We start from the raw sequence: 144,179 nt of genomic DNA on the forward strand, positions 1-144,179 counted from the left end.
CATCACTAAGACAGCTCTGCTGCACCACCCACCACTAAGACAGCTCTGCTGCACCACCCACCACTAAGATAGCTCTGCTGCACCAGTTACCAAGATTGCGGAGGAAGAGAAGAGGAGGTTACACAGGATCCCACACACTACAGCCGATCTTATCTGCTCCTCTCAGCCCCGGCCACCTCCCCCACCTGCCAGCCGGCTGGATCCTCACATGTGCTGCACTTCCCCCGGCCTCCTCTCCCGCATCTCACAGACCCCCGCTCTCCCTCTTCATCCTCCCCACCTCCAGCCTTCTCCGTCCTCCTCTCCTTCTCCTCTCCTCCTCTCCTGCTGAGGACACTGCTGTGGCTGAGCTCCCACTCCCAGGAGGCGTCTGACTTGGTGCAGGACGGCAGCATGGGGGACTGTGTAGCATTACTCATCCCCTGCTGCACATCCGCCTGCCTGTGGGAGCTGCTCAGCTGTCGGGCCAGAGAGGAGGAGGTGAAGAATGGCAGCCTGCAGACACCACACAGCACATGGGGACCAGGAAGTGTCTGCAGCTCTGTCTGTCCTGGGCCTCTCATCTGCATTGTTGTCTTCATCACCAGCAGACCCCTCCATGACAGTCCCAGAATGGAAAGAACACACCTAGATGAGAGGTAGCTGGTGTGTGTGTGTGTGTGTGTATATATATATATTGTACATAAATGTGTGTATCTGTGTGTGTGTGTGTGTGTGTGTGTGTGTGTATACATGTATATATACTGCCTGTCTGTATACATATATGTGTGCCTGTGTGTGTATATATACTGTACATAAAAGTGTATGTATATGCATAAATGTATGCGCATACATAAGTGTGTATACATAAATGTGTGTCTGTGTGTATATACATAAACATGTCTGTATACAGTATGTAGTTTTTTGTCTATGTATATTACTGGAAGGTATATATAAGCTCAGGTTCACACTGCATTTTGTGTTCATGTTTCACAGTTTGAATAGAAAAGCGTAGGTGACTATGCTATTGTATATACAGTAATATAGGTGACTATGCTATTGTATATACAGTAATATAGGTGACTATGCTATTGTATATACAGAAATATAGGTGACTGCTATTGTATATACAGTAATATAGGTGACTATGCTAGTGTATATACAGTAATATAGGTGACTATGCTATTGTATATACAGTAATATAGGTGACTATGCTATTGTATATACAGAAATATAGGTGACTGCTATTGTATATACAGTAATATAGGTGACTATGCTAGTGTATATACAGTAATATAGGTGACTATGCTAGTGTATATACAGTAGCATAGGTGACTATGCTATTGTATATACACTTTATATACAATAGCATAGTCACCTATATTACTGTATATACCAGGGATACTCAACAACTTTTAGTGAAGGTCTGCTTACCGGGGTCTATTGTCAGGTGAAGGTCCGAGCTGAACATCAGTAGGAAACGTGTTTTGTTACTTTTCACAAACGTTCAACTATTTACATATAGAATTGCTGCTTATTAGCGGGGAAAACTGGCATTTTTTCTCTTTTACCAGCCCTTTGATATTAGGTACAAAGGGGGTGACTGCTCTGGTAGTATATAGCCCCCCTGTTGCTCCCCCAGTAGTGTATAGTCCCCCTGTTGCTCCCCCAGTAGTGTATAGCCCCCCTGTGCGCTCTCCCCCAGTAGTATATAGCCCCCCTGTGCGCTCTCCCCCAGTAGTATATAGCCCCCCTGTGCGCTCACCCCCTGTAGTATATAGCCCCCTGTGCGCTGTCCCCCAGTAGTATATAGCCCCCTGCGAGCTCCCCCCAGTAGTATATAGCCCCCCTGTGAGCTCCCCCCAGTAGTATATAGCCCCCCTGTGAGCTCTCCCCCAGTAGTATATAGCCCCCCTATGTGCTCCCCCCAGTAGTATATAGCCCCCTGTGCTCTCCCCCTGTAGTATATAGCCCCCCATGTGCTCTACCCCTGTAGTATATAGTCCCCTGTGAGCTCCCCCCAGTAGTATATAGTCCCCTGTGAGCTCCCCCCAGTAGTATATAGCCCCCCTGTGCTCTCCCCCTGCAGTATATAGCCCCCTGTGAGCTCCCCCCAGTAGTATATAGCCCCCCTGTGAGCTCCCACCAGTAATATATAGCCCCCCTGTGCTCTCCCCCTGTAGTATATAGCCCCCCTGTGCTCTCCCCCTGTAGTATATAGCCCCCTGGGAGCTCTCCCCAGTAGTATATAGCCCCCTGTGCTCTCCCCTTTTAGTATATAGCCCCCTGTGAGCTTCCCCCAGTAGTATATAGCCCCCCTGTGCTCTCCCCCTGTAGTATATAGCCACCCCGTGCGCTCTCCCCCCGTAGAATATAGCCCCCTGTGAGCTCCCCCCAGTAGTATGTAGCCCCCCTGTAGTGTATATAGCCCTCTGTGAGCTCCGGCCAGTAGTATATAGCCCCCGTTCTCTCCCCCTGTAGTATATAGCTCCTTGTGAGGTCCCCGCAGTAGTATATAGCCCCCCTGTGCTCTCCCCCTGTAGTATATAGCCCCTGGTGAGCTCCCCCCAGTAGTATATAGCCCCTGTGAGCTACCCCCAGTAGTATATTGCCCCCCTGTGAGCTCCCCCCAGTAGTATATAGCCCCCCTGTGAGGTCCCCCCTGTAGTATATAGCCCCCCCTGTGCGCTCTCCCCTTATAGATGGCCCCCAGTCAAAAAAAAACAAACCAACCACAACTCACCTATCACCTCGCTCCCCCGCCGCGCCTGTCTTTTTCTCCTCTCCTGGTCCGGCCCCCGGCTGATACGCGCTCTCTGGGGATGTCCCGGGGATTCCCCAGCAGAGCGCGCACCAGTCACCTCAGTGTACGCCGCCGGCCTGTACTTCCGGGAAGTTCAGGCGGGCAGCGTACACTGAGGTCTGTGGTGCGCGCTCTGCTAGGGAATCCCCGCGACGTCCCCAGAGAGCGCGTATCATCCGGGGGCCGGACCGACACTGCCCCCAGCCCCACAGGCGTACTGACATCTAAGGACAGTACGCCTATGGGGCGGGAGGCAGTGCGGTGGGGAGCGGGACCTCCTAACTTCCCCGGGACGGTCCGGTTAGCTGGCCTCCGCGGTCCGGGTTCGCACCGCGGTCCGCCAGTTGAGGGATCGGGGGGGGGGGGGGCGCCATTTGCCTTCTCTGCCTAGGGCACCAAAACTTCTTGTCCTGGCCCTGGCCAGGGTGATAGTGAACGGGGACCCCACTGAAAGCTTCGAGTTAAAAAGAGGGACCAGACAGGGCTGTCCGCTGTCCCCCCTCCTCTTCGACCTATATATGGAGCCTCTGGCTGAAAGAATAAGGGGATCATGTGACATAGAGGATTTTGGTCTGAGAGGAGGGGTGGATAGGATTTTATTGTATGCGGATGATGTTCTTCTTTTTATAAATGACCCTAGAAATAGCTTGGACAGAGTAATGGGTATGGTAGAGGAATTCGGTAGTATCTCTGGATTCAGGGTGAATTGGGGAAAATGCTCTTTACTCCAAATAGTGGATGGGGAAGACATAGAGTATAGAGATCTGAAAGTTAAGGAGTCTATAGAATACCTTGGAGTGGTGATTAGCCCTTCTGTTAAGGATTATGTTGCGCTGAACATCAAACCTTTGTGGGATAGGATAGGTAAGAAAGTTGAGACCTGGCTTAAGTTGCCATTATCGATGGTGGAAAGAATAGCAGTCATTAAAATGGTGGTCTTACCCCAGGTCTTATACTTTCTAAATGCAGCCCCAATTTGGATACCAGATATATGGTTCAAGAGGCTCAAGGTCATGATGAATCGGTTGGTGTGGGGGCGGAAAAAAGTAAGGATTAAGTATGAGGTGCTTTCGCAGGAAGTTGGTAAAGGGGGTCTCGCCTTGCCTGACTTTCGGCTCTATTCTATTTCTGGTGGAGCCCAGGGTCTGGCGAAGTGGAAGACCTCCCCGATAGTGGAGTACATCCTAGCTAAAACAGGGAATACTGGTAAAAGCTTCTATGAAGTACTTGAAGCTGGACATTGTGTGAGAGGTCCTCTAGACAATTTTTCGTTGGGTGCACTTTATGATAGAGTGTGGACGGTTGTGAAAAAATTATGTGGAATTAAGGGTTCTTTGGAGTGTACACCATTATGGGATAACTGGAATTTAAAGGAATTTTTGAGCCAGGACTTGGCAGGATTCTGGAAGAGTAGGGGGGTGAAATTCGTGTCTGATTTATTTGAAAGTGGAGAGTTGATCACATTTATAATGGCACAAAGTAGATATAGGTTGTTAGAGACTCACAGATTTCAGTATGCCCAAATAAAACATGCAGTAGCGTGTGCACAAGGGTTAGCTTGGAGACACGTGGAATCACATTAATTAATTTATTTATTATGTAACTGGAAAAGGGTGGGTAAGTGTTTGCCGAAAATATATAGAATGTTAGGGAAAAAAGACTGCCACACTTAGATAATATCTAAATGGGAAGGGGCATTTGGTGTGATACATAACACAGTATGGGAGGTAATAGTTAAGAATCTAGGAGTAGTATCATGCAGTCCGGCACATAGGTTAATTCACTTTAAAATCCTGTTCTGGCTTTATAGAACCCCTGAGACACTATCTTGCTTAAGTAGACAAATTGTGAGCTGTAATAAATGTCATACTGAGAGAGCCGATATGATACATATGATATGGGCTTGCCCGATTATCTGCACCTATTGGGAGGATAATATATTGTGAATTGTGATATTTGATATTTTGTTTTTACTATGAAATCAATTAAAAAAATATATATTTGAAAAAATAAAAAAAAAAAAAAAAAGATTTGTCTATTTCTGCAAATGTGTTTTGTACTACTGATTTTGTACTATATTTTTATATCTCTGGGACTCAGTCATCCTTTCCTCCACACCAGCAACTATACACACTAGACACACACCTTGGGTTATTTTTCCCCTTAATGTGGGTGGTGGTACCGATAGTCCGGGTGGGTCAATTGCCACTCAGGATTACTGTGACAAGAGCCCAAGGGACCCATCACAGCCGGGAAGGTCACCGACCATTTCTGGGGCGTACAGCAAGCCACAACACAAAGCAGGTATCATAATCACAACTGTGTGCTGGACTAGCACTGTCGTCACAGCATTACCATCTCTGGCTGAGCTGTACAGCAACACTGATACCAACATCAATCAGTCCTACACCACAGAATAATACTTCTTTGAATAAATGTAACGTTTTTTCACCTTATCGGAGTGCCGTGGATCATCGTCCATATCTACACTGAAGGTTCGTGGTCTGAACTACGTTCACTGGCATCCTCTTGTATTTTCAGTAGTGACACTCATTATTCTTTACTAGATAAATAGAGAGATAATTGATAGATTGATAGGAGATAGATAGATAGATAATGCATAGATAGATAGATAGATAGATAGATAATGCATAGATAGATAGATAGATAGATAGATAGATAGATAATGCATAGATAGATAATAGTGATGAGCGAGTACTAAAATGCTTGGGTGCTCGTTACTCAACACGAATATTTCCCGATACTCGGGTGCTCGTTTCGAGTAACGAACCCCATTGAAGTCAATAGGAAACTGGAGCATTTTTGCAGGGGACCCAACTTTGGCACAGGGAAGGTTGTGGGAAAACCTGTCAACCTGTCAACAGCAGGGGCAGCATGCATGGATGCCTCTGAAGCTGCCTAATCGCACTATTACGCCAAATTCTGGGCAAAAGCCTGGCAGTGATCGCACAGTGAAGGATTAAAACAGAGGTAGCAAATAAATCACCCCAAAATTTAGCCTGACACAGCATTGCAGTGAGAACACAGGGAACCATTAAAACAGAGGTAGCATATGAATCACCCAAAAACGTAGCCTAACACAGCATGGCGGTGAGGACACAGAGAACTATTAAAACAGAGGTAGCATATGAACCACCCAAAAACTTAGCCTGACACAGAATGGCGGTGAGAACACAGTGAACCATTAAAACAGAGGTAGCATATGAACCACCCAAAAACTTAGCCTGACACAGCATGGCGGTGAGAACACAGTGAACCATTAAAACAGAGGTAGCATATGAACCACCCAAAAACTTAGCCTGACACATAATGGCAGTGAGGACACAGAGAACCATTAAAAGTGAGGTAGCAGGTGAGCCTCCCAAAAATTAAGAAAGACACAGCATGGCGGTGATGACAGAGTGACCCAAGTAGAAGCGGTAGCAGTTGAGCCTCCCAAAAATTAGGCCAGACACAGCATGGCAGTGAGGACAGAGTGACCCAGGTAGAAGCAGTAGCAGGTGAGCCTCCCAAAAATTAAGGCAGGCACAGCATGGCTGTGATGACAGAGTGATGCAGGTAGAAGCGGTAGCAGTTGAGCCTCCCACAAAATTAGGCCAGACACAGCATGGCAGTGAGGACACAGAGAACCATTAAAAGTGAGGTAGCAAGTGAGCCTCCCAAAAATTATGCAAGACACAGCATGGCAGTGATGACAGAGTGACCCATGTAGAAGCGGTAGCAGGTGAGCCTCCCAAAAATTAGGCCAAAAGAGTAGCCCTTGGAGCCTCACTGAAGAGACTCAAAACACAGGACTAGCCAGATATCCCTTCGGGAAGGACCCAGCCAAGGGGCAGCTCCTGTTAGGAAACCACCAAATCCACCATATTAAGTGGCCCTATAAGTCAGTGTAATGACAAGGGATAAACCAAGGCTAGGTAACCATCCACATACAGCTGTTTCAGGGTGTTGCCCCTCATCACTGTGGAGCAGGATTCTGGCTAGGTGGGAGTAATGCCTAGTAGAACCATAAGAGAAACAGATTGCTGAACTCAGGGAGACCAGCCAAACGACAACACTGCCGGCTGCTAGTGAAAGCGCTCAATGCAGTGAAGTCCTAGGTGCATTGCCCCCTGGGAAACATGAATATGCAAAAGAGTAGCCCGTAGCCTTCCCGGAGGGATATCTGGCTAGTCCTGTGTTTTGAGACTCTTCAGTGAGGCTCCACGGGCTACTCTTTTGCATATTCATGTTTCCCAGGGGGCAATGCACCTAGGACTTCACTGCATTGAACGCTTTCACTAGCAGCCGGCAGTGGCTGGTCTCACTGAGTTCAGCAATCTATTTCTCTTATGGCTCTACTAGGCATTGCTCCCACCTAGCCAGAATCCTGCTCCACACTGATGAGGGACAACACCCTGAAACAGCTGTATGTGGATGGTTACCTAGCCTTGGTTTATCCCTTGTCATTACACTGACTTATAGGGCCACTTAATATGGTGGATTTGGTGATTTCCTAACAGGAGCTGCCCCTTGGCTGGGTCCTTCCCAGAGGGATATCTGGCTAGTCCTGTGTTATAAGACTCTTCAGTGAGGCTCCACGGGCTACTCTTTTACATATTCATGTTTCCCAGGGGGCAATGCACCTAGGACTTCACTGCATTGAGCGCTTTCACTAGCAGCTGGCAGTGTTGTCGTTTGGCTGGTCTCCCTGAGTTAAAAAATTAGGCCAGACACAGTATGGCGGTAAAGACAGAGTAACCCAGGTAGAAGCGGTAGCAGGTGAGCCTCCCAAAAATTATGTGAAGAATCCTTATGTTGATCTGCTTTCCCCGGGTGGGCAGTTGAATTCAGGTGAAATCCAGGCTTTGTTCATTTTTAATAACGTCAGCCTGTCAGCGCTGTCAGTTGACAGGCGGGTGCGCTTATCAGTGATGATGCACTGAGACAACATGCTAGCAGCAGGGCAGTCCAGGACCTCCAAGGTGTAAAACGCCAGTTCGGGCCACGTATCCAGCTTTGCAACCCAGTAGTTGTATGTAGCAGAGTAATCGGGAAGGACGTTGGTATGGTCAGCAAGGTACTCCCTCACCATCTTCCTGAAGGCCTCCCCCCTACTCTGTCTAGACTGGGGACGGAAGACATAGTCTTGCTGGGGTGCCATGAAACTGTCAAATGCCTTGGAGAGTGTTCCCCTGCCCCTTTACAAGCTGCCTGCTCCACCACTCCTCTCCCCTGCTCTTTGGCCCACAGAACTATGTCCTCTGGCGCTAGTGGTGTCAGATGGGAAGTACATTTTCAGCTTCTGGACCAGGGCTTGTTGATATTGATTCACTCTCATACTGCGTTCCTCGGCAGGAATGAGAGTGGCAAAGTTCTGTTTGTACCGAGGGTCCAGGAGGGCGAACACCTAGTAATCTGTGTTGTCAAAAAAAATTTTTAACCCGAGGGTCACGAGAAAGACAGCCTAACATAAAGTGAGCCATGTGCGCCAGGGTCCCAACACGCAAGAATTCCCTCTACTCAATTTCCTCCTCCTCCACCAATTCCTCCTCTTCAAGCCATACACTCTCAACAGCTAAGGATTGAGCATGGGTACCCTCTTCAGTTGCTGCAGCAGTCTGCTTCTCTTCCTCCTCTTCTTTATCCTCCTCATCCTCTACTCCGTGGTGAAAAACTGACATCACGGTAGTCTGGCTATCTAGCAGCGGCTGTTCTTCACCCGTCTCCTGAGACGAAGGCAAAGTGGCATACTTCAGGCTGAGCAGGGAGGTTTGAAGCAGACACAGCAGCGGGATGGTGAGGCTGATGATGGATGATGACTGACCTGACTACCACTTCTTACTGAGGTTGACATCTGGCATTCCACAATGGCTCTGCGGTGCTGGTAAACCCTGGCTACCATGTGGAAGGTGGAATTCCACCGCGTGGGCACCTCGCATGCCTGCGCATGCTGGTAGTAGTTAGGCTGGTAGTGGTGGCTCCCCTACTGATACTGGTGTTACACACGTTACACACTACAGTCCGCCGGTCATCCGCAGTTTCTTTAAAAAAACCTCCAGACTTCGGAACATCTAGGCCTGGCCATGGGAGTTTGACTCAATGAAACAGTTGCTGATCTACTCGCTCTGCCCCTGCCTCTCCCTCTGCCCACCCCTCTTCCTCTTCCAACCGGTCCTGCAGGTGAACTTGTCTCCGCTCAGAAGCACGGTCTTCACTAGGCTTATCCACCCAGCTCGGGTTAGTCACCTCGTCCTCATCCACCAGCTCCTCACTCTCCTCCTCACTTTGAGTTACATCCATGACAACAACCTCACTGTCTGACAACCATTCTCAGCGTCATCATCAGACACCTCTTCCAACCGCTTGCAAGTCCCCACTCTCATCACCCACTGACTGCGTGAGCTGCATAGTTTGGGCATCAGGACAGATCGACTGCTCCGGTTGCTCTGACTCAGGGAAGGGTCCAGAAAAGAGTTCCTGGGAGCCTGGTGGTGGATCTGAATCCCTTCTTTCCCTGGAGGGGACAGGCTGTGGGGAAGGAGGCTGAGCTGCTGGAGCAAGAGTTCCACTCCCTTGGGTAGCGTGGGTGGACTGTGTGGAAGACTGGGTAGTGGATAAGTTACTGTACACATTATCCGCTATCCACGTCAGCACCTGTTCACACTGCTGCGGTTTCAATAGTGGTCTACCCTGAGACCCCGTAATTTTCAAGAAGAAGCTAGGGAGTGAATGTCTGCGGTGTGCCACTGCTCCCTCCTCAACAGGTGCTGCTGTGTCACCCTGCCCTGAAACCTCTGCCCACTGCATCGCTTGGAACCTCACGCCCTCGTCCTCAATCCTTACTCCTGGGGTTAACCATTTTTTGGACACTGCACAGTCAAGACTGAGATAGCTGCACTAAAGATCACAGCAAGCCAATAAAATATATTACTCAGACTACTTTTGGAGGTAGTTGTATAGAGTCTGTGAGTAAGTGCTACTATATGGTGTATGCCACCCTCTTACACATTGCAATTAGCAGTGAGCTTGGATATTGCTGCACGAAGAAATGAAGAAATAAGAAAATATACTGGTCCCTGACAATCAGCAGCAGCTCTGTCCCTGATCTCTTCCAGCATGCATGTGAGCCGAAGCCGCCGGCCCACGTGATCACAGGATGTACCAAAGAGTCTTCTGCATGTTGATTGGCTGAGAAATTGCGCTCAAACTTACAGGAAACAGATGATGAGATTTCCTCTATTTTCTCGAGCATGCTCGCTCATCACTAATAGATAATTGATAGATAGATAGATAGATAGATAGATAGATAGATAGATAGATAGGAGATGCTGCTGCCCTAGGCACTAAACCTGAAGACGCCCCATCTTCACCCACCTATTAGCGATACCAGACCTGACCAATACCACCATACCCCCCACCCCCCTGGAAAAGACACCAGATTTACTGGCAAGTCTAAATGGGAGGAGGGAAACTAAAAAAATAAAAACAAAAAAAATTGTTTTTTCTGTCCCCCTGCTCCCTGGTGCTGCCCCCCTGCAAGGTGCTGCCCTAGGCATCGGACCACGGGTGCCTAGTGGTAAATACGGCCCTGTCCACTGCAGTACATACACGGATAAACCAGCAGCACTCTGTTCTCTTTAAATTCAAATAAACGTGATATATTCCATTACAAGTGCGACGTTTCAACCGCCTCTCGCGGTCTTTTTCAAGCAATGCTTGAAAAAGACCGCGAGAGGCGGTTGAAACGTTGCACTTGTAATGGAATAAATCACGTATATTTGAATTTAAATAGATAGATAGATAGATAGATAGATGGAATAAATCACATTTATTTGAATTTAAAGAGAACAGAGTGCTGCTGGTTTATCCATGGATAGATAGATAGATAGATAGATAGATAGATAGATAGATAGATAGATAGATAGATAAATAGATAGATAGGAGATAGATAGATAGATAGATAGATAGATAGATAGATAGATAGATAGATAGATAGATAGATAGATAGATATGAGATAGGTCTTGGCTGCATAGATCTTTGCTGGTCTCTGGTGACCTCTCCCACCGGACACCACTTCCTTTTTCTAAAGAAACCAAGTAAGGTGAATAGTGACTCTAGAGTCTAGACAGAGAGCAGAAGATATAGAGAAGTTTTTGTGGCTCTGTCTGGTGGGGCAGACATGGCACCTAGGGGGTGCTGACTGCAGACAGATTTATTAAAGGGGGCAGTTCTAAAAAAAAAATCCAATCAACTGGTGCCAGAGATATGTTCTTTACTTCTATTGAAAAAAAAAAAAAAATCTCCAGTCTTCCAATACTTATCAGCTGCTGTATGTCCTACAGGAAGTGGTGTATTCTCTCCAGTCTGACATGGTGCTCTCTGCTGCCACCTCTGTGACAAGAACTGTCCAGAGCAGCAGAGGTTTTCTATGGGGATTTGCTGCTGCTCTGGACAGTTCCTGACATGGACAGAGGTGGCAGCAGAGAGCACTGTGTTAGACTGGAGAGAATACACTACTTCTTGCAGGACATACAGCAGCTGATAAGTACTTGAAGATTGGAACTTTTTTAATAGAAGTAAAGTACAAATCTCTGGCACTTTCTGGTACTAATTGATTTGAAAGAAAAAAAAAAAACTTGGTGAACTACCCCTTTAAGCTCAGTGAAGTTGTATGTACTGGTATGCATTGAGCTCCTCCTAGTGGTGGCTGTGGACAGAAATGTATCATGTAACTGTCATGAGAGGAGATTTGGGGCTTTTTGTCAGAAAAAAATTGATAGCTAGAAATATATAGATCAAGATCTCTGCTTGCCATCTGTGAATAAGAACACTCCTGCTCGTCCAGGGTTACAAAAATACAGCTGCTGTCCCAGAAACAGCGCCCTTCATGTCCTCAGTTCTTTTTCAGCATTGCAGCGTTGTTCCATTGAAGTAAATGGAGCTCAGTTGTAATTCCACACACTACCAAGAAACAGGGGTGGCGCTGTTCTTGAAAAAAAAAAAAAAAAAAAAAAGCAGGTGTGTTTTTCCTAATCCTGGATAACCCTTGAAGTACCTGTGATGTGAGTAATATTATTCTGCCATTGTCTCCGGAGACTCGGTCGCGGTGCCCACGTTTTATTCCAGTCCCCATATATAAATAGTCGCCTTCATCTCTAGACTAGACTTTAGAGGTTTCCTGTGAACCAGTCTCGTCTCTTTTCACAAAGAACTTTGCTCACAGACGACGCGTCCTCCGCCCACGCGTCACCCTGTGACTTTATCGCTTTCTGCAGCAGGTGAAACCATAAAAGAAGTAGAAGGTCGTCTCTGCTGTGAAGGTCGCCGTCGCCCCCTCCTATGTCTCAAAGACCTCAAAATGTTAGAGCTGTTGTTTCGTGCTCCGGAGTCACTCGCTATGATGTCACCGTGTTCAGGTATTGTGGAGACAACGATGAGGTCATTCCATGGAGAACTGCATGAAAAAAAATCTCTATTGTGATCTGAGGTCCTGACGTAATATATATAGTTAGATATATCAGGGAGTAGTTTGTCTCCTGGAAGAGATTTGCCAGCTGGTGTATGGAGTCTTACAAGTCATGCAATGCTTCATGGGAAAAGAAAATGCAAAGTAGCTTAATCTCACAAGAAAATAATTTGCTCTACATCGCCACCTAGTGGAGGAGATATAGACAGGACACTACAATCGCTGTCAAGTGAAGGGGGAGAAGGGGTTACTGATGCACTGGGGGTTGCAATGTGTTATGAGGAAAAAAGGAAAGAAACAGCAGAGATGAGAGGGAAGCCGATACCTTGTATAGACGATGCAGATGGTCGGAAGGATCACAGCTCGCAGTGCACGGCCTAGGCTCTCACTTTGACTTCCCTTCTCCTGCACAGAGTACATGGTAAGCCCCACCCCCACTTCCTGCAATCTGTCTTGCTCTGCATGTTACTAGAGACAGATTTCTCCTAACAGCAGAGAGTGGGCATCAGATTGCCGGGAAGGGTGACAAGTTGCAGTAAATCTATATACAAGTCAAGGGCATATAGTAACTTTACAGGTCACAGGGTTTTGGATATGAGGAGCTTAGTACAATCCTCCGTTGTGGTGGTCTCCAACCTGAAGATTTCCGGCTATTGTGAAACTACAACTCCCAGCATTCACCACCAGCTTGCAGCAAGTTAGAACAATCACAGATGGTACAGAGCTGAGTTTGCGTTTGGTACAAGCCGTGATAGACTGTGTTATCCGTGTGTTACATAGGACTGCAGGTCACATGTGAATCACACAATCCTGACTAGTCTGCCGCATGTGGCCTCTATGTGTAGACAGACACTAAATAATGCAAATTTCTGTGATACTTTTTCTTTCAATTCCTCATTTTAAGATCTCTGCTTGCTGTCAGTGAATGGTAACTTTTTAAAAATTTTATTTTTTTTGCATTAAAGCGAATTCTGAGCTCCGAATCATCATCCATGGTATAAATATTCCTGCAGCCACCACTAGGGGGAGCTCCATGCTAATGGTCTCACATGGAGCTCTAGGAGAGCTCCTCTAGTGGCAGCTACAGGAACATGATGTCACTATGTGTGTTGTTTGGGCCTCTCTCTCCAGGGGCCACATGAGCCCCTTTTCACAGTCACATAGTCTGTCTCTGTGGAACTTACACCATATGTAGGTGCTGGTAGGCATGTATGTTGCGGTATATGTCATAGTGCTCACTCATAGGAGGAGGATCCATGCATTCAGCACTGGGATCAGAGACAGCTCAGATCCTGGCTATTTAACCCCATAGATGCCAGGGTAAATAGCGCCCATTTACGATTTATCCTAAAAACAATAAAAAGCTAAATAAAATCGGCATTGTTGCTGCCAGAAATGTCTGAACTATTAAAATATAAAGTAATGTATGATGCAGGGTGAACGTCACAAAGGAAAAAAGGTCCCAACACCAAAATGGCTGATTTCTAGCCACCTCACTAACCAAAAATATGGAATAAAATATGGTCAAAAGTGGTATCAATGAAAGCTACAGCTCACTCACACAGCTCTGTAGAAGGAAAGTGTCATTAAAATGTACACTATATCCCACAAAACATATGGTACTGAATGGAAAAATACTAAGAGCTGCAGTACTACCAATGACCAGCAGGTGGTGCACTGAGACCTCATATTCCACATCCAGGATGATGGTTCTGTAATGTGCAGCTGTGGCTTCTCTACACCCAGGAGTATCACAGGGACAGGACAGGGGCCCTAAACTGCTGCAGGGCCACAACCATCATACCCACCAATGTACCAGCTATTATTATATCTAATCCTACTGTATCTAATCCTATCATCTGTTATACTGCAGACTGAGCCTCATGTGTCACATTGTCTTGTCAGTCTGTCCATCTAAACTTATCATGTGTGGTACTGTCTGCTGAGCTGCTGTATCTAAGCATATTATGCGTGATACCATCTAATGAGCTGCTGTATCTAATCTTATCATGTGTAATACTGCCTGTTGAAGTGTGTATCTAATCCTATTGTGTTTCTGCTGAGCTGTGTATCTAATACCATCATGTATGATACTGTCTGCTGAACTGTGTATCTAATCCTGTTATGTGCGGGTACTGTTTGCTGAGCTGTTTATCTAATTCTATGATGTGTGATACTGTATGCTGAGCTGTGTATCTAATCCTGTTATGTGTGATACTCTCTGCAGAGCTGTGTATCTTATCCTGTTATGTGTGATACTCTGCAGAGCTGTGTATCTTATCCTGTTATGTGTGATACTCTGCAGAGCTGTGTATCTTATCCTGTTATGTGTGATACTCTCTGCAGAGCTGTGTATCTTATCCTGTTATGTGTGATACTCTGCAGAGCTGTGTATCTTATCCTGTTATGTGTGATACTCTGCAGAGCTGTGTATCTTATCCTGTTATGTGTGATACTCTCTGCAGAGCTGTGTATCTTATCCTGTTATGTGTGATACTCTGCAGAGCTGTGTATCTTATCCTGTTATGTGTGATACTCTCTGCAGAGCTGTGTATCTTATCCTGTTATGTGTGATACTCTCCGCAGAGCTGTGTATATAATCCTGTTATGTGTGATACTCTCCGCAGAGCTGTGTATATAATCCTGTTGTGTGATACTCTCTGCAGAGCTGTGTATATAATCCTGTTGTGTGATACTCTCCGCAGAGCTGTGTATCTAATCCTGTTGTGTGTGATACTCTCTGCAGAGCTGTGTATCTTATTCTGTTATGGGTGATAAGCTATGCAGAGCTGTGTATCTAATCCTATCATACATGATACTGTCTGCTGAGCTGTGTATCTAATCCTGTTATGTTTGATACTCTCCGCAGAGCTGTGTATATAATCCTGTTGTGTGATACTCTCTGCAGAGCAGTGTATCTAATCCTGTTATGTGTGATACTCTCTGCAGAGCTGTGTATCTTATTCTGTTATGGGTGATAAGCTATGCAGAGCTGTGTATCTAATCCTATCATACATGATACTGTCTGCTGAGCTGTGTATCTAATCCTGTTATGTGTGATACTCTCCGCAGAGCTGTGTATCTAATCCTGTTATGTGTGATACTCTCTGCAGAGCTGTGTATCTCATCCTGTTATGTGTGATACTCTGCAGAGATGTGTATCTACTCCTGTTGTATGATACTCTCTGCAGAGCTGTGTATCTAATACTGTTGTGTGATACTCTCTGCAGAGCTGTGTATCTAATCCTGTTATGTGTGATACTCTCTGCAGAGCTGTGTATCTAATCCTGTTATGTGTGATACTCTCTGCAGAGCTGAGTGTTGATGTGTGATACACTTGTCTCAGGGACCCCCATAGTACTACATCCTCCGTCATGGTGCTGGGGTGGTCTGGGGATGAAGGGGTTAACCCCCTCAGCGCCTTCTGTTTTCTTGGCCCCTTTTCCGCGCAGGTGGCAGCAGCCAAAGTAAGTATGGCACCTTGGCGGGCGCGCGGTGAGGGATTTCGGGCCCTGAAGCGGCCCATTCAGCCGGTGTTTTAGTTGCCGCCGCTGGGATCGCCGCCCAGTATAAACAGCAGTAAAATAAAATGATATAAAGCAGGCGGCCGGCGACAGCGGAAAGTGTGACGCACAAGAGCGAGAGGGAGCGCTACCCAGTACACCTCGCTGCACATGTGCCCCAATCACTAATTATAGCCACACACATTAACCCTGTCCTGACCGCCAACCCAGAACCCCCCTGGTAGATGACACTCACTTTATGGCAATGCTGCATTATGTAAGGCCCCCTTCACACGTCCGGAAAAACCACCCGGATTTCCTATCTGGAAATCCGGACGGATTTCCGGACGCATAGACTTTCATTGGACACGGACACCCTTCCGGAATTTTCCGGAAGGGTGTCCGTTCCGGAAAATAGGACCGGATTTTTTAGAACCGGTCCTATTTTCGTCCGGAAATCCGGCCCGGACGCCCCCATAGGAGTCTATGGGAGCGCCCGGGCCCCGGACGCTTTCCTGGTGCACATCAGGAAAGCGTCCGTAGTTCCACTCACCTTCCGCCTCTGCCCCGGCCTCCTGCTGCCTCTTCGTCCGCATCCTTGTCTGCAGGTACCACTCGCGTCACCCACGCACCCCCCCGCGGCCACTCGCGGCACCCCCCCCCCCCCGCGGCCACTCGCGGCACCCCCGCACCCCCCCGCGGCCACTCGCGGCACCCCCGCACCCCCCGCGGCCGCTCGTGGCACCCCCGCAGCCACTCGCGGCACCCCCGCGATCACTCGCGGCACCCCCGCAGCCACTCGCGGCCAATCGCGGCACCCACACACCACCCCATCGCCCCCCCCCCAGCAGCCAGGAGACCAGGACAGGTGAGATTAAAACTCCCATCATGCCCTGCTGACAAGTCATGATGGGAGTTGTACTTCTGCAGCCTGTGGCCATCCAGGTTGCAGAAGTACAACTCCCATCATGTACTGCAACCTGGGTGACCACAGACTGCAGAAGTACAACTTCCATCATGACCTGTCAGCCAAGCATGATGGGAGTTGTAATTCTGCAAGCTGTGACCATCCAGTTTGCAGAAACACATGTCCTATTTTTCTTCTCATCAGGAAATCCTGAAGGTTTTTCCTGATGGTTTCCTGAAGGTAAAAACGGATTACTGTCAGAAAATCCTGATACTTTCCTGATGACATTTAAGGGCTCCTGATCAGGATTTCCTGACAGTAAAAACTGACACGGACGTGTGAATGGGGCCTAAAGGTGTAAGGTCAAAGTACGTAGCCAGGGGTCCCAAGGGCGGCCATTATGTGGAAACTGTGACTAGTGAGCACTGTTATGGGGATACTGTGACTAGTGAGCACTGCTATGGGGATACTGTGACTAGTGAGCACTGTTATGGAGATACTGTGACTAGTGAGCACTGTTATGGGGATACTGTGACTAGTGAGCACTGTTATGGGGATACTGTGACTAGTGAGCACTGTTATGGGGATACTGTGACTAGTGAGCACTGTTATGGGGATACTGTGACTAGTCAGGCCTGTTATGGGGATACTGTGACTAGTAGTGAGCCCTGTTATGGGGATACTGTGACTAGTAGTGAGCACTGTTATGGGGATACTGTGACTAGTGAGCACTGTTATGGGGATACTGTGACTAGTGAGCACTGTTATGGGGATACTGTGACTAGTAGTGAGCACTGTTATGGGGATACTGTGACTAGTGAGCACTGTTATGGGGATACTGTGACTAGTGAGCACTGTTATGGGGATACTGTGACTAGTAGTGAGCACTGTTATGGGGATACTGTGACTAGTAGTGAGCACTGTTATGGGGATACTGTGACTAGTGAGCACTGTTATGGGGATACTGTGACTAGTGAGCACTGTTAGGGGGATACTGTGACTAGTGAGCACTGTTATGGGGATACTGTGACTAGTGAGCACTGTTATGGGGATACTGTGACTAGTGAGCACTGTTATGGGGATACCGTGACTAGTGAGCACTGTTGTGGGGGTACTTTGACCAGTAGTGAGCACTGTTATGGCGATACTGTGACTAGTGAGCACTGTTATGGGGATACTGTGACTAGTGAGCACTGTTATGGGGATACTGTGACTAGTGAGCACTGTTATGGGGATACTGTGACTAGTGAGCACTGCTATGGGGATACTGTGACTAGTGAGCACTGTTATGGGGATACTGTGACTAGTGAGCATTGTTATGGGGATACTGTGACTAGTGAGCACTGTTATGGGGATACTGTGACTAGTGAGCACTGTTATGGGGATACACTGTGACCAGGGGTGTAACTAGAAATGGCAGCCCCCTAAGGATGGACATTCTGTGGATACTGTGACTAGTAGTGAGCACTGTTATGGGGGTACTTTGACTAGTAGTGAGCACTGTTATGGGGATACTGTGACTAGTAGTGAGCACTGTTATGGGGATACTGTGACTAGTAGTGAGCACTGTTATGGGGTACTTTGACTAGTAGTGAGCACTGTTATGGGGATACTGTGACTAGTAGTGAGCACTGTTATGGGGATACTGTGACTAGTAGTGAGCACTGTTATGGGGATACTGTAACTAGTGAGCACTGTTATGGGGATACTGTGACTAGTGAGCACTGTTATGGGGATACTGTGACTAGTGAGCACTGTTATGGGGATACTGTGACTAGTAGTGAGCACTGTTATGGGGATACTGTGACTAGTAGTGAGCACTGTTATGGGGATACTGTGACTAGTGAGCACTGTTATGGGGATACTGTGACTAGTGAGCACTGTTATGGGGATACTGTGACTAGTGAGCACTGTTATGGGGATACTGTGACTAGTGAGCACTGTTATGGGGATACTGTGACTAGTGAGCACTGTTATGGGGATACTGTGACTAGTGAGCACTGTTATGGGGATACTGTGACTAGTGAGCACTGTTGTGGGGGTACTTTGACTAGTAGTGAGCACTGTTATGGGGATACTGTGACTAGTAGTGAGCACTGTTATGGGGATACTGTGACTAGTGAGCACTGTTATGGGAATGCTGTGACTAGTCAGGCCTGTTATGGGGATACTGTGACTAGTAAGCACTGCTATGGGGATACTGTGACTAGTCAGGCCTGTTATGGGGATACTGTGACTAGTCAGGCCTGTTATGGGGATACTGTGACTAGTCAGGCCTGTTATGGGGATACACTGTGACCAGGGCTGTAACTAGAAATGGCAGCGCCTAAGGACGGACATTCTGTGGATACTGTGTATAGTGAGCACTGTTATGTGGAACTGAGTGTCTCTGTCTTTAGGAAAGGTCAAATCTCTGCCTTACCAGTAAAATTACCATTCCTCACTGTGCCACTGCCAATCCACGGAGCATGTGATAACCTTGTGGGGGCGCTCATTCCAAACAACACGTTTCGCAACTAAGGGTGCGTTTGCACAGACAGATTTATCTGACAGAAGCCAAAGCCAGGAACAGACTATAAACGGGGATCAGCTCTCCCAACCAATCTGCAAAATCTACTAGACAAGCATCTCACTTTTTCAGCACCTTTCCCACTGCTACATGATGTTCCAGCACATAGTGCCCCAGACGGTTATAATGTCGCCCTTGTGTGCCCCATATAGTATTAGTCCTCCTTTTACTGGTTTACACACTGTGTCCCCATTATATTAGGCCATCCCATCCCTAAGCAGCAATGGTCCTGTCAGGCCTCCAGCATCCGCTGTCTACTGTACAGACTCCATCTTTTGGCTGGCTTTGCCTTTATGTGTTGTGACCCTCTATTGTTACCCTCCCTCCTCAGTAGAAGTGATGCACTCTGGGATAAAGAACCCCATTACCTCACACTGCCTCCCATGTGGCAGCATTGCTGGTCAGCTCAGGTAGTCACCTGTACTATCTCCTCACAGACTTCCATGTGTAGTTGCAGCCAGCTCCACTTTGATGTAGTTTTTACCTCAGACTGCCTCCCTTCATGTTATGTACATGTTTCTACATATAGGTTATGTGTCAGCCATTTTGTAATTTCACTGTATTCTGTTTCTTGTATAGAAGCAAATATTCCTTCATGTTTTCTCACTGTTATTTCACAGTTTCACCATTTCTTATGATTCAATATAGACTTCATCATACAGACTAAGGGTGGTATTACACGGGCCGATGGGGGCCCGATAATACCTGTAAACGAGCGCCAATCTGCTAGATCGGCGCTTGTTTACTGGACCTATTTCACGGCCCGATAATCGTTTAACAAGGGTTGCAGGGACAGCGTTACCGATGTCCTTGCAGCCCTTGCTTAAACTATATACATTACCTATCCATGCTCCAGGGCTGCTTCTGCGGTCCGCTTCTCCCCGGGTCCCGCACGCTCTAGCTTCAGAGCGGCCTGTCAGCTGACAGGCCGCTCTGAAGCTAGAGCGTGCGGGACCTGGGGAGAAGCGGACCGCAGGAGCAGCCCTGGAGCATGGATAGGTAATGTATATCGTCAGTCACGCACCGCTACTTGTAATAGCCGCCGGTGCCCGACAAACATAGGTTCTAACCTATATCAACGATCAGCCGGTGATCGTTGTATTTATTACACGGAGCGATAATCGGCCGAATCGGGTCAATTCGGCCTATTATCATTCCGTGTAATAGTACCCTTATACAGTCTCACACAGTCTATGTCATTGAAGAATAGGTGGTTTACCTGTATGTTAAACTGCACATATGCCACCTGTAGCCAGGTCAGAACATGTCTCCTAACACAATAACTGCCCCCATGTGTGCCCAAATACAGTAATATTCCTCATTGTGCCCCCAAACAGCTGTAGTCATTGCTTTTCTTTGTTTTTGCCCTATAAAGTAGGTGCAGGGCTCCAGACTAAAAAATTTACCTAGGAGCCATTGGCTCCTAACCTGAAAAATTTAGGCGCCAAATAGAATATTTGGTCGCCAACATTTTAAACCATGTAAAATTAATGTTATGTTAAATGGGACTTACTGTGTGCAGAGGCCACGGCAGCCTCCTCCTCCTTTAGATTCTTTCTTTTCTTAGTTTGAAAACGTTCAACATGGAAACTTGCAACTTGACAACCATATACAGTCTGACTCAGTACTTCAGCTTCAGCTAGCCTTTTAATGAGGCTTACTCTTCTGAACTTGAACTTAAAAGCTTGCAACTTAACAACAATATACAGTCCACTAGAATGTGTGAGGTGGTCTACAAGTCAGGTTCTGAGTCAGTGTCACTGACTGCCAGTATGTAAGTGCCCCCTGGCCATCCTTTATATTGTGGCCTTCTCTTCCTCTTTGAGTTGAACCAGCGCTTCACAGAGGGCTCAGGATTGAACAGTTCAAGGGAAGGGCCTTCGGAGCTTATGCGAATTAAGTCCTCCAGTGTTGAAATATGAAGAGAACTCCGGACTTGTGACTTGATTCTGTTTTGGGCAGAAAAACCCCTTTCGCATTGTGCAGCTGACATAGGAAGTATTAACATAATGTGAATTAAATGTAAAACATTCCTAAAGTCAGTACAGTATGGCTCCTTTGAGATGACCGTTTCCCACAAACTGCTGTAAGAAAGGTCAGCAAACTGCCCGTTAACTAAAAATTTCAATTGCCTCCATTCTGCTTGGATTGCTTCCACTTCGCAGCCATTTTTTAACAAAATGGTTTTATACCATTTTGTTAATGTGTCAATCTCCTCCTCTCCATATGTAACAAGATCATCAGGCCAGGAATCATGACAAAAGACAGAGAAACACTGGATGATGTCTGGACAGCCTGTTCTACCCTCCTTCTCACTACTTAGCATTACTTCAAATCTTCGTTCCAGTTCACCCATTGTTACTTCCACTGTTCTTCTAATGTGGTCATTTAGGTTTTCCATAAACTCCTCCTGTGCATTAAAATCTTTTAGCTGGATATTCTGAAAAGCAATACACCTGGTATGATTCGTCTTGCGTCTTTTAGCCATTTGACTTGCTCTCTGTGTGCCAGTCTGCATTTCCTCTACATTATTTTTTTTTTATAAAACTCTTGCAGTTTGCCATTTCTCAGGATTTTAAAGCCTAAGTTTATGTTCACACTATGTATATTTAAGGCTGTATTTGGTCCTCATGTCAGGTCCTCATAGCAACCAAAACCAGGAGTGGATTGAAAACACTGAAAGGATCTGTTCACATAATGTTGTAATTGAGTGGATGGCCGCCATATAACGGTAAATAACTTCCATTATTTCAATATAACGGCCGTTGTTTTAAAATAACAGCAAATATTTGCCATTAAATGGCGGCCATCCACTCAATTACAACATTGTGTGAACAGAGCCTTTCTGTGTTTTCAATTCACTCCTGGTTTTGGTTGTTATACAGCCTCAAATATACGTAGTGTGAACATAGCCTAACTCTGCACCAATGGCTCTCAACTCCCGTTTACTTTTGGGACTAAAGTGATAAGGATAAGTCTTCCAGACAAGAGGCAGAAGATCATATACTTTTTGGACCATAGGTAGACATTTTTGTGTATTTAACATGGCCAGTTCCAAACGATGCGGTAAGCAGTGAAATGAGAGTATATGCTCTCCTATCTCTTTTCTCATTAGGGCACCTATACCACCTGATGCACCCATATTGACACTAGCTCCATCTGCACCAAAAGCACTGAGCTTATGGTGCCACCAATATGGATCACTGTGGTCTGCACTAAAAATATCTCCAATACTTTCTAGTATTCCCCGAGCATGGCTATGCTGAAGTGCACCTAATCCTAGCAGACGGTTCACAGGGACACCTGACAAAATATACCTGCAGTATACTATCACATTATCACTTCCTGATACATCAGTTCCACAGTCTGTTATGATTGAAATGTAAGTTGCCTTTGCAGCTTCATTTAATGTTTGAGCTTTAAATTCCTCTGCAATGCAACCAATAATCTCTGCACATGCAGCGTCATTGTCATATGTCTTGGATATATCCATTCCATTTTTCTTCAGAAGTAAGATTTGAGCCGCATACTTTGTAAATGGTAGCTCTTCACGTGCTATCATGTAGGCCACATTAAATTTAATCTTCATTTCTTTAAAGTCTTTCTCAGCTGTTTTTTCACAAGCATGAGCTACAGCACGAGCTAAAGGTGTCTGTTTTGGGCCACTCCTAGCTATTATACAGTCACCAGCATTTTTATGCTTCAGACTATCTTCATGTTTTTTTATTGTTTCTTTCTTGAAATGATCTGTTCCTTTAATGAAATCTGTCTTTCCAGCAACATCACCTGCCTTGGAACAAAACTCACAGTACATCACTCCTTTCTCTTTATTGTATTTAAGCCAAGGAAATTCCTGAAGCCACACACTCTTAGGCTATGTTCACACTACGTACATTTCAGGCAGTATTTGGTCCTCAAGTCAGGTCCTCATAGCAACCAAAACCAGGAGTGGATTGAAAACACAGGAAGGCTCTGTTCACACAATGTTGAAATTGAGTGGATGGCCGCCATATAACAGTAAATAACGGCCATTATTTCAATATAACAGCCGTTGTTTTAAAATAACAGCAAATATTTGCCATTAAATGACGGCCATCCACTCAATTACAACATTATGTGAACAGAGCCTTTCTGTGTTTTCAATTCACTCCTGGTTTTGGTTGCTATACAGCCTCAAAAATACAGCCTCAAATATACGTAGTGTGAACCCAGCCTTAAAATGTCTGCTCCTGTGGACGGAAATTCTTGTTGCACTGCTGGAATTGCTTGCTTGATCTGATGTGCCGTTTTCACTGACTAATGAAATCGTTTCATCTGAATTATCCTGATCTATTATAGTAGACTGGCTGGAGGATGCATGAGCATCCTTGAAAAAAATCTGTAATTTTATGTTTCGCCATTGAGCCAATTGCAGTAGCCTGTATATAACAATAAGGATAATTACCTAATTGTCATGGACAAGTCCATTATATTAGTAATATAGAAGCCCAGCCCCCCCCCCCCTGCTGCCGGTGTGTTCCCTCAGCCAGCTGCCATCTTACCGGCAATGATCTACTCTATATATATATATATATATATATATATATATATATAGCCCCCGGCAGCCGATGACATATAGCCCCTATGGCAATGTATATGGGAAGTGGTACTGTGCAGTGTATATACATACAGACACTGAGGGAAGTGGTACTGTGCAGTGTATATACATACAGACACCGAGGGAAGTGGTACTGTGCAGTGTATATACATACAGACACCGAGGGAAGTGGTACTGTGCAGTCTATACATACACACTGAGGGAAGTGGTACTGTGCAGTCTATATATACAGACACTGAGGGAAGTGGTACTGTGCAGTCTATACATACAGACACTGAGGGAAGTGGTACTGTGCAGTCTATATATACAGACACTGAGGGAAGTGGTACTGTGCAGTCTATACATACACACTGAGGGAAGTGGTACTGTGCAGTCTATATATACAGACACTGAGGGAAGTGGTACTGTGCAGTCTATACATACTGAGCTAGACTTATGACTGCAGCCATAGTGACCCCCCACAAGATGTGTATATAGATAGATATATCTCTCACCTAGTGACTAATGCAAGTGACCCCCTACAATACAGACACCTGAGGGGCCCTGATAATAATAATTGTGCATATATCTATCTCCCAGTGTCTGCAGCCAGTTTGCCCTACACTTATATATATATATATATATATATATATCACCCAGTGCAGCCATAGTTACCCCCCGGCTCTCTACCCTGAAGTGCTGACACTTGATGCTGCAGGGAGGCCATGCTGACATCTGTAGTCCCCCCGCAGCTCTGCGCCCTTACCGAGCTCTCCAGTAGTGAGGTCCGAGTCGGGTCCCCCGCTATACGTGTGCTTAATGTCCCGCTTAGCGCTTGGTGCAGCCTTCACGCTAATTGGTTCTTCTTTAATTTCGTCATGAGTTTGGGTAGAAACGCGATTGGCTAAAGAATATAGGCGGAGCCAAGGTTGTGTGAGAGGTCAGGGAAGCGCGCGGGAAGGCAGCAGCGCAGCTCATTGTCCTTAAAGAGACAGCGCGCCGCCGCCGGGGCCAGTCGCAAATGCAGTTGCAATATGTCAGTCGCATTGGCGACCATTTTGGTCGCCATCTGGAGCCCTGAGGTGCCATCTACAGGAATGGGAGGACTAACTACGAAGACCTCTGCCATACCCAGGACTGTATATGTAAGAAGAGGTCACCCTCTACATCTAGCCAAAAGGTATACAGCATAGAGGAGGATTCTATACTATAAGAGTCTCTACTGTAAAAGCAGTCACACTATGGAGTCTGTACTGTAAGAGCGGTCACACTATGGAGTCTGTACTGTAGGAGCGGTCACACTATGGTGTATATACTGTAAGAGCGGTCACACTATGGAGTCTATACTGTAAGAGCGGTCACACTATGGTGTATATACTGTAAGAGCGGTCACACTATGGTGTATATACTGTAAGAGCGGTCACACTATGGTGTATATGCTGTAAGAGCGGTCACACTATGGTGTATATACTGTAAGAGCGGTCACACTATGGTGTATATGCTGTAAGAGCGGTCACACTATGGTGTATATACTGTAAGAGCGGTCACACTATGGTGTATATGCTGTAAGAGCGGTCACACTATGGTGTATATGCTGTAAGAGCGGTCACACTATGGAGTCTATACTGTAAGAGGGGTCACACTATGGAGTCTGTACTGTAAGAGCGGTCACACTATGGAGTCTGTACTGTAAGAGCGGTCACACTATGGTGTATATACTGTAAGAGCGGTCACACTATGGTGTATATACTGTAAGAGCGGTCACACTATGGTGTATATACTGTAAAAGCGGTCACACTATGGTGTATATACTGTAAGAGCGGTCACACTATGGAGTCTGTACTGCAAGAGCGGTCACACTATGGAGTCTGTACTGTAAGAGCGGTCACACTATGGAGTCTATACTGTAAGAGCGGTAACACTATGGAGTCTGTACTGTAAGAGCGGTCACACTATGGTGTATATACTGTAAGAGGGGTCACACTATGGAGTCTGTTCTGTAGGAGCGGTCGCACTATGGAGTCTATACTGTAAGAGTGGTCACACTATAGAGTCTGTACTGTAAGAGTGTCACACTATGCGGTCTGTACTGTAAGAGCGGTCACACTATGGAGTCTATACTGTAAGAGCGGTCACACTATGGAGTCTATACTGTAAGAGCGGTCACACTATGGAGTCTATACTGTAAGAGCGGTCACACTATGGAGTCTGTACTGTAAAAGCGGTCACACTATGGGGTATATACTGTAAGAGCGGTCACACTATGCGGTCTGTACTGTAAGAACGGTCACACTATGGAGTCTATACTGTAAGAGTGGTCACACTATGGAGTCTATACTGTAAGAGTGGTCACACTATGGTGTATATACTGTAAGAGCGGTCACACTATGGAGTCTGTTCTGTAGGAGCGGTCACACTATGGAGTCTATACTGTAAGAGTGGTCACACTATGGTGTATATACTGTAAGAGCGGTCACACTATGGAGTCTGTTCTGTAGGAGCGGTCACACTATGGAGTCTATACTGTAAGAGTGGTCACACTATGGTGTATATACTGTAAGAGGGGTCGCACTATGGAGTCTGTACTGTAAGAGCGGTCACACTATGGTGTATATACTGTAAGAGCGGTCACACTATGGTGTATATACTGTAAAAGCGGTCACACTATGGTGTATATACTGTAAGAGCGGTCACACTATGGTGTATATACTGTAAGAGCGGTCACACTATGGCGTCTATACTGTAAGAACGGTCAAACTATGGAGTCTGTACTGCAAGAGCGGTCACACTATGGAGTCTATACTGTAAGAGCGGTCACACTATAGAGTCTGTTCTGTAGGAGCGGTCACACTATGGTGTATATACTGTAAGAGCGGTCACACTATAGAGTCTGTTCTGTAGGAGCGGTCGCACTATGGAGTCTATACTGTAAGAGCGGTCACACTATAGAGTCTGTACTGTAAGAGCGGTCACACTATGAAGTCTCAACTGTAATAGCGGTCACAGTATGGAGTCTATACTGTAAGAGCGGTCACACTATGGAGTCTATACTGTAAGAGCGGTCACACTATGGGGTCTGTACTGTAAGAGCGGTCACACTATGAAGTCTCAACTGTAATAGCGGTCACAGTATGGAGTCTATACTGTAAGAGCGGTCACACTATGGCAGCTGTACTGTAATAGCGGTCACAGTATGGAGTCTATACTGTAAGAGCGGTCACACTATGGAGTCTATACTGTATAAGCGGTCGCACTATGGAGTCTATACTGTAAGAGCGGTCACACTATGGAGTCTATACTGTAAGAGCGGTCACACTATGGAGTCTATACTGTAAGAGCGGTCACACTATGGCAGCTGTACTGTAATAGCGGTCACAGTATGGAGTCTATACTGTAAGAGCGGTCACACTATGGAGTCTATACTGTATAAGCGGTCGCACTATGGAGTCTATACTGTAAGAGTGGTCACACTATGGAGTCTATACTGTAAGAGTGGTCACACTATGGAGTCTATACTGTAAGAGCGGTCTCACTATGGTGTATATACTGTAAGAGCGGTCACACTATGGAGTCTATACTGTAAGAGCGGTCACACTATGGAGTCTATACTGTAAGTTGCTAAATCTTCAGCTTGGAGTCCTCCTATTGATTGCGTCGGTCATGTGAGTCTATGACAGCAGTGGCTGGAGCTCCCTCTTCAGGCCTTACAAGGAACAACATAGTGAACATTGCTATTTTCTGCAGACACAAAACCTTTGAGAAGCCCCAACGATACCATACACCGGGATGATGAGATTTTACAATACATATTTATTTCCACATGGGATTTCTTACAATTATACTGAAAGCAGCCAAATGTCTGATATTGCATGAAGGCAAGGTATACATAACGCGGAGGCAACTCCGTCCCTTTCAGCCTGCGGACGTTGCGTCCCGTGCCTCGCGCCTCACCGGGCGTACATGCTAGCGCAAGCTATACGTTATTAAATCTCGGGGAATGTCGGCTCCATTGGTTATCTAGTGTCCTGTGGAATTGTGGGATACAGCGGTCGTGGGATTATGACCATACAAATCTTTCCTTATAAAGAAAATAAATCTATGTACACGAGCATAAATATATAAATATCTATAGTATAAAAATATACTCCATTTATTTCTCTTCATGTCGGGGACTTCGGAGCGGAGAGACACTAGGATCCTTCCATTGTTGCAGTGCATTGTGGGAGATGTAGTGTTTATCTCTAGCACTGTGCAGAAGGCAAAGCATCAGATGTGATGGAAGTGCTGCCCCCTACTGGTGGAAACAGGTATAGGAGGAGATCACATACAGGTGGAGTTCAGACTCTGGGCAGAATTATGTATTTCAGCTCCGTCATCCCGTACACAGTCTATTATTCAGTCCATTAGCTAGCGGGCCCCTGGAGTGTGTGCTGGCTGGGACCACTCTCTGTCTCGCTGCTCTGTATTGGGGTACAGTGGGTTTGGGGGTCCGGGGCTGGGTTCGGCTTCACCAGACTGTCTGTCATCTCCACCGGCGGCAGGAAGTATGAGCAGTCTGCAAGACGGAGAAGAGAGACCAGTCAGCGCATTGTAAGGAAGAAGCAGTGTGTCTCTGACCTGTGTATAACTCCTCATATATGAAGCAGTGTGTCTCTGACCTGTGTATAACTTATATATGCAGCAGTGTGTCTCTGACCTGTGTATAACTCCTCATATATAAAGCAGTGTGTCTGACCTGTGTATAACATCATATATGAAGCAGTGTGTCTGACCTGTGTATAACTCCTCATATATGCAGCAGTGTGTCTCTGACCTGTGTATAACTCCTCATATATGAAGCAGTGTCTCTGACCTGTGTATAACATCATATATGAAGCAGTATGTCTCTGACCTGTGTATAACTCCTCAGATATGCAGCAGTGTCTCTGACCTGTGTATAACTCCTCATATATGAAGCAGTGTGTCTCTGACCTGTGTATAACTCCTCATATATGCAGCAGTGTATCTCTGACCTGTGTATAACTCCTCATATATGAAGCAGTGTGTCTCTGACCTGTGTATAACTCCTCATATATGAAGCAGTGTCTCTGACCTGTGTATAACATCATATATGAAGCAGTATGTCTCTGACCTGTGTATAACTCCTCAGATATGCAGCAGTGTCTCTGACCTGTGTATAACTCCTCATATATGAAGCAGTATGTCTCTGACCTGTGTATAACTCCTCAGATATGCAGCAGTGTCTCTGACCTGTGTATAACTCCTCATATATGAAGCAGTGTCTCTGACCTGTGTATAACTCCTCAAATATGCAGCAGTGTCTCTGACCTGTGTATAACTCCTCATATATGAAGCAGTGTGTCTCTGACCTGTGTATAACTCCTCATATATGCAGCAGTGTCTCTGATCTGTGTATAACTCCTCATATATGAAGCAGTGTGTCTGACCTGTGTATAACTCCTCATATATGAAGCAGTGTCTCTGACCTGTGTATAACTCCTCATATATGCAGCAGTGTGTCTCTGACCTGTGTATAACTTATATATGCAGCAGTGTGTCTCTGACCTGTGTATAACTCCTCATATATGAAGCAGTGTGTCTCTGACCTGTGTATAACTCCTCATATATGAAGCAGTGTGTCTCTGACCTGTGTATAACATCATATATGAAGCAGTGTGTCTATGACCTGTGTATAACTCCTCATATATGAAGCAGTGTCTCTGACCTGTGTATAACTCCTCATATATGAAGCAATGGATACTAGGTCCGCAGAGTCTTTACTGTACATGAAGCAAAGGATCATGGATCTGTGTATATGTGTTCAAGTGTAACATAACAGATTCCGGATCCATGCAGCACTGATGATATATGAAGCCGTGGCACCCTAGGTCCATGCAGCACTGATGATATATGAAGCTGTGGCACCCTAGGTCCATGCAGCATTGATGATACATGAAGCTGTGGCACCCTAGGTCTATGCAGCATTGATGATACATGAAGCTGTGGCACCCTAGGTCCATGCAGCACTGATTATATATGAAGCTGTGGCACCCTAGGTCCATGCAGCATTGATGATACATAAAGCCGTGGCACCCTAGGTCCATGCAGCATTGATGATATATGAAGCCGTGGCACCCTAGGTCCATGCAGCATTGATGATATATGAAGCCGTGGCACCCTAGGTCCATGCAGCATTGATGATATATGAAGCCGTGGCACCCTAGGTCCATGCAGCATTGATGATACATGAAGCCGTGGCACCCTAGGTCTATGCAGCATTGATGATATATGAAGCCGTGGCACCCTAGGTCCATGCAGCATTGATGATATATGAAGCCGTGGCACCCTAGGTCCATGCAGCATTGATGATATATGAAGCCGTGGCACCCTAGGTCCATGCAGCATTGATGATATATGAAGCTGTGGCACCCTAGGTCCATGCAGCATTGATGATATATGAATTCTAGGTATGATGAGTGTTAAATATATATATTGTACCTTGGCACATGAAGTGCTCGCTGGGCACAGCCAGGATGGGGAATGTCTGGTTGGCTTCCTGTATTGGGGGAGGCTCCTCTGATGGGGGGATGTCTGTATAGGAGGGGGCTCTCTGGAGATCGTCCTGATCACACAGGTCGCACAGGATGGTCACATCGCTGCTGTGCCGCTCATACAGCCTATAGTAAGGACAGAGTAATGTTATAATATTACACTTACACCTCAGAGCGGGGCCTGAGGGACCCCTCATTGTATAAGCACTTACTCTGCGAGGTGACGGTCCATGTGCTCCAGGGGTCGGCCATCATTGTCCAGCAGCGTGCTGGCCTCATCCTGTAAACAGAACATACAGAACATACAGAACATGTTACATGCTTCCATCTCCTGCTATCACATTGGTCTTATACTCTAGTCACATCCAAAGCTGTGCAACTAAATACAGCTGGGAGGAGACACGTGAGCTCTGGTGAGAGAGCGTTGCTGGTCGCCCCCCTGTGCTCGATGTACATGGTGGGACGCAGCTCTGGAGGTGACTGGAGTACAGAATGTAATGCACTATACCCTGAGGGCGGCAGCGTTTACCTTGTGCAGCGTCTCGGAGCAGTAATCTCTATCCTTGCCTCCGGGATATAACAGCTTAGCAGACGGGCAGTTGCCATTGGCCACAGATCCATTAGAGTAAGGAATGGTGCTGATGGCCGGGGCCCCGCGGAGAGGCACCATGGTGTACTGACAGGAGGAGGGATTTAGGATCCCTGTACTGGGAAATGTCACATCTGTTGTTTGCTCTGGGGTAAAAAAAAGACAAATGGTGAAAAACTCTAGAACGTTCTATGCAACATACTTGAGAACATTCATATGTGCCCAGCATGCTCTACAATCTTCATAATATACAATATGCTATAAAATTTTCATATCCTATTTACCCAAAATATTCTAGAACATTCATAGCTACCCAAGATACTCTAGTACAATCATATCTAACCAAGATACTCTAGAACACAGAAGTCAAACTCAGGCCCTTCAGCTTTTACAAACTACAAATCCCATCATGTCGGGGGGCCTAAAGCTTTGGCTGTCCAGGCATGATGGGAATTGTAGTTTTGCAACAGTTGGAGGACTGAAGGTTCCCTACCCTTGCTCTAGATCATTCATATCTACCCAAGATACTCTAGAACATTCATATCCAACATACTCAAGAACATTCATATGCAGCCAGCATGCTCCAGAATACTGATATCATATCTAGCCAGCATGCTCGACACTGTCCATAACTACATGGCAGGTTCTAGAACGTTCATACTATATATGTTCTAGTATGTTCATACTATCCAGCTCTAGAATGTTGACAACTACCCGACATGCTTTAGAATGTTCATATCTACACAGCAGGTTCTAGAATGTTGAGACTACACACCATGCTGAAGAATGTTCATATAACATCTACCCAATGTTCTTTAGAACAATAATAGTTACCCAGCATGCACACCCAGTTAGCGCTGGAAAATTCACACCTACCTACCATATAAAATGTTTTTGCATCTACATATCATTAGACAGCGTGCAGGAACCTTCTACGCAAAGAACATTGGTAGAAATAACATTTAGAAAGGTGTCATCTTAGACATAACCCCAGGATACTTACTCTGCTTGGACAGCGCCCTCCACAGGCAGATGGGGGTGAATGCAACTATCAGGAGAACGATGGACCCCAGGACCACCCCCACTATTAGATACGGCAGGTCACTGGATCTCGCTACTGTGGCCGTTCCCAGAGCTCCGTTTCTGTTGGGTGGCGGCTGCGGTGATGGCACAACGGGCTGGGGGCGACGATCTGATTGAGAAGACTTACGAGCTGCAAAAAAGAGAACATGAGGAGGATGACTACAACGTGGAACCTCAGCCCTCCGTAAAGGACAGACCCCACTATCGGGAGTCCACTGGGGATTCATAACCAGTGTGCAATTCCAGTCTAAAGGTAGGAGGCCATAGTAAGTGAGTGAGGCAAGAGGCTCAGGGTACCTCACTTTTTCAAATCCCCATGTAGCCAGGCCATTTTTACCTTTGGTTTCGCAGATCATGACGTTACTGAACTCGCTCTCCCCGCCTTTGTTATAACACTGCATCTTAATGTCATAGGAGGTTTCGGGCTGAAGATCAGTGATGGAGTGCCAGTAGCGGTCACCTGGATGGAGGAGAGAACACAGATGTAACTACGGACTTCTATAACTGTAAAACACCAAAACAGCGCCCCTAGTGGAGAATATATTTTTCATGTTTTAAGAGTGTCTTGTGGTTATTGCATGTGAGCGGCCTGCTACTCACCTTCCACCATGTCCTTCTTGTAATCACTGTCGTTGTCGCTGTCTGTGGGGCGATAGTAGATGTAGAAGCCGTGGATGGGAGTGTTGTTGTTACTTGCTGGGATGTACTGTGGAAGAAGACAAGAAGTAAATTTCCATATCCATTAGGAGTCTCAGAGAAGATGAGTGAGAGAAACATACTTTATTTTTATTATAACCACTAGGGGGCAGCATTTACCATTTTACATTGGAGGGGGTATTATACATTAGACATCACCGCCTGCCCACCATGACACTATAGACATATGTTTTTTCCCCAGAGGTTTCCCCACCACCACACTGGGGCATAGGATGCATCTTACCATCCATTTCAGCATAATGGTGGTCTCGTTGACGGCTTCAGTGAAGGTAATATAGGGCCCTGTGACTGGACGCTCATAGTTGCGGTTGCTGTATCCTGACAACATGTAAGGTCTGGAGGCAGCGCTGGGTTGACTTTCTCCTAAGATGTTCAGGGCTCTGACTCGGAATCTGTAGGAGGTTCCTAAAGAAGGAACAATATAAGAACAATAAGCCATCAAGCTTCTCCATGGACACGAAGGAGATCTGAGCACTCAGTGACTCCATCTTTACCTTTCTCCAGCTCAGAGATCTCCACGGACAGCCGGGACGGCGGGATGTCACTGGTGGCCAGAATCCAGTCTCCAGGCTGCTTCAGCTTCTTGTATTCTACCCGAAAAGACTGGATGGGGAATCCACCATTACCTCTTGGGATCCATGTCACAAACACGGACGTCTCTGAAGCCATGGAGATGGTGGGTCGGTCCGGAGCCTCTGGAGCTGGAATCAGAATGGAGATTAGTACAATGTTTCCCGCTGGATCCTTATTGGCACAGACTTGTCAGTTTACTTACGAGACAGCCGGTTGTTGTCAGACTGGATGGTGCTGACAGTGCTCGTCCCAGGATCATCTTTCTGGATTTGAACCTCTTTACTGGCGATGATTTCTGGTTTTGGACGTCGTCCTAGAAGAAGGATGAACAGGATCAGTAATCTAAATCCTAAGGTTGTACTCAAATCTAACCTAACTGATAGAAAGGGTGCGTTCACCTGTCCGGAAGGTCATCATGGCTGTTTGTCCTTCTCCAGCGCAATTATATGAAGCCATCTCCACTTCATACAGGCTGCCAGGATCAAGTTTAGTGAGTATGAGCCGATGCTGCAATCCAGGGACACGTGACACTATCCAATCATCTGTGGCATTCACCACCTGCTAAAAAGAAGAGCAAAGAGAGGTGAGAAAGAGGTTGCAATATCGGTAACCTCTATGATCAATATAATCATCAGCCACACGTGTATGTATGGCCGAAACCCCTACTAATGATGAAGATTGGAGGTCTCCACCAATCACACATGGATGGTCTACTCTGAGCACCAGTTCTTCCACAAAACCAGTTCACCCTTGAGGTCAGTCGGTTCACTCGCTGTACTCTAGAGATATGTACAATATCAGATCGGGTAAATCTCTAGTTACCTTGCGGTGCTTGACAGTATAAAACAGAATCGGGCCTCCACCATTGTGTCTTGGCTTCCAGGTCAGTTCATAGTAATCTGTTTTTGAAGTCCGAGGAGAGCTGAGGATTATTGGAGCCTCAGGCTGGAGAACAATGGTCTTGTCAGAAGGACATGGGGCAGGTAACCCAGGGGTGGGCGGTCTTGGTTTCAGCTGCGCCTTTAAGAGTAGCTGTTTGTCATCTGGTATTGGGGGAGCTGTTGGAGGAAGAGCGTCCTGCTCCTCTGCGAGGTTTGGAAAAGCTCCTGAATATGAAACGTGGTAAGATGGTCATAAGACATAAAGAACCTTTACCATCCTGAGGTATTTCTAGGTACAGTTTTAAGTCCTTGTTTCTCACCTGGCCTTACGGTCATCAGGAACGTTAATGCCTGTGCGCTACCAACTTCATTCTCAACTACACATTGGTAGATGCCATCATCCTCAGGCCCCACAGTGTTCACCTTAAGGATCCTCTTGGAAATCCGGTGTCTTGAGCTGGGTAGAAGGGGCACAGTGTTCCTCAGCCACACCACAGAAGGTTGAGGGTTGCCCTTAACGTTACAAGTGAATTTTGCAGTTTGTCCCCAGGCGACAATCTGCTGGGAACTCTCCATGTTGACTTCTGGAGGTTCTAGAAAGAAAATGTTACAGTATAATTTATCATGGAGTCCTTGATGTTGACGTGCTGCAGTCATTGATGCAACTCTACAAAATACTCACCAAAAACTTGTACGTTATAGAAGATGAAGGCTGAACCTCCATCCCCGATACCGTTGGTGGCCGTACAGGTGTATGTCCCTGAATCCTCTTCAGTCGTAGCCTCTATCAAAAGGTTGGTGAGCAAGAAGCGTGTCTTGTTGTGACCATTGACATCGGCCCCATCTTTTGCCCAGGAGACCTTGGGCGGAGGCATTCCACTGGCCACACACTCTAGGATGAGGCTTTGTCCTTTGGTGACAATGATGGTTTGTGCCATCGGTGGGTAGATGATACGGGCGGCCTCTGCCGTGGAGCCTAGACAGAGAATAATGGATGTCAGGAACACTAGAACTTTACGCATGGTCTACAAGTTGGCAAAGTTTTGATTCTCATCATCTCCACTTACGCCGAACACGAAGCCGATCACTAGACGCCGAAGTCTTCACCTCCTGGGTAACCGGGTTGTAGGCCGCACACTTGTAGGTTCCCTCATCTTCTTGCGTAGCGTTCACTATTTGTAGGTTTCCGGAGGGCATTATGAGGTAATTATCTGGGGGCACAAAGAAAGAATACGTCAACGCAAAGTTAAACACGCCAATACAGACCGGCAACTATATGAAGTGGATGGAGGCCTTCTTGTACCTCCTATCAAAGCAGAAGTACTATATAGAGTCAACTGGTTGAAAATCTAAGCTCCACCCATTAAATTATTGTTAGAAGATATTAGCTCCACCAATGAGGAACTCACTGAACAGAGAAGAGAGGGAACCCCTTGCTAAAGCCCTGAGCTGAGAGGACGTTATGCCTCATACCATTATCATGAGGTCTCAGAGCTCGGGATATGGATATAATATTATCGGATTCTATTATACATAAGAATTGCTCTATAACCGGTTTCTCCATATGACAGGCCTGTGCCCGACTTATGCCCGGTTATCACTACCCCCCTCTTCCTGTGTTTTTCCCCACCCTCGGATGGCGTCGCTCTGGAGTGACAGCAGGTAAGGATTGCATTGTCTGGGGATTATTATTTAATTTTTATTTGACACCAGTTACTTAACCTGATACCGCCAGTCCGTGCCCTCCTAATCCCGGCACAGACTGCGGCGTGTTAACCGCTTAATACCCGTGCCTAACCAATACATTACAGAGGACTATAGAATATAATAGCCACCAGTGTATTATAACACTCTTACAGGTGATCCGGGAGGGAATGGGGGGTGAAGCTCTTCTATAGGCAGCGCAGATCTCCCCTCTCGGAGACAGGTGTAGAGGTCTATCAGGCCGGGTAAGGGTTAAGGTGGAGTTGACAGGTTAATGCTCTGGGGTGCTGCAGGCGAAGCAGAACTCGCTGCAGCCTCGGGCGACGCAGTCACCTGGAGACAATCCGCTCTCCTCTTATGGTGCTATGTCTTCCCAGATCAGCCAGGATTGTCAGGCCCCGAGCGGGTGCAGCTCTGGACATGTTCACCGGGGATGGGGTGTGTCCTGCGCTCCGGGCCCGGGACACGCCGAGCTGATCCCGGCAGAGAGCCAAGAGCACAAGCCACTCAGAGGCTTAGATACAGATGCTCAACAGTAGGTATCACACATGAGATACTTAGATACACAGTGCTGCAGATAGCATCACACATAAGAGGTTCAAATGCAGTGGCTCAGCAGACACAATAACACATTACAGGTTTAAGTATCGACACTCAGAGTCTTAGATACAGACACTCAAAAGACAATATCACATTTAGATCTAATAGCTTAATGGACAGTATCCCACAAGGTGCTTAGATACAACAGTTCACCAGATAGTATCACACATAATAAGCTTAGATACAGCAACAAGCCCTACTCCCTTCTTACCTCTGGATGTCTCCAGCCATTCCTGCTTGACGCTGTATCGCACTTGGGCCTTGGGGTGACTCTCGGGGAGGTTACAGGCGATGACGGCTGTGTTCCCCTCATCCACCTCAATCACGTGCTGGGTGTCAAACTTGAAGTCCTGCAAATCTGTAAGAATAAGAAGCAAAAGGATTTAATATAAAGTCACTACTCCCCATAACACACAGCCTATAAATATGTACAGAGCTGAGGCCGAGGCACAAAGTACCTCAGTAACCTCCCTATGGTGTTCAATGGCTGCATATCCATAGTAACAATATATTCATCTATGTGGAGTCCAATCTGGTTACACGTAACACAATCCGCTCCTCAGTGTCAGTTTGTACTGCAGCTTTAGAATTATATTCAAGCACCAGGAATTGTTAATACATAAAGCAGAAGGTGCTGCCGGGGGGCCTCCTAGACGACGTGGCCGACAAGTGGTTAATCCCTGCAGGGAGGGGATTCTGTCGAATGGAAAATGGGGGTAAGCTGGCTCTGGTTTCTGGCCTGCTGCATACTGGTACATTTGAGAAATCCATTAGAAGCTGTTTTTCTAGCAATCTCCCAGCGCACATTCCAAGCTCGGGGCCTATCGGCCAGCTCCCATCAATCACGGGCCTGTTCTCCACCGCTCCTATACACATCGCAGACACTCAGTTTTTTTTCTGTCATCATTGGCCGGGTCCCCAATTTAACAGTCTCCCCTTCCAGTCACATCCCCCCACCCTCTCCCTCCCTACAACTGGCAGCTGAGTTTCTCTTTTTTTCTCCTTCCTGTGCCTGGATGGAAAGCAGAAGTAAGGCCAAGGAGCTCGAGAGAGGCCAACATTCCCGGCCAACATACGGTTCCCTGGTGGGATCTCAGCTCTAGACGCCTATCGCTCCATGACCTGACACAAGGAAAGAGACTTTCTGTTTTTAATTAAATATAGGGGGAAAAAAAGCCCAAAAAAATTAAAATGTTCTCTTTGTAAAAGGATAGAAGAGGGGGGAGCAGAGGAGATGTAGGCCCGGCCGTAAATCATGTTGGGTTATTTATGAGTAGGAGCTGGAACCAATTCTGCAAGGAGATCCTGGTAGACAGGGTCTAGAATAGCGCATGTCCTCAAGATGTCGGGATATGGCGGAGGTTTCCGCAGCCGCCCATCGGATATAAACATTGGGATCCTGCTCCGAGTGGAATGTCGCTAAGCCGGTGTTTACTGCTCTGACAGCAGAACAGTGTCAATTGTAACAAACATATTACGTCCACCAATAAACAGAACGTAGCGCTAGTGCCCTGAGCAATAACAGCAAAAACACAGCCAGAACGAAGGAACGCGGGCACGGGAGATCAGGGATTTAATCCAGCCTGCTCAAGTGCTCGAGGTATCAACCGTAGTCTTCTATGGATAATAACATGTACATGGCTGATGAATCGTTCAGACACAGCCATCCACAAAGAGTACTGGATCAGTTGTTAAAGTCATATTGCACTGGTTACCGATGATCAATGACATCAGGAGGATGACTTTATAGGAAAATTTATGGGAGAATATTTTTTTGGAACATAGCTGAAGAAACGTTCATGTGTTTCATCTGACTGCTATCCCTCCCGATCCCTCCATACACATAAATGTTCCTTCAGCTAACAGTCCCCCCCCCCCCCCGCTCCCTCCATACACATGAACTTTCCTTTAGCTGATAGCTCTGTATCCTGGCTCCTTATCTCTCCAATAATTGGGCAGTTAAATTCCATCTTATTCTAGGTCGTCTTATTAGACATTTCCATGTTGAAGGTGATCAGTGACATTAGATAGAAGTTAATGCTTGAAAATACATTGAACAAACATTCACCTGGTAAAGGAAGGTTCACCAACGTAGCCATATATGTTTTATTTCATCTTGACCATTACAGTCGTTCACATCGATTAAAAAAAAAAAAAAAAAAAATAATATATATATATATATATATATATAGACACCCAAAATGGCAAATAACCAGCTGTAGTTGGCTAATGTGTCTAGTTGGTCAGCCAAAATGGCCACAATTGGTGACTTTGGTCAACTATTAGGCATATGGCCAAGTAAAAACTGATGAAGTCTTAAAGGGTACCATCGTTGACACATAGAACACCTAAATAGCTCCTTAATGTAATCCACTTAATGTAATCCAGGTCCATGGACCCCCAATGACTAAACCAGATAATTAAGAGACAATAATAAGTAGAAAAAAAAAAGTTAAAAACCCTAAAGAGACATTCTGAGAAACCATGAAATTAAACGAAGAAGCCTAAAAACCAAACCAGAATGTTCTAGAGAAGATTTTCATCTGGTCCCCAGGGCTTCAATTGTTCATTTAATGCGCTTCTTATTGTCCTGAATTAAGCAACTTTTTGTACACAGCCTCGTGCCTTTAACATTTCCTCTCTGGACGGCCTATAAGGGGCTCGGAAGTTTTTGCAACTCCAGCTTGTTTTCTGAGGTTATTAAACAAAGTTCAGCTGTGAACTGTCTGCTATAGATTCTGTGATGTGGTGTTATTCCTGGAAGGCAGAGAAGCCGCAGATCACCCAAAACTCATCGCCCTATAACAACTTCACAAAGAAAAGACCAAAAACTCAAAAACATTCTGGAAAAGTTCAGAAACTACAGCTACAATAGGAGCAGCATCAGCCTGGTCACCAGAGGGTTGCTCTCACGAGGAACAACCCTACTCTACACATGCTACATTAATCTGTAAACCATGTAATCTGATACATAGAAAAACATACAGACGTAAAAATCCAAAAATATCAAGACAAAGTTAGAAAAGAAAAAAAAAAGAACATATATCAATAAGCACAATCAGCAAGCATTCAGCCCAACAAGCAAGAAAATTACCATAAATTGGGAGAGCAGCATATAATCCAAGCGTCTACGGAAAATAAAAGCCCCTTTTGAGGGCAATCAGAGCGGACCTTTAATCACGGTGCAGGAATGTAAGAGCTTTCTGACTTTCCAATCAAGCAAATAAAAAAATAATAGCTCCAAGTTCTCATTTTTCTCTCCTAATTTTTTTTTTTTTATAATTCTCTCTTCGGAGGGAGGAAAACAAACCCAGATGAAGATCCTGATACATGAAAAGGAAAAATGTGCAAGAAAAAAAAAAAAAAGTTTATTCTTGGTATTTGGCTTCTTCTCTCTGCGTCTGGTATTAACGAAAACCTCAGCAATGTTCTCTAGAATGTGAAAGAAAAAAGGGGCCACCTCTGTGATCTACTACAGATGACAAGTATTCGGCAACTTCAGTACATGGGGTGTAGGGGTGAAGGCTTTGTGTACTGAGCACCCTAAACTGGAGTAGCCCCTTAACTCCACTATCCCATTAGGATGCACAAAACATTGACCATAAAACTGATATAAACAATATGTCTTATAGGGAATGCTCTAAGGTCATCAAAGGTAGGTCTCCCTCTCAATAATAACTGTTGATCCAGCCAACATCCTCATCTTCTAAACTTGATCTATGGTAGTCAAACAAAAGTGAACTTCTCCAAAAAGTTCTTACAAAGTATGTGGTCAGTTTTATAAACTCATGAGCACATTTTTGTCGATTTTATGAGACTTTTTGAGCCCAGTAGGAAAAGCTCTCACAGAAGTACAAGAACAACATAAAAAATTCAAACACCAACCACCTGGCCCTGAAACTATCACTGCAAAAAGCCTAAAGGACATTTCCACCCAAAATAGAGATGATTGCACTTGAGCATGCTCGAGTTGAGCTCATCACTATGCCTTAATTTATCTTTCAATAGGTCCCTGAGAACACTGGTGGGGATAACATTTTCATGGCAGCACCAAGCGTTTTCAGAGACTTAAAGACTATTTATTGGGTCTGCCCAAATCCCTCAGGCCACGTCGAAAATTCATTACACTCGAGTCGGGAGGCTGCCATACCTCTTATATTGTCAACTATTGACTTTAATATAATGTGTTTTGTTCCTAAAGTCTACAAGGCCTTCTCTTCTCCATACACATAGGGAAATACAAGGAATGGGCATAATCGATTTTCATTGCCCTTGGTCTCGGAGATATCAGCTGTCACTAGAGCAGTGTGGCCGTGGTTTACATCTCCCAATAGGAAACCCATGAACATTCGCTATGAACTAGGCACGGAGAGGATGGGAGCAGTAACTGTCAATTGAACTATCATTCAGCCGGCACTTATTGAAGGCACATAGAAATATTAAGATCTGTGACAACACCCATACAGTAGAATTTTTTGTCTGCCGTTTATTGGGTATTTTTCCTATGTTCTTAGTCTCTTTTACAACTTTCTAGAAGTTTCCCAGTATCCCTTACTTTTTTATACAAACATCCCTCAGTGCAGTCAGGAAGGAGCACACGTAGCGTGATTACGACCTCAATAAGACCAATCAATAGAGCCACTTATTGGAGAATGACGGGGTCGGGCCAGGAAATTACTTTAATGAGACGGTCATTACCGTGAACCTGTTCTTCTCATTCCACGCTGAGGCCTCAATGTACCCAATGTTTTTTGCATTTGTTGCTCCTAATGATAATCTCTCATTGCCTTCAACCTCCTGATTAAGGCAATTATCCTCCAGCCGCTCTTCCGACCCTCCCAGAACAAGCTTGGCTTTTAAGCTTTCAGATATTTCTGGATGGAAGAAGAGTCAAGAATCGAGAAAAGTCAAATGTACTAGTAGCCAAAACTTCTAGAGGTAACGGCCTCCAATCGTGTTTAACGCTAATGGAATTTTTAACACCTGCGCCAAAAGCTGAAGAAAACAAAATGGATTAATCCTTTAAGACTGGGTGGACCCGGCCGCATGATGCCAGGAAAAGTTAACACTTGGTGTTCTGCAAGAACAGCGATTCGTAGACTGGATGGGCTCAAATACAACATGAAAGAAGTTTTTTCTACCAAATTTTTAAAAATCTTTTTGGCGAGATTGTCAGGGTTCCATAATATGTAGATAAGAAGGAGATTATGGTGTTATGTTCCCGAGTACAGCACTGTAATATCCAGGATAGAAAGTTATTAAACTACAAGAGACAGAAGAAGATCCGCGTCTCCAGAACACAGGAAATGAAAAAGATTTCCGACTCCACAAAGAATTTTTTGACGTTAATCTTCAGCTATTTCTTCATTGCTCAAATTCTTCTCTGTGACAACGGCCACAAAGGTATAAATATTATGCAAAGCTATAGAAGAGTAAGGGGTCAAGTCTACAGCAGAGATGTACCCCTAACGTACCCCCAGTGACAGTGTCATCAACTTGTACCCCCAGTCATCATCCTGTACCCCAAGTATAACTATCCAGTACCCCAAGCGTCAGCGTCACTATCCTGTATCCCAAGTGTCAGTGTGTCTCTGTCCTGTACCCCATGTGTCAGTATCCTGTACCCCAAAAGTCAGTGTGCAATTATCCTGTACCCCTGTGTCAGCATGCCATCATCCTGTACCCCAAGTGTCAGTGAGTCATTATACTGAATCCCAAGTGTCAGCGTGTCGCTATCCTGTACCCCAAGTGTCATTATCCTGTACCCCTAGTGTCATTATCCTGTACCCCAGGTGTCATTATTCTGTACCCCAAGCATCAGCATGTCACTATTCTGTACCCCAGAAGTCAGTGTGTCACTGTCCTGTACCCCAGAAGTCAGTGTGTCACTGTCCTGTACCCCAAGTGTCACTATCCTGTACCCCAAGTGTCAGCGTGTCACTATCCTCTACCCCAAGTGTCAACGTGTCACTATCCTGTACCCAAGTGCCACTATCCTGTACACCAAGTGTCACTATCCTGTACCCCAAGTGTCACTATCCTGTACCCCAAGTGTCACTATCCTGTACCCCAAGTGTCAGCGTGTCACTATCTTGTACCCCTCACATATCTCAGAGTATTTCCTTGTACTTCACTCTGGATTCTCTTGTCTTGAGGCTGCACATTTATCAGTGACCAGATCGGGGAAAGGAATTTCTCTAAGAAAGTCAGCGATGCGAGACATGGGGAGGGGGAGACTCATAAAACATGAGCTTTACTGAAATAAATCTTCTCCATGCTGGTCTTTATAGCATTGCACACTCATCCCACAGGACTAACAGTCCAAACTGTAAACTTCTAGATAGAGATAGAATTTACTCAGACAATTTCAAGGGGTTTGTCTATAGACTTCTCAAATTAGACCCCCCCCCCAACTGCTCCACCATAAACCAGCGTGGAAAACTGCTGCAAACTTAAACCCTTAATCTGGCTTATCCTTTACACTATATGCCTTTAGACCTTACTTGGTCCTATACCCAGAAGTCAACAAGGGACCAACATCAAGGAAAGACAAGAGCCCCTTTAACTTTCTTCACAATAATTTAGTCAAAAACAAAAAGTTCTTTTGTTCAGTCTCATGAAACTCCAGGAGTATTCACGGGCAAAAGTTTAAGTTTTCTTAGTTAAGATGCACATATTTTAGCCATAGAGAAGCTGAACCCCTCGGAGAGTGGGACGTTACCCCAGGACGTCAGGAAGAAAGTCATTGTGACTGCTATTTACATTGGACTATACCTTAAGCAAATTCATCTCAATTAAGGGCCCTGGAGACGGACCCCCCAAAAAACCTGATAGGTGTGTTAGCTTCCTGTTTTGGGAAGAATGGCTCTTTGTGTTTCCTTCAGACTCTCTCTCTTCGGCAGCAGCATTTCTACCATGCACACAGCAAAGAAAAACAGAGCGTGCAAGTCATAATGAGGGACCGCCATGGGGACGTAGACAATGCAAGAGAAGCAGCAGCCATCAAGGTTGTGGTCATGGACCATTTATTCTACCTTACAAGGGGCTCTCTGTATGAAGATTAATGTAAGGGCAATTTAGGCAAAACCAAATCAAGGGGCCCTTTTCTACAATGTGATCCAAATAAGTTGTGAAAACTTTGGTGGTACCAAACTTGGGCACCCTGCCCTCTAAAGGTCAGTGGGGTCTCTAACTTACAAATCCCCATAATACTATGACAACTTCATCTGAATCTACCCTATACACGTCTATTCTTAAAGTAATCATACAGTATATGTCAGCAACATACATAACCTACTTATAGTAACCTGATAGCAGAGGGGTTAACAGAAATAGGCCTCCATTCCTATGTAATCATATCTCTCATTAAAACTATGCCCCCCCCACCCATCCTCTGCATGCTCATTTATCAACGTTCAAGCAAAAACACTACCCCTATTCTGCTCAGGAATGTGTTTTCAGAAACTCTATCCCACTCTCCTAGCCTGGGCCAAGTCCCAAAACTCTCAGGGATTAATGACAGGGGGCTCTTCAGACCCCCCCTCCACCCCTATACACTTCCATCTCAAGGGGATATAGTTCTTGGTATGTTCACCTGCATACAGCATTGTTACTGATCCTGAGCTCTGGGGAAGGGTCTCACAGCTGCAATCCATGAAATTGTCAAAATTCAATCACCTTTGTCTAACCCGTTCCCTGCCGGAGGCGAAAAACCACAGACTGATCTGCATTCCAAGGAAGTTCTGACGTCAAAACAGTCTTCATGCCGGCTCCTGACCCCCGCTCCCTTAATATGTTCCCTGCATCTGTGCAATGATTTCATATGACTGAATATTAAACAGACTGAAAATATAAACTATGTAAACCAGGTCTTGAGGGTTTTCTGGATTTACATCTTATATATTAACTCAATCCAGAGCTCATTGTTCCTCCTAGAATAATATTGATAACATGTGCAATGCCAATAATATCGAAGTATATATTACCCGATATCTCTGCATCCACTGGGAACAGTAATGGGGTCAACCTAACCCCTTGATCTTTATTATATAGTATCGATTGCTTATCTACCTCTGACTTAGATGTCACTCTGTGTGGTTAGTTAGAAAATCACTGGTTATACCATACAGTGCCATAGTTGCAGTATTACTACTGAGCCATGAAGACAAAGTAGTTAGGGAGCCAGGGCTGACCCCATTACTATCCCAGTTTATATCTATAGTTGTTTCTCACTAATTCCGAAGCTTTGTGAGACTAATCACACTGGGGTTAAAGGGGTTGTTCAGCACTACAAAAACATGGCCACTCTCTTTCAGAGACAGCACCACTCTTGTCTCCAGTTTGGGTGCAGGTTTTGTAATGCAGTTCTATTGAAGTGATTGGAGTTTAATTACAAATCAATTCTGAACTTGAGACAAGAATTGTTTTGTCTCTGTAGGAAAGTGGCCATGTTTTTGTAGCGCTGGATAACCCCTTTAACACTTTTAAATTGCAGTTGCAGTGATCAATATCTATACTTACTAGCTAGGGTGACAATTGCCGGCACGCTGGCCATGGCTCCTGCTGAGGTGCGAGCGATGCACTGATATCTCCCTGTGGTGTCATTGTTCAGCCCGGTGATCACCAAGGTTCCTCCAGAAACTAAAATCCCTGGGAAGTCTCCCAGCTCCTCTCCATTCAGTCTCCAAGAGATGGCTGCACTGGCCGGTTCCACCGTGCAACTAAGAGTGACCGATCCACCATATTTCTGGAATGTAGACAAAGGCTGCACCAGGAACTGCGGGACTTGGACTGAAATAAGACATCAAGAAATTATTACCAAATAAAGACATCAAGAAAAATTACCAAATATTGTGCAATTATACATTTCTTTTTGATTTTTAAAAAGTTTTTTGACTTTAGTAACCAAATCCCCTAATAAGTAAATATACAGAGCCGGCCTATAGTGTGGCTAGTGATGGGACCCCAGAGCTTGCTTACAGGGTGGCTAGTGATGGGACACCAGAGCCGACTTATAGGGTGGCTAGTGACAGGACACCAGAGCTGGTTTATAGTGTGGCTAGTGACGGGACACCAGAGCCAGCTTATAAGGTGGCTAGTGACGGGACACCAGAGCCGGCTTATAGGGTGGCTAGTGATGGGACACCAGAGCCGACTTATAGGGTGGCTAGTGACAGGACACCAGAGCTGGTTTATAGTGTGGCTAGTGACGGGACACCAGAGCCAGCTTATAAGGTGGCTAGTGACGGGACACCAGAGCCGGCTTATAGGGTGGCTAGTGATGGGACACCAGAGCCGGCTTATAGGGTGGCTAGTGACGGGACACCAGAGCCGGCTTATAGGGTGGCTAGTGACAGGACACCAGAGCTGGCCTTTAGTGTGGCTAGTGACAGGACACCAGAGCTGGTTTATAGGGTGGCTAGTGACGGGACACCAGAGCCAGCTTATAGGGTGGCTAGTAATGGGACACCAGAGTCGGCTTATAGGGTGGCTAGTGACGGGACACCAGAGCCGGCTTATAGGGTGGCTAGGGATGGGACACAGTGTATTACACACTGTCCATTCGGTACAAATCAGGTTCTCCAAAGTAAGAGAGACGCTCTTGGCAACCACTACCTTCTGTAGGCAAGTGATGAGGATCCTCAACAGGGGACCTCCTTCATAAAATCAGTACTTTAAGGCCATATATTGTGGTAACTGTATGACAGTCCTATGTCAACACTATATGCCAGTACTATGTGGGCACTATATGACAGTGTTATGTGAGCACTTGTGTTGGTTCGCTGAATGATAGTATTATGTGGGAACGTTATGCCAGTAATATTTTACTATATAGTCATATTATCTATTCTGTGAATACAGTTATGTCAGTGGAGATGTGGAGCTTGTTCTGCCTGGGGGTCCTCCTAGCCCCTCATCAGACCCTCTATTCCCTCACAATCAGTCCATAAACCCTCGGCTTATAGATGCAGCATTGACTTCTTTATACTTTATCCATGTACGGGGTAAGACCGCAATCAACCAGGGATCTGCCATCAGAGTTAATCCTGGGGGCCGCAGCCGGCATTTAGCTGCACTCTCTATGAAGCCCCCATTTTCTGCCCTCTGACCCTATGATGTCACTAGGCGCACCCCGGGTAGACGCAGCACTGAGCGCCCTTTGTCCGCTGGATTCAATTTCCTATCCTCTTAAACCCACAATATCTTCCACATGTGCAGAAGCCGCCGGCAGGGAGAAGCCGCTCATCTCCTCAGTCCTCCCGGGGACTATAACCTCCGTGGTATGACATCATGTCTGCCTTGTGTCCATGACATCACACCGCTGCCCGGCAATCATGTGATTAGTAAGCAGACGCCAGGCGGTAAGTGTCAAAATAATTCTTCACCATTCACTGTATGTGAATGGAAACATTGTGACCAACATTCAGAGGCCGAACACATGGGAGATCTCAGGGCCTGTTCACATGTGGGCTTCTGCATCCACATCCATCTACATTGATGAAGCTTTCTTCACCCGTCATCCCATCCGGAGTCTACGTGACACTTAACGCATCAGCGGCAGGCCAGATATTCACACCTATCCAACAATAACAGTGGCAGCCATCACCTGGGCATGGGCTGGCACACACCCAGCTATGGGTTAACCCATTCCCTGCCTCATCCTCTAGTCAGCCGACATGAGGCTGCATACGGATTGTGAGCTCTGTGGCCGGTATAGGATGAGATTAGGCTGGACTCCAAGGGCCCTATTCCACGGGTCGATCAATAATGTAAACGACCACCGTTTACAGTTGCTAGATCAGTGCTCGTTTACTGGGCCTATTCCACGGCCCAATGATCGTTTGGCGAGGGCTGCAGAGACATCATTACCGATGTCCTTGGAGCCCTTGCAGCATACATTACCTAGCAGGGCTTCTCCCGCTCCGTTTTCATCCCGATCCCTCTCGCAGCATCAACTCCGGAGCGGCCTGACTGAGCTGTCAGACCACTCTGCCAATCACTGGCTGCGGCGGTCCCGGCTTGTGATTGGCTGAGCGGTCTGACAGCTCAGTCAGGCGGCACCGAAGCTGCTGCTGCGCGTGGGACCGGGATGAAGACTGAGTGGAGGAGAAGCCCTGCTAGGTAATGTATGCTGTTTGAACCATCGATCGCCCGCCGAGCACCGCTTTTCCACGCAGCGATGCGCGGTGGGTGACCAATGATTTTAAATTTGGGCCTAAATAAGCGATCGTTTTCTCTATTCCACCAAGAGATAATCGGCCGAATGGGGCCGATTCAGCCAATTCGCGCTCCGTGGAATAGCCCCCTCGAGTATTCATGTTTGGCCAATTTAGTGAGTGGGGTAAAAGTCTTACCAGACTGGTCCTGGCAGAAGACAGCGGAGAGGAGGCAGCAGCAGACGGCGGTGACCGCAGTGATCCGTAGTATCATTCTGATTCCATATACAGCAGCCAAGGACACTGGGCACATTCACGGCTATCCCCGTCCCTCCACCTCAGCCGCTAACACCTATGGGGACAAGACAGACAGTTAATATACAGGCCGGGGGGGGGGGGTGGGGGGTGAATTTAGCTTATATGATCATAGATTACTGACAACCATTAACACAAAGATGTACAGCGATTAGGAGGCCGAAAAACTGTGCCCAGAAGACACCATAAGCTGCTCTGCTGGAACCACTAGGGGCACTATAGACTCCATAGTGTGACCGCTCTTACAGTATAGACTCCATAGTGTGACCGCTCCTACAGTACAGACTCTATAGTGTGACCGCTCTTACAGTATATATACCATAGTGTGACCGCTCTTACAGTATAGACTCCATAGTGTGACCGCTCTTACAGTACAGACTCCATATAGTGTGACCGCTCTTACAGTATATACACACCATAGTGTGACCGCTCTTACAGTATAGACTCCATAGTGTGACCGCTCTTACAGTACAGACTCTATAGTGTGACCGCTCTTACAGTATATACACCATAGTGTGACCGCTCCTACAGTATAGACTCCATAGTGTGACCGCTCTTACAGTACAGACTCCATAGTGTGACCGCTCTTACAGTACAGACTCCATAGTGTGACCGCTCTTACAGTATAGCCTCCATAGTGTGACCGCTCCTACAGTACAGACTCCATAGTGTGACCGCTCTTACAGTATAGACTCCATAGTGTGACCGCTCTTACAGTATAGACTCCATAGTGTGACCGCTCTTACAGTATATACACCATAGTGTGACCGCTCCTACAGCATATACACCATAGTGTGACCGCTCTTACAGTACAGACTCCATAGTGTGACCGCTCTTACAGTATATACCCCATAGTGTGACCGCTCTTACAGTATAGACTCCATAGTGTGACCGCTCCTACAGCATATACACCATAGTGTGACCACTCTTACAGTATAGACACCACAGTGTGACCGCTCCTACAGCATATACCCCATAGTGTGACCGCTCTTACAGTATAGATTCCATAGTGTGACCGCTCCTACAGCATATACACCATAGTGTGACCACTCTTACAGTATAGACACCACAGTGTGACCGCTCCTACAGCATATACACCATAGTGTGACCGCTCTTACAGTATAGACTCCATAGTGTAACTTATAGCAGTGTAAAGGACTTTACAAAGCGAGAGTCATATATGTATAAAAACAACACAAGTAACACAATACATATTGCATACATTAAGCTGAATGTCACACAGCACAGACAGCAGCCAGAAATCATTAAATCCAGGAAGGCTCTGCTGGCACTTGTAGTACTACAGCATCACTCGGCAGCAAGTCACATGGTGCAACAAAAACATCAAAGAGAAAAAAAGGTGCAAAAAGTTGCCGGCGAGTTTGGTGCAGGTCACATGACTGCGACAATGGCAGCGCTACTGTCGATTGGGAGCAGCTCCAGCCTAAACACAATCCACAAGTACAAGGAAAAGTTTTACAAGACGGAGAAATAAACACTACTGGGGGAAAAAAGACATCAACAGAGAGGAAGCACAATAAACATTATTACAACATATTAACCCCAAAAGTTCCAAAAATATCTAAAAACAACCTGTGGGGGGGGGGGGGGGGGGGGAGATGAGGTCTGCTGTTCCCTGTACCTACCCCTCTGGCCTCTCCATAGATGGGACACTCCGGGGGTAGATGAGGGGCCACTAGACTTACTCGCTGGGGATAAAGTCCTGGCCGTGCCCTCTTCATAATGAAGGCAATAGCAGCTGTTTGGAAATCTTAATACTCTTCCCACCAGGTTAAAATAACAATTTCCTGTGAGTGGGGGTTTAGATGACCCCTGACCCGCAGACCCCTTCTTTTTACACCCCTCCCTTCTTCCCCAGCCTTCTCCTCCTCCTCCTCTGGCCTCAGATAGGCATGTAAATCATACCCCAGGGGGGAGTCATTAGTGGAGTGAAATTAACAAGGGCTGGAACTGTATAAAAGACACAACTCCAATTCCTTCTGCTGTGGGGGCTGCAGGGGGAGCGGAGGGGGGGGGGGGGGGGGGGGGGGGAGTCTCACATTTCACCACTCCAGAGTGGACAGCCAGGAAGATGTCCTCCTCTCCTGCTGGAGTTAACCACTTCCAAACTGCAACCCCATGAAAAAGAAGAACCCGAAAGTGAGGATATATAGACGATGTGCCCATAGGATGTCACCCTCATAATTACAAATATCAATCTGGAATCTACCACCTTACTGGATGTCAACATCAAACACTTTAAAAGTAACACAAGTCTCTAACTTTCTATGAAAGTTTCATCTGTTGATTATAGGGGAGCCAAGACAAAGCATAGTTATTAGCAGAGCTAAAAGAAAGCACCCATGGGTATTAGGAGAGCTAAGACTAAGCACCCATGGGTATTAGATGAGCTAAGACTAAGCACCCATGGGTATTAGGAGAGCTAAGACTAAGCACCCATGGGTATTAGATGAGCTAAGACTAAGCACCCAGGAGTATTAGGAGACCTAAGACTAAGCACCCAAGGGTATTAGGAGAGCTAAGGCATGGACATTAGGAGAGCTAAGACTAAGCACCCATGGGTATTAGATGAGCTAAGAATAAGCACCCATGGGTATTAGATGAGCTAAGACTAAGCACCCATGGGTATTAGGAGAGCTAAGACTAAGCACCCAAGGGTATTAGGAGAGCTAAGGCATGGATATTAGGAGAGCTAAGACTAAGCACCCATGGGTATTAGATGAGCTAAGAATAAGCACCCATGGGTATTATATGAGCTAAGACTAAGCACCCATGGGTATTAGGAGAGCTAAGACTAAGCACCCATGGGTATTAGGAGAGCTAAGGCTAAGACATGGATATTAGGAGAGCTAATACCCCTATTCCACCGGTCGTTAAGAGGAGCAAACGAGCGCTCTCAGCGCTCGTTTGCTCCTCATTCCCCGCTCGCTGCCGCCGCTATTCACCATGGTTGCAGCGAGCGGGTGAGTGCGGGAGGGGCGGCGTTGAGCTACGGGGGGGGGGCTGCTCGGAGGATCGCTGATCGTCCGGGCAGCCCATAGGATACGGAGCGACGGCAGCAGATCATTGCTGTATCAGTCGCTTGTTTTTCAACATGTTGAAAAACAAGCGACTGCAACGATCAGCCGATATGAACGATGTCGGCTGATCGTTGCACTCTATTCCACGGGACGATTATCGTTAGTATCGGCCGAATACGAACGACATTCGTTCCGTGGAATAGGGCCTTTAGACTAAGAACCCATGAATGTTAGGAGAACAAAGAATAAGCACTTATGGATGTTAGGAGAGCTAAAAGTAAGCACCTATGGATATTAGAAAAACTAAGCACCCATGGATATTGGGAGAGCTAATGCTGCGTTTACACGTAACAATTATCGTGCGAATTTGCACGATAACGATCGAATTCGAACGTTAATCGTACGTGTGAACGCAGCGAACGATTAAACGACGAGCGAGAAATCGTTCATTTTGATCTTTGAACGTGTTCTCAAATCGTCGTTGATCGTTCGCAAAAAATTCGCAGATCGTTCCGTCGCCGATTTAACCAATGTGTGAGATAGGCTTAAGCGATCGCAAAACGAATTTTCTGTACGATATAGCGTACCGTCTAAACGCTGAACGTTATGAAAAAAAAAAAACGTTACTTCGACATCGTTAATCGTACAATCGGGCCAATTATCGTTTCGTGTAAACGCAGCATAAGGAGGTGTCATTATAAGCACATGAGATGGGCAAATCATTCCAGGTTTGAGGGAATTTGAGAGATACTGAAAGCTAAATATGAATCTCAGAGTAGTAGGGGGGAAAAGTAGTGGTGAGTTTTATCCCCCCAAGCATCAGTAGTTCACATATTTACACAATGTTATACCTATATCCTTATTTGTTTATACCAAGATTATATGTGGTGTCTCAATAAGCCATCACCACCTATACCAATCACCCACTAAACAATTCTCAACAAAATTAAGAAAAAAGAAAAAATTTCACCTGCAACTAAATAGAAGACATAGCGGTAGCGGACAATGTGGTTCCTACTGAAATAGGAGCAATTTAAAGATATTTCCATTTACAGTAACTAGCGACCCACAGTGCAGTGCAATACAGGAAATAACATCCAACATGTCATGGAAGTCGATATTTGTTGAAAAAATATACAAAGTGGTCAACCAACCCGGGTCAGAAAATCAGTCATGGTTCCCAAACACTGAATATTACCCCTTACCTTCCAATCAGAAAAAACAGCAGAGCAAGTTTCTGGGACTTGTAGTTTCCTGGCTATCCTGTATATTGTCAGTTTTCATATTTACTCTGTGACATGTCTCACTGCAGTTAAAGGGGTAAAGTACACTGCAAAGGGGTAGAGAGCTCAGCTGGATTACCCATGAGGGTGCTATTGCAATGGTGTCTACTACATTTTCTGTGGCTGGAGTTGGTACTGCAAGTGGGAAACGTAACGGGGAATTTCAATAAGATTTGAAGGATGGGATGTTTCACACCGGAATCCATCACAATACAGACAGAGAGAAATATGTATAGCTGAACCTGGAGAGGATATAACATACCAGTCCTGGAGCCGAGAAAGTCGGCCCATATAAAATTTTTCTTCAGTCCTATGTACTTTCCACACCTAAGATGATGATCACTTCATATAAATAAACTTTCTGTCTCTGGACGCACACAGAGTCAGATTTGGAGCCCCCCTCATCCTTATTTCATACCTACCAGAGAGTGTCCTGGCACAGATCCCCAAACTCCAAGGCCAGATCCTCATCATTCTGGGCTCTGTTTTATCTCAGCCTGGCTATTTCTGGCACTCGGAGGAGTATGGGGGTTTGCTAGTGGGAGGTTGGACGCTCATGACTGCGTGGAAACTTGGCCTTACAAGTCTGCGTCTTGTGAGACGTCTTTTATTATTTCATTTTTCTTGATTTTTCCTTCTTATACTTGGCAGTTCAGCCTAAACAAGTGATAGAGAAATATTATTGCGGACGCTACACCACCCAAACTCCTAGTAACTCCTTTGTCACCGAAATGGAGAAGAACAAAGAACAGGAAAACTTGTTGCAATTTTTATTTATTTATTCCAAAAGTTCTCGAAACTTGTGACTTAAATAAATAGTGAAATTGATTTACACCGTAACTGGGAACTATTGAGTGACTGACTAAGCTTCACATCAGGTCTATAAAGATGGCCACTGGACCATTCAAGGGTGAACATACCAAAGAGGCACAGGCCCATTACACGTTAGTCATGCTCCCACAAGTTGGGGGTTCCAGGATCTTCTAAGCTTGGTGGCTAATTTTTATCTTTGCTATGCTCTGTCACGCTCTACCTTTGTCCAGTCCCCCTGAGAACCCCCATGGAAAAGCCCCTTTAAGAATCTTCACTACCAGGCTCAGAATCCAGCTTCGTCTTCCATACTCATTTACTAACATTGCATCATAACAAAAGTTCCTGGAAGTTTTATATAGTTGACCACCAAAGAGAAGAATTCTTCCTGATCTGTCCAGTTCTGTTTTCCATCAGTAGGATTATATCCCGACTATGGGTGGAGGAGCCAAACCAGACATTGGACACATAGTACATGTTCTGGAATGCAATACATCCTTGTGCTGACAAACAAAGTCTCTTCAGACTCATAAAAACTCTCATCGAGAGAGATGTAGGGTAAATAGGAGACGATGGGACACGACAGATTACTATTAGGATGACTTGGACCAGGGGAGGTAAGATAATACTAAGAGAGGTGGAAAGAGCAACGTCTAAGCCAAAGGAAGTGGATAATGGATCGAATAAGGTGCGATCGGATGGGTACCGGTTAAGACCTGCCAACTCTATCTTGGCAGAAGACGTTCCAGACGGCGACCTGTAAGGGATACACGCAATGGTGTGCCAATATGCACCACAATAATCAAGAACGTACAGACCACCTTGAAAAGCAGCAAAGCAGACAGAGGAGGCATGACTGTTCCTCATCGCAAAAAGACGATAAAAAGTGCATACATTTTGGACAAAAATCTTCCCAAAAAATAAACAAATTCCTAATAGAAGGCCAAACGTCTCAGGCCTTCCACTCGATCTCGCCCCTGGCGTTCTCCCCCTCGCACGCTCGGCGCAGGAGGAATTTCTCAGAGACTTCGCTTCTTAAACCCTACAATTATTTTAGCTAAATCTTATTCAAGGCCGAAGAAAGAGGAAAAAAAAATACAAAAGATCTGGAGGGGGAAGAAGAAGGAGAAGGACGGAGAGTTTTTTACGTTCCCCTTTTTGCCCAATTCTCTTGGATTTATGTCCCTTTGCTCACTATCGACTCAACTTGACAAGCTTGCTAATTGGATAAGTGCCGATCCCACACTCTTGGGATGCCAGAGAACTGGACAGGGTAGGGGTGGGAGAGGGTTTTGGGGGGGATCATTGGTTTAATAGTAAGGGGGGGGATGCCTCTCAACCTGAATTCCATCTGCTTTTTTTTTCCTCACGACCATTGAGGACGCTTCTTGAATATTCATGGACTCTTCTTGGGTTCCCCCTCCCTCTGCCCCTCTCATAGCACAGGACAATACGTTCACTAACAGCCCCCCCTCTATGCATTAGATAAACACAGGCAGTGTCAAGTGTGAGGAGGGACTACAACTGCCAGTCATGGATCGGGCCCACAATGAGCACCACTAATATATTGCATGCTTTCCATATGGGGGTTGCGTTGCCCATGGAAACACTAACAGGCAGAACGAGGCTTAATAGAGTCCATATTCATTGTAATGCAGCAAGCTGGCTCAAGAGACTATTGCCCCATGGGTCGTTTTTCTTTATATCTCTACCTCTCCCCCCCCCCTCCTTCTCCTTTCATTTTTTTTCTCCTTTTATTGAAAAGGGAACAAAAGACCAAGGTTGCTTAAGGGTCCCAATCTGGAGAGGATTGGGGGGTTTCAGAGAAAGACTTTGCTAGAGTTTGGGAGCACTGAGGAGGGGTAAGGGTTTAAAAAAATAAGAGACTAAATTAAAAAAAAATCTGAAAGTTAAAAAGCAAGCAGAGGTGCCAGCTGCCCGGAGAAAACCTGCAATGGCTGGAGGGAAGGAGGCTTTAGAGTATACAAAGGCCTGGCATGGAAAAAGGTTAATGCGTAATAGAAAAAACAGCTGCTTAAGACAAGAGTGATGTCTGACCACCCGCCTCGAAGACGTGGCCGGGGCCAAAAAAACTCCTGCCAACCGTGCAACTGCGACAAGTCCCCGCACCCAGGGCTCAGAGTGCTTGAAGTTTAATGGAGTGTCCCGAGCACTTCATCTATTATAAAAGGTCCAAAATCAACACTTCTGCTCCTCCTTCCTTATCTGCCCCGAGTATGTGGGGTATCTGGTCACACTACGCGCTCCTCCTTAGGTCGCCATGTTCACACCAAGTGATGGTGTGACGGAGGAACAGCTGGCTAAAGAGCAATGCCGAATCTAGAACCAAGAATGGATGCAAAAAGAGCAGAGGCCGCCATATACGATGCAACAACTGCATTAAAAACCTGAATGTGGGAACACACTATAAGGGTATGTTCACACTAAGTAAAACAGGCGGAATTCCGCAGCAGCTGGAGGGCGGCAGGTTTGACCTCTGTGCTCTGGACTTGGAGGGTTCCATTTTTCTGCACTTTTTTAATCTGTGTATAGTAGGTGGACTGACCATTTACAAGAAAGAATTAACTTTTTCTTTTTTTTCCACTATAAGGGTATGTTCACACTGAGTAAAACAGGCGGAATCCTGCCTGCCTCATTGTGCCATAGCTTGTCTATGGGAGAGGGCCACTTCCTTGAGCGGAGAGTGGCAGCGGCAGCGGAGGAGCGCATACTCTCCCATAGACAAGCTATGGCACACTGAGGCAGGCAGGATTCCACCTGTTTTACTCAGTGTGAACATACCCTAATAGTGGGAAAAAAAGAAAACGTGAATTCTTGCTTCTATATGGTCAGTTCACTTACTATACACAGATTTAAAAAGTGCAGAAAAATGGAACCCTCCAAGTAAAGAGCACAGAGGTCAAACCTGCCACTCTCCAGCTGCTACAAACCCCATCATGCTTTGGCTTCAGCTGCCCAGGCATGATGGGGATCGTACAACAGCTGGAGAGGCTGCAGGTTTTCCTCAGAATCATGAACACCTACTGTACACTTCAGCATCTAGAACCATAAGCCCTTGACTTTCATTGTCTAGAACAGAGATGGGGAATCTTCGGCTCTCCAACTGTTGCACAACTACAATTACCATCATGTACCATTGTAGTTTTGCAACAGCTGGAGGGCCAAAGGCTCCCTAACCCTGGTCTAGAACCACTGAGAGGTGTGGGCCTCTTAGTAAATCCTGCCGGGGAAAGAGGGCGGGGCCTAATGTAAGACCGTATGCCGATCTTTGTAAATCCCCCCCCCCCCCAGACTTCAGCATCTAAAACCATGACTAACTGAACTGTCTAGAACCAGGAACACACAATTTCTAGCTTCTAGGGCTATAAACGCATGAACATCTGGACTTCAACAACTGAACTCTAACACCTAAGACCACGACCATCAGAACCATAAACCCCTGATCTTTAGTGTTAATAACCATGAAGTCACTTTCATCTCCGAAAAGCATAACCACATGTACCTCAGCTTCTAGAACCATGGCCACATTTACCTCAGTGTCTAGAACCAAAACAACGGTGTATTCCAGCTTCCAGAACCATACCTACATGTACCTCAGCTTCTAGAACCATAGCCATATGTACCTCAGCTTCTAGGACCATAACCACATGTACCTCAGCTTCTAGAACCATAACCACATGTACCTCAGCTTTTAGAACCATAGCCACATTTACATCAGCTTTTAAAACCATAGTCAGATGTACCTCAGCTTCTAGAACCATACATACATGTACCTCAGCTTCTAGAACCATAACCACATGTACCTCAGCTTCTAGGACCATAACCACATGTACCTCAGCTTCTAGAACCATAACCACATGTACCTCAGCTTCTAGAACCATAACCACATGTACCTCAGCTTCTAGGACCATAACCACATGTACCTCAGCTTCTAGGACCATAACCACATGTACCTCAGCTTCTAGGACCATAACCACATGTACCTCAGCTTCTAGGACCATAACCACATGTACCTCAGCTTCTAGGACCATAACCACATGTACCTCAGCTTCTAGAACCATAGCCACATTTACATCAGCTTTTAAAACCATAGTCAGATGTACCTCAGCTTCTAGAACCATACATACATGTACCTCAGCTTCTAGAACCATAACCACATGTACCTCAGCTTCTAGGACCATAACCACATGTACCTCAGCTTCTAGAACCATAGCCACATTTACATCAGCTTTTAAAATCATAGTCAGATGTACCTCAGCTTCTAGAACCATACATACATGTACCTCAGCTTCTAGAACCATAACCACATGTACCCCCAGCTTCTAGAACCATACCTACATGTACCTCAGCTTCTAGGACCATAACCACATGTACCTCAGCTTCTAGAACCATGGCCACATTTACCTCAGTGTCTAGAACCCAAACAACGTGTATTCCAGCTTCCAGAACCATACCTACATGTACCTCAGCTTCTAGAACCATACCTACATGTACCTCAGCTTCTAGGACCATAACCACATGTACCTCAGCTTCTAGAACCATAGCTACATGTACCTCAGCTTCTAGGACCATAACCACATGTACCTCAGCTTCTAGAACCATACCTACATGTACCTCAGCTTCTAGGACCATAACCACATGTACCTCAGCTTCTAGGACCATAACCACATGTACCTCAGCTTCTAGGACCATAGCCACATTTACATCAGCTTTTAAAACCATAGTCAGATGTACCTCAGCTTCTAGAACCATACCTACATGTACCTCAGCTTCTAGAACCATAACCACATGTACCTCAGCTTCTAGAACTTCAGCTCCTAGGACCATGAATACCTGAACTACAGATTCTAGAACAGTGAACAACTGAACTTCAGCTCCTAGAACCCCAATAAGCATCATGAATCATGAAGACCTGGACTTTATCACCTATAACCATAAATACGATACACCTAGAATCCAGAAAAACACAGATCAAATAAATCACATAAGGAGGGCAACAAGCCACAAATTATACCCCCCCCTCCCCAGTAAATACGATTAATAAATAGGCCATCTTTCAAGCGTGATTACAAACACCCATTTAAAACAAATTTGTGCACAATAGAGATATTCTATTCATAACCATAAATAGCTAAACTTCAGATCACGGTTCTAGAAGCTGAGGTTCAGACGTTCACCAATCTAGATGCTAATGTTTAGGTTCTTCTTGGCTTTAAAAGCTGAAGATCAGAATCTAGAATTATAAACACTCGAATTTCAGCTCCTAGAACCACGACCACCTGAACACTGACTGACTGCCTGTCCCTAGCACCAGACTACTGGGTGGCGCTGCTCTCTTACCACTGATACTGCTTTGGCTTTGAGGCAGCTATACAGGGGTCATTTTATACCACTCTGAGGCTGGATTTACATATATAACTTGCATCCTTTCAGTATTTTTTTTTTTTAGAAACTGACACATCCGATGCCAAAAAGGCGTCAGCTGGCAGCAGGTTTTCCATCCTTTAAATAAAAAAAACCAACATAATTTGGCATCAATTATCCTAAGTTTTTTCCATCAGTTGTCATCAGTTTTTCCTCCGTTCTATATTCATTTGAATCATCTCCTATACATGAAGCGATGCTAGAAGGGGTTGTCCAGGTTGCACAGGCTACAGCTCCCCTGTATATATCAATGGTGGATCGTGTGGGAGACGGGTGTGTTTCACTTTATTTTTACTTATTCATCATATGGCTTCACCACCACCATAGCAGCATTACAGGGGGCCATCTATTTTATAAGAGGCAGCAGCACAATGGGGGGGCATCTACTATGGGGTACAACTCACAGGGGGCCAGCTACAATAGGGGTATAACTCACAGGGGGGCAGCTACTATAGGGGTATAACTCACAGGGGGGCAGCTACTATAGGGGTATAACTCACAGGGGGGGCATCTACTATAGCAGCATTACAGGGGGCCATCTATTTTATAAGGGGCAGCAGCACAATGGGGGGGCATCTACTAAGGGGTACAACTCACAGGGGTCAGCTACTATAGGGGTATAACTCACATGGGGGGGCATCTACTATAGGGGTATAACTTACTGGGGGCCGCTACTATTGGAGTATAACTCACAGGGGGGCATCTACTATAGGGGTATAACTCACTAGGGGCCAGCTACTATAGGGGTATAACTCACCGGGGGGGGGGGGGGGGCATTTACTATAGGGGTATAACTCACAACGGCCTTCTACTATAGGGGTATAACTCACAGGGGGGACAGCTACTATAGGGGTATAACTCACAGGGGGGACAGCTACTATAGGGGTATAACTCACAGGGGGCCAGCTACTATAGGAGTATAACTCACAGGGGGGACAGCTACTATAGGGGTATAACTCAGAGGGGGCCAGCTACTATAGGGGTATAACTCACGGGGAAGGGGGGACAGCTACTATAGGGGTATAACTCACAGGGGGGGCATATACTATAGAGGTATAACCCACAGGGGGCCCTCTACTTAAGTGATATAACTCACAGGGGGGCCAGCTACTATAGGGGTATTACTCACAGGGGGCCAGCTACTATAGGGTTATAACTTACAGGGGGCTCAACTACTATAGCGGTATAACTCAGAGGGGGCCAGCTACTATAGGGGTATAACTCACAGGGGGCCAAGCTACTATAGGGGTATAACTCACAGGGGGGCAAGCTACTATAGGGGTATAACTCACAGGGGGGCAAGCTACTATAGGGGTATAACTCACAGGGGGCCAGCTACTATAGGGGTATAACTCACAGGGGGCCAGCTACTATAGGGGTATACACATTCTGACATCCGGCCTGTCTGGCAATCTGGCTACACTATTATCATGCTGGATGCTTTGAACTGTCCCATTGAAATTGATGGGATCAATTCAAAGATGCGTTTCCGTCCAGAGCTTTTCTACTGTGCTGGAGGGAAACGCCACCGGGTCCCCAGATGAATATAACCTCGGCCTAATGACTTCTCTCCTCTCAGTCCATGTGATTGGCCTTCAGGATCCTTGAGCCCCACTGTAGAGTAATGGTAATGCCTATTATGCAGCTTCTGTATGGTTGTGGTGTGATGCCTTGGGCCCCCTCATCACTATCATCGTGTAAATAAGTCCTAAATAGGATGATTATACTTTAAAGTGGACAATCCCTTTAAGTAGTTCTCTGGGATTAGTATACCTGTATATACATGGTGTCACCTGCTGCCACCCCACCACATTGCAGCAGAGAACTTCCCGCTGTCTTCACAGCAAACACCAGAGCTGAGCTCAGAGAAAAGCCCTGTGTGGATTTAGCTAATCTCCGGCTCCGTGTGATGTCACCATCAGGAAGCCGCCACGCACATCAACAACTTGTTGACTTTATTTTTTCTTTTGTGCGACTGAGTAAATACAGAAGAATGCGAGGAAACCGCAAAACCAAAAGATGGTGAATGAGCAGATACTCACCCATTATATGAGATGTTGTAACCTATCCATCACTAGAGATCAGCAGTGACATCACTGAGAATACAGCCTATCCATCACTAGAGATCAGCGGTGACATCACTAAGAATACAGCCTATCCATCACTAGAGATCAGCGGTGACATCACTAAGAATACCGCCTATCCATCACTAGAGATCAGCAGTGACATCACTGAGAATACAGCCTATCCATCACTAGAGATCAGTGACATCACTGAGAATACAGCCTATCCATCACTAGAGATCAGCAGTGACATCACTGAGAATACAGCCTATCCATCACTAGAGATCAGTGACATCACTGAGAATACAGCCTATCCATCACTAGAGATCAGCAGTGACATCACTGAGAATACAGCCTATCCATCACTAGAGATCAGCAGTGACATCACTGAGAATACAGCCTATCCATCACTAGAGATCAGCGGTGACATCACTGAATATACAGCCTATCCATCACTAGAGATCAGCGGTGACATCACTAAGAATACAGCCTATCCATCACTAGAGATCAGTGACATCACTGAGAATACAGCCTATCCATCACTAGAGATCAGCAGTGACATCACTGAGAATACAGCCTATCCATCACTAGAGATCAGCAGTGACATCACTGAGAATACAGCCTATCCATCACTAGAGATCAGCAGTGACATCACTGAGAATACAGCCTATCCATCACTAGAGATCAGTGACATCACTGAGAATACAGCCTATCCAACACTAGAGATCAGCGGTGACATCACTGAGAATACAGCCTATCCATCACTAGAGATCAGCGGTGACATCACTGAGAATACAGCCTATCCATCACTAGAGATCAGTGACATCACTGAGAATACAGCCTATCCATCACTAGAGATCAGCGGTGACATCACTGAGAATACAGCCTATCCATCACTAGAGATCAGTGACATCACTGAGAATACAGCCTATCCATCACTAGAGATCAGCGGTGACATCACTGAGAATACAGCCTATCCATCACTAGAGATCAGTGACATCACTGAGAATACAGCCTATCCATCACTATATCTTGCGTTACGTGGCCATGGAAGAGTTAAAGGGGTAGTTTACAAAAAAAAATAATTAAAAAATTCAAATCAACTGGTGCCTTTTTAGTACTTATCAGCTGCTGTATGTCCTGCAGGGAGTGGTGTATTCTCTCCAGTCTGACACAGTACTCTCTGCTGCCACCTCTGTCCATGTCAGGAACTGTCCAGAGCAGCAGCAAATCCCCATAGAAAACCTCTCCTGCTCTGGACAGTTCCTGACATGGACAGAGGTGGCAGCAGAGAGTACTGTGTCAGACTGGAGAGAATACACCACTTCCTGCAGGACATACAGCAGCTGATTAGTACTGGAAGACTGGAGATTTTTTAATAGAAGTAAATTACAAATATATGGCACTTTGTGGCACCAGTTGATTTGAAAGAATTTTTTCACACTTGGATTTTCTTACATGTTGTGATGGGCTGCAGGATGAGGATTGCGATTTCCGGGTCTGCACTCGTACAGCGGCTGCACCTTATATAGGGGCTTCAGACCACAGCCCCCCCACCCCCCACCCCATGGGACACAAACTACCCTGGGATGACAGGGACGTGTTCACTCCTGGCTCTTTAAATAAGCCCTTTAAATCCCTCATAAATACACAGTAAAGAAAGGCGGCCATAATCTGGAAGTTTGCTCTAGTCAAGTGCACTTATCCCGAGGCCTCAGCGGGAGTCCTGAGATGGCGTTAACCTTCCAACAATCAGATGTTTAGGCCGCTGTCCTCTCCCCTCCCCCACCTCTACCCCACACAAAAGGAACCCATCATGTATCACCATCTGCACAGCTCGTGTATCTAATCCCTAAACTCATAATGTATGATACTGTCTGCTGAGCTGCTGTATCTAAGCCTGTCAGGTGTGATACTGCCTGTGTATCTAAAACTTTACATAACCAAACCTAATACCATCTGGTCAGCACTGAGTGATCTGTATGGCAATGAGAAGTTCTATGAGCGGGCATTCTGGGTATGAAAGGGTTACTGGGCACAGTAGGGCGGTGATACACATCATGTGGGTGACCATCTGAGCCCACAGACTGGAGAGAAGAAGCAGAAGAATTTTCTGACTCACAACATAAATAGGAGCCAAGCTCCAAAACCCGGGCGGACTGGAAGTCCCAGCAGATCTACAGCTACCATCCCAGCCAGGGAGTCAAAGATTACAGCAACTGCGTCTGTAACCCCATAGACTGCCAACACTGAGTCCAGGAGCACAGGGCAGGGAGCAGGGGTCTGTACCTAATAGACTGTCAACACTGAGAGTCCAGGAGCACAGGGCAGGGAGCAGGGGTCTGTACCTAATAGACTGTCAACACTGAGAGTCCAGGAGCACAGGGCAGGGAGCAGGGGTCTGTAACCCCAAAGACTGCCAACACTGAGAGTCCAGGAGCACAGGGCAGGGAGCAGGGGTCTGTACCTAATAGACTGCCAACACTGAGTCCAGGAGCACAGGGCAGGGAGCAGGGGTCTGAAACCCCAAAGACTGCCAACACCGAGAGCCCAGGAGCACAGGGCAGGGAGCAGGGGTCTGTAACCTCATAGACTGCCAACACTGAGAGCCCAGGAGCACAGGGCAGGGAGCGGGGGTCTGTAACCCCAAAGACTGCCAACACAGAGAGCCCAGGAGCACAGGGCAGGGAGCAGGGGTCTGTAACCCCAAAGACTGCCAACACTGAGAGTCCAGGAGCACAGGGCAGGGAGCAGGGGTCTGTAACCCCAAAGACTGCCAACACTGAGAGTCCAGGAGCACAGGGCAGGGAGCAGGGGTCTGTAACCCCAAAGACTGCCAACACAGAGCCCAGGAGCACAGGGCAGGGAGCAGGGGTCTGTAACCCCAAAGACTGCCAACACTGAGAGTCCAGGAGCACAGGGCAGGGAGCAGGGGTCTGTAACCCCAAAGACTGTCAACACTGAGAGTCCAGGAGCACAGGGCAGGGAGCGGGGGTCTGTACCTAATAGACTGTCAACACTGACCACCCAGGAGCACAGGGCAGGGAGCGGGGGTCTGTAACCCCATAGACTGCCAACACAGAGTCCAGGAGCACAGGGCAGGGAGCGGGGGTCTGTACCTAATAGACTGCCAACACTGAGAGTCCAGGAGCACAGGGCAGGGAGCGGGGGTCTGTAACCCCATAGACTGCCAACACTGAGAGTCCAGGAGCACAGGGCAGGGAGCAGGGGTCTGTAACCCCATAGACTGCCAACACTGACCATCCAGGAGCACAGGGCAGGGAGCGGGGTCTGTAACCCCATAGACTGCCAACACTGAGTCCAGGAGCACAGGGCAGGGAGCTGGGGTCTGGAACCCCAAAGACTGTCAACACTGAGAGTCCAGGAGCACAGGGCAGGGAGCAGGGGTCTGTAACCTCATAGACTGCCAACACTGAGTGCAGGAGCACAGGGCAGGGAGCGGGGGTCTGTACCTAATAGACTGTCAACACTGAGTGCAGGAGCACAGGGCAGGGAGCAGGGGTCTGTACCTAATAGACTGCCAACACTGAGAGCCCAGGAGCACAGGGCAGGGAGCAGGGGTCTGTAACCCCATAGACTGCCAACACTGAGAGTCCAGGCGCACAGGGCAGGGAGCAGGGGTCTGTAACCTAATAGACTGCCAACACTGAGTCCAGGAGCACAGGGCAGGGAGCAGGGGTCTGTAACCCCATAGACTGCCAACACTGAGAGTCCAGGCGCACAGGGCAGGGAGCAGGGGTCTGTAACCTAATAGACTGCCAACACTGAGAGCCCAGGAGCACAGGGCAGGGAGCGGGGGTCTGTAACCTCATAGACTGCCAACACTGAGAGCCCAGGAGCACAGGGCAGGGAGCAGGGGTCTGTAACCCCATAGACTGCCAACACTGACCGCCCAGGAGCACAGGGCAGGGAGCAGGGGTCTGTACCTAATAGAGTGCCAACACTGAGAGTCCGGGAGCACAGGGCAGGGAGCAGGGGTCTGTAACCCCATAGACTGCCAACACTGAGAGCCCAGGAGCACAGGGCAGGGAGCAGGGGTCTGTAACCCCAAAGACTGCCAACACTGAGAGTCCAGGAGCACAGGGCAGGGAGCGGGGGGGTCTGTAACCTAATAGACTGCCAACACTGACCGCCCAGGAGCACAGGGCAGGGAGCGGGGGTCTGTAACCCCATAGACTGCCAACACTGACCGCCCAGGAGCACAGGGCAGGGAGCAGGGGTCTGTACCTAATAGACTGCCAACACTGTGCCCGATACTGAGAGCCCAGAGCAGGGAGCAGTGTTCTATAACCCCACAGACTGCCAACACTGACAGCCCAGGAGCATAGGGCAGGGAGCAGGGGTAATAATCCCATAGACTGCCAACACTGAGTCCAGGAGCACAGGGCAGGGAGCAGGGGTCGGTAATCTCATAGACTGCCAACACTGAGAACCCAGGAGCACAGGGCAGGGAGCAGGGGTCTGTTAACCCATAGACTGCCAACACTGTGCCCAATACTGAGAGCCCAGTAGCACAAGGCAGAGAGCGGGGGTCTGTAACCCCATAGACTGCCAACAATGAGAGCCCAGGAGCACAGGGCAGGGAGCAGAGGTCTTAACCCCATAGAATGCCAACACTGTGCCCTAAACTATCTTGGCAGTATGAAACACTGGCTTTTCTGGCTAGCTGGGGCCCATGTTTTATTTGCCCCTGCTATCCCTCCAGTCCAGTCCTGCTGCTCGGCATTACAGGAGATGTAGCGTTTTCTACACTGTCTATTACACCACTAGCAACCAATCTGCACACTCCTCCCACCAACAGGGGGCAGCAATGAGATAGAAACCTGCAGAATATGGGCCTGAGCAGGAATCCAGCAGCATTGTTAGTGCAGCTTTGGATGTGATTGGAGTAGAAGATGATGTAAAGTCTCATTGTTTGTCCTTGAAGAGTCGTCAGCCGTTCTTCATGTATAAGTCCCGTCTGCGACACCTCCCTGGATAGTTATATCAGAGATATTAAGAGTTCCGCCATCTCCTTGTACACAGCGTGATGGAACATTAATACAGGAAGAGGAGGAAGAATTGATCCCTGTTCTCGGCCTGACATCCTGGAGGATCGATAGGACGACCTGAGCAGCGCGGTACTATATGAGGACTCCGATACAAAGCTTAGAATATACACTGTATCGATATAGAAGCTTAGTCAAAGTATATGGGGGGTCTTATACTGCCATGTAGGTTTGTAACACCAAACAGTGCCCAGATAAAACCACCATATAGTACCACAATGTGATCACCTTTCATCTTCTAAATAACATCATATATAATACTGTTACGATAATACCACGATATAGTGGTTACATGATATCATCATGTACATCATACACACTCTAAATAATACCACCATACAGTGCTCCCTATAGAGTACTTAAATTATACCGCCATACAGTGCTTACCATACAGTACTTAAAGAACACCGCGATACAGTGCTCACCATAAAGTTAATAGTCTGTAAGCTCTTTTGAGCACGGCCCTCACTCCTCATGTATGATTTTATAATTACATGTATATCTCTGTAATGTCTGATTTCCGTCTATGTATGAACCCCTAAAATTGTCAAAGTGCTGCGGAATCTGTAGGTGCTATATAAAAATTATTATTATTATTATTACTTAAATAATACCATCATACAGTGCTCACCATAAAGTACTTAAATAATACTGCCAGACAGTGCTCACATATCACCATACAGTATTATATAGTACTAAAAAAAATACCACCATACAGTGCTCAAATATAATCACAACACAGTAATTTAATAATTCCACTACACAGTGCTCACATAAAATTACCATGCACAAGCCCAAATAATAGCACCATACAGTGCTCATTATATAGTACTAAAATATTACCACCATACAGTTCTCAAATATAATCATAATGCAAACTTAAATAATACCGCCATATAGCTCTCACATATAATAAGTGATCCATCTCTACAGGGCTCAACTAGTAGAACAATCCAGTGATTGAATATCAGCATGCAGCAACTGAATAATACCGCCATACCTTACACAAATACCTTCTGTATACAATGAGAGCACCACAACTATAGACAGTATCCTGATCTATCAGTGCTTGTTATTAGTGCCTGGCAGTGTCTATATATCACCAACTACTACCGTAGAGTAATAAGATAATGCCAATGTACAGGCACTGAATAATACCGCCATACTGAGCATACAGTTCCAACCAATGCCAAGATAACCGTACCCGAATACATTACCAGTGTAAAGTGTCTCATAGTCTGCATGGATTTAGCTCCTTAACAGTCCATATGGAGCCCAGATACTGCCCCTCTGCCAGTTCCACTAATAATGACCCCACTGTGCCCAAAATTATAGAGCTTCCAAATGGTACTCCATACAGTGCCTATATAATGACAAATAACAGTGCCATACACTCCAAGCATTGTCTCCATACTGTGCCCATATAATGCCAAACAACAGTGCCATACACTCCAAGCATCGTCTCCATACTGTGCCCCAAATATACATAGTTTAAATAACAGTGCCATATGGTGCTCAGGTAATATTTTCATACAATGCTCTAATAACTAAGTGAACTAGTGTGTCAGTGCTCGTCAGGGTTAGACCCTTTCAGTAGTGAAACATTTCTAAATGATACTGTGATATAGTGTACAAACTGTTCCTCCCCAACACCTAAATAACAGGGCCAAAATAAAAAATACCTCCTTAGAGTGCGCAAATAATATCCCCACACAGTGCCCAAATAATATCCCCACACAGTGTTCAAATAATACCATCATACAGTGCCCAAATACCATCATACAGTGCTCAAATAATACCATCATACAGTGCCCAAATAATACCACCATACATTGCCCAAATAATACCACCATACAGTGCTCACATAATACAGTGCTCAAATAATACCACCACACAGTGCCCAAATAACACCACCATACAATGTCCAAATAATACATCTATACAGTGATCAAATAATACCTCTATAGAGTGCCAAAATCATACTACCATACAATGTACAAGTAATTCCTCCATATAGTGCCCAGAAAATACTACCACACAGTGCTCACATCATACCACCATACAGTGATAACAGTCCCACACAGTAATGTCCCCATACAAAGCATAAATAATGCTCCTATACTGTGCGCAAATATGTCTGCTAATGCTGATCAGGGTAAAACCAATACAGCAGACCCAGTGCCAAATTATCAGATCACTTCTTCATGCCCAGTGCCAGATTATCAGATCACTTCTTCATGCCCAGTGCCAGATTATCAGATCACTTCTTCATACCCAGTGCCAGATTATCAGATCACTTCTTCATACCCAGTGCCAGATTATCAGATCACTTCTTCATGCCCAGTGCCAGATTATCAGAAATTCAGAACCACAAGGTATATTAAAGGCTGCAGAATGTGATTTTTATTCTGTTTTGTGAGATTTTAGAGCGCTGAATTATCAGATAGCGGATTAGAGGAATTCCCTGCACTGCTATAGGATGATCAGATAGCGGATTATAGGAATTCCCTGCACTGCTATAGGAGGATGATCAGATAGCGGATTATATGAACTCCCTGCACTGCTATAGGAGGATGATCAGATAGCGGATTATAGGAATTCCCTGCACTGCTGTAGGAGGATGATCAGATAGTGGATTAGCGGAATCCCCTACACTGCTATAGGATGATCAGATAGCGGATTATAGGAATCCCCTGCACTGCTATAGGAGGATGATCAGATAGCGGATTATAGGAATCCCCTACACTGCTATAGGATGATCAGATAGCGGATTATAGGAATCCCCTGCACTGCTATAGGAGGATCAGATAGCGGATTATAGGAACTCCCTGCACTGCTATAGGAGGATGATCAGATAGCGGATTAGCGGAATCCCCTGCGTCCTGCGGCTGCGGCTCCCTCTCGCCGGCTGCAGTCTGGTCGCCCCTGAGCAGGGTCTGGCGGCTCACTTTCCTCCTGAGTGGTTTGAGGCGCTGGGGTTTGAGGGTTTGAGGTTTCAGGTGACCGGGGGCGGCCAGGAATGACCCCAGGTCGTGTTTTCTTAAGGTTTGTGGCATCTCAGCCCTTGAGGCAAATCAGCCTGTGAAACCCCAAAGCTGTCACCAGGCGAGAGGAGGAGGAGGAGGAGGAGGGAGCTGGGAGGGAGGGAGCTGGGATCTCCATTTATAGGGCATCCCATTGTGGACCTGTAACAGCCATATTATATCAGCCACTTCTGGGCGACACATTATAACCTGCCGCCGCAGACAATGTCCGCCTTTATCCCGCGCCCGCACAGGCTTCTCATTAACCACAGCTGGAGGCCGCAGTAAATGACTCCATTCCATTATTAACGTGGAGCACAATGAGACCAACAGGAAACCCCTCCCCCCACTCCACACCTAGAACGCCGCCTGATGGGAGCGCAACCGGCGCAATAAAACACGACCCCTACTGATCCGTAAATCGCTGGGATAACTCAGCGCAGGAGGAAGTATACGTAAGAAAAAAATCATAAAATCTCACCCGGGAAACAGAGCGAAGCTGCAGGAGGCGCAATAAAGTCACGCCATTTATACAAAGTATTTCTGCAGCGCAATCCATCGGCCTTCAAGGGGTGAAAATACCGTCAGCGGCAACAACATGGCGTTCATGTCAACTGTGGAGCCCTATGGGATGTCTTACCCCCTGGGGGAACGCACATCGCAAAGCGTACACAAATGGCTAAAGAACGGATAGAAGAGTTTTACAAAGGTTTTTTGTTTTAAAAGTTTTTTTTTAGTTTGACAAAGTTTGTAAAGTTTTTAAAAACTTTTTAAAGTTTTACAAAGTTTTAGAAGTTTGGCAGTTTCAATATTTTTACAGTTTAAAAAAAAAAAAAGTTTCAATAAGTTTTTAAGATTTAAAGTTTTTTTTACAATGGAAGTGAATGGAAAAACTGATGCACATAAATGCATCTGTTTTTCCATTAGTTTTTTGTAAAAACAGATGAAAAATATTGTTTCGAAGAATATAAGTTTTGAAAAGTTTTATTTATTATTACTATTTTTTATTTTTTTTTTATTTTAAGTTTTCAAAATTTTTACAAAGTTTAAAAAAGTTCCAAAAGAATGATAGGGGAATTAGAAATGTATTCCTGTCCCCCATGACATAAAACTACAGTAAATGTGAGCGCTAAGGGGGAGGGGCTAGTGCAGATTTGCATAAAAAGGGGAGTTTCTATGCTGCTCTGAGGGTGTTTCTTGAAAAGGTCACGTTAATTGTATTGGGGACTCTCATTTGCATACAGCTTTTTTGTCAAGAAGGCGGAGTTTACTTCTATGATCAGTGCTGCCCCCTGCAGACCACAGGCTGGTGCTGCTGTATACTATATAGTCCAACATGGTGTAAAGTTAAAACTGGCTCAGTTGCCCCTAGCAACCAATCATATTCCACCTCTCATTTTCCAAAGAGTCTGTGAGGAATGAAAGGTGGAATCTGATTGGTTGCTAGGGGAGACTGAGCCAGTTTCACTTTACACCATGTTTGATAAATCTCCCCCCAAATCCTGAATCTCTCCAGCTGTTACAAAACTACAACTCCCATCATGCCAACGGCTGTCCATGCATGATGGGAGTTGGAGTTTTGTAACAGCTGGAGGAGCCCCCCAATACCCCCACAGCATGGTGTCACTAAGTTCTGTGACTGGGGTTGCACCTCATTTTTTCCCCCTTCAGTTTCCCCACAACAACCTCAGCTCTGCTACATCTGACAATGGAAGAAGCGGCTTCTGTCAGGCCCCGACGTTAACGACGGCCAAATAAATAAACACGTTCCAAAAGGAAGGTGTCAGATTTCAGTCAGCGAAGAGAAAAAAAATGGGGTGTGTGCGTCCTGGCGCGCTGCCGGCACATGAAGAGTTAATCGCACGTCTGTCCTCGTTTGACTCCCGGCTGAAATCATCTCGTAAAATTTTGATCGAGAGACGATGGAAAGTTCTACATCATCAGAACGGAATCGGGGCCCACCTGGATCTCAACAACGCCGTAAAGCGAGACCCTTCCCTTCTACTGAGGTTTAGACTGTAAGCTCTTGGGCCCAGACCCCCTCCACCCACACAAATAATTCTCATGTGCCACAAAATAATAAAAACAATATAAACTTTGTGTCACATGGAACAACAAAACGCGAGGGGAAAGGGGAGATGTGGCAGAGATTATTGCCGCACGCCATCACAGGCGCCGCTGAGTTGGTGGTGGTGGCGCCACTTCTCTTTCCAGGCAGCCGTCCGAACTTATTTGGCAAGCAAGCAGAGATCTTAACTACACGAGGTTCAGGACTAACAAAGAAGGGTAAGTCAGGGAGCGTTCTGTGACGTCTGCCGCCATAGGTGATGGCTAATGGTACATGTGGTCATGTGACTTCTTATACATTGCTAGAGAAGCCAAGCAGTGCCCACCTGCTACATCATGTCTATATGTGATCACTGTGCCAAGCAAGAAGAGGTCCTAACAAGACAAATCTCTTAGTACATAAAAGTCTTATTATTTGCCGCCATAGGTGAGGGCCATCTTTACGTGTGGTCATGTGATTTTTTGTACATTGCTATGGATGCCAGGCAGTGCACACCGGCTTCATAATATATATTAGTGATAATGGTGCCAAGCAAGAAGAGATTCTAACAAGATAAACCTTATAGTACCATGGTACCTTGGTATAAGAGTATCTTGGATTAAGAGCATTTTGCAAGAAGAGCTCACAGTTTTTCAAAATTGTGACTTGGTGTAAGAGCATTGCTTTGGTTTAAGAGCTCCCTGTACTGGGTGGGAGCGGTAGTGAGGGAGGGGCATGGTCTGCATAGCGGAGTTTACAGTGTACACTGCACTCTGACCCAGGAAGTCTCCCTCACCTTCCAAATCATAGCAGATCCACTTCAGGCTGGGGCTTACATCAGGGGACAGGACTGTGAAGGTAATCTCTTCATAGCTGTAATCCCTCTCTCCCTAGACAGAAAGTGCTACATTTATGTGCCCACATCTGCCCTGCTCATTCCTTCATGCTCCCTGTAGTCTCTGTCAGTCCTTGTGTTTCCCATCCTCTCCATTACTGCTATAATGTGCCTGCACTTACACTCAGCTATACACACTGATGTTATAATGTGCCTGCACTTATGCTCAGCCAATCACACTGCTGTATATAAAGTTTCTGTCACTGTCCTCCTGCACAGCTGTGATTCTCCCTTACTGATTGGTCCATGCTGAACACATACCCCTCCCCCATTGCAGTCTTGTGACCACACAGACCTCTGACAGCTGCCCTGCTTCTCTATTGTAGCCTGTTGTACTACGCTACTGCATTATGGGGATCTGCAGTTCCATTCTGTATCTACAAACTGCTACTGTGTTATCAGGGTTATGCAGTTACTATACATTATACTCCACATGCTGATTGCTATACTGTACAGTAACTTATATATCACATATCCAGCTGCTGTGTTATCAGGGTTATACAGTTACTATACATTATATACCACATGCTGCTATACTGTACAGTAACTTATATCACATATCCAGCTGCTGTGTTATCAGGGTTATACAGTTACTATACATTATATACCACATGCTGATTGCTATACTGTACAGTAACTTATATATCACATATCCAGCTGCTGTATTATCAGGGTTATACAGTTACTATACATTATACACCACATGCTGCTATACTGTACAGTAACTTATATATCACATATCCAGCTGCTGTGTTATCAGGGTTATACAGTTACTATACATTATACACCACATGCTGCTATACTGTACAGTAACTTATATATCACATATCCAGCTGCAGTGTTATCAGGGTTATACAGTTACTATACATTATATACCACATGCTGCTATACTGTACAGTAACTTATATATCACATATCCAGCTGCTGTATTATCAGGGTTATACAGTTACTATACATTATACACCACATGCTGCTATACTGTACAGTAACTTATATATCACTTATCCAGCTGCTGTGTTATCAGGGTTATACAGTTACTATACATTATACACCACATGCTGATTGCTATACTGTACAGTAACTTATATATCACATATCCAGCTGCTGTGTTATCAGGGTTATACAGTTACTATACATTATACACCACATGCTGCTATACTGTACAGTAACTTATATATCACATATCCAGCTGCAGTGTTATCAGGGTTATACAGTTACTATACATTATACACCACATGCTGCTATACTGTACAGTAACTTATATATCACATATCCAGCTGCAGTGTTATCAGGGTTATACAGTTACTATACATTATACACCACATGCTGATTGCTATACTGTACAGTAACTTATATATCACATATCCAGCTGCTGTGTTATCAGGGTTATACAGTTACTATACATTATATATCACATATTCTGCTGTTCCTTATTGTGTGTTTCATTTGTTCTACATGTTATTCAGAATAATAAATCATTATTTTGGGGGCGTGGAACCAATTGTCTGCAGATCAGTGATTTCTTATGGGAATATTTGCTTTGGTATAAGAGATTTGGATTACAAGCGCGGTCCCGGAACGAATTATACTCGTAATCCAAGGCACCACTGTACCTAAAAGTCTCATCATTATCTGCCGCTGTAGGTGAGGGCCAACAGTACAAGTGATCATGTGACTCCTTATACATTTCTAGAGATGCCAGGCAGTGCCCACCAGCTACCATATGTCCATATGTGATCATGGTGCCAAGCAAATAGAATTTCTAATGATAGCTTAAGTCCCATCATCTTCCACCGCCGTAGGCAAGGGCCATCTTTACCCATGGTCATGTGACTTCTTGTACATTGCTCTGGATGCCAGGCCGACCATCTAGTACCTGTCTATTAGTACGTATACCCTTTACCCGCTGCAGCCAGTGAGGCGCAGCTCCTGTGATACTGGAACGGGTCGGGGACAATGCACAGAGGCTTGTGCCCCCCTATATCCTGCGGTCACACACATACACCTTGTCCGCTTTGTAGTCTATTCTCACACTTCTGAATCCCCCCATAAAGCCGTGACACAGAGCAGGTCCCCACACCGCAGTCTGCTGCAACTGCGAGCACCATGTGGCGGCATATTACTAACACCTCTGTGCCTGACAGGATTATACAGCCCAGTGCTGGAGCACAAGGCCCCTTATAGGGGGCCCCGGGGGGCAACACAGTCAGCAGATACCTGTATACATGATGTACGTGACCTGACAATCAGAGATGTGGGGGAAGGGAAGTGACAACTGCTGTGTGGATCAGAAGGTGTCGCGGTTGTCACTTGCCCCATACAATGGCGTTCCATCCATTACATGAGATGAGGCGTACGGCGGTGACATCACTCGTCATCTCCAATGTCAGGCTGCCCGGGCAGGCATGTGGTTGTGGAGGAGTCAAAACTTCATGGATTCTGCAATACAGTCTCCATCAGACAAGCCCGGCTCTGCTCCGTCAGACAAGCCCGGCTCTGCTCCGTCAGACAGGCCCGGCTCTGCTCCGTCAGACAGGCCCGGCTCTGCTCCGTCAGACAGGCCCGGCTCTGCTCCGTCAGACAAGCCCGGCTCTGCTCCGTCAGACAAGCCCGGCTCTGCTCCGTCAGACAAGCCCGGCTCTGCTCCGTCAGACAAGCCCGGCTCTGCTCCGTCAGACAGGCCCGGCTCTGCTCCGTCAGACAAACCCGGCTCTGCTCCGTCAGACAGGCCAGGCTCTGCTCCGTCAGACAGGCCCGGCTCTGCTCCGTCAGACAGGCCCGGCTCTGCTCCGTCAGACAGGCCCGGCTCTGCTCCGTCAGACAGGCCCGGCTCTGCTCCGTCAGACAGGCCCGGCTCTGCTCCGTCAGACAGGCCCGGCTCTGCTCCGTCAGACAGGCCCGGCTCTGCTCCGTCAGACAGGCCCGGCTCTGCTCCGTCAGACAGGCCCGGCTCTGCTCCGTCAGACAGGCCCGGCTCTGCTCCGTCAGACAGGCCCGGCTCTGCTCCGTCAGACAGGCCCGGCTCTGCTCCGTCAGACAGGCCCGGCTCTGCTCCGTCAGACAGGCCCGGCTCTGCTCCGTCAGACAGGCCCGGCTCTGCTCCGTCAGACAGGCCCGGCTCTGCTCCGTCAGACAGGCCCGGCTCTGCTCCGACAGACAGGCCCGGCTCTGCTCCGTCAGACAAGCCCGGCTCTGCTCCGTCAGACAGGCCCGGCTCTGCTCCGTCAGACAGGCCCGGCTCTGCTCCGTCAGACAGGCCCGGCTCTGCTCCGTCAGACAGGCCCGGCTCTGCTCCGACAGACAGGCCCGGCTCTGCTCCGACAGACAGGCCCGGCTCTGCTCCGACAGACAGGCCCGGCTCTGCTCCGACAGACAGGCCCGGCTCTGCTTCGACAGACAGGCCCGGCTCTGCTCCGTCAGACAAACTCGGCTCTGCTCCGTCAGACAGGCTCGGCTCTGCTCCGTCAGTCAGGCCCGGCTCTGCTCCGTCAGACAGGCCCGGCTCTGCTCCGTCAGACAGGCCCGGCTCTGCTCCGTCAGACAGGCCCGGCTCTGCTCCATCAGACAGGCCCGGCTCTGCTCCGTCAGACAGGCCCGGCTCTGCTCCGTCAGACAGGCCCGGCTCTGCTCCGTCAGACAGGCCCGGCTCTGCTCCGTCAGACAGGCCCGGCTCTGCTCCTTCAGACAGGCCCGGCTCTGCTCCATCAGACAGGCCCGGCTCTGCTCCATCAGACAGGCCCGGCTCTGCTCCATCAGACAGGCCCGGCTCTGCTCCATCAGACAAGCCCGGCTCTGCTCCATCAGACAAACTCGGCTCTGCTCCATCAGACAAACTCGGCTCTGCTCCATCAGACAGGCCCAGCTCTGCTCCATCAGGCTCTACTCCATCAGACAAGACCGGCTCTGCTCCATCAGACAAGCCCGGCTCTGCTCCATCAGGCAAGATCGGCTCTGCTCTATGGGACACACTCTACCTAAAGGCCTTGATTCAGCCTTTAAATCTATTTCTGCTCCATTGGACCAACTCAGTTCTGCTCCTGTCCACAAACCTAGCTCTGCTCCTGTCCACAAACCTAGCTCTGCTCCTATCCACAAACTCAGCTCTGCTCCTGTACACAGACTCAGCTCTGCTCCTGTACACAGACTCAGCTCTGCTCCTGTACACAGACTCAGCTCTGCTCCTGTACACAAACTCAGCTCTGCTCCTGTACACAAACTCAGCTCTGCTCCTGTCCACAAACTCAGCTCTGCTCCTGTCCACAAACTCAGCTCTGCTCCTGTCCACAAACTCAGCTCTGCTCCTGTCCACAAACTCAGCTCTGCTCCTGTACACAAACTCAGCTCTGCTCCTGTACACAAACTCAGCTCTGCTCCTGTACACAAACTCAGCTCTGCTCCTGTCCACAAACTCAGCTCTGCTCCTGTCCACAAACCCAGCTCTGCTCCTGTACACAAACCTAGCTCTGCTCCTGTACACAAACTCAGCTCTGCTCCTGTCCACAAACTCAGCTCTGCTTCATCTGAGGACTCTCTTGAGGTGACACTCATCACTCTTGAAGCCATTGATGACCCTTATGTAGAGGATAAGGCTCCTATTCTTATCGGCAGACAGGAGCTCCACGACCTGTAGCTGCTAGGGGCTTCTGGCTGGGACTTGTAGTTCAGCAGCACTGACCAAAATATTTAAGATACTTTGGCTGATAAAGGCGCAAACACCATCAAACTGTGCGCCATTTTCTCATAACACAAAATACGCAATCCTTAGCGCGGCCTTGATAGAGAAACCCACAAAATACAAAGTGCCCAGATACCTCACCCCAGACCCCCCAATACTGGAATCCAAGACCAAGTCCGAGAAGAAGCAAAAATTCTAAGATCCAACACAAACATGACATAAAACACAACAACACATGACACAAAAACATCTAAAAACTTTCATGTATCCCCCAGAACGAGGAGCGCCACTATGGGTATAAATATGGGGTGACCCTGAAGAGAAGACCTCCAAAAGGTCAGCGTGCCTCTCGGGGAGACCAGAAAGGTCCTGAGAAATCCAAAAACATCGCAAATTGTTTGGGAATTTTTAAGGATCCACATAGAATTCATACAGATTTTTTTTATTTATTATTATTATTATTATCTTAGCATTGTTATTGCTAGTATTATATATCACATCTACAAATTATTTTTCTCTTTTTTTACTTTTTCACTTTTACACAAAGTTTAGATACTGTAATCCCACATACAGCGCCATACACACCTCTTGTCGAGTCACCGGGTTATAACATATATAAAAAATTATATTTTAAAATGAAATCAATTTTTATATAAATGTCCCATCATGGTCGCATCCTTAAAAAAATATTTAAAAAAAAATAAAATAAAAGTATAAAGCATATATATAAAAACACACACATATATATATATTAGTCAAATTGTAATCATCAAAGTTTTTTAAGTAAATTAAAAAAAAAATATTGTTATTTAATGTGAATAGTAAATATTTATAATCCTTTGAAAAACTGCGGGAAAAGTTTTGTTTGTTTTTTTAATTGATAAATATCAATACTCTTCATTGATTACTGTGACAAGTTTCTGCGTCATATAACAAACTCTCCAGACACCATCGCAGGCTGCCGAGCGGCGGGGTATGGACGGAGATCACTGGTTGTGACATTTCCCATAAAATAGATATAAAACAAAACAAAAACAAATATAAAATAATAATAAAAAATAATAAATAAAATATAATAACAAAAACAAATAGTAAAAAAAAGAAAAGAAATAATTCTAACCATAGAGTGCGCCCCTATGCCAGGAGATCCAGGATACTTGTCCCATCTCATAACACCCCAAACACCATCCAGCCCCCCGCCGTACCCCATAAAGACGTGTAACAACATTATAGAATCCGCCGATACAACTTCTCCGCTTACATTGTTCACACTGACGGAAGGAAAACATTGGGGATCCAGGGAGAAGCCCAGGACACCGGGATCCGCTCCTAACAACTAGGCCCGGCCTGGAAAACCTCAGGGACTACAGTGTCCCCGGACCCCAAGAACTGGGCTGAACACCCAGGAATCCAACATCCCAGGAATTTCCCGGAATTTCTCTTCCATGATGGAAAATTCTTCCCGAAGGAAAACTTGCAGGGGAGTAGAAGTAAAGTTTGCACTTACCCGGAGGAGGTTACAGCGGATTCCTCACCAGGAGATGATCCAGTCCTTCCTATGGATACATCTAGGTAGAAGGGATCCAGCAGATTTAAAGGGCCCTCCTGGGGTTGGTTTAGAGGGGAGTTTGTAGGAAGTTTGCAGTGAGCATGTTCTGGGATTGTGGATGGGATCTCGCCTCTTTTTGGATGACTGGCTCCTAAAACAATCCCCTTCTTTAGCAGGATAGGAGCCTCCCCTCTAAGAGCAGGGGGGGGAGGGGGAAGGGAGGAGGCTTGTACCAAAACACACAACTTCTTCTCCTGCATCAGGAGGAGGAGGAGGAGGAAGAAATCCAGCAAGTGGCCACTTCACCCCCAAGACTTGAGAATTATGGTTTCTGCAAATTGCAGATGAAGCCACATGAAGGGGCTGAGGTGGAGGGAAAGTAATGATGATGATGGTGGTGGTGTGGGGAGGGGGGCTAGCACAGGGGATGGCCGGACCCTCCCCCCCCCCCCCCCCAGCAGTGTTTTGTGGGGGAGCTGAAAGACCCTGTAATCCGCCCACTATTCATGAGGGGTCTGTGCAGCTGCTGGGGACAAAAACTTACATTCTACTCAATGGCCACTGGTGCAGACATTGTGTGAGTGCAGGGAGGGCGCTGAGCTCTGCTATACCGCAATGTAGTAGTGACCACGCTCAGCTCTGCTATACCGCAATGTAGTAGTGAGGACGCTGAGCTCTGCTATACCGCAATGTAGTAGGGAGCACGCTGAGCTCTGCTATACCGCAATGTAGTAGTGTACATGCTGAGCTCTGCTATACCGCAATGTAGTAGTGACCACGCTCAGCTCTGCTATACCGCAATGTAGTAGTGACACGCTGAGCTCTGCTATACCGCAATGTAGTAGGGAGCACGCTGAGCTCTGCTATACCGGAATGTAGTAGTGTACATGCTGAGCCCTGCTATACCGCAATGTAGTAGTGACCACGCTGAGCTCTGCTATACCGCAATGTAGTAGTGAGCATGCTGAGCTCTGCTATACCGCAATGTAGTAGTGACACGCTGAGCTCTGCTATACCGCAATGTAGTAGTGAGGACGCTGAGCTCTGCTATACCGCAATGTAGTAGTGAGGACGCTGAGCTCTGCTATACTGCAATGTAGTAGTGACACGCTGAGCTCTGCTATACCGCAATGTAGTAGTGAGGGCGCTGAGCTCTGCTATACCGCAATGTAGTAGTGACCACGCTCAGCTCTGCTATACCGCAATGTAGTAGTGACACGCTGAGCTCTGCTATACCGCAATGTAGTAGTGACACGCTGAGCTCTGCTATACTGCAATGTAGTAGTGAGGACGCTGAGCTCTGCTATACCGCAATGTAGTAGTGAGCACGCTGAGCTCTGCTATACAGGAATGCAGTAGTGTACATGCTGAGCTCTGCTATACAGGAATGTAGTAGTGTACATGCTGAGCTCTGCTATACCGCAATGTAGTAGGGAGCACGCTCAGCTCTGCTATACCGGAATGTAGTAGTGACACGCTGAGCTCTGCTATACCGCAATGTAGTAGGGAGCACGCTCAGCTCTGCTATACCGGAATGTAGAAGTGACACGCTGAGCTCTGCTATACCGCAATGTAGTAGTGAGCACGCTGAGCTCTGCTATACCGGAATGTAGTAGGGAGCACGTTGAGCTCTGCTATACCGCAATGTAGTAGTGAGAACGCTGAGCTCTGCTATACCGCAATGTAGTAGTGAGGACGCTGAGCTCTGCTATACCGCAATGTAGTAGTGACACGCTGAGCTCTGCTATACCGCAATGTAGTAGGGAGCATGCTCAGTTCTGCTATACCGCAATGTAGTAGTGAGCACACTGAGCTCTGCTATACCGCAATGTAGTAGTGAGCATGCTGAGCTCTGCTATACCGCAATGTAGTAGTTTACATGCTCAGCTCTGCTATACCACAATGTAGTAGTGACATTCTCAGCTCTGCTATACCGCAATGTAGTAGTGGACACGCTGAGCTCTGCTATACCGCAATGTAGTAGTGTACATGCTGAGCTCTGCTATACCGGAATGTAGTAGTGACACGCTGAGCTCTGCTATACCGCAATGTAGTAGTGAGGACGCTGAGCTCTGCTATACCGCAATGTAGTAGTGAGGACGCTGAGCTCTGCTATACCGCAATGTAGTAGTGACACGCTGAGCTCTGCTATACCGCAATGTAGTAGTGAGGGCGCTGAGCTCTGCTATACCGCAATGTAGTAGTGACCACGCTCAGCTCTGCTATACCGCAATGTAGTGACACGCTGAGCTCTGCTATACCGCAATGTAGTAGTGACACGCTGAGCTCTGCTATACTGCAATGTAGTAGTGAGGACGCTGAGCTCTGCTATACCGCAATGTAGTAGTGAGCACGCTGAGCTCTGCTATACAGGAATGCAGTAGTGTACATGCTGAGCTCTGCTATACAGGAATGTAGTAGTGTACATGCTGAGCTCTGCTATACCGCAATGTAGTAGGGAGCACGCTCAGCTCTGCTATACCGGAATGTAGTAGTGACACGCTGAGCTCTGCTATACCGCAATGTAGTAGGGAGCACGCTCAGCTCTGCTATACCGGAATGTAGTAGTGACACGCTGAGCTCTGCTATACCGCAATGTAGTAGGGAGCACACTCAGCTCTGCTATACCGGAATGTAGAAGTGACACGCTGAGCTCTGCTATACCGCAATGTAGTAGTGAGCACGCTGAGCTCTGCTATACCGGAATGTAGTAGGGAGCACGTTGAGCTCTGCTATACCGCAATGTAGTAGTGAGAACGCTGAGCTCTGCTATACCGCAATGTAGTAGTGAGGACGCTGAGCTCTGCTATACCGCAATGTAGTAGTGAGCACGCTGAGCTCTGCTATACCGCAATGTAGTAGTGAGGACGCTGAGCTCTGCTATACCGCAATGTAGTAGTGAGCACGCTGAGCTCTGCTATACCGCAATGTAGTAGGGAGCATGCTCAGTTCTGCTATACCGCAATGTAGTAGTGAGCACACTGAGCTCTGCTATACCGCAATGTAGTAGTGAGCATGCTGAGCTCTGCTATACCGCAATGTAGTAGTTTACATGCTCAGCTCTGCTATACCACAATGTAGTAGTGACATTCTCAGCTCTGCTATACCGCAATGTAGTAGTGGACACGCTGAGCTCTGCTATACCGCAATGTAGTAGTGTACATGCTGAGCTCTGCTATACCGGAATGTAGTAGTGAGCACGCTCAGCTCTGCTATACCGCAATGTAGTAGTACACGCTGAGCTCTGCTATACCGCAATGTAGTAGTGAGGACGCTGAGCTCTGCTATACCGCAATGTAGTAGTGAGCATGCTGAGCTCTGCTATACCGCAATGTAGTAGTGAGCACGCTGACCTCTGCTATACCGGAATGTAGTAGTGAGCACGCTGAGCTCTGCTATACCGCAATGTAGTAGGGAGCACGCTCAGCACTGCTATACCGCAATGTAGTAGTGAGCATGCTGAGCTCTGCTATACCGCAATGTAGTAGTGAGCATGCTGAGCTCTGTTATACCGCAATGTAGTAGTGAGCAGGCTGACCTCTGCTATACCGCAATGTAGTAGTGACATGCTCAGCTCTGCTATACCGCAATGTAGTAGTGAGGATGCTGAGCTCTGCTAAACCGGAATGTAGTAGTGTACATGCTCAGCTCTGCTATACCGGAATGTAGTAGTGTACATGCTGAGCTCTGCTGTACCGGAATGTAGTAGTGGGCACGTTGAGCTCTGCTATACCGCAATGTAGTAGTGTACATGCTGAGCTTTGCTATACCGGAATGTAGTAGTGACCACGCTGAGCTCTGCTATACCGGAATTTAGTAGTGAGGGCGCTGAGCTCTGCTATACCGGAATGTAGTAGTGAGCATGCTCAGCTCTGCTATACCGGAATGTAGTAGTGAGCACACTGAGCTCTGCTATACCGCAATGTAGTAGGGAGCATGCTCAGCTCTGCTATACCGCAATGTAGTAGTGTACATGCTGAGCTCTGCTATACCGCAATGTAGTAGAGAGGACGCTGAGCGCTGCTATACCGGAATGTAATAGTGTACACGCTGAGCTCTGCTATACCGCAATGTAGTAGTGTACATGCTGAGCTCTGCTATACCGCAATGTAGTAGTGCAGATGCTGAGCTCTGCTATACCAGAATGTAGTAGTGTACATCCTGAGCTCTGCTATACTGCAATGTAGTAGTGACCACGCTGAGCTCTGCTATACCGGAATGTAAGAGTGAGCACGTTGACCTCTGCTATACCGGTATGTAGTAGTGTACATGCTGAGCTCTGCTATACCAGAATGTAGTAGTGCGAATGCTGAGCTCTGCTATACCAGAATGTAGTAGTGAGGATGCTGAGCTCTGCTATACCGCAATGTAGTAGTGTACATGCTCAGCTCTGCTATACCGGAATGTAGTAGTGACCATGCTGAGCTCTGCTATACCGCAATGTAGTAGTGCGGATGCTGTGCTCTGCTATACCGCAATGTAGTAGTGACCACGCTGAGCTCTGCTATACCGGAATGTAGTAGTGAGCATGCTCAGCTTTGCTATACCGCAATGTAGTAGTGAGCATGCTGAGCTCTGCTATACCGCAATGTAGTAGTGAGCATGCTGAGCTCTACTATACCGGAATGTAGTAGTGACCACGCTGAGCTCTGCTATACTGGAATGTAGTAGTGAGCATGCTCAGCTTTGCTATACCGCAATGTAGTAGTGAGCACGCTGAGCTCTGCTCTACCGCAATGTAGTAGTGAGCACGCTGAGCTCTGCTATACCGGAATGTAGTAGTGAGCACGCTGAGCTCTGCTATACCGGAATGTAATAGGGAGATGCTGGACCTGTGACTGGGATCTGGGGATTATACCGGTAATAGATGAGATTACTGGGAGATATTAGGTCTATGAGGCTGAACCTTTGCAACATAAACAGTTCTACAAATTTGTTACAATTTTGTATCAAGTCTAGATGTGGTGTGAGCTCCGATGATGTTATATCGGAGGAGCGTCCGCTCACTTGTTAGGTGGTGAGGTGTGACTCCACGCCGGTGGTGGAACCGTCCTAAGGGGTGACACAAGCCCCATACCTTGTTACGCGAGATGAGTGGAATGTTGAGGGTTCCCTGCTGACAACCGCACTGCGAGATAAGAGTTCCTAGGCTTTGCGCAACTTTGCTCTATCCGGATCAGTTCCTAGCTTACTGCTGCCTGTGGATACTGTCCTGCTCTGTGATTTTCCTAATCCACGGCGTGGGTTGAGGTTGTCTCTGACTTGTCCTCTCTTAGAAGGGGTTTAGCACCACATACTGTTGTGTAGTGTTAATGAGAAGAAAACTGTTAGGTGTGATCTGTCTGACGTCCAACCCATACGGGATTCTGACTAAGACTGAACAGAGTAGGGGACCTGGCAGAGGTCCAGGGCCCAGAGAGAACCACTGTAGAGAGCTGTCTAGCTTGCGTCCTTCCTCTACAATGTCCAACACGAAAAGACCCATGCACTTCCTCCACCCATGTGACTTCCTTCCTCAGCGTGACTAACATGCGCTGTGAGTGGGTGAAGGGCGCAATAGAATAAATAAAGAGCTGATAGGAGAGAAGAACAGATTCCTATTGGTCCGCAGATCCATGTGACCTACAAAGAAACAATAACCCTTTGTACACTTCAGCTGTGCAAGATCTGAACACACAAATCTAATACAGCGACATCTAGTGGCAAAACGTTATCACTACTTTCATCACCACACAAGTACAATAAGTACAGACTTTTGCGAAGGGTGTATATAATAGTAATGTGATGTATATGGTACGCCAGCTCACCTAGGTTGTTGGTCTGCCTCGCACGGTCCGGCACTCAAGCATGTGCTGCAAATATTCCAAAAAAGATTCTTGGACCAGCGTGTGCAGGTGAAGACATTGGATGTGTTTATTGGAAAGACCCATAAGAGCATAGACACATCGATCACTTCTCACAGAACGTCAACGCGTTTCTGGCGCATGCGCGCCCTTGATCACGACAAAGATAGGTAACATAGTGCACACATTTATACACGTAGCCCCTCCCCCCAACTGGGGAAGTTGCTCGCGTGTTTACAATAAAATGTTCATTATAGAAAATTCATTGTAGCTTGTTACAAATATACTTAAAAACATTGCTGCATAAGCTCATTTAAAGGACTGTACATAGATATTAAAGGCTTCCTACATCGTTATACTTTAGTAATACAAATGTAATTCACGGCGCTGGTTTAGCCCATTGGGGGCACATGTTTCTAGATGAAACATCCAGAAGGCTTCTCTTTCTTGCAGTTTAACCCTTCTGTCCCCACCCCTCCATGGACGCTGAACTTGTTCCAGAGCCATAACTCTCATGTTATCTACCTTACCCTCATGGGCCTCAGCAAAATGTCGCGAAGCACCAGAGAGGTTGCGAGAGCTGCTGTGTCCCGCATCATAGATATGTTCCAGGACACGGGTTCGTAGCTGTCTAGTGGTGCACCCCACGTACTGCACGTTGCATTCGGCGCAGCTTATGGAGTACACCACAAAAGAGCTCCTACAGTTTAAAAATGTTTTTATTTCATGCCTGTAAGTACTTTTATTATCTGTAAAATATGTACTTTGGTTTGCATATTTACATATACTGCAGCCTCCGCATCTATAGTACCCTTTGCAAGATAGCCATGTTTTCGCTGGTGTGTTGGATTTAGGAACTGATGGGGATAAGGTATCCCCTAAAGTTTGTGCTCGTTTGGAAACTATGGTACATCCTTCTTTTAAAATTTCATTCAAGATGGGATCCCCTCGCAAAATGCATACGTTTTTGGTGATAATTTGTTTAATGCTCTTAAATTGTGGGCTAAATTTGGTTACAAAAACTGGTTTATTTTCCGATTTTTCCCTATTTTTTGTTGGATTAATAAGATTTTCTCTATCTCTATTTTCCACCCTTTTTGTAGCTCTTTTTAGCATCCATGTGGGGTAACCCCGGTCATGGAGTCTCTTTTGGCTGATATTGCATTCTTGGACAAATGCCTCCATAGTGCTGCAATTACGTCTCATACGTTTCAACTCTCCAACTGGAATGGATTTGACCGTATGAGACGGATGGCAACTTTTGGCATGGAGTGTAACATTCCCTGAAATCGGTTTCCTATGTGTTCTCGTCATAACTATTTTATTATGGATGCCTGATAGCTCCGAATCCAAGAATATGATTTTGTCTTGACTGTATACATAGGTGAATTTTAGACCCCATGGGTTGGAGTTGGCATATTTGATAAACAGTGGTATGACAGGCACTGGACCACTCCAGACCAGGAGCAAGTCATCTATGTACCTGCCATACCACTGTATATACTGTAAATATGGATTATTATGCGTGTAAATATGTGTCTCCTTCCAATAAGCCATTGCTAAGTTAGCCATGGAGGGCGAGTGTTTCGCCCCCATGGAAACTCCTGCTACTTGTAGGTAATATGAGTCACAGCATAAAAAATAGTTGTGAGTCATTAAAAACCATGCCACACATTTGGTAAATTCTTGGAAATTTTCGTCATAGTTGCTATATTTTTTGAGATGGTAATCCAGAGCCTCCATTGCCAGTGTATGTGGTATATTGGTGTATAAAGACACCACATCCATACCCACCCAATGGTAGCTACTGGTCCATTCAAACTTTGAAAATATTTTAAGAACTGTACCCGTGTCCTTCAGATACCCCGGGATGCGTTGGACAAGTGGCTGTAGGATGTCATCTAGCCAAGCAGATAGTCTTTCCCCTAGTGAGCCTCTCCCTGATACTATGGGTCTCATCGGTGGTGGGATGAGACCCTTGTGTGTTTTGGGGAGACCATATAGTACAGGGGTAACAGGGTCTGAAGGACATAGGTATTCTTGTTCTCTGACATTCAAAACACCCAATGCAACACCTTCTCCCAGCAACCTAGACAATTCTTCTGTGTACCTACTGATCGGATTTCTGTCTAGTAACTGGTAGGTGGATGTGTCAGAAACCATATTGAGCATTTGCTCTCGATACATGCTCTCGTCCATCACTACAACCAGACCACCTTTATCAGAATTTTTTATTACCACATTGGTCAAGGCCCTAAGTTCTTGTACCGCAATTTTTTGTTTGGTGGTCAGGTTGTACAAGTGAGAGCGAGAGGAGGCATCATAAAGCAGCTTCAGCTCATGCATAACCCGGTCCTGAAAGAGTTCCATATGGGAAGTTCTGTCCTGTATTGGATAGTAACCAGGGTTGTGCAGTCTGAAGCCGTCATGACGTGCTATTCTGTTTGTGGCATAGTTATCATTACCTAACTCCAGCAAATCCTTTAGGGCTACTTGTTCAGAAAAGTTGAGATCACAAAATTCATTGTTAACATTTACCTTATTAAGTACATTTTTATTTTCTTTTTGTGTATCATGCTCACCAAAAAAGTGCTTCTTAACAGTAAGATCCCTTATGAATTTGTTAACGTCCGTTATGGTGGAAAATAAATCAAAGTTCTTAGTTGGAGCAAAGTTCAGACCTAGAGAGAGGACATCTATTTGTTCAGGGGTTAAATTAACACTTAACATATTCAAGACGCTTTTACTTGTTGTTTCCGTAGTGCTCCTTGGTTCTTCGCCTCCCTTGGTAATGTTGCTCTTGTGCTTCCGCCCCCCCCCCCCCTCCTCCTGCGTTATAATAGTAATACCCGTTGTAGGACACCACATAGAGAGAGTCCGGCAGCTATGACTAAGATACATTACTGATCCTCTACTGATCCTGAGTTACATCCTGTATTATACTCCACAGCTGGTTACCTGCTAGCAGAAACTCATATTATGGATGCACAGACAGCAGTTAAAGGGGTTGTTCACAAACATGTTTTTCTTTCATATCAACTGGTGCCATAGATTTGTAATGTACTTCTATAAAAAAAATCAGTTGTTGTATGTCCTGCAGGAAGTGGTGTATTCCTTCCAGTCTGGAGAGCAGGACAGTTCCTGACATGGACAGAGGTGGCAGCAGAGAGCACTGTGTCAGACTGGAAAGAATACACCACTTCCTGCAGGACATACAGCAGCTGATGAGTATGGGAACACTGGAGATTTTTTTTTTTTTATATAGAAATAGATTATACATCTCTTGCAGCAGTTGACTTGAAAGATAAAAAATTTTGGTGACCAACCCAACTTTTTACTGTTTCTAGTGGATACTGGCAGAACTATGAGTACAGCTCTGGATGTAACTGGTGAAAAAGACATTAAAATAATCAAAAATAAAAAAAACCAACGACAAACAGTAGTAGTCAGTAGTCAGATCCTTATGTAGCGGTGCGAGGGATAGAGGTGATCAGTTGTCTAATGCCGTAGCACCCAGCTTTTCCAGACCCCTGACCGTCATACAGTGACCCATCCCTCATTCCTGATCCTTCCTTCAGGAGAGGATCAACCAAGGATTTGTATGGACAGTAATCCCAAGAGCTTGCAATCTAAACTAATTCATTGAGCCCATAATGTGTGACACCTTCTGTATTACTATGCAGATGAGACAAGGTAAATGTTATCAGTGCGAGGGAGGGGGGGGGGGGGGAGATGTTGGGGGGGGGGCATACGCAGCTGGATCTCCTGCTATCAGTTTGCATTGATGTCATAATTACCCATATTACCCTAACAAAACCAACAAAGGAGGAAGAGAATTAACAATTCACCTCCAGGCGCAAATCCCACCATGGGGGGGGGGTGTTACCTTTTTTTTGTTTGCTTTCACCATTTGCTCCAGGTTGTACGAGGGAGGTCATGTGCTGCATACATTATGGTTGGGAAGTTTAAGGGCTTGTGTAGGAAGGCTGAAGGGACCGCCCAGGGGCCTTGTCTAATAGCACAGAACTAGACTAAATAAGTGTGACTTCATAGAAGAAGCTCGTACCCATGGTTTTGACTATACCGCCTCCTGCCAGAAGAGCTCACTGAGTGTCAGGTCTACTACGGGTCCTGGGCTTGTACAACCGGGTGAAGCTAGCCCCTCAAGGTTTCCTGAGTAGGCAGAGCAGATATCAGCAGAGTACGTCGGCTTTGCTTGCACTTTGCTCCAGTGCTCTATGTCTGCTGGACGTCCTGACTTTGGTGGGAAATGTCACCCCTGAGGTAGACAAGGTGTCCCACCTTTGGATTAGTCTCTGTAATAGCACCTCAACGCCAAAACTTCTCTCCTCTACTAGTTCTCAAACAGAAGACCCCACCCAGGAACTAACCAGGCCTTAAAGTGACACTGTCCCCCCCTTTGTGCATTCTGACTTCTCTACACAGGTGTAAAGGGTAAATTCTGCAGTTTTCATACATTTTTTATATCATACGTCATGGTGCTTGTTCCAGTAAAAAGTCATCTTTTATCATCTATGGATTGTGCTAAGTGGGCGGGGCTTCACAGGAACTGTCCCACTTAGCCCCGCCCTCAACACCCCGTGTAACTTCATTGGCGCATAGGACTTGCCCGACCATTGGAACAGGCCAGCCTAAAGGTCTAGGCCCCACCCCCTCTAGGTCGGCCCATACCAATGGTATAAAATAAGATATGAAAACTGCAAAATTTACCCTTTACCCCTGTGCAGAGAAGTCAGAATGCACAAAGGGGGTGGGGGGGGCAGTGTCACTTTAAGTAGTGCTGGCCAGGACTACACTCCCATTGGCAGGGAAGGTACTAGAAAGAGCGGGGCCTAAGTGTGTAAAGGTGGCTGTGTGGTGTGAGGTTCCCAGGCTAACAATTGGACAACAAAGTAACACGTCACATAGTTAACCCCTTTAAACAGAGGCACTGCACTCTCAGAGGCTTGTATGCTGGTGAAATTTTATTCAGAAGAAAATCATATCACAATCCAACCAGATCAAGTAGTGTGAATTAAAGTAGAAAAGTAATGCTACGGGCGACGTTTCGGTCGTGCTTCCGACCTTCCTCAGGCCTATGTAGCCATACTAAAACGAAAGAAGCAATAATGAATATATAAGACAAATATAGATGCAAAACAAAAACTGTGTCAGGAAGACCAAGTGTGCTGAACATAAGTGGCTATGCATGTGTAGCTCCACATATACGCATATACATGTATATCAAACATCTAAGTATATTGACTGACCGGCTATTATTCTAGTATGGGTTATGATATGGTAGAGAAGAGATTGTTAAATGGTAGAGAAATAAAAATAAAATCTGTAAAAGCATCTAGATATTTCAAATAGTATCACATAATCAGCTAATAGCTCCACAGAAAGTAGCAGCATAGGGCAGTATGTGAGAGGTAGGAAAAAGAGGAAAAGCAAGAGGAGGGGGTAATGTACATAAGGCTAGTATGGCTTGGCATGTATACAGTTACCAAATAGTGTTGTAGTAGGCCGGTAGGAAAGGAATATAGAGAGAGACAGCGGCAAAAGTAAAATGGATAAGAGAGGTGTTGAGATCAGTATCTTACCTGGAGAACAAGTGTGTATTATAGAAGATCTGGTGGTGACTGTTAGAAGTGAACTGCCGGTTTAAATGGAGTGAGGGGCAGTGACGTCATGGCGGCGGCGCCGAGTCTCCGGCGCGTCGCGCACACAGTGACGCGACGAGGGGCGTCAGAAAGGGGCAGTGACGTCACAACAGCGGCGCCGCGCCTCCGGCGTGACGCGCACACAGTCACGTGTCCTGGCGCGACGGCAAGCCGGCGACGCCGACACGCAGCGCCGTGACGCACTGATGTAGGGATGTATCCTAAGTAACCATGACGCTTGCAAATGAAGGGGCAGGTCCTATGTGTCATATGAGCAGGCAGTGAGTCTAGGCTCGGGGGGATGTCCCAGGTAACAAAGGGAGGGGAAAACGTACATCAGTAACGAGATATATCCCATGTATAATGTAATTAGCAACAGAAAAATAATATAGAGAGTATGGAGGTCAAATGTAGTGGCTAGATGTATATAGCTATGGATATATAAAATAAGGACTATAAAAAATAATGAAATAAATGAAACAATGAAGAATAAAAAAGTGAGAAAGAAAAAGAAAAGAAACAGAAATGGAAATGAAAATAAAAATAAAAAATAAAGATAAAATATGAAAGAGGGAAAAGATAGGAAGTGGGAGGGATGGAGGAGTGTCAGCTGGCCCATAGTTACCGATAACAGTTAATCCTTGCTGCATGCCAAAGCCTAAAATATGAAAAAAGAAAAGATAAAGAAGTCAAATATATGATTAAAAATTGAAACTCCTGTCATATTCTCTGTTGAGACCCTTGGGTTCAATTGTCTGGAGTGTATGGATCCAGTACGATTCACGTCTCTTTAAAAGTGCTACACGGTTGCCACCTCGTCTAGGGGGAGGAATGTGTTCAATGACTTGAAATCTAAGTTGGGCTATGGTATGGCCCTTATCAGAAAAATGCTTAGGAATAGGAAGTAGGAGGTTACCGCACCTGATGGTGGATTTGTGTTTCGAAATGCGGTCCCGGATACGCTGCGTAGTTTCACCAACGTATCCAAGACCGCATGGACACTTAATCAGATAGACTGCAAAGTTGGTGTCACATGTAAAAAAGTCCCGGATGGGAAACCTTTTCCCAGAGTGGGGATGAGTAAAGGTATTCCCTCTGGTAACTGAAGAGCATTGTGAGCAATGCAAACATGGGAAAGTACCTTCCTGTGGTGAACCTAGGAAGCGTTGCGTCGATTTACGTTTGAGAGTGCCTATATCAGCCCTAACAAGGTGATCACGGAGATTTCTCTCTCTCTTAAAACATAAAAGTGGTGGATGAGTAAATTCCTCAATTTGAGGTAAGGACTGGTGTAGGATGGGCCAATGTTTTTTCACTATGTGAGTGATCTTGTTACTGTAGGGATGAAATTTATGAATGAATGGTATCCGGCTACCACTCTGCAGTCTATGTGATCCGACAGCAGATTCTTTAGATTTGTCCAAGATCTCGGGTGGGTAGCCCCGTTGGGAAAATTTTTGTGACATCTCATCTAATCTTGTGTCCAGTTGGGCAGGATTGGATACTATGCGTCTCACCCGGCTGAATTGGGAGCATGGTAGAGATTTTTTAACGTTGGGAGGATGGTTGCTGCTATAGTGTAGCAGACTATTTCTGTCGGTTGGCTTAGTGTATAAGTCAACCGACAGTTCTCCATCCGTATTTTTAAGTATCAAGGTGTCGAGGAAGTTCATTTCCCGAACATCATGATGTAGAGTAAATTGTAGTTCTGGATATATCGAGTTCAGAAAAGCATGGAACTCCAGCAGGGAGTCCAACGGGCCCCTCCATATGCAGAAAATATCATCGATATAACGATGCCAAGTATGGGCGAAATCCATAAATAGCTGATTAGTGTAGATGAAGTTGTTCTCGAAAAAATCCATATAGATATTTGCATATGGAGGGGCCACATTGGACCCCATTGCCGTACCCTGTGTCTGTAGATACATCTTGTCGCCAAAGAGGAAAAAGTTGTTAGTAAGTATGAGTTCCAATAGCTCTAGGCAGAATCGTTTTTGTTGGACTGTAAATGTATGAGTGTCAAGGAAGGTGCTAACGGCTCTCAAACCTTTGGTGTGTTGTATCGACGTATATAAACTGCATACGTCCCAGGTAACAAGTAGAGCTTCTGGTGGTATAGGTGTGATCTGATGAATTACATTGAGAAATTGTGTAGTGTCCAACAAAAAGGATCTTGTGGTCTTAACCAGTGGAGTAAGGATTTTCTCCAAGAGGATAGAAAGAGGTGCTAGGATGGAATCCGTTGAGGCCACTATGGGTCTCCCCGGTGGGTGATCTAGGCCCTTATGAATTTTGGGAAGAATATAAAGTGTCGGCATGATAGGATGACAATTGGTTAAAAAGGTACATGTCTGGTCATCAATAATACCTTCCATCACATAATTGTCCAATAGACTCTTAATCTTAGCGGACAGTTGCGGTGTCGGGTCACGTGGAAGGGGTGCATAGGTGGTGGTGTCAGACAGTTGTCTTTCAATCTCGGCGATGTAATCTCTTTTGTCCATCACCACCAATGCACCCCCTTTGTCCGCTGGCTTAATGACAAGATCTTTAGCTTGCTGTAAATCCAGTAGAGCACGTCTTTCCTCAGGCGAAATGTTAGTATGGTTACGTAAGTCACCTCGTGCTACAGTCTTAAGGAAAGCAGAAATGTCCCGTTCCACTAGAGAAATGTAAGTCTCTACAGCATGATTGTCCTTAGGAGGATAATAGTGGCTTCTATTTCGTAGACCAAAATTGGAGATCGAAAAGATGGGTATAGTAGTATTTCCTGGTCTCATGGAAGTGCTAGGAAGAGCCGCAAAATGGGCTTTAAGTCTAATCGATCTGTAGAATCTAAACAGATCTTCTTCCAGAGTAAATGTGTCTAGTGATCTCGTGGGGCAGAATGAGAGTCCCTTATTTAACAAGGACATTTCGGGGGGGGAGAGGGTATGAGAAGAGATGTTAACAACTAGGTTGCACTGACCTGATTCCGTGTTTGTACTCCTCCCCGTCCCCGTCCGGCTCCTGTGTTGGCCGCCCCGTCGCGTCTTCCGTCTTGATGGCGTGTCCCTCCTGGTTGTGGTTGGGGATTGCGTTTGCCTAAAAAACGTTGTCCCCTGGATCTAGATGAATTGTCTTCACCGGAGCTTGTAGAGGAATCTCGTGACGTGTGGCGGCGTGGATATGTTTGGAATTGCTCCGGCCACTTGTAGACACGATCTTGGGAATAGTCTTCAGTATCTCGTAGGAATTTGCTCCTCTTAACAGCTTCGGTCGCTGTGCGAAATTCTCCAATGGTTTTGTCAGTTTTTTCTTTCAGAATGCGCCACTCCTCTGACTGTAGATTAGTGGATAATTGAGCTTCAATGGCACTTATCTTTTCCGCGGATTCCTGTAGTTTACGGTTCAGGGTCTCGATGGTGAGAAGCATAATATCGAATGAACATTTATTGAGAATGTTTTCAAACCGTTTGCAAAAGTCTTTATCCTCTTTAAAGATTGTAGGTCGCAGCCGACTGCGTAAGCCGCGTGGTATGCGTTCTACCTCGTAGTATTCAGAAAGGGTGGCAACGTGTAGCTCATATGAAGTCTGTTTCCTTAGTTCCCGTTCGTAGTCTCTTGAGCGGAGTTCCGTGATAGGTATCTGTAAAAATTGGCGTGGTGCCGTCACTGCTGCCAATATCTGTGATGCATCTTCTGTGTTATAGGAGAAGATCTGTGACATTCTTTTTGGTCAGAGATGCGGGGTGCTGGATGAAGTAGGTATTGTAATAATTGTGTAACAACAACAGTCCGCACACCCTAAATCGTATGGTTGGGTGCTAGTGCAGAGGGATTCCTCAATCCCATAGAACATATAAACAGAGGCACTGCACTCTCAGAGGCTTGTATGCTGGTGAAATTTTATTCAGAAGAAAATCATATCACAATCCAACCAGATCAAGTAGTGTGAATTAAAGTAGAAAAGTAATGCTACGGGCGACGTTTCGGTCGTGCTTCCGACCTTCCTCAGGCCTATGTAGCCATACTAAAACGAAAGAAGCAATAATGAATATATAAGACAAATATAGATGCAAAACAAAAACTGTGTCAGGAAGACCAAGTGTGCTGAACATAAGTGGCTATGCATGTGTAGCTCCACATATACGCATATACATGTATATCAAACATCTAAGTATATTGACTGACCGGCTATTATTCTAGTATGGGTTATGATATGGTAGAGAAGAGATTGTTAAATGGTAGAGAAATAAAAATAAAATCTGTAAAAGCATCTAGATATTTCAAATAGTATCACATAATCAGCTAATAGCTCCACAGAAAGTAGCAGCATAGGGCAGTATGTGAGAGGTAGGAAAAAGAGGAAAAGCAAGAGGAGGGGGTAATGTACATAAGGCTAGTATGGCTTGGCATGTATACAGTTACCAAATAGTGTTGTAGTAGGCCGGTAGGAAAGGAATATAGAGAGAGACAGCGGCAAAAGTAAAATGGATAAGAGAGGTGTTGAGATCAGTATCTTACCTGGAGAACAAGTGTGTATTATAGAAGATCTGGTGGTGACTGTTAGAAGTGAACTGCCGGTTTAAATGGAGTGAGGGGCAGTGACGTCATGGCGGCGGCGCCGAGTCTCCGGCGCGTCGCGCACACAGTGACGCGACGAGGGGCGTCAGAAAGGGGCAGTGACGTCACAACAGCGGCGCCGCGCCTCCGGCGTGACGCGCACACAGTCACGTGTCCTGGCGCGACGGCAAGCCGGCGACGTTAAAAAATCTCTACCATGCTCCCAATTCAGCCGGGTGAGACGCATAGTATCCAATCCTGCCCAACTGGACACAAGATTAGATGAGATGTCACAAAAATTTTCCCAACGGGGCTACCCACCCGAGATCTTGGACAAATCTAAAGAATCTGCTGTCGGATCACATAGACTGCAGAGTGGTAGCCGGATACCATTCATTCATAAATTTCATCCCTACAGTAACAAGATCACTCACATAGTGAAAAAACATTGGCCCATCCTACACCAGTCCTTACCTCAAATTGAGGAATTTACTCATCCACCACTTTTATGTTTTAAGAGAGAGAGAAATCTCCGTGATCACCTTGTTAGGGCTGATATAGGCACTCTCAAACGTAAATCGACGCAACGCTTCCTAGGTTCACCACAGGAAGGTACTTTCCCATGTTTGCATTGCTCACAATGCTCTTCAGTTACCAGAGGGAATACCTTTACTCATCCCCACTCTGGGAAAAGGTTTCCCATCCGGGACTTTTTTACATGTGACACCAACTTTGCAGTCTATCTGATTAAGTGTCCATGCGGTCTTGGATACGTTGGTGAAACTACGCAGCGTATCCGGGACCGCATTTCGAAACACAAATCCACCATCAGGTGCGGTAACCTCCTACTTCCTATTCCTAAGCATTTTTCTGATAAGGGCCATACCATAGCCCAACTTAGATTTCAAGTCATTGAACACATTCCTCCCCCTAGACGAGGTGGCAACCGTGTAGCACTTTTAAAGAGACGTGAATCGTACTGGATCCATACACTCCAGACAATTGAACCCAAGGGTCTCAACAGAGAATATGACAGGAGTTTCAATTTTTAATCATATATTTGACTTCTTTATCTTTTCTTTTTTCATATTTTAGGCTTTGGCATGCAGCAAGGATTAACTGTTATCGGTAACTATGGGCCAGCTGACACTCCTCCATCCCTCCCACTTCCTATCTTTTCCCTCTTTCATATTTTATCTTTATTTTTTATTTTATTTTCATTTCCATTTCTGTTTCTTTTCTTTTTCTTTCTCACTTTTTTATTCTTCATTGTTTCATTTATTTCATTATTTTTTATAGTCCTTATTTTATATATCCATAGCTATATACATCTAGCCACTACATTTGACCTCCATACTCTCTATATTATTTTTCTGTTGCTAATTACATTATACATGGGATATATCTCGTTACTGATGTACGTTTTCCCCTCCCTTTGTTACCTGGGACATCCCCCCGAGCCTAGACTCACTGCCTGCTCATATGACACATAGGACCTGCCCCTTCATTTGCAAGCGTCATGGTTACTTAGGATACATCCCTACATCAGTGCGTCACGGCGCTGCGTGTCGGCGTCGCCGGCTTGCCGTCGCGCCAGGACACGTGACTGTGTGCGCGTCACGCCGGAGGCGCGGCGCCGCTGTTGTGACGTCACTGCCCCTTTCTGACGCCCCTCGTCGCGTCACTGTGTGCGCGACGCGCCGGAGACTCGGCGCCGCCGCCATGACGTCACTGCCCCTCACTCCATTTAAACCGGCAGTTCACTTCTAACAGTCACCACCAGATCTTCTATAATACACACTTGTTCTCCAGGTAAGATACTGATCTCAACACCTCTCTTATCCATTTTACTTTTGCCGCTGTCTCTCTCTATATTCCTTTCCTACCGGCCTACTACAACACTATTTGGTAACTGTATACATGCCAAGCCATACTAGCCTTATGTACATTACCCCCTCCTCTTGCTTTTCCTCTTTTTCCTACCTCTCACATACTGCCCTATGCTGCTACTTTCTGTGGAGCTATTAGCTGATTATGTGATACTATTTGAAATATCTAGATGCTTTTACAGATTTTATTTTTATTTCTCTACCATTTAACAATCTCTTCTCTACCATATCATAACCCATACTAGAATAATAGCCGGTCAGTCAATATACTTAGATGTTTGATATACATGTATATGCGTATATGTGGAGCTACACATGCATAGCCACTTATGTTCAGCACACTTGGTCTTCCTGACACAGTTTTTGTTTTGCATCTATATTTGTCTTATATATTCATTATTGCTTCTTTCGTTTTAGTATGGCTACATAGGCCTGAGGAAGGTCGGAAGCACGACCGAAACGTCGCCCGTAGCATTACTTTTCTACTTTAATTCACACTACTTGATCTGGTTGGATTGTGATATGATTTTCTTCTGAATAAAATTTCACCAGCATACAAGCCTCTGAGAGTGCAGTGCCTCTGTTTATATGTTCTATGGGATTGAGGAATCCCTCTGCACTAGCACCCAACCATACGATTTAGGGTGTGCGGACTGTTGTTGTTACACAATTATTACAATACCTACTTCATCCAGCACCCCGCATCTCTGACCAAAAAGAATGTCACAGATCTTCTCCTATAACACAGAAGATGCATCACAGATATTGGCAGCAGTGACGGCACCACGCCAATTTTTACAGATACCTATCACGGAACTCCGCTCAAGAGACTACGAACGGGAACTAAGGAAACAGACTTCATATGAGCTACACGTTGCCACCCTTTCTGAATACTACGAGGTAGAACGCATACCACGCGGCTTACGCAGTCGGCTGCGACCTACAATCTTTAAAGAGGATAAAGACTTTTGCAAACGGTTTGAAAACATTCTCAATAAATGTTCATTCGATATTATGCTTCTCACCATCGAGACCCTGAACCGTAAACTACAGGAATCCGCGGAAAAGATAAGTGCCATTGAAGCTCAATTATCCACTAATCTACAGTCAGAGGAGTGGCGCATTCTGAAAGAAAAAACTGACAAAACCATTGGAGAATTTCGCACAGCGACCGAAGCTGTTAAGAGGAGCAAATTCCTACGAGATACTGAAGACTATTCCCAAGATCGTGTCTACAAGTGGCCGGAGCAATTCCAAACATATCCACGCCGCCACACGTCACGAGATTCCTCTACAAGCTCCGGTGAAGACAATTCATCTAGATCCAGGGGACAACGTTTTTTAGGCAAACGCAATCCCCAACCACAACCAGGAGGGACACGCCATCAAGACGGAAGACGCGACGGGGCGGCCAACACAGGAGCCGGACGGGGACGGGGAGGAGTACAAACACGGAATCAGGTCAGTGCAACCTAGTTGTTAACATCTCTTCTCATACCCTCTCCCCCCCCGAAATGTCCTTGTTAAATAAGGGACTCTCATTCTGCCCCACGAGATCACTAGACACATTTACTCTGGAAGAAGATCTGTTTAGATTCTACAGATCGATTAGACTTAAAGCCCATTTTGCGGCTCTTCCTAGCACTTCCATGAGACCAGGAAATACTACTATACCCATCTTTTCGATCTCCAATTTTGGTCTACGAAATAGAAGCCACTATTATCCTCCTAAGGACAATCATGCTGTAGAGACTTACATTTCTCTAGTGGAACGGGACATTTCTGCTTTCCTTAAGACTGTAGCACGAGGTGACTTACGTAACCATACTAACATTTCGCCTGAGGAAAGACGTGCTCTACTGGATTTACAGCAAGCTAAAGATCTTGTCATTAAGCCAGCGGACAAAGGGGGTGCATTGGTGGTGATGGACAAAAGAGATTACATCGCCGAGATTGAAAGACAACTGTCTGACACCACCACCTATGCACCCCTTCCACGTGACCCGACACCGCAACTGTCCGCTAAGATTAAGAGTCTATTGGACAATTATGTGATGGAAGGTATTATTGATGACCAGACATGTACCTTTTTAACCAATTGTCATCCTATCATGCCGACACTTTATATTCTTCCCAAAATTCATAAGGGCCTAGATCACCCACCGGGGAGACCCATAGTGGCCTCAACGGATTCCATCCTAGCACCTCTTTCTATCCTCTTGGAGAAAATCCTTACTCCACTGGTTAAGACCACAAGATCCTTTTTGTTGGACACTACACAATTTCTCAATGTAATTCATCAGATCACACCTATACCACCAGAAGCTCTACTTGTTACCTGGGACGTATGCAGTTTATATACGTCGATACAACACACCAAAGGTTTGAGAGCCGTTAGCACCTTCCTTGACACTCATACATTTACAGTCCAACAAAAACGATTCTGCCTAGAGCTATTGGAACTCATACTTACTAACAACTTTTTCCTCTTTGGCGACAAGATGTATCTACAGACACAGGGTACGGCAATGGGGTCCAATGTGGCCCCTCCATATGCAAATATCTATATGGATTTTTTCGAGAACAACTTCATCTACACTAATCAGCTATTTATGGATTTCGCCCATACTTGGCATCGTTATATCGATGATATTTTCTGCATATGGAGGGGCCCGTTGGACTCCCTGCTGGAGTTCCATGCTTTTCTGAACTCGATATATCCAGAACTACAATTTACTCTACATCATGATGTTCGGGAAATGAACTTCCTCGACACCTTGATACTTAAAAATACGGATGGAGAACTGTCGGTTGACTTATACACTAAGCCAACCGACAGAAATAGTCTGCTACACTATAGCAGCAACCATCCTCCCAACGTTAAAAAATCTCTACCATGCTCCCAATTCAGCCGGGTGAGACGCATAGTATCCAATCCTGCCCAACTGGACACAAGATTAGATGAGATGTCACAAAAATTTTCCCAACGGGGCTACCCACCCGAGATCTTGGACAAATCTAAAGAATCTGCTGTCGGATCACATAGACTGCAGAGTGGTAGCCGGATACCATTCATTCATAAATTTCATCCCTACAGTAACAAGATCACTCACATAGTGAAAAAACATTGGCCCATCCTACACCAGTCCTTACCTCAAATTGAGGAATTTACTCATCCACCACTTTTATGTTTTAAGAGAGAGAGAAATCTCCGTGATCACCTTGTTAGGGCTGATATAGGCACTCTCAAACGTAAATCGACGCAACGCTTCCTAGGTTCACCACAGGAAGGTACTTTCCCATGTTTGCATTGCTCACAATGCTCTTCAGTTACCAGAGGGAATACCTTTACTCATCCCCACTCTGGGAAAAGGTTTCCCATCCGGGACTTTTTTACATGTGACACCAACTTTGCAGTCTATCTGATTAAGTGTCCATGCGGTCTTGGATACGTTGGTGAAACTACGCAGCGTATCCGGGACCGCATTTCGAAACACAAATCCACCATCAGGTGCGGTAACCTCCTACTTCCTATTCCTAAGCATTTTTCTGATAAGGGCCATACCATAGCCCAACTTAGATTTCAAGTCATTGAACACATTCCTCCCCCTAGACGAGGTGGCAACCGTGTAGCACTTTTAAAGAGACGTGAATCGTACTGGATCCATACACTCCAGACAATTGAACCCAAGGGTCTCAACAGAGAATATGACAGGAGTTTCAATTTTTAATCATATATTTGACTTCTTTATCTTTTCTTTTTTCATATTTTAGGCTTTGGCATGCAGCAAGGATTAACTGTTATCGGTAACTATGGGCCAGCTGACACTCCTCCATCCCTCCCACTTCCTATCTTTTCCCTCTTTCATATTTTATCTTTATTTTTTATTTTTATTTTCATTTCCATTTCTGTTTCTTTTCTTTTTCTTTCTCACTTTTTTATTCTTCATTGTTTCATTTATTTCATTATTTTTTATAGTCCTTATTTTATATATCCATAGCTATATACATCTAGCCACTACATTTGACCTCCATACTCTCTATATTATTTTTCTGTTGCTAATTACATTATACATGGGATATATCTCGTTACTGATGTACGTTTTCCCCTCCCTTTGTTACCTGGGACATCCCCCGAGCCTAGACTCACTGCCTGCTCATATGACACATAGGACCTGCCCCTTCATTTGCAAGCGTCATGGTTACTTAGGATACATCCCTACATCAGTGCGTCACGGCGCTGCGTGTCGGCGTCGCCGGCTTGCCGTCGCGCCAGGACACGTGACTGTGTGCGCGTCACGCCGGAGGCGCGGCGCCGCTGTTGTGACGCCACTGCCCCTTTCTGACGCCCCTCGTCGCGTCACTGTGTGCGCGACGCGCCGGAGACTCGGCGCCGCCGCCATGACGTCACTGCCCCTCACTCCATTTAAACCGGCAGTTCACTTCTAACAGTCACCACCAGATCTTCTATAATACACACTTGTTCTCCAGGTAAGATACTGATCTCAACACCTCTCTTATCCATTTTACTTTTGCCGCTGTCTCTCTCTATATTCCTTTCCTACCGGCCTACTACAACACTATTTGGTAACTGTATACATGCCAAGCCATACTAGCCTTATGTACATTACCCCCTCCTCTTGCTTTTCCTCTTTTTCCTACCTCTCACATACTGCCCTATGCTGCTACTTTCTGTGGAGCTATTAGCTGATTATGTGATACTATTTGAAATATCTAGATGCTTTTACAGATTTTATTTTTATTTCTCTACCATTTAACAATCTCTTCTCTACCATATCATAACCCATACTAGAATAATAGCCGGTCAGTCAATATACTTAGATGTTTGATATACATGTATATGCGTATATGTGGAGCTACACATGCATAGCCACTTATGTTCAGCACACTTGGTCTTCCTGACACAGTTTTTGTTTTGCATCTATATTTGTCTTATATATTCATTATTGCTTCTTTCGTTTTAGTATGGCTACATAGGCCTGAGGAAGGTCGGAAGCACGACCGAAACGTCGCCCGTAGCATTACTTTTCTACTTTAATTCACACTACTTGATCTGGTTGGATTGTGATATGATTTTCTTCTGAATAAAATTTCACCAGCATACAAGCCTCTGAGAGTGCAGTGCCTCTGTTTATATGTTCTATGGGATTGAGGAATCCCTCTGCACTAGCACCCAACCATACGATTTAGGGTGTGCGGACTGTTGTTGTTACACAATAGTTAACCCCTTTGTGATAAGAGAAGTGAGACACCAAGTGGTGAAGCAGTGATAAAGCACCCATCATCCCAGAGTGTGACACATAACAGAAATACCTGATGGCAGGTGCGCTAAGAGGTAGTGGCACTCCTGCTACTACATACACACTGTATATAGGGAGTATGTGTGTGTATATATGTATCTCTACTGCCCCCTCAGACTGCTGTACAACACTGAAGGGCGCTATTATGTGGATTATGCATGGTAGTGATATGGCGCTGTAAAGACTGGCGTATTCGTACACCAGTCTTAAATGAAGTCCCACCCCTTTTCCCTGCTTGGCGCAGGCATTGGGGGAGCAGGTGAAGATTTGTATCAGGATCACCCATCAGGTGAGCGGGGGATATGGCTGGTGTACGCCAGTGGCACATTGAGAAATACCCCCATTATTTATAGCATGGTTATTAGGCAGTGAATTTTGGCACTATTATACTGTATAATACCGTTACACAGGTTCAATGTATGGCACTTCTTTTATGTTCGCACTGTATGGGGTTATAGCACTATTAGTTTGGCTCTCTCAGTATTATTTGGGGACTGTGTAGCATTATTACTTGTGCACTACAGAGTGATTTTATTTAAGTGCTATATAACATTGTTATCTAAGCACTGTATGGCGCCATTATTGAGCCATTGTCTTGTTCTTAGTATGGTGTTACTATTCTGTAACATGTTAGGATGTTAGTATTATATAAGGCTGATATTGTAACACTATAGGGCAGTAATATGTAGGGGTTTATTAAAACTGCTATATCAACACTGTATGGGGGTGTTTTTAAAACACAGCGTGTTAGTATTATTTGGGGGACAATCTAGGATGGTTATTGCTATATTATTTGGACACTATATAACACTACTATATGGCATTATTTAGTCACTATAGGGCAGTAATATTTGGGTCTTATATAACACTACTATATGAGCACTGTATGCTGGCATTATATAGGCACAGGCTGTTAGTATAATTTGAGGGACTATATAAGACTGTTGTCATAACACTATAGGGCAGTAATATTTGGACATCGTATAACACTACCATATCTACACTGTATGGTGCTATTATTTAGGCACAGGGTGTTAGTATTATTTGGGGGACAATCTGGGACTGTTATTGCTATATTATTTGGGCACTATATAACACTACTATATAAGCACTGTATGGTGGCATTATTTAGGCACTGTATAGTATAGTACTATCATGTGAACAATAGATAGTGGCATTGTGACACTGTCTGAGATTATATGCCGGGTTATAGATACCGTATCGGATAACAGTAGATGACGGAGCTCTTCCATCATGACAGGTATGTATATTGATATATTGAGTACTCACAGATCATGGGGTCAGATGTCTTCTCCAGGTCCCGGGGGTATAATAGTCAGTGACAGGTAACATGTCTGGGCAGTGTGTATTATAACAGTGCCATCTGTCAGTAATACATAGGAGATCAATGACAGGATTACATATATCTATAGTGGTAGGCCTGATCATCATCATTGCAACGTGCCAGAAAGTGAGGGTGCCAGCCACACACACAGCAAGAGTACTTTGTCTATTGAACTTTTGCTTTTCAGGAGCTGTAGAAAGCTGGATGACAACACATGTGGCAGCTTGTGAGTCTTAGATACCCAGCAGCTTGCAGTCAGGGAGGAGGTCGGGGCCCTGCAGAGACTCCTCTGATATAGATGACGGCCAGAGACACAGAGACCCATAAAAGGAGAAAATCCTCCGATCACAATGTGTCTCCCGCACTATTATAAACCAGCCAGGATCTCCCAGGGTTATAATAACCGGGCGGTATTATCAGCCCGGATACGTAATATCCAGAGAATACATCCACATGTGTATCAGGAGGAGACAGGAGCCGCTCTGTGGGTGGTAGGGCTGTGCTGATGGGATGACGTATCTAAGCCTATGCTGTGCGATACAACCTGACGGGCCACTGTTCAATTGCATCTCATCTAATACTGTGCTGGTGAGAAAATGTATCTAAGCCTGCCATGTGTGATACTGTCTGGTGAACTGGTGTATCTAAGTTTGAGTATATGTACCAGTCCTAGTGTCTATTGAATTATATATCCCTGTCCCTGGTGTCTAGTGGATTATATATCCTATAGTCCCTGGTGTCTAGTGGATTATATATCTCAGTCCCTGGTGTCTAGTGGATAATATGTCCCAGTCCCTGGTGTGTATTGGGTTATATATCCCAGTCCCTGGTGTCTAGTGGATTATATATCCCAGTCCCTGGTGTCTAGTGGATTATACATCTCAGTCCCTGGTGTCTCATAGATTATATATCTCAGTCCCTGGTGTCTATTGGGTTATATATCCCAGTCCCTGGTGTCTAGTGGATTATATATCCCAGTCCCTGGTGTCTATTGGATTATATATCCTAGTCCCTGGTGTCTAGTGGATTATATATCTCAGTCCCTGGTGTCTATTGGGTTATATATCCCAGTCCCTGGTGTCAAGTGGATTATATATCCTAGTCCCTGGTGTCTAGTGTATTATATATCTTAGTCCCTGGTGTCTAGTGGATTATATATCTCAGTCCCTGGTGTCTATTGGGTTATATATCCCAGTCCCTGGTGTCTAGTGGGTTATATATCCTAGTCCCTGGTGTCTCATGGATTATATATCCCAGTCCCTGGTGTCTATTGGGTTATATATCCCAGTCCCTGGTGTCTAGTGGATTATATATCCCAGTCCCTGGTGTCTAGTGGATTATATATCTCAGTCCCTGGTGTCTAGTGGATTATATATCCCAGTCCCTGGTGTCTAGTGGATTATATATCCCAGTCCCTGGTGTCTAGTGGATTATATATCCCAGTCCCTGGGGTCTAGTGGATTATATATCTCAGTCCCTGGTGTGTAGTGGAGTATCTGTCCTAGTGCTGGTGTCTAGTGGATTATATGTCACAGTCCTTGGTGTCTAGTGGATTATATATCCCAGTCCCTGGTGTCTCATAGATTATACATCTCATTCCCTGGTGTCTAGTGGATTAAATATCTCAGTCCCTGGTGTCTAGTGGATTATACATCTCAGTCCCTGGTGTCTATTGGATTATATATCTCAGTCCCTGGTGTCTATTGGATTATATATCCCAGTCCCTGGTGTCTAGTGGATTAAATATCTGCCCCTGGTGTCTATTTGATTATATGTCCCAGTCCTAGTGTCTAGTGGATTATACATCTCAGTCCCTGATGTCTAGTGGATTATAAATCCTAGTCCCAGGTGTCTCATAGATTATACATCTCAGTCCCTGGTGTCTATTGGATTATATATCTCAGTCCCTGGTGTCTAGTGGTTTATATATCCTAGTCCTGTTGTCAGGTACATTCTCTATCATGGCTGGTCCCTTGTGTCTTGTGGATTATATGTCCTGGTCCCTGGTGTCTAGTGGATTATATATCCCAGTCCCTGGTGTCTCATAGATTATATATCCCAGTCCCTGGTGTCTCATAGATTATATATCTCAGTCCCTGGTGTCTAGTGGATTATATGTCCTGATCCCTAATCCCTGATGTCCAGTGGTTTATAAATCCTAGTCCTGTTGTCAGGTACATTATCTATCCTGGCCGGTCCCTGGTGCCTAGTGGATGATATGTCCCAGTCCCTGGTGTCAGGTACATTATCTATCCTGGCCGGTCCCTGCAGGCAGTACTGACAGCATACCAGGTCTGTATTTATCTTTATAGGGTAATTTATTCCCAGGAAGAGTAATAAGAGGAATTAAACTGCAATTAAGTTAATAGTCCCAGACGTGGGCAGACAGTGTGTAGCCTGCAGCATAGGAAGGTGGAGATCTGACAGTACAGGGACCGTCTACGGGGGATCCAGAGGATGGATACAGCTATATACCCCGGGGAGAACAATCAGGATAATTATAGGAAATCAGCCAATCAGATAATAAGGGGCGATCATGTGACCCAGGAGTCAGGACCAGAGAATGCGAAACACTGGAAGATGCCGAAATCTAGGGAATTAACCCTATCACCTCTGGGTAAGAGAGATGGCAGGATGATGGGCCAACCTGGGGGACTGGACAATGCAGAGAAGTGGTACTGGGCACTATATATAGAGAACAAGAGCGGATACTGAGCATTATACCCAGCATACAGGAGATATATATATATATATATATATATATATATATATATATATATATATATATATATATATATATATATATATACTGAGGATTACACCCAGCATACAGGACAGGAGAAGTGGTACTGTGCACTGTATATATATACTGAGGATTACACCCAGCATACAGGAGAGGAGAAGTGGTACTGTGCACTGTATATATATATATACTGAGGACTACACCCAGCGTACAGGGCAGGAGAAGTGGTACTGTGCACTGTATATATATATATACTGAGGATTACACCCAGCATACAGGAGAGGAGAAGTGGTACTGTGCACTGTATATATATATATACTGAGGATTACACCCAGCATACAGGACAGGAGAAGTGGTACTGTGCACTGTATATATATATATACTGAGGATTACACCCAGCATACAGGACAGGAGAAGTGGTACTGTGCACTGTATATATATACTGAGGATTACACCCAGCATACAGGAGAGGAGAAGTGGTACTGTGCACTGTATATATATACTGAGGATTACACCCAGCGTACAGGACAGGAGAAGTGGTACTGTGCACTATATATATATACTGAGGATTACACCCAGCATACAGGACAGGAGAAGTGGTACTGTGCACTGTGTATATATACTGAGGATTACACCCAGCATACAGGGCAGGAGAAGTGGTACTGTGCACTGTATATATATACTGAGGATTACACCCAGCATACAGGACAGGAGAAGTGGTACTGTGCACTGTATATATATACTGAGGATTACACCCAGCATACAGGGCAGGAGAAGTGGTACTGTGCACTGTATATATATACTGAGGATTACACCCAGCATACAGGAGAGGAGAAGTGGTACTGTGCACTGTATATATATACTGAGGATTATACCCAGCATACAGGAGAGGAGAAGTGGTACTGTGCACTGTATATATATACTGAGGATTACACCCAGCATACAGGACAGGAGAAGTGGTACTGTGCACTGTATATATATATATATATATATATGTATATATATATATATATATATATATATATATATATATATATATATATATATATATACTGAGGATTACACCCAGCATACAGGACAGGAGAAGTGGTACTGTGCACTGTATATATATACTGAGGATTACACCCAGCATACAGGAGAGGAGAAGTGGTACTGTGCACTGTATATATATATATATATATACTGAGGATTACACCCAGCATACAGGAGAGGAGAAGTGGTACTGTGCACTCAGGGCCGTTTCTGCCATGAGGCGGAATGAGTATTCCGCCTCAGGCGGCAGATTCTGCGCCCCTGCAGGGGGCGGCAGACAGCAGCCCTGCAGCCGCTCACCTGTCCTGCGGCAGCCGTCCGTTCCCGTCACCAACGCTCACCGCTGTCCTCCGCCGCGCTCCCGCGCTGTCAAGTCAGCAGCTTTCATGGTCCTCCAGCAAGTCGTGAGTGGCCGGGGTAGGCAGGGGCCGCAATGAGCCGGTTATCGTTGGTGGCGGGATGGCGGCGATGACAGTCGCTGACTGACAGCGCGGGAGCGCGGCGGGGGACAGCGGTGAGCGTTGGTGGCGGGAGTCCTGCGGCAGGACAGGTGAGCGGCTGCAGGGCTGGAGCGCACGGGGTTGGTGTTTGTATTAGGGGGGGGGGGGCCGGGTACGCGTTGTGGTCCGGGGGGGGGGGGGGGGGGGGGGGGGGGAGGGGGGGGGGGGGTGCTAGTGAGGGGGCGGCCGCCTGCGGTTTGCCTCAGGCGGCGGAGACCCCTGAATCGGCCCTGTGTGCACTGTATATATATACTGAGGATTACACCCAGCATACAGGGCAGGAGAAGTGGTACTGTGCACTGTATATATATACTGAGGATTACACCCAGCATACAGGAGAGGAGAAGTGGTACTGTGCACTGTATATATATACTGAGGATTATACCCAGCATACAGGAGAGGAGAAGTGGTACTGTGCACTGTGTATATATATGTATACTGATGATTACACCCAGCATACAGGACAGGAGAAGTGGTACTGTGCACTGTGTATATATATACTGAGGATTACACCCAGCATACAGGACAGGAGAAGTGGTACTGTGCACTGTATATATATATACTGAGGATTATACCCAGCATACAGGACAGGAGAAGTGGTACTGTGCACTGTGTATGTGTATGTATATATATATATATATATATATATATATATATATATATATATATATATATATATATATACTGAGGATTACACCCAGCATACAGGAGAGGAGAAGTGGTACTGTGCACTGTATATATATATACTGAGGATTACACCCAGCATACAGGACAGGAGAAGTGGTACTGTGCACTGTATATATATATATATATATATATATATATATATATATATACTGAGGATTACACCCAGCATACAAGACAGGAGAAGTGGTACTGTGCACTGTATATATATATACTGAGGATTACACCCAGCATACAGGACAGGAGAAGTGGTACTGTGCACTGTATATATATACTGAGGATTACACCCAGCATACAGGACAGGAGAAGTGGTACTGTGCACTGTATATATATATACTGAGGATTACACCCAGCATACAAGACAGGAGAAGTGGTACTGTGCACTGTATATATATATACTGAGGATTACACCCAGCATACAGGACAGGAGAAGTGGTACTGTGCACTGTATATATATATATATGCAAATGTCTGTTTGTTGGTCAGCTCACCTGCTGTGGTATAGCCGTCGGTGCACGGTAAGACCCGCAGCCAGGGTCACAGCATACCAGAGAAAAGAGTCCAGCACCAGGTCGGCATGTACCATTAAAATTCCATACTTTATTAGAAAATCTTCACATAGGACAGTAATAATAAAAGTTTACGCGTTTCAGCGCTTCTCGCGCCTTGTTCACAACTGAAGCATACCGGGAAGGTATTAAGCCAAGGTCCCGTCCCCACCAGATGTACAGGAGGCGAGGGGAAAGGGGAAGAGCGGCGCCCCATAGAGATGAATGGGAAAATCTCCTCACTTCAAACACAGGTGATATAATTAGCTGCAGCAGACACGGCAGTTGGAGCCTTAGCAACCAATAGGATTACTGCTTTCATTTTCACAGGGAGCAATGGTTGCTAGGGAAGCTGCCTCACAACATCCACAGTAATAACTGGTAGAACCCCTACTCCATCTATACATGTATACAGGACCCCCTACTCCATCTATACAGTACATGTATATACAGGGCCCCCTACTCCATCTATACAGGACATGTATATACAGGACCCCCTACTCCATCTATACAGGACATGTATATACAGGACCCCCTACTCCATCTATACAGTATATGTATATACAGGACCCCCTACTCCATCTATACACTACATGTATATACAGGGCCCCCTACTCCATCTATACTGTACATGTATATACAGGACCCCCTACTCCATCTATACAGTACATGTATATACAGGACCCCTACTCCATCTATACAGTACATGTATACAGGACCCCCTACTCCATCTATACAGTACATATATACAGGACCTCCTACTCCATCTATACAGTACATGTATATACAGGGCCCCCTACTCCATCTATACAGTACATGTATATACAGGACCCCCTACTCTATCTATACAGTACATGTATATACAGGACCCCTACTCCATCTATACAGTACATGTATATACAGGACCCCCTACTCCATCTATACAGTACATGTATATACAGGGCCCCCAACTCCATCTATACAGTACATGTATATACAGGACCCCCTACTCCATCTATACAGTACATGTATACAGGGCCCCCTACTCCATCTATACAGTACATGTATATACAGGACCCCCTACTCCATCTATACAGTACATGCATATACAGGGCCCCCTACTCCATCTATACAGTACATGTATACAGGACCCCCTACTCCATCTATACAGTACATGTATATACAGGACCCCCTACTCTATCTATACAGTACATGTATATACAGGACCCCCTACTCCATCTATACAGTACATGTATATACAGGACCCCCTACTCCATTTATACTGTACATGTATATACAGGACCCCCTACTCCATCTATACAGTACATGTATATACAGGACCCCCTACTCCATTTATACTGTACATGTATATACAGGGCCCACTACTCCATCTATACAGTATATGTATATACAGGACCCCCTACTCCATCTATACAGTACATGTATATACAGGACCCCCTACTCCATCTATACAGTACATGTATATACAGGACCCCCTACTCCATCCATACAGTACATGTATATACAGGGCCCCCTACTCCATCTATACAGTACATGTATATACAGGGCCCCCTACTCCATCTATACAGTACATGTATATACAGGACCCCCTACTCCATCTATACAGTACATGTATATACAGGACCCCCTACTCCATCTATACAGTACATGTATATACAGGGCCCCCTACTCCATCTATACAGGACATGTATATACAGGACCCCCTGCTCCATTTATACATTATATGTATATACAGGGCACTACAGGACAGGTATACCAAACTGTGACTGGATAACACTGCCACACCAGACCTGACCAATACCGCTATACTGTGACTGGATAACACTGCCACACCAGACCTGACCAATACCACCAAACTGTGACTGGATAACACCGCCATACCAGACATGACCAATACCGACACACTGTGACTGAATAACACTGCCATACGGGTAAATACAACCCTGCAGGTATACAGGACACTACAGGTATACAGGACCCCAAAACTATACACTACAGGTGCACGGTACCTCCACAAAACTATATACTATAGGTATACAGGACCCCAATCTTTACACTACAGGTATACAGGACCCCAAAACTATATACTACAGGTATACAGCACCTCCACCAACTATATACTTCAGGTATACAGGACCTCCACTAACTATATACTACAGGTATACAGGACCCCAAACTATACACTACAGGTATACAGGACCCCAAACTATACACTACAGGTATACAGGACCTCAAAACTATACACTACAGGTATACAGGACCTACACCAACTCTATAATACAGGTATACAGGACCTCCACCAACTCTATACTATAGTTATACAGGACCCTCAAACTATTTATTATAGGTATACAGGACCCCCGAACTATATACTACAGGTATACAAGACCTCATCCAATTATACACTACAGGTATCCAGGACCCTCAAACTATAAACTACAGGTATACAAGACCTCCACCAACTATACATTACAGGTATACAGCACCAACTATATACTACAGGTATACAGGACCCCCGAACTATACAGTACAGGTATACAGGACCTTCACCAACTGTACACTGCAGGTATACAGGACCTCCCTCAACTATACACTACAGGTATACAGCCCCCCCCCAAATACACACTACAGGTATACAGGACCCCCCCAACTATACACTATAGGTATACAGCCCCCCCAACTATGCACTACAGATATGCAAAACTATACATTGTGGGTATACATTGTGGGTATACAGAACCCCTCCAACTATGCACTACAAGTATACACTAATTCCACTGATTAACTCAGATGAAACAATACTTTTAGCTTGGCCTCCTGGGCACCTTAGAACAAATCTGATTAACACACTGACACTTTATACCCGGGCAGCGCCGGGTACATTTTCTAGTCTATATAATAAAAATGAAAGTCTGTCTGTCTGTCCTTCTGTCTGTCTGTCTGTCCTTCTGTCTGTCTGTCCCAAATAGACTTCCAAACGCCTGAACCGTTTGACCCCAAATTTGGCACACAGATACATTGGGTGCCCGGGAAGGTTTTAGCGAAGGTCCCGTACCCGCCAGATGTACAGGAGGGGAGGGGGAGGGGGAAGAGCGGCGCCCCATAGAGATGAATTGGAAAATCTCCTCACTGCAAACACAGGTGATATAATTAGCTGCAGCAGACACGGCAGTTGGAGCCTTAGCAACCAATAGGATTACTGCTTTCATTTTTACAGGGAGCAATGGTTGCTAGGGAAGCTGCCTCACAACATCCACAGTAATAACTGGTAGACCCCCTACTCCATCTATACAGTACATGTATATACAGGGCCCCCTACCCCATCTATACAGTACATGTATATACAGGGCCCCCTACTCCATCTATACAGTACATGTATATACAGGACCCCCTACTCCATCTATACAGTACATATATACAGGGCCCCCTACTCCATCTATACAGTACATGTATATACAGGGCCCCCTACTCCATCTATACAGTACATGTATAAAGGAGCCCCTACTCCATCTATACAGTACATGTATACAGGACCCTCTACTCCATCTATACAGGTATACAGGGCCCACTACTCCATCTATACAGTATATGTATATACAGGACCTCCTACTCCATCTATACAGTACATGTATATACAGGGCCCCCTACTCCATCTATACAGTACATGTATATACAGGGCCCCCTACTCCATCTATACAGTACATGTATATACAGGACCCCCTACTCCATCTATACAGTATATGTATATACAGGACCTCCTACTCCATCTATACAGTACATGTATATACAGGACCCCGTACTCCATCTATACAGTACATGTATATACAGGGCCCACTACTCCATCTATACAGTCAGGGCCGGACTGGGACTGAAAATCAGCCCTGGCACTCACACTCCTCCAGCCCACATACCATATCACACTAAGGTCGTGTTGTGTTGTGTTGTATTGCAACTCATTTTTATTTACAGAAATGGTGCCAAGTCTATCTATCTATCTCCTATCTATCTATCTATCTATCTATCTATCTATCTATCTATCTATCTATCTATCTCCTATCTATCTATCTATCTATCTATCTATCTATCTATCTATCTCCTACCTATCTATCTCCTATCTATCTATCTATCTATCTCCTATCTATCTATCTATCTATCTATCTATCTATCTATCTATCTCCTATCTATCTATCTATCTATCTCCTATCTATCTATCTATCTATCTATCTATCTATCTCCTATCTATCTATCTATCTATCTATCTATCTATCTATCTATCTATCTCCTATCTATCTATCTCCTATCTATCTATCTATCTATCTATCTATCTATCTATCTATCTATCTATCTCCTATCTATCTATCTATCTATCTATCTATCTATCTATCTATCTCCTATCTATCTATCTATCTATCTATCTATTATGCAACAACAGGTTACAGCAGTGATAATATATATAAGTAGGGTCCTAGGGAAATTTTTAGCATATGTAAAATAATATTACACATTTCCTGTATAATGTTAGCACTGGTAAGACAATTTTCTATGCATGATAATACTGTATATCTCTAAATAGCTATTATAGTTACTAAAAAAAACACCAGTATACAGGAAGCGAATATCATCATTACTGTTACTGGCCAATCTATTATAAAGAGACTGATACTACCATTATTACAGTATACAAGTAACAGATAATACATCAACTACCATCATCACTACAACATGACTAATACCACTATGCTGTCACTGAATAAATCCACTACACGAACACAAGTATTACCAATAAAATGAGTACAGGACAAATAATATCAGCACACCATGACCACTGCCGTCATCACCATACAGTGACTGGATAATACTGCTGTACTGTCTATTAATATTCCCTTTATACCATCAATATATAAAATGCAATATTCTACCTCAGCATTGACTAGAGATGAAGTTCAGAGCATTTGGGTTCATGTGAACCTAAACTTACTGTAAGGTCTCTCATCTCTAGCAGTGACCAAATAGAGGTAGAGATGCAGCTATACAAAGGATCTACAGACCTTAAGAGTACGTTCACACATACAGGATCTGCAGCAGATTTGATGCTGCAGATAGCTTTGTTACTCAATGACGGAACCCAGCATCAAATCTGCTGCAGATCCTGTACGTGTGAATGCACCCAAAAAGTGATTATGCATGATTGTGCAGTTACATCCAGTGACTTTCAGGAGGCGTCTTCCTACATGAATCATAAGTGACTTTTTTATAGTCAAAGCTGTCTGTTTTTTATTTTCTTTCCATCTGGCTCAGCCCATCATGAAGATTTCTCCAGCCATCACTTGTCTCCCCAGAATCTGCGAGACAAACACTTTAGGCTCCACGCTCCAGCATCATCCTAACCTTATACCTCATCATAACCTAATATTCCCCATTGCTTTACACAGTAACAGTGCCCCCTCTGTGCTCCCACATAAGCAGTCAGGCCCAATATGTACCTCCAAATAGTAGTCAGGCATATAGCCCCCCACACATAATATAGATGCCCTGTGCAGTCCCACATAATATAGGCCCCCCCACATAGTATAGCCCTTCCCCCTGTGTAGCGCCCATAGTATATCCCCCTCTGTAGCCCCCACATAGTATAGCCACAACATATTATTCTCCCCTTCTTGTATCCCATCCCCCAAATAGTATAGGTCTCTGTGTAGCCAGCCCCCACATAGTATAGTCACAACATACAGGGATGTCACTCAGTATATGCACAGTGTACAGGGATGTCACTCACTATATGCACAGTATACGGGGATGTCACTGACTATATGCACAGTATACAGGGATGTCACTCAGTATATGCACAGTATATGGGGATGTCACTCAGTATATGCACAGTATACGGGCATGTCACTCAGTATATGCACAGTATACGGGGATGTCACTGACTATATGCACAGTATACGGGGATGTCACTCACTATACGCACAGTATACATTGATGTCACTCACTATACGCACAGTATACAGGGATGTCACTCACTATATGCACAGTATACGGGGATGTCACTCAGTATATGCACAGTATACAGGGATGTCACTCAGTATATGCACAGTATACAGGGATGTCACTTAGTATATGCACAGTATACAGGGATGTCACTCAGTATATGCACAGTATACAGGGATGCCACTCACTATACGCACAGTATACAGGGATGTCACTTAGTATATGCACAGTATACAGGGATGTCACTCAGTATATGCACAGTATACAGGGATGTCACTCAGTAAATGCACAGTATACAGGGATGCCACTCAGTATATGCACAGTATACGGGGATGTCACTCAGTATATGCACAGTATAGGGGGATGTCACTCAGTATATGCACATTGTACAGGGATGTCACTCAGTATATGCACAGTATACGGAGATGTCACTCAGTATATGCACAGTATACGAGGATGTCACTCACTATATGCACAGTATACAGGGATGTCACTCACTATATGCACAGTATATGGGGATGTCACTCACTATATGCACAGTATACAGGGATGTCACTCACTATATGCACGGTATACAGGGATGTCACTCACTATACGCACAGTATACAGGGATGCCACTCACTATATGCACGGTATACGGGGATGTCACTCACTATATGCACGGTATATGGGGATGTCACTCACTATATGCACAGTATACAGGGATGTCACTCACTATATGCACAGTATACAGGGATGTCACTCACTATATGCACAGTATACGGGGATGTCACTCAGTATATGCACAGTATACAGGGATGTCACTCAGTATATGCACAGTATACAGGGATGTCACTCAGTATATGCACAGTATACAGGGATGTCACTCAGTATATGCACAGTATACGGGGATGTCACTCACTATATGCACAGTATACGGGGATGTGACTCACTATATGCACGGTACACTGGGATGTCACTCACTATATGCACAGTATACGGGGATGTCACTCACTATACGCACAATATACGGGGATCTCACTCAGTATATGCACAGTATACAGGGATGTCACTCAGTATATGCACAGTATACAGGGATGTCACCCACTGTGTAGCCAGCCCCCACATATTTCCCTCCCCGATAGTATAGCCTTAACATATTATCCCCCCCCTGTAGCCCCCAACATAGTATAGGTCCCTGTGCAGCCAGCCCCCAAATCACAACATATTATCCCCCCCTCTGTAGCCCCCCACATGGCATTTCCCCCTGTACAGACCCCACATTGTATACAACCCCCTCTGTAACCCCATGTTATAGGCCCCAGGTGAAGCTCCCACTGTGTAGGAGCATTCATGTAAAAAACAAAGAAACAAAAGTATACTCACCTCCGGTGATTCCAGCAGTTCCTCTCTGGTCCGGTGCTGTTAGCTGCTTACATATTCTGTTACCGGCAGCCCGATGCAGCCCGGCCCCGGAGGCTCACAGCTCCAGCCCCGCGGCGCCTGCATCTCTCTCCTCTCCTGCTCGTCGGCAGACGTGTGACGTCATCAGTTGCTGCCCGCCCGAGCAGGAGAGGAGAGAGATGCAGGCGCCGCGGGGCTGGAGCTGTGAGCCTGCGGGGCCGGGGCGGCCACACAAAGTTCTTACGGCCGCGGGGGGCTGGGGGGTGTGAGCACGTGGTGGACTGTGGTTTACTTAGCAGGGGGGCTGGTCGGCGGCCCTCCGACTGATAATCTGAGCAGCCCAGCGGGCATTTGCCCGGCCTGCCAGATTATCAGTCCGGGCCTGTATACAGTATATGTATATACAGGACCTCCTACTCCATCTATACAGTACATGTATATACAGGGCCCCCTACTCCATCTATACAGTACATGTATATACAGGTCCCCCTACTCCATCTATACAGTACATGTATATACAGGGCCCCCTACTCCATCTATACAGTACATGTATATACAGGACCCCCTACTCCATCTATACAGTACATGTATATACAGGGCCCCCTACTCCATATATACAGTACATATATACAGGGCCCCCTACTCCATCTATACAGTACATGTATACAGGGCCCCCTACTCCATCTATACAGTACATGTATACAGGAGCCCCTACTCCATCTATACAGTACATGTATACAAGACCCCCTACTCCATCTATACAGGTATACAGGGCCCCCTACTCCATCTATACAGTACATGTATGTACAGGGCACTACAGGTATACCAAACTGTGACTGGGTAATACTGCCACACCAGACCTGACCAATACCGCCACACTGTGCTGGATAACACTGTCATACCAGACCTGACCAATACTGCCATACTGTGCTGGATAACACTGTCATACCAGACCTGACCAATAACGCCATACTGTGACTGGATAACACTGCCATACCAGACCTGACCAATACTGCCATACTGTGACTGGATAACACTGTCATACCAGACCTGACCAATACCGCCAAATTGTGACTGGGTAACACCGCCACACCAGACCTGACCAATACCGCCATACTGTGACTGGATAACACCATCATATCAGACCTGACCAATACCGCCATACTGTGACTGGATAACACCGCTATACCAGACCTGACCAATACCACCATACCGTGACTGGATAACACCGCCACACCAGACCTGACCAATACTACCATACTGTGATTGGGTAACACTGTCATAACACACCTGACCAATACCACCGTACTATGACTGGAAAAAACTGCTATACCAGACCTGACCAATACCGCCATACTGTAACTGGATAACACTGTCATACCACACCTGACCAATACCGCCATACTGTGACTGGATAACACTGCCATACCAGACCTGACCAATACCGCCATACTGTGACTGGATAACACTGCCATACCACACCTGACCAATACCGCCATACTGTGACTGGATAACACCACTATACCAGACCTGTACAATACCGCCATACTGTGACTGGAGAACACCGCCACACCAGACCTGACCAATTCTGCCATACACTGACTGGATAACACCGCCATACCAGACCTGACCAATACCGCCATACTGTGACTGGATAACACTGCCATACCAGACCTGACCAATACTGCCATACTGTGACTGGATAACACCGCCATACCAGACCTGACCAATACCGCCATACTGTGACTGGATAACACCGCCATACCAGACCTGACCAATACTGCCATACTGTGACTGGATAACACCGCCATACCAGACCTGACCAATAACGCCATACTGTGACTGGAGAACACCGCCATACCAGACCTGACCAATACCGCCACACCCCCCTCGAAAAGACACCAGATTTTCTGGCAAGTCTGAACGGGAGGGTACTACCCCTCTGCAAGGTGCTACCCTACGCACCAGACCATGGGTGCCTAATGGTAAATACAACCCTGCAGGTATACAGGACACTACAGGTATACAGGACCCCAAAACTATACACTACAGGTGCACGGGACCTCCACCAACTATATACTACAGGTATACAGGACCCCAAAACTATACACTACAGGTATACAGGATCTCCACCAACTATATACTTCAGGTATACAGGACCTCCACCAACTATATACTACAGGTATACAGGACCCCAAACTATACACTACAGGTATACAGGACACCAAAACTATACACTACAGGTATACAGGAACTCCACCAACTATATACTACAGGTATATAGGACCCCAAACTATACACTACAGGTATACAGGACCTCAAAACAATACACTACAGGTATACAGGACCTACACCAACTCTATACTACAGGTATACAGGACCCCAAAGCTGTATACTACAGGTATACAGGAACTCCACCAACTATATACTACAGGTATATAGGACCCCAAACTATACACTACAGGTATACAGGACCTCCACCAACTCTATACTACAGTTATACAGGACCCTCAAACTGTGCACTACAGGTATACAGGACCCCTAAACTATATACTACAGGTATACAAGACCTCCACCAATTATACACTACAGGTATCCAGGACCCTCAAACTATAAACTACAGGTATACAAGACCTCCACCAACTAGACATTACAGGTATACAGCACCAACTATATACTACAGGTATACAGGACCTTCACCAACTGTACACTGCAGGTATACAGGACCTCCCTCAACTATACACTACAGGTATGCAGCCCCCCCCCAACTACACACTACAGGTATAAAGGACTTCCCCAACTATACACTACAGATATGCGAGACCCCTAAAAACTATACATTGTGGGTATACAGAACCCCTCCAACTATGCACTATAGGTATACAGTAATTCCACTGATTAACTCAGATGAAACAATACCTTTAGCTTGGCCTCCTGGCACCTTAGAACAAATCTAATTAACACACTGACACTTTATACCCGGGCAGTGTCGGGTACATTTTCTAGTGTATATATATATATATATATATATATATATATATATATATATATATATACACTGAGGATTACACCCAGCATACAGGACAGGAGAAGTGGTACTGTGCACTGTGTATATATACTGAGGATTATACCCAGCATACAGGACAGGAGAAGTGGTACTGTGCACTGTATATATATACTGAGGATTACACCCAGCATACAGGACAGGAGAAGTGGTACTGTGCACTGTATATATATACTGAGGATTACATCCAGCATACAGGACAGGAGAAGTGGTACTGTGCACTGTACTTATATACAGAATAAGAGGAGACACTGAGAGGACTGTGCAGCTGTAGCTATATGACAACACAGTTCCCTCTATAATCACAAAGATTAGTGCAGGGAGGGGATAGAGAGGACTGTGCAGCTGTAACTGCATAATGGAACTGACCTCACTCATATATCCTACCTGCTGACAGCCTCCACTCTCACTGTATCTATGTCATTCTCATTATGTTATAGATGTATATTATAAGAGGTGGCACTGTGAAGAGTCCATACATGACATCCTGAGAGCGGCACAGCCTCTACATAATCACACATATCATGAGAGGTGGTACTGTGCCTGTACATACCATGAGAGGTGGTACTGTGCCTGTACATAACATGAGAGGTGGTACTGTGCCTGTGCATAACATGAGAGGTGGTACTGTGCCTGTATATAACATAAGAGGTGATACTGCGCCCTATATCCTGGCCACATAACATGAGAGGTGGTACTGTGCGTGTACATAATCACACACAACATGAGAAGTGGTACTGTGCCTCTGCATAATCACACGGAACATGAGAAGTTGGTTGTACTGTGCCTCTACACAAGGCCACATAACATGAGACGTTGTATTGTGCCCTCTATCCTGGCTACATAACATGAGAGGTGGTACTGTGCCCTATATGCTGGCCACATAACATGAGACTTTGTACTGTGCCCTCTATCCTGGCCACATAACATGGAAAGTTGTACTGTGCCCTATATGCTGGCCACATAACATGAGACTTTGTACTGTGCCCTCTATCCTGGCCACATAACATGAGAAGTTGTACTGTGCCCTCTATCCTGGCCACATAACATGAGAAGTTGTACTGTGCCCTCTATCCTGGCCACATAACATAAGAAGTTGTACTGTGCCCTCTATCCTGGCTACATAACATGAGAGGTGGTACTGTGCCCTATATCCTGGCCACATAACATGAGGGGTGGTACTGTGCCTGTACGTAATCACATATAACATGAGAGGTGGTACTGTACGTGTACATAATCACACATAACATGAGAAGTGGTACTGTGCCTGTACGTAATCACACATAACATGAGAGGTGGTACTGTGCCTCCACATAACATGAGAGGTGATACTGTGCCCTATATCCTGGCCACATAACATGAGAGGTGGTACTGTGTGTGTACATAATCACACATAACATGAAAAGTGGTACTGTGCCTCTGCATAATCACACGGAACATGAGAAGTTGTACTGTGCCTCTACACAAGGCCACATGAGAAGTTGTACTGTGCCACTGCACAAGGCCACATAACATGAGAAGTTGTACTGTGCCCTCTATCCTGGCCACATAACATGAGAAGTGGTACTGTGCCCTATATCCTGGCCACATAACATGAGAGGTGGTACTGTGCGGGTACATAATCACACACAACATGAGAGATGGTACTGTGCCTCCACATAACATGAGAGGTGGTACTGTGCCCTATATCCTGGCCACATAACATGAGAGGTGGTACTGTGCCCTATATCCTGGCCACATAACATGAGAAGTGGTACTGTGCAGGTACATAATCACACACAACATGAGAAGTTGTACTGTGTGTGTACATAATCACACATAACATGAGAAGTGGTACTGTGCCGGTACATAATCACACATAACATGAGAAGTGGTACTGTGCCTCTGCATAATCACACGGAACATGAGAAGTGGTACTGTGCCTCTGCATAATCACACGGAACATGAGAAGTGGTACTGTGCGTGTACATAATCACACATAACATGAGAAGCGGTACTGTGCCCTCTCTCCTGGCCACATAACATGAGAAGTGGTACTGTGCGTGTACATAATCACACATAATGTGAGAAGTGGTACTGTGCGTGTACATAATCACACATAACATGAGAAGTGGTACTGTGCATGTACATAATCACACACAACATGAGAAGTGGTACTGTGCGCAGGGCCGTTTTAATACATTGGTGGGCCCAGTGCACAGCCCTCAAGAGTGGGCCCCCCCTTACCATTCTGCACATTGTATAATGTACTGAATTTGCCCCCACACTGTATCAAGAGCCCCAATACATACAGTAGTTACCTTATAACACTATTTCCACCATTCAGTGATTACATATTACATAAAAACTGCACTAAACAAAACAGAAAGATATCACCATTGATACCATTACATAATACCGCCATACCATGACCCCTATCAGTACAAGCCTATAACAGAGTGAAGTTACATCCAGTGACTCACCGGGGGCGTCTTCTCCGATCAGAGTCTGTCACCTTTTCTTTTTCTCTCCATCCAGCGTGGGCCACCTTGAAGTCTTCTCCTGGCTGTGAATCTTCTCTCCAGAATCTGCCAGACAAATATTTTAGGCTCCAACACATACAGTAGTTAGGTCCCTTGTACCCCTATACAGTAGTTACACCCCTCTGTACTCCTACATAGTTACACCCCTCTATGCCTCCATAGTTTTAAGGTGTCCCTGTAGTATATAGACCCTCATGTGCTCCTCCAGTTATATACAGCCCTCCTGTGCGCTCCCCCATTAGTATATAGCCCCCCTGTGCACTCTCCCCAGTAGTATATAGCCCCCTGTGCTCACCCACAATAGTATATAGCCCCCCTGTGCTCTCCCCCAATAGTATATAGCCCCCCTGTGCTCTCCCACAATAGTATATAGCCCCCCTGTGCTCTCCCACAATAGTATATAGCCCCCCTGTGCTCTCCCACAATAGTATATAGCCCCCTGTGCTCTCCCCCAATAGTATATAGCCCCCCTGTGCTCTCCCACAATAGTATATAGCCCCCCTGTGCTCTCCCCCAATAGTATATAGCCCCCCTGTGCTCCCCCTCAATAGTATATAGCCCCCCTGTGCTCTCCATAATATATAGCCCCCTGTGCTCTCCCCCATAGTATATAGACCCCTGTGCTCCCCAATAGTATATAGCTCCCCTGTGCTCCCCAATAGTATATAGCCCCTGTGCTCCCCAATAGTATATAGCTAACCTGTGCTCCCCAATAGTATATAACCCCCTGTGCTCCCCCATAGTATATAGCCCCCTGTGCTCCCCCATAGTATATAGCCCCCTGTGCTCCCCAGTAGTATATAGCCCCCTGTGCTCCCCATAGTATATAGCTCCCCTGTGCTCCCCCATAGTATATAGCTCCCCTGTGCTCCCCCATAGTATATAGCCCCCTGTGCTCCCCAAAGTATATAGCTCCCCTGTGCTACCCCATAGTATATAGCCCCCTGTGCTCCCCCATAGTATATAGCTCCCCTGTGCTCCCCAATAGTATATAGCTCCCCTGTGCTCCCCAATAGTATATAGCTCCCCTGTGCTCCCCAATAGTATATAGCCCCCTGTGCTTCCCAATAGTATATAGCTCCCCTGTGCTCCCCAATAGTATATAGCTCCCCTGTGCTCCCCCATAGTGTATAGCCCCCTGTGCTCCCCCATAGTATATAGCTCCCCTGTGCTCCCCCATAGTATATAGCCCCCTGTGCTCCCCCATAGTATATAGCCCCCTGTGCTCCCCAATAGTATATAGCCCCCGTTCTCCCCCATAGTGTATAGCCCCCGTGCTCCCCCATAGTATATAGCTCCCCTGTGCTCCCCCATAGTATATAGCCCCCTGTGCTCCCCCATAGTATATAGCCCCCTGTGCTCCCCCATAGTATATAGCCCCCTGTGCTCCCCCAAAGTATATAGCTCCCCTGTGCTCCCCCATAGTATATAGCTCCCCTGTGCTCCCCAATAGTATATAGCCCCTTGTGCTTCCCAATAGTATATAGCTCCCCTGTGCTCCCCAATAGTATATAGCTCCCCTGTGCTCCCCCATAGTGTATAGCCCCCTGTGCTCCCCCATAGTATATAGCTCCCCTGTGCTCCCCCATAGTATATAGCCCCCTGTGCTCCCCCATAGTATATAGCCCCCGTTGCTCCCCAATAGTATATAGCCCCCGTTCTCCCCCATAGTATATAGCTCCCCTGTGCTCCCCAATAGTATATAGCCCCCGTTCTCCCCCATAGTATATAGCCCCCCTGTGCTCCCCAATAGTATATAGCCCCCGTTCTCCCCCATAGTATATAGCCTCCCTGTGCTCCCCAATAGTATATAGCCCCCGTTCTCCCCCATAGTATATAGCCCCCTGTTCTCCCCCATAGTATATAGCCCCCGTTCTCCCCCATAGTATATAGCCCCCTGTTCTCCCCCATAGTATATAGCCCCCTGTGCTCCCCAATAGTATATAGCTCCCCCTCCCATATAACATTGAAAAAAAACAAACACTTTTACTCACCTAGGTCCACGCGTTCCTCTTCTCTTCCCTCTTGTGGCCGCACTTCCTGCGGTCACAAGAGGCTGCACTCCCCTTACCCTCGCGCCGACGCTTCAGTGACGTCGGCCGCTAGAGGGAGAGTGCGGCCTCTTGTGACCGCAGGAAGTGCGGCCACAAGAGTGACTGACAGGGAGGGAGCCAATGGCTCTCTCTCTGTCAGTATCGCTGCCGCTGAAGCGCCGCAGCAGCAGCGGACGTGGGCAGCGGCGGACGGGGGGGCCCTGCAGGGGGCGCCATGGAGGGGTAAGTAGATTACCCATCCATGGCGCTCCCCCATGACAGGCTGGTGGCCGGAGCCCTGTGCGACCGCACTGGTCGCACATAGCAACGGCCGGCCTGCTCGGGGGGGCCCCTTTAACCAGTGGGCCCGGTGCACGTGCACCATGTGCCCTCTGGTTAAAGTGGCCCTGACTGTGCGTGTACATAATCACACATAACATAAGAAGTACTGTGCGTGTACATAATCACACATAACATAAGAAGTATTGTGCGTGTACATAATCACACATAACATGAGAAGTGGTACTGTGCATGTACATAATCACACATAACATAAGTACTGTGCGTGTACATAATCACACATAACATAAGTACTGTGCGTGTACATAATCACACATAACATGAGAAATGGTACTGTGCGTGTACATAATCACACACAACATGAGAAGTGGTACTGTGCGTGTACATAATCACACATAACATAAGTACTGTGCGTGTACATAATCACACATAACATAAGTACTGTGCGTGTACATAATCACACATAACATGAGAAATGGTACTGTGCGTGTACATAATCACACACAACATGAGAAGTGGTACTGTGCGTGTACATAATCACACATAACATGAGAAGTGGTACTGTGCGTGTACATAATCACACATAACATGAGAAATGGTACTGTGCGTGTACATAATCACACGTAACATGAAAAGTGGTACTGTGCCTGAACGTAATCACACATAACATGAGAAGTGGTACTGTGCCTGAACGTAATCACACATAACATGAGAAGTGGTACTGTGCCTCTGCATAATCACACGGAACATGAGAGGTGATACTGTGCCCTATATCCTGGCCACATAACATGAGAGGTGATACTGTGCCCTATATCCTGGCCACATAACATGAGAGGTGGTACTGTGCCTGTACATAATCACATATAAAATCAGAGGTGATACTGTGTTCTCTATCCTGGCTATAAGGAACATTTGGCGCGGTGATATACCGGTTTCGCAGTACTGAGCGTCTTTCTGTGCATTATACGACCTGCACCTGGAGCTGCGCTCTCATTAATATCGTCCCCCTTCTCACACGTCGGGTAATTACTATTTTGCCTGTGACATCACAGCAGCTGGACAAACACGATCAGCGGTGACATCACTCTCGGCCGGCGTCCAGCCCGGCTCCTTAATCTCACTGCATTAAAGTTGTGAAAGAAAATAGACTTTGAGTTTTCTGCTATAAGAAGCGGCTGCTTTTCTTGGCTCTTTTTCGGACCCTTCATAAAGTGATCGCAGCGCCGCGTCCTGTAAAATGTCACTGACAGCGCATTAGTCACCGTCCTCCTCATGCGTCGCCATGGTGACTGCGAATACAAGCACATTATTATTCCTAGGCCTCCAGGCTTATTAACCGAAGTGTAATATTAATTTCCAGGACTGGGGCTGAAGTGTGTTCTCCATTATAGGCCCAGACAGGAGCCGACGTTACGTCAGGGAATCTGGGGAATTCAGGTCACTCCCCCGCATACAAAGCTGACCCTCCGCTGCGCGCCAATATCCCTCACATTAACCCCTCTTATACTGGAGGGGACTTGTGCTGTCTACCCTGGATAGAGGTGTCAGCAACATGAGCTACCACTCCAGGGTGTCACCTCCAGTCCTCACCGACATCTCCAGCTCATCCATAACATCTACACCTACATCTCCTCCATAACATCTACAGCTCCTCCATTACATCTACAGCTCCTCCATTACATCTACATCTACATCTCCTCCATAACATCTACATCTACAGCTCCTCCATAACATCTACATCTCCTCCATAACATCTACATCTCCTCCATAACATCTACATCTCCTCCATAACATCTTCAGCTCCTCCATAACATCTACATCTCCTCCATAACACCTACATCTACAGCTCCTCCATAACATCTACATCTACATCTCCTCCATAACATCTACATCTACTTCTCCTCCATAACATCTACATCTACTTCTCCTCCATAACATCTACATCTCCTCCATAACATCTACATCACCTCCATAACATCTACATCTCCTCCATAACATCTACATCTCCTCCATAACATCTACATCTACAGCTCCTCCATAACATCTACATCTCCTCCATAACATCTACATCTACAGCTCCTCCATAACATCTACATCTACAGCTCCTCCATAACATCTACATCTCCTCCATAACATCTACATCTCCTCCATAACATCTACATCTACAGCTCCTCCATAACATCTACATCTACAGCTCCTCCATAACATCTACATCTACATCTTCTCCATAACATCTACATCTCCTCCATAACATCTACATCTACACCTCCTCCATAACATCTACAGCTCCTCCATAACATCTACATCTCCTCCATAACATCTACACCTCCTCCATAACATCTACACCTCCTCCATAACATCTACATCTCCTCCATAACATCTACAGCTCCTCCATACCATCTACATCTCCTCCATAACATCTACATCTACAGCTCCTCCATAACATCTACATCTACATCTCCTCCATAACATCTTCATCTCCTCCATAACATCTCCAGCTTATCCATAACATCTCCAGCTCCTCCATAACATCTCCAGCTCCTCCATAACATCTCCAGCTCCTCCATAACATCTACAGCTCCTCCATAACATCTACAGTTACTCCATAACATCTACATCTCCTCCATAACATCTACATCTACAGCTCCTCCATAACATCTCCAGCTCCTCCATAACATCTACATCTACAGCTCCTCTATAACATCTACAGCTCCTCCATAACATGTACTTCTCCTCCATAACATCTACATCTCCTCCATAACATCTACATCTCCTCCATAACATCTACATCTACAGCTCCTCCATAACATCTACAGGTCCTCCATAACATCTACAGCTCCTCCATAACATCTACACCTACATCTCCTCCATAACATCTACATCTCCTCCATAACATCTACATCTCCTCCATAACATCTACATCTACAGCTCCTCCATAACATCTACATCTACAGTACATCTCCTCCATAACATCTACATCTACATCTCCTCCATAACATCTACAGCTCCTCCATAACATCTACATCTACAGTACATCTCCTCCATAACATCTACATCTACATCTCCTCCATAACATCTACAGCTCCTCCATAACATCTACATCTACATCTCCTCCATAACATCTACAGCTCCTCCATAACATTTACATCTACAGCTCCTCCATAACATCTACATCTCCTCCATAACATCTACATCTACATCTCCTCCATAACATCTACATCTCCTCCATAACATCTACATCTACATCTCCTCCATAACATCTACATCTCCTCCATAACATCTACAGCTCCTCCATAACATCTACATCTACATCTCCTCCATAACATCTACAGCTCCTCCATAACATCTACATCTACATCTCCTCCATAACATCTACATCTCCTCCATAACATCTACAGCTCCTCCATAACATCTACATCTACATCTCCTCCATAACATCTACATCTCCTCCATAACATCTACATCTTCTCCATAACATCTACATCTCCTCCATAACATCTACATCTACATCTCCTCCATAACATCTACTTCTCCTCCATAACACCTACATCTCCTCCATAACATCTACAGCTCCTCCATAACATCTACATCTACAGATCCTCCATAACATCTACATCTACAGTACATCTCCTCCATAACATCTACATCTACAGCTCCTCCATAACATCTACATCTACAGCTCCTCCATAACATCTACATCTCCTCCATAACATCTACATCTCCTCCATAACATCTACAGCTCCTCCTTATCATCTACAGCTCCTCCTTATCATCTACAGCAGGGGTCCCCAAACTGTAGTTCTACCATAGCCACACAGGATCATGCTGGGAGATGTAGTTCTACCACAGCCACACAGGATCGTGCTGTGAGTTGTAGTTCTACATAGTAACACAGGATCATGCTGGGAGTTGTAGTTTTATCACAGCCACACAGGAGAATGCTAGGTGTTGTAGTTTTACCATATCCACACCAGATCATGCTGAGAGTTGTACTTCTACCACAGCCACACAGGAGCATGCTGAGAGTTGTATTTCTACCTTAGCCACACATGAGCACTAACACACAGACTCCATTAGCACACACATTTCACTAACACACACACACACACACACGCACAGATAAATACATATACTCACCCACACAGCAGTAGGAGGATGCCACTGTCTCTTAGTGGAGGATCATACTCCTCATCTTTCTCTGCCAGGAAGGGAGAGGGGGTTGTTGGCTGGGAGACGCTGTGGGGGGGGGGGGGGGGGGGGGGGAGTTTGGGCATCTTCTGAAAGCTTTGGCAAAAATTAGCCAACAATAATTTATTTTAGAGGAAATCCCCTATATCCCCTACAACAATGATGTCAGGGAGGATACAGGAGGGTTATCAGGAGGCTGGAGGAGAGATGTCAGGGAGGATACAGGAGGGGTATCAGGAGGCTGGAGGAGGCATGTCAGGGAGAATACAGGAGGGATGTTAGGAGGCATGTCAGGGAGGATACAGGAGGGGTGTTCGGAGGCATGTCAGGGAGGATACAGGAGGGCTGTTAGGAGGCATTTCAGGGAGGAAACAGGAGAAGTGTCAGGAGCCTGGAGGATGGATGTCAGGGAGGATACAGGAGAAGTGTCAGAGAGGATACAGGAGGGGTGTTAGGAGGCTGGAGGAGGCATGTCAGGGAGGATACAGGAGAAGTGTCAGGAGGCTGAAGAAGGGATGTCAGGGAGGATACAGGAGGGTTGTCAGGGAGGATACAGGAGGGGTGTTAGGAGGCTGGAGGAGGCATGTCAGGGAGGATACAGGAGGGATGTCAGGAGGCTGAAGAAGGGATGTCAGGGAGGATACAGGAGGGGTGTTAGGAGACATGTCAGGGAGGATACAGGAGGGGTGTTAGGAGGCTGGAGGAGGCATGTCAGGGAGGATATAGGAGAAGTGTCAGGAGCCTGGAGGATAGATGTCAGGGAGGATACAGGAGAAGTGTCAGGGAGGATACAGGAGGGGTGTTAGGAGGCTGGAGGAGGCATGTCAGGGAGGATACAGGAGGGGTGTTAGGAGGCATGTCAGGGAGGATACAGGAGGGGTGTTAGGAGGCATGTCAGGGAGGATATAGGAGGGCTGTTAGGAGGCATGTCAGGGAGGATACAGGAGAAGTGTCAGGAGCCTGGAGGATGGATGTCAGGGAGGATACAGGAGAAGTGTCAGAGAGGATACAGGAGGGGTGTTAGGAGGCTGGAGGAGGCATGTCAGGGAGGATACAGGAGAAGTGTCAGGAGGCTGAAGAAGGGATGTCAGGGAGGATACAGGAGGGGTGTTAGGAGGCATGTCAGGGAGGATATAGGAGGGCTGTTAGGAGGCATGTCAGGGAGGATACAGGAGAAGTGTCAGGAGCCTGGAGGATGGATGTCAGGGAGGATACAGGAGAAGTGTCAGAGAGGATACAGGAGGGGTGTTAGGAGGCTGGAGGAGGGATGTCAGGGAGGATACAGGAGGGATGTCAGGGAGGATACAGGAGGGATGTCAGGGAGGATACAGGAGGGATGTCAGGGAGGATACAGGAGGGATGTTAGGGAGGATACAAGAGGGGTGTCAGGGAGGATACAGGAGGGATGTCAAGGAGGATACAGGAGGGATGTCAGGGAGGATACAGGAGGGATGTTAGGGAGGATACAAGAGGGGTGTCAGGGAGGATACAGGAGGGATGTCAAGGAGGATACAGGAGGGATGTCAGGGAGGATACATGAGGGGTGTCAGGGAGGATACAGGAGGGATCTCAGGGAGGATACAGGAAGGGTGTCAGGGAGGATACAGGAGGGATGTCAGGAGGCTGGAGGAGGCATGTCAGGGAGGATACAGGAGGGGTGTCAGGGAGGATACAGGAGGGATGTCAGGGAGGATACAGGAGGGATGTCAGGGAGGATACAGGAGGGGTGTCAGGGAGGATACAGGAGGGATGTCAGGGAGGATACAGGAGGGGTGTCAGAGAGGATACAGGAGGGATGTCAGGGAGGATACAGGAGGGGTGTCAGGGAGGATACAGGAGGGATGTTAGGGAGGATACAAGAGGGATGTCAGGGAGGATACAGGAGGGATCTCAGGGAGGGTGTCAGGGAGGATACAGGAGGGGTGTCAGGGAGGATACAGGAGGGATGTCAGGGAGGATACAGGAGGGATGTCAGGGAGGATACAGGAGGGATGTCAGGGAGGATACAGGAGGGATGTCAGGGAGGATACAGGAGGGGTGTCAGGGAGGATACAGGAGGGGTGTCAGGAGGCTGGAGGAGGCATGTCAGGGAGGATACAGGAGGGGTGTCAGGGAGGATACAGGAGGGATGTCAGGGAGGATACAGGAGGGATGTCAGGGAGGATACAGGAGGGGTGTCAGGGAGGATACAGGAGGGATGTCAGGGAGGATACAGGAGGGGTGTCAGAGAGGATACAGGAGGGATGTCAGGGAGGATACAGGAGGGGTGTCAGGGAGGATACAGGAGGGATGTCAGGGAGGATACAAGAGGGATGTCAGGGAGGATACAGGAGGGATGTTAGGGAGGATACAAGAGGGATGTCAGGGAGGATACAGGAGGGATCTCAGGGAGGGTGTCAGGGAGGATACAGGAGGGGTGTCAGGGAGGATACAGGAGGGATGTCAGGGAGGATACAGGAGGGATGTCAGGGAGGATACAGGAGGGATGTCAGGGAGGATACAGGAGGGATGTCAGGGAGGATACAGGAGGGGTGTCAGGGAGGATACAGGAGGGATGTCAGGGAGGATACAGGAGGGGTGTCAGGGAGGATACAGGAGGGATGTCAGGGAGGATACAGGAGGGGTGTCAGGGAGGATACAGGAGGGATGTCAGGGAGGATACAGGAGGGATGTCAGGGAGGATACAGGAGGGATGTCAGGGAGGATACAGGAGGGATGTCAGGGAGGATACAGGAGGGATGTCAGGGAGGATACAGGAGGGATGTCAGGGAGGATACAGGAGGGATGTCAGGGAGGATACAGGAGGGGTGTCAGGGAGGATACAGGAAGGGTGTCAGGGAGGATACAGGAGGGATGTCAGGGAGGATACAGGAGGGATGTCAGGGAGGATACAGGAGGGATGTCAGGGAGGATACAGGAGGGGTGTCAGGGAGGATACAGGAGGGGTGTCAGGGTTAAGCGGGATGGAAGTTGGGAATTTTCAGAGGGGTTTTATAGGAGCTGATGTGGAGGGTCGGGGTTTGACGATCTGGCAGAAGCGTAGGCGGCTAGGGATGAGCCCTGATGGGAGGCTGGAGGAGAAACAACATGAAGGATGGAAGAAGAACTTCAAGGGCCTTAATGTTCTTAATGTTTTTCTCTAATTCCCCAGCTTTGGACACAGCCCAGTATCGTAGCTGCTGGGTGGGGGAGGGGAATTGATAACACTTTGCTGAAAGGAAAGACCATTTACATTACATAAGCATTGACCCCAGGCCGAACCTATGACCTAGGCTGTATCCCTGTTTTCCAGGCGGTACTCGGGCAGTCTCCAGCTTCCCTACGGACGGGGAAGGCAGCGGGAATCAAATGCTGAAGGCTCAATAAGGTTCGAGTTCGATCATTTCTACACATGATCTACCTCCCAACGTTTGCAAAGAGCAAAGAGGGACATGTGCGCCGCGGTCCCCATAGCCACGCCCGCATAGCGACCCTCCATAGCCATGCCCCCATAGCAACCCTCCATAGCCACGCCCCCATAGCAACCCTCCATAGCCATGCCCCCATAGCAACCCTCCATAGCCACTCCCCTACAGTCACCACATGCTGCTGACTGAATAGTGCCCTATACAGTATCCAATCCCGCCAAAAATGCCCCACATAGTATCCAATGCCCCCATATAGTGACCAACATAGTATCCAATCCCCCACATAGTGCCCAATCCCCCACATAGTATCCAATCCCACACATAGAATCCAATCCCCCACATAGTGCCCCACATAGTATCCAATACCCCCATATAGAGCCCCACATAGTAGCCTATGCCCCCATATAGTGCCCCACATAGTAGCCAATGCCCCCATATAGTGCCCCACATAGTATCCAATGCCCCCATATAGAGCCCCACATAGTAGCCTTTGCCCCCATATAGTGCCCCACATAGTAGCTAATGCCCCCATATAGTGCCCCACATAGTAGCCAATCCCCATATAGTACCCCACATAGTAGCCAATCCCCCCATATAGTGCCCACATAGTAGCCAATCCCCATATAGTGTCCCACATAGTAGCCAATCCCCCATATAGTGCCCAACATAGTATCCAATCCCATCATATAGTGCCCCACATAGTAGCCAATCCCCATATAGTGCCCCACATAGTAGCCAATGCCCCCATATATGCCCCACATATTATCCAATCCCCCATATAGTGCCCCACATAGTAGCCAATGCCCCCATATAGTGCCCCACATAGTAGCCAATCCCCCATATATGCCCACATAGTAGCCAATCCCCCCATATAGTGCCCCACATAGTATCCAATCCCCCATTATAGTGCCCCACATAGTAGCCAATCCCCATATAGTGCCCCACATAGTAGCCAATCCCCATATAGTGCCCCACATAGTAGCCAATCCCTCCATATAGTGCCCCACATAGTAGCCAATCCCCCATAGAGTGCCCCACATAGTAGCCAAACCCCCATAGAGTGCCCACATAGTAGCCAATGCCCCCATATATGCCCCACATAGTAGCCAATCCCCCATATATGCCCCACATAGTAGCCAATCCCCCATATAGTGCCCCACATAGTAGCCAATCCCCCATATAGTGCCCCACATAGTAGCCAATGCCCCCATATATGCCCCACATAGTAGCCAATCCCCCATATATGCCCCACATAGTAGCCAATCCCCCATATAGTGCCCCACATAGTAGCCAATGCCCCATATATGCCCCACATAGTAGCCAATGCCCCCATATATGCCCCACATAGTAGCCAATGCCCCCATATATGCCCCACATAGTAGCCAATCACCCATATAGTGCCCCACATAGTAGCCAATCCCCCATATATGCCCCACATAGTAGCCAAGGCCCCCATATATGCCCCATATAGTAGCCAATCCCCCATATAGTGCCCCACATAGTAGCCAATCCCCCCATATAGTGCCCCACATAGTAGCCAATCCCCCCATATAGTGCCCCACATAGTAGGCAATCCCCCATATAGTGCCCCACATAGTAGCCAATGCCCCCATATAGTGCCCCACATAGTAGCCAATCCCTCCATATAGTGCCCCACATAGTAGCCAATACCCATATAGTGCCCCACATAGTAGCCAATCCCTCCATATAGTGCCCCACATAGTAGCCAATCCCCCATATATGCCCCACATAGTAGCCAATCCCTCCATATAGTGCCCACATAGTAGCCAATGCCCCCATATAGTGCCCCACATAGTAGCCAATCCCCCATATAGTGCCCCACATATTATCCAATCCCCCCATATAGTGCCCCACATATTATCCAATCCCCCCATATAGTAGTCAATACCCCCCATTTGTGTGGCCCCTGCGGAAAAAAACAATAAACCAGTAACTCACCTGTCCTCCGGTCCCAGCAGCTCATCTCCCGTCAGAGAGCCCACTCCCGTCATCCTCCAGGGCGGGCAGCGGGGTATACAGACACTGACTGTACCGGAAGTGATTCATGATGGAGGCTGCAGGTACAGTCAGTGTCTGTATACCCGCTGCCCGCCCCGGAGGATGACGGGAGTGCGCGCTCTGCCGGGAGAGGAGCTGCTGGGACCGGCGGACAGGTGAGTTACTGGTTTATTGTTTTTTTTTGCTGGGGCCACATATAATGCAGGACACGGGGGGCCGTTCCGGGACCGCGGGACAGCACCCCGAAAACGGGACTGTCCCGCGAAATCCGGGACGGTTGGGAGGTATGTGCTTCTCATACTGTTGTAGGGTTACTTACAGGTAAGAGCCATGATGGCGATGTAAGCTCCGCCCTCTCCTGACCACTGTGCCACGCAGGGCCGCCATCCGGGCAGTACTAACAGTACAGTTATCAGGTGCCCGGGCCCATACTAGAATCAGGGGGGCCCGACAGACCTGTCGTCCCTGCATAGAAGCTTCTAACTGATATACTACACACGCACAGGGCCGGCGTTAGGAGGGGGCAAAGAGGGCAGTTGCCCAGGGCCCCCATCCCCCAGGGGCCCCCTGCCCCAGTTACAGTGAGTGTTAAGGGCCTATTACACAGGTCGTCAGAGGAGCAAACGAGCGCTTTCAGCGCTCGTTTGCTCCTCGTTCCCCGCTCGCTGCCGCCGCTATTCAACGCGGCTGCAGCGAGCGGGTGAGTGCGGTAGGGGCGGCGGGGAGCTGCGGGGGGCTGCCCGGGTGATCGCTGATCGTCCGGGCAGCCCATAGGATATAGCAGCGTCTGCTGCCGACGCTCCTATTCAACGGAGTGACGGCAGTAGATCGCTGCTATATCAGTCGCTTGTTTTTCAACATGTTGGATACAGGAGGGATGTCAGGGAGGATACAGGAGGGATGTCAGGGAGGATACAGGAGGGATGTCAGGGAGGATACAGGAGGGATGTTAGGGAGGATACAAGAGGGGTGTCAGGGAGGATACAGGAGGGATGTCAGGGAGGATACAGGAGGGATGTCAGGGAGGATACAGGAGGGATGTTAGGGAGGATACAAGAGGGGTGTCAGGGAGGATACAGGAGGGATGTCAAGGAGGATACAGGAGGGATGTCAGGGAGGATACATGAGGGGTGTCAGGGAGGATACAGGAGGGATCTCAGGGAGGATACAGGAAGGGTGTCAGGGAGGATACAGGAGGGATGTCAGGAGGCTGGAGGAGGCATGTCAGGGAGGATACAGGAGGGGTGTCAGGGAGGATACAGGAGGGATGTCAGGGAGGATACAGGAGGGATGTCAGGGAGGATACAGGAGGGGTGTCAGGGAGGATACAGGAGGGATGTCAGGGAGGATACAGGAGGGGTGTCAGAGAGGATACAGGAGGGATGTCAGGGAGGATACAGGAGGGGTGTCAGGGAGGATACAGGAGGGATGTTAGGGAGGATACAAGAGGGATGTCAGGGAGGATACAGGAGGGATCTCAGGGAGGGTGTCAGGGAGGATACAGGAGGGGTGTCAGGGAGGATACAGGAGGGATGTCAGGGAGGATACAGGAGGGATGTCAGGGAGGATACAGGAGGGATGTCAGGGAGGATACAGGAGGGGTGTCAGGGAGGATACAGGAGGGGTGTCAGGAGGCTGGAGGAGGCATGTCAGGGAGGATACAGGAGGGGTGTCAGGGAGGATACAGGAGGGATGTCAGGGAGGATACAGGAGGGATGTCAGGGAGGATACAGGAGGGGTGTCAGGGAGGATACAGGAGGGATGTCAGGGAGGATACAGGAGGGGTGTCAGAGAGGATACAGGAGGGATGTCAGGGAGGATACAGGAGGGGTGTCAGGGAGGATACAGGAGGGATGTCAGGGAGGATACAAGAGGGATGTCAGGGAGGATACAGGAGGGATGTTAGGGAGGATACAAGAGGGATGTCAGGGAGGATACAGGAGGGATCTCAGGGAGGGTGTCAGGGAGGATACAGGAGGGGTGTCAGGGAGGATACAGGAGGGATGTCAGGGAGGATACAGGAGGGATGTCAGGGAGGATACAGGAGGGATGTCAGGGAGGATACAGGAGGGATGTCAGGGAGGATACAGGAGGGGTGTCAGGGAGGATACAGGAGGGATGTCAGGGAGGATACAGGAGGGGTGTCAGGGAGGATACAGGAGGGATGTCAGGGAGGATACAGGAGGGGTGTCAGGGAGGATACAGGAGGGATGTCAGGGAGGATACAGGAGGGATGTCAGGGAGGATACAGGAGGGATGTCAGGGAGGATACAGGAGGGATGTCAGGGAGGATACAGGAGGGATGTCAGGGAGGATACAGGAGGGATGTCAGGGAGGATACAGGAGGGGTGTCAGGGAGGATACAGGAAGGGTGTCAGGGAGGATACAGGAGGGATGTCAGGGAGGATACAGGAGGGATGTCAGGGAGGATACAGGAGGGATGTCAGGGAGGATACAGGAGGGGTGTCAGGGAGGATACAGGAAGGGTGTCAGGGAGGATACAGGAGGGGTGTCAGGGTTAAGCGGGATGGAAGTTGGGAATTTTCAGAGGGGTTTTATAGGAGCTGATGTGGAGGGTTGGGGTTTGACGATCTGGCAGAAGCGTAGGCGGCTAGGGATGAGCCCTGATGGGAGGCTGGAGGAGAAACAACATGAAGGATGGAAGAAGAACTTCAAGGGCCTTAATGTTCTTAATGTTTTTCTCTAATTCCCCAGCTTTGGACACAGCCCAGTATCGTAGCTGCTGGGTGGGGGAGGGGAATTGATAACACTTTGCTGAAAGGAAAGACCATTTACATTACATAAGCATTGACCCCAGGCCGAACCTATGACCTAGGCTGTATCCCTGTTTTCCAGGCGGTACTCGGGCAGTCTCCAGCTTCCCTACGGACGGGGAAGGCAGCGGGAATCAAATGCTGAAGGCTCAATAAGGTTCGAGTTCGATCATTTCTACACATGATCTACCTCCCAACGTTTGCAAAGAGCAAAGAGGGACATGTGCGCCGCGGTCCCCATAGCCACGCCCGCATAGCGACCCTCCATAGCCATGCCCCCATAGCAACCCTCCATAGCCACGCCCCCATAGCAACCCTCCATAGCCATGCCCCCATAGCAACCCTCCATAGCCACTCCCCTACAGTCACCACATGCTGCTGACTGAATAGTGCCCTATACAGTATCCAATCCCGCCAAAAATGCCCCACATAGTATCCAATGCCCCCATATAGTGACCAACATAGTATCCAATCCCCCACATAGTGCCCAATCCCCCACATAGTATCCAATCCCACACATAGAATCCAATCCCCCACATAGTGCCCCACATAGTATCCAATACCCCCATATAGAGCCCCACATAGTAGCCTATGCCCCCATATAGTGCCCCACATAGTAGCCAATGCCCCCATATAGTGCCCCACATAGTATCCAATGCCCCCATATAGAGCCCCACATAGTAGCCTTTGCCCCCATATAGTGCCCCACATAGTAGCTAATGCCCCCATATAGTGCCCCACATAGTAGCCAATCCCCATATAGTACCCCACATAGTAGCCAATCCCCCCATATAGTGCCCACATAGTAGCCAATCCCCATATAGTGTCCCACATAGTAGCCAATCCCCCATATAGTGCCCAACATAGTATCCAATCCCATCATATAGTGCCCCACATAGTAGCCAATCCCCATATAGTGCCCCACATAGTAGCCAATGCCCCCATATATGCCCCACATATTATCCAATCCCCCATATAGTGCCCCACATAGTAGCCAATGCCCCCATATAGTGCCCCACATAGTAGCCAATCCCCCATATATGCCCACATAGTAGCCAATCCCCCCATATAGTGCCCCACATAGTATCCAATCCCCCATTATAGTGCCCCACATAGTAGCCAATCCCCATATAGTGCCCCACATAGTAGCCAATCCCCATATAGTGCCCCACATAGTAGCCAATCCCTCCATATAGTGCCCCACATAGTAGCCAATCCCCCATAGAGTGCCCCACATAGTAGCCAAACCCCCATAGAGTGCCCACATAGTAGCCAATGCCCCCATATATGCCCCACATAGTAGCCAATCCCCCATATATGCCCCACATAGTAGCCAATCCCCCATATAGTGCCCCACATAGTAGCCAATGCCCCATATAGTGCCCCACATAGTAGCCAATCCCCCATATAGTGCCCCACATAGTAGCCAATGCCCCCATATATGCCCCACATAGTAGCCAATCCCCCATATATGCCCCACATAGTAGCCAATCCCCCATATAGTGCCCCACATAGTAGCCAATGCCCCATATATGCCCCACATAGTAGCCAATGCCCCCATATATGCCCCACATAGTAGCCAATGCCCCCATATATGCCCCACATAGTAGCCAATCACCCATATAGTGCCCCACATAGTAGCCAATCCCCCATATATGCCCCACATAGTAGCCAAGGCCCCCATATATGCCCCATATAGTAGCCAATCCCCCATATAGTGCCCCACATAGTAGCCAATCCCCCCATATAGTGCCCCACATAGTAGCCAATCCCCCCATATAGTGCCCCACATAGTAGCCAATCCCCCATATAGTGCCCCACATAGTAGCCAATGCCCCCATATAGTGCCCCACATAGTAGCCAATCCCTCCATATAGTGCCCCACATAGTAGCCAATACCCATATAGTGCCCCACATAGTAGCCAATCCCTCCATATAGTGCCCCACATAGTAGCCAATCCCCCATATATGCCCCACATAGTAGCCAATCCCTCCATATAGTGCCCACATAGTAGCCAATGCCCCCATATAGTGCCCTACATAGTAGCCAATCCCCCATATAGTGCCCCACATATTATCCAATCCCCCCATATAGTGCCCCACATATTATCCAATCCCCCCATATAGTAGTCAATACCCCCCATTTGTGTGGCCCCAGCGGAAAAAAAACAATAAACCAGTAACTCACCTGTCCTCCGGTCCCAGCAGCTCATCTCCCGTCAGAGAGCCCACTCCCGTCATCCTCCAGGGCGGGCAGCGGGGTATACAGACACTGACTGTACCGGAAGTGATTCATGATGGAGGCTGCAGGTACAGTCAGTGTCTGTATACCCGCTGCCCGCCCCGGAGGATGACGGGAGTGCGCGCTCTGCCGGGAGAGGAGCTGCTGGGACCGGCGGACAGGTGAGTTACTGGTTTATTGTTTTTTTTTGCTGGGGCCACATATAATGCAGGACACGGGGGGCCGTTCCGGGACCGCGGGACAGCACCCCGAAAACGGGACTGTCCCGCGAAATCCGGGACGGTTGGGAGGTATGTGCTTCTCATACTGTTGTAGGGTTACTTACAGGTAAGAGCCATGATGGCGATGTAAGCTCCGCCCTCTCCTGACCACTGTGCCACGCAGGGCCGCCATCCGGGCAGTACTAACAGTACAGTTATCAGGTGCCCGGGCCCATACTAGAATCAGGGGGGCCCGACAGACCTGTCGTCCCTGCATAGAAGCTTCTAACTGATATACTACACACGCACAGGGCCGGCGTTAGGAGGGGGCAAAGAGGGCAGTTGCCCAGGGCCCCCATCCCCCAGGGGCCCCCTGCCCCAGTTACAGTGAGTGTTAAGGGCCTATTACACAGGTCGTCAGAGGAGCAAACGAGCGCTTTCAGCGCTCGTTTGCTCCTCGTTCCCCGCTCGCTGCCGCCGCTATTCAACGCGGCTGCAGCGAGCGGGTGAGTGCGGTAGGGGCGGCGGGGAGCTGCGGGGGGCTGCCCGGGTGATCGCTGATCGTCCGGGCAGCCCATAGGATATAGCAGCGTCTGCTGCCGACGCTCCTATTCAACGGAGTGACGGCAGTAGATCGCTGCTATATCAGTCGCTTGTTTTTCAACATGTTGAAAAACAAGCGACTGCAACGATCAGCCGACATGAACGATGTAAGCTGATCGTTGCACTCTATTCCACGGGCCGATTATCGTCCGTAGCGGCCGATATCGGGGCCTTCAGGTGCAGGACCGCACAGACAGCGTCCTGCAGCCTCTCAGTGATCCCTGGCTGCAGCTGATGGCTGCTATCAGGGGTCACACAGAGGCTACAGGACGCTTTGATCCCGAGTCGGTAGCTTCCCCCTCCCTCTCCCTTCTGTACCATGTGATTTCCTCCGTCTTCCCGGTGAGACTGATGTGGCAGTCGGGACGATAGAGGAGAGGTCTGCAGGGTGAGGATCACAGCCTCCTGCTGCTGCTGCTGCCATGGACAAGGACAACTACACCCAGCATTCTGTTAGAGGGGGTAAGTATACTGTACATGTAGTGTGTGTATGAATGCTATGTGTATAATGGATGAATGCAGTGTGTGTTACATGTCCTGTGTATAGTGTATGGACTGGATGGTTTGGATCTGTATAATGTGTTTTCATGGATGTGTTAGTGTGTGTGTGTGTGTGTGTGTGTGTGTGTTTGTATATATATATATATATATATATAATGGTGTGTGTGTGTGTGTGTATATATATATATATATATATATATATATATATATATATATATAATGGTGTGTGTGTGTGTGTGTGTGTGTATATATATATATATATATAATATATAATGGTGTGTGTGTATTAGCACTGCTGACTCCAAGTGTTGAGGTGAATAGACTGTATATAGGAGCTGCAGCCATTCTCTGGTGACCACTAAGGCCGATGATTGGCTGCAGCTCCTATATATAGTGTATGATGATGTCACTAAGGCAATACCGTGTATTTTATTGAGAAAAAAATAAGGTGGCGGTCACTGTATGGTCTGTATATAGTGTATATAGAGTCATTATGTGGTGATCACTCTATGGCAGTAATATTGGTCTGTGTATAGTGTCATTATGCAGTGATCATTTTTTGGCAGTAATATTGGCCTGTATATAGTGAATATATAGTGTCATTATGCCGTGGTCAGTCTATGGTGGTAATATTGTCTGTATGTAGTGTGTATATAGAGTTATTTCCGCCATAGAGTGACCGCCACATAATGACTCTATATATACACACTATATACAGACCAATATTACCACCATAGAGTGACCACCACATAATGACTCTATATATACACTATATACAGACCAATATTACCGCCATAAAGTGACTGCCCCATAATGACTCTATATACACTATATACAGACCAATATTACCGCCATACAGTGACCGCCACATGATATTGGTCTGTATATAGTGTGTATATAGAGTCATTATGTGGTGATCACACTATGGTGGTAATATTGGTCTGTATATGGTGTATATATGGAGTCATTATGTGGTGGTCATGGTGTGTGCTGGTCTGTATATACTGTCATTATGTGGCGGTCAGTCTATACCGCTAATATTGGTCTGTATATAGTGTGTATATAGAGTCATTATGCAGTGGTCACTCTATGGCGGTAATATTGGTCTGTATATAGTGTGTATATAGAGTCATTATGCAGTGGTCAGTCTATGGCGGTAATATTGGTCTGTATATAGAGTTATTATGTGGTGGTCACTCTATGGCAGTAATATTGGTCTGCATATAGTGTATATAGAGTTATTATGTGGTGGTCAGTCGATGGCGGTAATATTGGTCTGTATATAGAGTTATGCGGTGGTCAGTCTATGGCGGTAATATTGGTCTTTATATAGTGTATATAGAGTTATTATGTGGTGGTCACTCTATGGCAGTAATATTGGTCTGTATATAGTGTATACAGAGTCATTATGTAGCGGTCACTCTATAGCGGTAATATTGGTCTGTATATAGTGTATATAGAATCATTATGTGGCGGTCATGGTGTGGTGCTAAGATTGGCGTGTATATAGTGTTATTATGGGGCGGTTACTTTATGGTGGTAATATTGGCCTATATATAGTAAAGTTTTCTTCAATAACGGTATGAAGGTAATATTTGGTCCTGATAGAGTGATTTTTTTATTTTATTTTTTAAAACAATGCATATAAATAGTTTTTGTGTTTATACCACTAGCGGCGGTCCTGACATGAGCGGCAGTCCTGACATGTAGCGGCAGTCCCCGCATGTAGCGGCAGTCCCGGCATGTAACCTCCTGAATTGACTCAATGTGACTAAGGGCCCTAATATACAGAGCAAAAATTGTCCTAACCTGGCCGATATCGCTCTGTGTATATAGAGACAACTGTAATCAGCTGATCATTGTCTTTTGGCAAGTGTAAAAATCATTGTCTGATGATTGTGCGTATAACATAATAAGGCTGGGTTCACACTACGTATATTTCAGTCAGTATAGTGGTCCTCATATTGCAACCAAAACCAGGAGTGGATTAAAAACACAGAAAGGATCTGTTCACACAATGGTGAAATTGAGTGGATGGCCGCCATATAACGGTAAATAACGGCCATTATTTCAATATAACAGCCGTTGTTTTAAAATAACAGCAAATATTTGCCATTAAATGGCGGCCATCCACTCAATTTCACCATTGTGTGAACAGATCCTTTCTGTGTTTTTAATCCACTCCTGTTTTGGTTGCAATATGAGGACCACAATACTGACTGAAATATATGTAGTGTGAAACCAGCCTTAAGCTGTTACTTACCTGATCACGTTCCCCGGTGTCCTCAGGCCTTGTCTGTTTGTTACGGCCAGTGATTGGCTGAACGGCCTGTCACCTCAGAGAGGACCAGAAGTGAGAGCTGGGACTGGGGGATCTATATATATATATATATATATATATATATATATATATATATATAAATAAAATCTCATCTGGCCCTGTCCTCCCCATACACAGGAATGTTCGCACAGTGTTTCTGTGTTCTCTATAGGAGGGGTAAGCCATAGCCAGACAGATCTGATGACGGCTTGTCTCTCTGAGAACAAAGAGGTTGGATGTTGATTTTCCATCAAGCCCAACCCCATATGTCCACTGATATCATGTCAGAGGACTGTACAAAGAGCCCCATTCACCTTACACTGATGGCCGAACCCACCACGAGCAGCAGGTACCACCAACAAGTGTATGGGAACCTTAAATTGCTGCTACAATATTTCAGCATTTGGAGCCCCACCTTCAACTTTGCCCAGGGCCACATTTAGTCTAAAACCGGCCCTGTACACGCACACACTGCACCAGACACAAGTGGGCCCCAACTAATTACCCTTGCACACTTGCTCCCCCCTCCACCCCCCTCACTACTTACTTCATGGGCTTCCCGCTCTCTCTGATGTCGGTCGATTATCGCTCCGTGGAATAGAGAGAACAATCAGCCATTGATCGTTGACATTGGCTGATCTTTCATTTAGGTTCAAACCTAAAATTATCGGTCGCCACCCGCGCATCGCTACGTGGAATAGCGGGCACGGCGGGCGACCGACGATTTCACAAACATCATATGTTACCTTTCCAGGCTGCAGGTCTTCTCCTTCTCCCGATCCCGCGCGGCAGCATCAGCTTCAGAGCGGCCTGTCTGAGCTGTCAGGCCGCTCCGAAGCTGATGCTGCCGCGCAGGATCGGGAGGAGGAGAAGACCTGCGCCTGGACAGGTAATGTATAAAACACGGGCTGCAAGGACATCGGTAACAATGTCCCTGCAGCCCTCGCTAACTATTGTTGGGCCGTGTAATAGGCCCAGTAAACGAGCACCGATCTAGCAGATCGGCGCTCATTTACATTGTTAATAGGGCCCTGCTCGGTCCGTGGAATAGGACCCTAAGTATACTGGTGTGTGTGTGTTAGTAGAGGTGTAGGGAACCTTGGCTCTACAGCTGTTGCAAAACTACAACTCCCATCATGCCAGGACAGCCTTTGTAAAGTGTGACTGTATGTAACGTATACAGTGCTGTAGTGTGACTGTACATGTGTGCTGTGTGTGTATATGATGGCTATATAGTAAACATGGGTATGTGTGTATGATGTATGTAAGGTATACATATGTATGTGTGTTGTGTGTGTATGATGGATGTATCATATACAGTATGGGGGCAGATTTATCAAACATGGTGTAAAGTGAAACTGGCCCAGTTGCCCCTAGCAACCAATCAGATTCCACCTTTCAACTTTCAAAGAATCTGTGAGGAATGAAAAATGGAATCTGGTTGGTTGCTAGGGGCAACTGAGACAATTCTACTTTACACCAGTTTGATAAATCTCGCCCCATGTGTATACACAAATCCATTTTGTGACTCGGCCGGTGTTAGTACTGCAGCAACGGCCGGATAATATTCATCTGTGGTAAATTCAGCGCTGCTCACAATAGAGTGTGCGGCCGGAGCTGCACACTCCATTGTGTGAACTGACATGTCTGTGCAGCGGCTATTCAATGAATAGGGGCCACAGAAAACTGACATGTCAGTTTTTCGTGTGGCTGGATGGAATCCCGGACGGAGTGTATGCTATGTGTATGTATACTATGTGTATACTCTCCAGCCGCGATTCCATTCATTCCAATACAACCTATGTTTAGCAAATTGCAACAACGGCCGTGATTTATGCTAAACATACAATGTGTGAACATGGCCTAAAAATGTATAGCTAGATTACAAAAAGACACCACTAAAAGCGTGATACTTGGTCCCATCGGGAAAAAATAAAACGTACTCTGTCCTACAAAAAAAAAAATTTGGGTCCCTTATTTAGCACATTAAAAAGATTGGAGACCATTTAGATGCTAAGCTAAGCGTTTGTGTAACCTGCTACATATAATTGCGCCGTGAAGGGTTTAGTTGCTGTATTTTGTTATGTTCTCATATTCACCATATGTCCAATTGCCCTTGGACACGTCTTGTGTCTGATGCACATACAGTACAGTTTAACAGAATAGAGCGCCATCTTTTTTGTGGGCAATGACCAATACACCATATTGTGGGAATACACAGATGACAGATTTGGAAACATGGCGCCTACCTGTACACCTAGCGCTCAGGTTTGTAGGATCATTGTAAATTATTATTGTGATACTGTGTGTATATACTGTGTATATACATAAGGGCCCCAATTCAGGTTATGATTAGTGATGAGGCCTCCTTATGCTGCGTTTACACGAAGCGATAATTCGCCCAATTGATCGATTAACGATTTTGAAGCAACAATTTGGTTTTTATAACGATCATCGTTTAGACAGAGAAAATCGTTACTGCAATCGTTTTTAAGATCGCTTAAGCCCATCTTTCACATAGGGTGAATGTTTGAAAGACTGTTTACACAAAGCAATCTGCGACTTTTTAGTGAACGACCAACAACGATTTGAGAACATGCTAAAAGATCACAATGAACGATTTCTGGCTTGTTGCTTGATCGT

The 144,179-nt window shown here is 46.4% G+C and overlaps 1 protein-coding gene across 3 annotated transcripts; it reads right to left on the bottom strand.

Annotated features, from left to right (window-relative positions):
- Positions 1–27,597: 27,597 nt before the first annotated feature.
- Positions 27,598–78,154, bottom strand: BOC (BOC cell adhesion associated, oncogene regulated). 3 transcript variants are annotated; one of them, XM_069945474.1, is made up of 19 exons: positions 77,835–78,154; positions 47,860–48,013; positions 45,026–45,295; positions 36,717–36,863; positions 35,269–35,412; positions 34,884–35,177; positions 34,522–34,794; positions 34,143–34,426; positions 33,719–33,878; positions 33,523–33,633; positions 33,242–33,448; positions 32,971–33,152; positions 32,631–32,736; positions 32,368–32,490; positions 31,951–32,160; positions 30,888–31,093; positions 30,571–30,638; positions 30,306–30,484; positions 27,598–28,362 (listed from the first exon to the last, which is right to left on the bottom strand). In XM_069945474.1, exons 2-19 carry the CDS (start codon positions 47,972–47,974, stop codon positions 28,211–28,213), a joined length of 3,231 nt encoding a protein of 1,076 aa, XP_069801575.1. In that variant the 5' UTR covers positions 47,975–48,013; positions 77,835–78,154; the 3' UTR covers positions 27,598–28,210. The 3 variants fall into 3 exon arrangements, with proteins under 3 accessions (XP_069801575.1, XP_069801573.1, XP_069801574.1); XM_069945472.1 differs by having other exon boundaries at positions 33,719–33,881; positions 77,835–78,153; XM_069945473.1 differs by lacking the exon at positions 77,835–78,154 and adding an exon at positions 49,623–49,707 and having other exon boundaries at positions 33,719–33,881.
- Positions 78,155–144,179: the final 66,025 nt, after the last annotated feature.

Source organism: Dendropsophus ebraccatus, chromosome 11 (genome assembly GCF_027789765.1).
Source record: "Dendropsophus ebraccatus isolate aDenEbr1 chromosome 11, aDenEbr1.pat, whole genome shotgun sequence".
Classification (NCBI taxonomy): Eukaryota; Metazoa; Chordata; class Amphibia; order Anura; family Hylidae; genus Dendropsophus; species Dendropsophus ebraccatus.

What these genes read in the sequence shown, in the direction of transcription:
- BOC (XM_069945472.1), bottom strand. Translation starts at nt 47,974, where the DNA reads ATGTGCCCAGTGTCCTTGGCTGCTGTATATGGAATCAGAATGATACTA. An exon ending in CCATTATGCTGAAATGGATG is followed by an intron (nt 32,737 to 32,970) that starts GTAAGATGCATC and finishes CTTCTTCCACAG; the next exon opens with TACATCCCAGCAAGTAACAA. An exon ending in CATGATCTGCGAAACCAAAG is followed by an intron (nt 32,161 to 32,367) that starts GTAAAAATGGCC and finishes TCTTTTTTGCAG; the next exon opens with CTCGTAAGTCTTCTCAATCA.